The 128,221-nt window shown below is 40.6% G+C and overlaps 1 protein-coding gene across 1 annotated transcript; it reads left to right on the top strand.

Moving 5' to 3' along the window:
* Positions 1 to 32,144: 32,144 nt before the first annotated feature.
* On the top strand, positions 32,145 to 118,062 carry uts2r (urotensin 2 receptor). Its single transcript, XM_033612047.2, has 4 exons — positions 32,145 to 32,686; positions 34,108 to 34,823; positions 39,907 to 40,285; positions 108,005 to 118,062. Exons 2-3 carry the CDS (start codon positions 34,110 to 34,112, stop codon positions 40,282 to 40,284), a joined length of 1,092 nt encoding a protein of 363 aa, XP_033467938.1. The 5' UTR covers positions 32,145 to 32,686; positions 34,108 to 34,109; the 3' UTR covers position 40,285; positions 108,005 to 118,062.
* Positions 118,063 to 128,221: the final 10,159 nt, after the last annotated feature.

Raw genomic sequence — 128,221 nt, 5'->3', positions numbered from 1 at the left:
TTTCAGGTGACTACCTCTTGAAGCTCATGGAGAGAATGCCAAGAGTGTGCAAAGCAGTAATCAGAGCAAAGGGTGGCTATTTTGAAGAAACTAGAATATAAAACATGTTTTCAGTTATTTCACCATTTTTTGGTTAAGTACATAACTCCACATGTGTTCATTCATAGTTTTGATGCCTTCAGTGAGAATCTACAATGTAAATAGTCATGAAAATAAAGAAAACGCATTGAATGAGAAGGTGTGTCCAAACTTTTGGCCTGTACTGTATATAAATTTGAAGTTTCCAAGCCAAAGCTTAGATAACGCTGATGTTGTCATCACAGGTTGTTATGTCAGACTCGATAAAGTTCTTTCAGACTCAAAGAAGTTCTACAATTCTTTTCACAGGCTGAATAGTTCTCCTCAGCCAACCTCATAAGTAAAATAGCTTGAAAAGTGGTTGTGCTGTTTTAGACTAATTACCAGAGGGTTATTAATGATGCAAAGCTGGCAGAGAATGTACTTGTACATTTTGTTTATGCATTATAATGGATTATTAGGGCTTTTACACCATCAACAAAAGATTTATTTGCCATTAGAGTCATTACTTGGAAGTTCTTATTTTACTTTGTGCACCTTTTTTAATGTGATTCCAAGGTTTATGAGCCCATATTTTCCACCTGTAAAATCATACAGCTGCATATGCCAAGGCAGACAAAACCATTGCAATAAATTTACAAAAGAGGAACCGCAGCACAAAATTAAAGGCAATGTTAGTTTAACAGTAAATCACATTAGTGCATTCATCAGAAATAATGGTTATTCCTTTTGTAAGCTTTAATCTCAATTCATCTTGTTATTGGTGGGCTCACAACAAAAACAAGCAATATTATATGGCATTCCAAAAAGCTGACTTTATCTCAAGTTTTTAAAAAAAATTTCATCCACACTTTTTTAGAGGATTTTTTTGATAGGAACAGTGAGTTCAAATCCAGATGATGCACACACTGAAAGTCTTATCAAATAAACCCCATGAAAACCGTATATCATCAAAAATAAATGAGTTCAAGCCGGATCCTTTGCTGGAGTCTAGACCCTGGTGGATAGGAAGATACTGTAGGTCAATGATAAAACATGATGTTTGGCTTAATCTCCTGGGACAGTTTGAAGATCACTATGCTGCTCATTGCTTGATCTGAAAATCAGACTCAGCACTGGAATTTAAAAAGCAGTGAAACTTAAAGCTGCTTTAATCAATATTTTTAAATATAGCGATGCATCAAATGACTCTGTGTGATATTAAAGGGATAGTGCACCCAAAAATGAAAATTCTGCCATTATCTACTTACCCATATGCAGATGGGAGCTCAGGTGAAGTTTTAGAGTCCTCACAACATCCCAGGGGAGAGGGGGCACCGCGTTCATGTGTGTTCACGTGCTTTCGCTGGTCTCGCGCACACACGTGAACGCGGTGCCCAGAGAGGCAGTTAAAACAGAGTTCAAATGACGTTTTTCCAAACAACTTTTCTTGTCGGGCTTCAGGACACTTGGATCACTACAGACGAGCAGTATGGAGATATTTTGTGGTTTCAATAATGTGTTTTTGGACGTTTGAATCTGGGGCACCGTCAGCCTGCATTAGGTGGAGTTGTGTTGCCACCTCCTCTCCCCTTGGATCTGCGCAAGTGTTGTGAGGACTCTAAAACTTCACCTGAGCCTCCATTGGCATATGGGTGAGTAGATAATGGGTGAATTTCATTTTTGCGTGCACTATCCCTTTAAAGGGATTGCTTGTAGTGATGAACACACAGGAAATGATCCTCCCTATTCGGCAGTTCCCTTCTGCTTTTTCGCACATCAGGTAATTGTAATTGTTTTGGTTTGACAACCTCCACACTTTCTGTTTTGTCACTCAAGTGTGAGTGTATGGGGTGAACAAGATCCACAAGTGAATCATTTTACCAGTTAAATTTTTGGGAATGAACAAAGAGGTAAAAACAACTCGGTCTCCATTTTGTATTTAAATTCTTTTAAAATCTAGAAAAGACCAGCTTGGGTTTCAAAATCAGTGAGCAGGAAGCAGTTAAAATATAAATGTATTTATACTTTAAAAATGTACCATGAAAATATGTTTATGCGTAAAAGCTAATAAGTAGGCTAGAAATAATTAAAAGTCCAACACAGTTCTTATAAAAGTTAGTTAAAATTAATAAAGAATGTCCAGTGCCATCAAGGTGGAAAAGTAGGAGAGTAAAAGGCGGGGGGAATTTGCTCAACGACTTCATCGTCTGCCCACTTGTTACAGCCCTTGTGGGTCACTACTGTTTGCCATTGCGTCTTCGGGCTCTGCTGCTGTCCTCTGACCACTAAAAAGATCTATATAAAGATGGGCGGTGCATCTCCACTTACTCCCACTGTACAATTATGAAGTCAAAATATCTAATATGATCACTGCCTTCTTGCACTGGTGACATCATTTGGATCCATGGTCTGTGTAGTAGCAATCTCCATGGTATCAAGTTCCCACCCATACACCTATCCAACCAAATGATTGAAGAGCTGTCACGACATCCATTTTCATATACAGTCCATGTTCCAACAATGATGATACCTGGAACAGAGCAAATAAACAGCAGTAAACAGGCTACACCTCGGCTTCCACCCAGCTCACACCTCTATGCCACAATGTTAAACATTTCCCAAAGGACACACACGGTAGGCAGAGCTCATTACTTTGCTGTTGCCTCTATGTCGCATTGCAACACTCTGGACTTACCCTCAGCCGGGCATATGGTTTTCCTGTCCTCCGTCTTGTTGCCCTCTCACTCTCATTTCTCTCTACGCTTGAACTGCTTGTTTCTCTGGCTGCTGTGGGGTAACGATGTTGATGCGTTGCCTGGGGAGCGTCACCTGTCTTAAATTGCTGGTCACCATGGTTCAGGAGTGTTGCTGGAGTCTTCCTTTCCTTCCTCCCCTGTGAATCTATGAAGCTGTGCCTATATATACACTGAGGGAGAGACATAGGCTACACCAATCAATCACTACAAGCACACCTGGTCCTCACCTTTGGACCGCAGATGTACCTGGCACTGTACCCCAGGTTCATCATTCCCCTCTTTAGTCTCATGCCGCTGTCTCCTCAATCATGCCCTATGTTCCTGGTCGCTGGTCTGAACCCCTGGGTGTTTCTCAAAGTCAAGAAAGGATCCTCAAAAGGCCGAATTTAAAGAAAGCTCCGCCATCTACCCCCGCCAGGGACTGTTCCAATGTCAAGGATACGAATTTCACAGAGGACTGAGTCCTCCTTTCAGAGAAATTCCAAGCATGCATGTGTGTGTCCTCTGCGGGTATAAAATCCCCGCATTTCTTTGCACACGATTTGCTGGTGCATGTTTCTTCAATGAAACCTGCGCCAGCAGAGCTCTGCAGGATATTTAGATAAATATGTCATTTATTTGGATTAATATCTCCAGGAGTTTTTTATCATACAACCGTGAAAAAATATTAACAGCAGCCTCCTAATTTACACTTTCCAATGTGTCCACTGCTGAATAATGAGATTTTTAAAATAAGATGATTTAGAGAAAACATAAAAGTTTTTAAATTAATCATTTACAGCAGAGATGGAGTGCTAAGTGTCCCTCCCACACGAGAATTGCGTTCATACTGTTAGCTTAATTGGTGTATTTTTCGGGGGAATCGTGGTGAGAACGGCCACAGAAAAGACACTGGATTATCCTGCAGGTCAAAGCATCACTCATTTGTTGCGGTATCATATACAATGGATCATCAGATCAAATCTGCTATTCATATTATTGTAGTGGAGTGTGTGTTGACACACACATAAAATATGGACCACTTTGAAATGACAGAGTGATTCTGTGCGTGAGTCTGTGTTCATACTGTAAATGATAATTTAGAACTTTTTCCAGCTATTGTCTTTACTTCATTACTCCACAAGTATGATCCTGAAATATATTCTCTCTAAAAGTCACGTGACTCTGAAAATACTTAAATTACTAGTCCATAGCCACTGGTAGCTTTGTCACCTTCTACCTAATCCTCAATGCCTATGTGCAGTTTCACATAGATTGACCACGTCAGTGAGTAGAAAAACGTGGGACAGACAGAATGACTGACTGACAGAATGACACACTGACAGTTTCCGTGATTATGTACAGCATACCATACCATGACTTAGTCATACCAAAAATTTGAAAACCCCCCAAAACATTCGGCCACAGGGGGAGCCACAACGATCGGTCGCATTTTAACCATTTTGAAGCATTTTTCTGTTGTTATAGCACCACCCAGTTGCCAATTAGAGTTAAATCTCTCCAGTCACCTTGAGGCGTTCTGTTCTACATATCTACCAAGTTTAGTAAAAATCGATATGGCGGTTAGGCCTAGATAAGAAATTAACTCTCTAGCACCCCCATTTTGTTTGATGGGGTCAATAATGGAGGGGTCCCCTCAGATTATGTGTGGTCATATGCCTACAAAGTTTCATGCAGATCAGTCAAACTTCCTAGGAAGAGATCAATTTTAAGTGTTTTTCAAAAAACATTCATTCACCATTCAAAATGGCGGAAAATCTATATAACTGGAAGTTATGGGTTGTTGAGGCAGATTTGTTCCTCATGAGGAGAGGCATCTCTGTGCAAAGTTTCATGTCTCTACGACATACGGGGCATGAGATATGCCCATTCAAAGTTTGCAATTTCAATCGGTTGCTATAGCGCCCCCTTTGGCCAATTGATGTAATATTACTTCATTTGCATCCTCCCATTACCCTCTACCACTGTGCCAAATTTCACATGGATTAACCAAGTCAGTGAGGAGAAAAACGTGGAACAGACACACAGACAGACACACCCACATACACACAGACAGAGTTTTCGTCATTATATAGTAAGATCACAGTACCCTGAAACTCCCTCAGTCTGCTGAGGGTTAATGATGTACATCTGGGGACACTTGTTAGCCTGTTTCAACGTGTGTTCACTGAATGCTAGGGAGGACTCTTACCTTGCCTCTGCAGGATCCTTTGTTGGGAGGACGAGTCCTCCCAACAAAGGATCCTTGACTTTGAGAAACACCCCGTCTTGTAGTTCCACTCTACCAATAAATGTCCTCTTGTGGGAGGGGATATCTTCCCCTCTGGCCATACCACTGGGCACCATCAGCACCCTACTCACCAGGCAGGGACTGGCTCAGGCCATAGTCAATCAATCAGGTGTAAGGGATTACTGTAGTAATTTAAGTTGTGAGTTTGCAAGAGTCAATAGGGCAGAATGAGTGCTAAAATACATGCCTGAAACATGAAACAAGCTAATAAAAAAGTACTAAAACTATGCAATTAAAGCTGATTACGAATAATTAAAATCACTCTTCCAACCTGCAGACTTGCACAGCAAACCAAGTACAGACAATACATACTCATTTTCTTCCTTACAACATAAAGATGTAGCTTTGGTTTCAGACGTAGGGGGGACACATGCAGGCAGACATTCTTCAGACAAGAAAAATGCTGTAGCATACAGTACAGGCCAAAAGTTTGGACACACCTTCTCATTCAATGTGTTTTCTTTATTTTCATGACTATTTACATTGTAGATTCTCACTGAAGGCATCAAAACTATGAATGAACACATGTGGAGTTATGTACTTAACAAAAAAAGGTGAAATAACTGAAAACATGTTTTATATTCTAGTTTCTTCAAAATAGCCACCCTTTGCTCTGATTACTGCTTTGCACACTCTTGGCATTCTCTCCATGAGCTTCAAGAGGTAGTCACCTGAAATGGTTTCCACTTCACAGGTGTGCCTTATCAGGGTTAATTAGTGGAATTTCTTGCTTTATCAATGGGGTTGGGACCATCAGTTGTGTTGTGCAGAAGTCAGGTTAATACACAGCCGACAGCCCTATTGGACAACTGTTAAAATTCATATTATGGCAAGAACCAATCAGCTAACTAAAGAAAAACGAGTGGCCATCATTACTTTAAGAAATGAAGGTCAGTCAGTCCGGAAAATTGCAAAAACTTTAAATGTGTCCTCAAGTGGAGTCGCAAAAACCATCAAGCGCTACAACGAAACTGGCACACATGAGGACCGACCCAGGAAAGGAAGACCAAGAGTCACCTCTGCTTCTGAGGATAAGTTCATCCGAGTCACCAGCCTCAGAAATGGCAAGTTAACAGCAGCTCAGATCAGAGACCAGATGAATGCCACACAGAGTTCTAGCAGCAGACCCATCTCTAGAACAACTGTTAAGAGGAGACTGCGCCAATCAGGCCTTCATGGTCAAATAGCTGCTAGGAAACCACTGCTAAGGAGAGGCAACAAGCAGAAGAGATTTGTTTGGGCCAAGAAACACAAGGAATGGACATTAGACCAGTGGAAATCTGTGCTTTGGTCTGATGAGTCCAAATTTGAGATCTTTGGTTCCAACCGCCGTGTCTTTGTGAGACGCAGAAAAGGTGAACGGATGGATTCCACATGCCTGGTTCCCACTGTGAAGCATGGAGGAGGAGGTGTGATGGTGTGGGGGTGTTTTGCTGGTGACACTGTTGGGGATTTATTCAAAATTGAAGGCACACTGAACCAGCATGGCTACCACAGCATCCTGCAGCGACATGCCATCCCATCCGGTTTGCATTTAGTTGGACGATCATTTATTTTTCAACAGGACAATGACCCCAAACACACCTCCAGGCTGTGTAAGGGCTATTTGACCAAGAAGGAGAGTGATGGAGTGCTGCGGCAGATGACCTGGCCTCCACAGTCACCGGACCTGAACCCAATCGAGATGGTTTGGGGTGAGCTGGACCGCAGAGTGAAGGCAAAGGGGCCAACAAGTGCTAAACACCTCTGGGAACTCCTTCAAGACTGTTGGAAAACCATTTCAGGTGACTACCTCTTGAAGCTCATCGAGAGAATGCCAAGAGTGTGCAAAGCAGTAATCAGAGCAAAGGGTGGCTATTTTGAAGAAACTAGAATATAAAACATGTTTTCAGTTATTTCACCTTTTTTTGTTAAGTACATAACTCCACATGTGTTCATTCATAGTTTTGATGCCTTCAGTGAGAATCTACAATGTAAATAGTCATGAAAATAAAGAAAACGCATTGAATGAGAAGGTGTGTCCAAACTTTTGGCCTGTACTGTACATGTAGTCTGAGAGGTGAAATCCAGGGCAACAAATATCCACGTATCACTCGCTGCTGTTTGAAAAGCTAATTACTTTGAACCCATGATAATATGTGAGAGCAGCTCAGATTAACATAACATTTTTATCAGCTACTCTCCTCTGTATTTTGGCAGCCTGACAGTGCGAAATATGTTATCTGACAATGTTTGAAGGATTAGGTGCATAATGTTTCAGAGGAGCCTTTTTCTTTTTGCCTTTAGAGAAAAGTGGACTCTACTGTACATGTTCATTATCAGTTCAAACTGTAAACTGCAAGTATGCAAGTACTGGTGCTGTGCTTTGACTGTGAAAGTGACCTGGGAGTGGACATCAGGCTTTCCACTGCAGTCTCTGATGACTGTCCTCAGCACTGCGTGTGACTATGGCCTTGGACCTGTACTCTATCTGCAAAGGTCGTTTCAAACTCCTGACAAAAGCTACAATTTTGTAATCATCACAATGCATTTTGTATTTGGAAGACAGATTTTATATGTTAACAAAATGTGTTTTACAAATTACAGTGCACACAGATTGCTTTCAGGCCTGTTGTATAACGCTGTCATTGAGGCCTTTAAATTTCTGTACCATCTGACAAAATGATAACAATCCCATCACACCAATTATCCAGTGCTATTGGACTTGGCAGAGCTACTTTGTCGTGATTACTTTGAAAAGCTCAAGGGAAAAGGTTCCATACAGTACTGTGCTATTTTTATCTTTTCATTATCACCTCACTCCAAAAATAACACAGTCTGCTTCGCTTATAGATTGGCAGAAACACAAGAAAAAAGGTCACTTTTCATAATCAATGAAATATAGTGGAAATGGAGGAGCCCACCCTCAAAGGAAAATAGACCAGTTTAGGCCTTGAGCCTGAAAAGAGCATAGACATTGCAGCCATGACGCATGCCAGGCACTAAAAATGGTACTATGTAATTCTTGACCCTGGTATACAGTGCCCCAGGAATAAGTTCTAAAACCTGGAAATGAGTTAGCATTTTTAACACTCATGGTTTCCTAATTCAAAGTCAACAGGTTTTTCGGATGGGTTTTTGGGAAGATGGCTGATATAAAGTTTCTATGTGTTTTATAAAAGACTTGCTAACAAGTGGCTAATTGAGACTACAGAACGTCAGCACACCAAGCCACGCCGAACACGGCTTTACAGTTTTGTTATAATTATGAAAAGGGTGCACATTTGTAAAGATTATCTTGCTGGACAAAACATCTAAGTATCATAAACATTTGTTTGCCACAGAGCTTGTTTTCAGTGACAATCCAAAAATCCAGTGGAAATATCGAGTGAATCAGTGCAATGCCATCTTTCGTGATGGTCTACAGAAAAATGTAATTTGTGATGCGCTCAATTGCAGTGATCCCTTATGTCTTTTCTGTCTTTTATCATTTTTAAAAATCATTATTAGATACATCAACCAAGAAGGGGAACTGTAGAGCATGTTCCTAAACCTCGTCACAGTGCTAGATTGAAGAGCAAACACTATAGTGGCTGCAATCAAGGGGGTACTTGAGAAATAAGAACATCCCTACACACAAAGTGTTTGGGCTGAGGACTTATGGAGCAGCTGTGATGACCCAGGGATCAGGATGCATTCCTATGGACGAGCACCTGCAGTAGCTCCACGTTTATTAAAATAAAAAAGCAGTAGCAGGACTACTGTCCTTCAGGCAGCATCAAAGACCTCAGGTCTACGTGATATGACTGTGAAGGTAAATTTAACAGAAAATGTCAAATGTCAGTCTAATCATGTTAGATTTCATCAGTAATACATCTCCAGACTTGCCTGACTTCATCAATCTTATTTTATTGATATCTCTTTTATTTATGCTTTAGGAGGTCAAAGACACTTGCGGGCTGTCCCAGCACCAGCAGACAGCCACTAAATGTATCACAGAACCGCAGTGCTGTGTTAGCAGCATTAGCTGAAGAGGTGGAGGTAGACCAGTGCCCGCTGGCAGAATGACTGTACATTTTTTGCACCAAGTACTGATTTGTGGCAGCTGTATATGCAAGCACATGTGCTGCCCCACCTGTCAAGGCTGTCAAAGATTTTCCAAAGAGAACAAGTCAACTTCCTGGCTAGTGAACAGCAGGTATGCCTGCAACTATCTGGAAATATTGCCCATTTTAAAGTACAGCATTACAGTAATGCAAGTTTCAAGCAAATAAACACAACCAGAACAAACAGTTTTAGGTTCCATTGAATGTGGCTTATATAAAAGCTAGTGATCTGGTGATCCCCAGCCCCATAGTTCTTTATTAGACAAGCAACACCAGAACCTAGACAACCTCAACTCTGGGCAAGTTCAAGGAGCAAGTAAGATATTCATGTTTCAATTGCTTTGAAGACTTATGTTGAATGCCCACTGTGTAAGATTTAGATGGATGTATTTGCAGAAATGGAATATGATGTTCTATGTTTTCATTAGTTCTTGTTACCTTAGAATGAGATGTTTATGTCTACATATGGAGTGGGCCCTCTTCCATGGAGTCTGTCATGTTGTTACATACATAGTGCCATTCGCATTTTACCTGGCCACTGTACTTCTCCTACACGCTTGGCACACGAGAGAAGTTGCTGTCAGTTGCCATCTACAAACTCTACATGCCACGACATCACCCACACTAGACCTTTAATGTGTGGGTAAACTGAAATAAACCCACGACCTGCTGCTTATGTTTTGTATTTTACGTATTTTAATCAGTATTCCTTTTAATTCACTTACTGTTTATTATTTGCCATATCAAGGTCAAGACAGTCTGGTTCGCAGGTTTCAGGGTGCTGGGACCCCAAGACACAAGAGCAAATAAAGTGAGAGTCATTGCTAGCCTAAAGACACTGGCAAAGCAGCTCCTCCAATACCAGAGGGTATTGCTGCAAGAGTGGGCCTCTTTCAGACATCATGTATGGAGTGTATGACTAAGTTACTACCAAGCAGCAACCTTCCATGGCTGAAAAATGACTCAGAAGTGCCAAAAACTGCAGTTCTTCAAATGTCCACTCAAGGCTGGCTGTAAGAACGAGTCCATCCCCATAGTCCCCCATGTTAAAATGTCCAACTTTACATGAAATAAACATAAATAAACATGATTACACCCTGTTCATCATCCCCCTTTCAATTGTGCAATGGGTTAACATTTTAGTGAGGCTTAAAGTTAAGCTTAATTAAGGTCGTGGCTGCTTTGAGTGACAGGTAGATGCCATCCATTGACAAGTCCCTACGACAGTGACAACTTTGGTCAGGTAATATAATCATGGCGTAACCACAGATTCACAGAGTATAGGTGTAGCTGTGGCTGTTGCTATACAGCATGTTGTCAGTTGATGAAAGTTAATAATGTTTCTGTTGCCAAAAAAAGTCTTGTTCAGAGTTTGGTTGTACTCAAAGACCCTCTTGAGGGGTCAGATGTTCAGTATTTCTGTTACGTACAATTCGTTTTCATGGTTTTAGCCATTTTTTTGCTAGCAAAAATCTGCATTAGCATTAGTATTATCACAGTTAACCATAAGTGTATAAGCAGCGTGCTAACTAAGCTAGCAGCTCGTCCAAATGTAGTCACTTCTGGCTCCAAGGAAATAAGACAGCGATGCCAAAAATGCCAAGCTTGAGGCTTCAAAATAAAAGTTAACAAACCAATGCTGACCTTTAAGTGGTTATGTCCATTATTTTTTGGTTGCTACACAATGTACCTACTGTAATACCCTTTGCCTCCATCTACAGCAGCCTTTAGGTGGCTCTTCTCAAGGACTTCCCAAATCAATAGGCCACGGAAATCTTCTTCATGAAGCTCAGAAGACTAAAATGCTCCAACAAGTTCGGCAAATCACTAAATAACAGCAATGATAATATATAAATAAATAGCTTTATTTCAATGTCTGCCCTATAATATTGGCCCAACAAAAAACCTCTAATTCCACAAGTAACTCTGAAAGAGATGTTTCAGAATCATATTTGAATGAAAGTGTTCATGAGTAAATATCATTTCGTTGCTGTAGTTTACCACATAGAGGGTAGTATTGTAAAATAGTTTTAGTTGTTAAGTGGGTTTGGGTATTAACAATTTTCAAAACAGTCAACCATTAAACCAGATAAAGGCAAACTGAGAGTAAGGCGTAAGAAATTATGATTGCTTTTAATGATGATAAAACAAAGGACTGGAAAAAGTTCTTTACAGTCCTAGCATCAGTTAATTACATTTCAGTCAGCGGGGTGCAGTAGGTGAATTCATTTATAGCCTGAGTATAATAATGTGGTCTTTATAATATGGGTAATCATCATGCTGTCATGCCACATGGTCAAAGTTACTGGCTTTACAAAGAAACCCTTGTACTTTTAGACATCCACAAGCACACAGATGGCTAATTGGTCATTACAAGAACAGGGGCTAGCTAATGACTTTATTACCTTTCCATCACCTGGTTCACTCAGCTCTCACCCGTAGATCTGGCTATCAGTAAAGATGAAGCAGCATGCCATGTGTCAGCCACCTTTATATAGTCTTTGGTTTCCATGGTGATTGTTAGGCTTCATGTAGAGAAAACAACTAGCAAAAGTGATGTGAGAATTTGCTGCTGCAGTTCCAACCCTCCAAATGCAAAGGAGGGTATTAGGTATATAAAGCAAGAGGGGGCAGAGGTGCTAGAGGGCAGTGTGGGGTCAGAGTGAGTCGCTGCAGTCTCTCTTTTAGCTTCAGTGCTCAATAATTCATGCAGAGGCACTCCAAATACATTCTGCATAAGTTCTGCTATAGCTGAGTTTTGACTGAATTCTAACTCAACACCTTTCAGATTTCAGCTATAGTTTGACATCTTAGATTTTTTCAATATTTTGTATTACAAACACTTCACCAGAGCATTCATTAAAGTTTCATTATTTTTTAACAAACCTAACTTTGAACTTTTTCACACTGTCTCTGCACCACACAGCACCTAAGAGCATTCATACGCTCAGTGAAATTAAGTGATTTTGACAGATTTTGGCAAATATTCTGTGTTTGCAGATGAGACGGCTCACCAGGGATGTTTTTTTCCTCCAGAAGAAACTTTAGAGTTTGGTTTAAAAAGTGGCTGTCTGGTGTGTGTTTGTTTGGTTTGCTTTCACCACCAAGAACCTGTCTCCTCCATCTCTTTACTTCACCCTCAGGATGTCCTTGTGTGTGTGTGTGTGTGTGTGTGTGTGTGTGTGTGTGTGCAGCAGTTGAGCTGTTAACAGAAAAGAAAGACACTATTCTAATCTGACATCAGGGGCACACATTGCCTTAACATACACACACACACAGATATACACACCGGGAGGCTTGTCTTACACCGCTGTTTGGGTATGAGTCCAATCAAATCGTGGTCATCGCCAGCGAATGGTTCGACCCGCAGTGCTTTGGTCTGAGTCTGCGGTCACATCTGTCTGCATGCACACACACACACACAGCCAGAAACACCAGCCCTGTATGAAATGTAATCTCAGCTTGACATCAGACAGAAATCAATGACACCTTTCTCTCTCTCTCTCTCTCTCTCTCTCTCTCTCTCTCTCTCTCTCTCTCTCTCTCTCTCTCACACACACACACAGAAACACATACATGCAGAGCCACCCTGTGGGCCACTTTAACTCATCAAGTGAATCCCACACTGCAGTTGTGTCCATTAGTGTGGGTCCAAAACAATGGATCCCTGCCAGCTTCCCACCCCCACTGCTCCATCTCTTTGCTGTTCCTCTGTTACCTGAAAGAACCCACCCTCAAACTCTTGGAAGTTATGTTTTCCCGGTAAGACTTAACAGTCTGAAAGTTGTGTGACACAGTTGTTATTTGCAGCTATTGCTTGGGTAACAAGTGAGAGTAACACACTATTTAAGAATGTCCATCCTAAAGGCCTTTACACAGAGGGAGCATGATAAATAAATGACACGTTCTATCCAACAATTTTTTTTTACAGTCAAACTATTCATACCGGCAGCAATGCCAATTTGTAACAGTTGCAACTTTTGTTCAGTAAAAGGTTTTGATGCAAATAGATTCGCCAGCAGCGATTCAAATTTGCGAAACCCAGGATCCAAATGACCCAGAGAAGCATCTGACAGTCTGTAAGAAGTAACTTGTTGTATAGCATGAGCTACTGTGAGCCATTTTATAGTTTCCTTTTAGAAAAATGCTCTGAGCGAATTTGAATTGTACATGGTTAACAGTATGCGCTGCCTTTGTCAAGGTTAAAAGGAGTAATTAAAGCCCCTTGTACACTGCCAGATTTTCAGCAAATGTTGGGCCGTTTTGCCGGCAAGCTGCGAGCGTTTAGACACACAGAGCTGGATTGGCGAGTTGATCCGAGGTGCCCAATTTTCCACCTTCTAGGGTAGTCATATTTGTGGAACCTTTTTGGTTTAAAAAGAACGAGGCGCCCCTCTGCCATGGGAGGGGCTGTTGAAGACTTGTGGGAGGAGCTGTTGATGACGCTGCATGTGCGAGCCACTGGCGGTGGATAAACAGGAAACAGCTGATAGCAGGAATTAGCGATCAGCTAGTAGCAAGAGGGAAACGCAAACCTGACAGACACTGTAAAGATGAACAACTGGGGAGACAAGGAATTGCGCGCCCTCCTTGCCCTCGCAAACAAAGAGGCCATTAACTGTCAGATGACGGGGACGGTGAAGGACGGGCCAACTTATGAAAGAATCGCCGAAGGACTGACTAGCTGCGGCTTCCCTTGTCACGTTATGTCACACGCTGAGCTACACGTTTTGTTACTTGCTCACGCCCCCCATTGCCCATGCTGAAAGAAGACTGATTGAGCTTTCCTGCAAATCTGCACAATTCCTGTTTAAAAAGGGCTTAAGTTTGCAGTGTTTGTCAGGCCTGTGGAGCCTCCGTGTTGCTGTTTTATAATCCTCATGAGTATATGCAAAATGATTGATTGATAATATCATTTTTCGTGCAAAAGCTATGAAAAATTGACCTTGTTTTGAAAAAAAAAAAGATACATCAATTTTTTGCTGCATAATACATAATGTAAAACTTCAATTAGTAGCCCGGGCCATTATTTGCTTAAATCACTGAACTCAACGAGCTTATATTTGGGACAGGCATCCATATGGGGACAGGCCTTTAAATCCTTTTGCACAAAACTGTTGCACCCAGAATACCGACACAACACCACTTTATCCTGTTAAAACAAAATTCATCACTTGGATTAATTTTTCTAAAAATCACTTTTGATTCTTTGGATTAGTGGACCTTTACAGACTGTATGTGAATGTAAACAACTTACCGGGTAATCGATGAATGGACACATATTCTGACTTTATGACAGCTTCAGCAGAATGGAGTCACCACTTGTAAATCTGAATGACTTACAGTGTTCTCTGGCGCTTATAGTTTCAGTAACATAATATCAACCAAGCTAACGATGTGTAGCATCACCATATCGACAAAAGTTAAACATTTATATTTGTATGTGCAATCTAAATAGCTAACTAATGTTAGCTCATGTGGGTAGTCCACAATTCTCTAGTTTTCTATAACAAACAACTTCTATAAAATTAAACTGCTTGGCAACCAGACAGGCCTTTATTTGTCAAAAGGTGTAGCCACACCAGGCTAGCAAAATGGACTGGGTGTTAAATCTGGACTAGGCTTTTAATTTAATCTTTATGGTACATACATAAATGTCCTGTTCTGTGTGAGAGTACTCGTGAGAGAAACAATGAAAAATATATTAATGCATCAATAAGTCAGATGGAAGAAAAAGGCCCCCAGTGTGTAAAGGCCTGTAGGCTGAATTTTATTCTGTCATTAGATGGTTTTCATTTATTTTGAGTAAAAACAGTTTTAAGCTTCAGTTGAAAAAATATTTTCTGTGTGTGTGTGTGTATTGACTTGAACTAATTCTGTGACATCACCTTTTTCTTCTTCACCATTGCATTCTGATCCATTTAAATGTAGGATTGCCATGTATTTTCATCATTTCATTTCTTTATCCCCACATATTCCACAACACTCCCACTGCCATCCTCCAGCAGAGCTTCTGGTCCCTTTAGAATCAGTACAAAACAGTTAGCTAGTTAACTTTTTGTTTGGTTTGAGAGCAGGACCACATCTTAACAACAAAAAAAAAGTCAAACTTGTCAAAACTAAGTATACCTGGTTAAGACATTTCATCTTCATCATCCTTTATCTTTATCTATTCTAACCTGTGCGTACCTCTCACATCGCTCCCCTTTTTTGTTAGGACACCATCTGGGGCTTCAAGTTGGCTTGGGTGACACAACATCTGTGACAGATTCCCCACAGCGAGTTTCCTTTTTAATCTGCCCCAGACCAATCTACACTATATTCCAAACAAACTAGTTTGACGATGTCAAAAGGCAAAAGTGTGTATAGCTTACCGTCACAGACAAGTGAAAGAGGGCAAAATGGTTCAAACAGGGATAACAGCATGTACTTTTGTCTCTCCTTGAAGGCATTCATGCTGTTGTACTTAGTCTTACACACAAAAGGTTGTGTAAAGAATGAAAAATGAGAGCTTAAGAGAGAAGTTTAAATGTTGGATTTTTGGTTTCGGAAAGTTTAAGAAATAGTTGGAGGCAGTCATCAAATTCCATTGTCAGAAAGGTGAGGGGGAAAAGGGGTTTTCAAAGCTGTCTGACAATCTGACAAGCACTTTGAAGCATACCTTCAAACCAGAAAACCTTCACCCATCCCAAACAACAAAATGCTACTTTTATACTATTAAGCTATTTTTGTGTCGTAATCCTAATGAGTGAAGGTCCACATAACTCTGGGAAAGATGCAGTAAAATACAAAGAAAGTTATCAGACTTTTTATTTTAACAGTCACTACGAAAGGAACAAGTCCACTATCTTGAAACAAGGCAGACTGGCGGTTCTCTCCAGTATCAAGAAAATCAATCTGGTTCCTACCCCTTTGGCCTTTTCCTTCTCACGAGAAAATCAATTTCTAAAAACATGTTAATAGATTTGATAGTCATTGCGACTTTAAAGATTAGATTTTTTTAAAAACCACATCACTCCTTGGCCTCTTTTAGCCAGATAATTGCTGGTCTCTATTTCCTGCTGCTGCCTTTACAGTATTTATAACCATGTCTCATTTTTGATCTCGGAAATGTGGCAGGATTGGGGCCAGGCTGCATAGATTGTTTGAAGATGTGATAGCAATATGAGCAATACCTGATTTATTTTGCATCCAGATCCATCTCTGAATTCATCCTGGCATTATGGGATGATACAAGCTCATATAAGATAGGGCATAGAAACGGGAAAATGATGAATCTACCTGAACCCATATTATGACTTTCCCTGACTTCAAATTTCAACGGAGCCTCCTGCGGTTCTCCTCTTAGGAGGAGTAATGAATTGCGTTATGATGGGCTGCAGATGTGCGCTCAAACTCACCGGAGAACAAAACAATCTGTTGTTTTTGATTCAAATCCCTTCCCAACCTGGTGGAATGATTTATACACACTCAGTGAGCTGACAGCGGTGCTTTTAGATGTGAGTGTGGAGACACTGCAGAGGCACGTCTTTATTGAGACTGATCTGTGTGAGACAATTGACTGTGATTGTCTGTCAGTGTAATGAATGAACTGTGACGGCTTTCCTTACTGGCTAACTAACACTTACATAACTCCAGCTCTCGTTTTTCTCTGCCGTTTTCTTTGTGTTTTCCTACTGTCTTTGTGCTGAGAGCAGCTTTGATGTGGCCAATAAGTCAGATCTAGTAATGAAGCGTTTGAATTAATTCACACTGAAAGAAAGCCTCATTTGGCAATAATAATAACCCACCCACGGAGTAAAGTGGACCAACCTGAGGTAGATAATAAGGATGTTTTATTTGGTATATAATCACTGGAAAATAAGAGTTACTGTATTTTTGTTACCTTAGAATGAGCTAGGGAGCGGTTCCTCGTCTGTGGAGATCTACATGTGGCACTGCCATGTTTCTAACAAACCTACATGGCTTTAAATTGGGCCATTTGCATTTTCATGTCAACCACCGTAGTTAGCTGCCCCTCTTTGACGAGTAGTGTTGGAACAACACAGATTTTTTAAACATAAAATCTGCTTTTTTTAGTGTTTTTAGTAGTTTAAATAAGTGTGAGGAAAATTTGAAGGAAGAAGCACCTCAATGATCTGAATGTTGCTACAGACACCTGCAATGAGAAGTGGAGGAGTCTCACGCTTGTTTGGCTGGTTGACTTCGTTAACTGTTGAAGGAGCCCAGCAATTGCCACAGATCAGGCACGTTGTTGTCCTTTATGGCGTGGATGATGGCCTTCATCACAAAGGAGTCTTCCTCATCCAACGTGTCATCACTGTGTGCCACACTTATGTTGATTCTGAATAGGAAGGACCGGGACAGGCGGTTGCATGAGGAGGTAAGTCGGACAGATTGTTTTTGAAGGAAGTTTCAGGGGGGAGGGGTTTCAGCTGGTTGCAATTTGCAATCCTCACTGCTAGATGCCACTAAATCTCCCTAAATTTACACACTGGACCTTTAAGTACCAGAGCGCACCTATAACATGCACATGGTTAAGTTGTGGCTTCTTCTAAAAGTTTTGTAGCCACTGCTCCTAGTGGCAAGTTATATAGTATAATAAAATTTTAGTATGACTGACCACAGGATCAAATGTTAGATGGACTGTATGTATAGTTTCCACCCATCCATTCTTTTTCGTAACGGGGGTATGGGGTTCTGTTCTAACTCATAAAGCAAACTGCTGTCAAGGAACAACACACTGTATTTACTTAATGCTGTTTACAACTTTTTACAGCTGTGCTTCAGTATAATCTGTTATCAAGGAACACGCCCAGGACCTGTAAGAGCTACAGTATTTTTCATTGCTGTTGCTGGCCTGCTCTGTAGCTACTAAAGTGCACCAGATGAATGTACTGTTGAAAGAGATGGTGCACCCCCACTAATTTCAGATACATTTGTTGAAGAACCGGGCTTATGTTATTGTCACCAATGCTAGTTAGCTAGCTAGCATTAGTAGAAGCCAACCTGCTAGCTAGCCTGAGGTGGGCTGACTAACGTAACAACATGGTACATTTTACCTATTTAGATTTTTCAAAAAATTAAATGTTGTTTGCTACCTTTTCATTTTTATTAGTTAACACTTAGCTACAGACTGAGAAAAAAATAATTAAATTCACTGTATCACTCAAAGGCTATCATAGGCTCAGTACACTATTTGCCCTTCAGTGCACGTCAGTAAGCACTTCTTTGTTGATAAAAGCCAGACAAGCTTTTTATATGCTCATTCTCTGGGAGAACATCCACAGGACAATAAACACCTTGTTATATACTGTATTGGATCGATAGTTTTTGAGAAAAGTGGGAAAAAATAACACCTCCACCTTTGATAGGATCGGAGGCTTTATGGTGTTCCATACAGAGCAAATATAACATTATTTTGACAGCATAAATGTCACAACATAGATGAAGTATTATCTGGTTATTTATTCTAAATTAGGTATAATCAAGTATCTGTGAAAATCTCTGTCAGTTTGAGCAGAATGATGTGCAAATAGCATCTGTTTTGACAGATTTGAAGTAGCAGTTCTGTAAACTTGTTATGTAATTGTCTCAATAAAGTTAATTAAAAAAACAAAAGCAAAAATCAACTTGCAACTGCAGTTTGAGAGTGCTGTCAAGCAGTCATTCCCTGGCATTGATGTTAAATATGCCCCTTGTAAAGCATTTACCTAATAAAAGGTAACTAGTCCATACCCATTGGTAGCTTTGTCACCTTCTAACTATGCCAATCCTCAAGGGGGCAGTAGCTCAGTCCATAGGGACTTGGGAACCGGAGGGTCGCCTGTTCAAGTCCCTGTCCGGACCAAAATATGGAGCGTGGACTGGTAGCTGGAGAGGTGCCAGTTCACCTCCTGGGCACTTTTGCCAAGAGGCAACTTTAGATATTGGTCCCTAGATTATATTCACCGAATTTCATGCAGATCGGTCAAACTTCCTAGAAAGAGATCGATTTTAAGTGTTTTTCAAAAAATTCAAAATGGCGGAAAATCTATGGTACCGGAAGTTATGGGTTCTTGAGGCAAATTTGTTCCTCACGAGGAGAGGCATCTCTGTGCAAAGTTTCATGTCTCTACGACATACAGCCCATTCAAAGTTTGCAATTTCAATCGGTTGCTTTAGCGCCCCCCTTTGGCCAATTGATGTAATATTGCTTCATTTGCATCCTCCCATGACCCTCTACCACTGTGCCAAATTTCACATGGCTTGACCAAGTCAGTGAGGAGAAAAACGTGGAACAGACACACCCACAGACAAGAGTTTTCGTCATTATATAGTAAAGATATATTAAACTGGTAATACTTCACATGTAATAATATTATCATTTTGTACAGACAATGAACTACTGTATTGTGAGAAGCATGAATTAAGTCGAAATGTACATTTTCGCTGCTCTAGTCATCTCCTCTCTCAAGCTGCAGTCAGGACCAGAGCTTCCCCTCCCTCCACTGTCAAGCGCTGTGGGCGCACTGAGCAAACCTGAAATGTAATAGTAACGTATGGCGTGGAGGTCTCTTGCTTGAGCGAGAATGAAAGAGGGGGAATTGAAGATTACACACATATAAATTTCATTCATAGCCTTGAAGTATTTTCTCAGCTATTGGCACTATGGGTAATCTGTACGGAACTTCTGAATTTCAACCAGACTGTGAGAACCATGAATATTCCATTTCCTCACTTAGAGAAAAAAGGTGGTGGAGCATTGATTAGGTGCCCTCCAGCAGCACTTCACCTATGCAGTTCGCAGAGCATGTAAAAAGAAAGATCAAGACTCACTGTAAAAATGTGTAGTTTTTATACGTCCAAGAAAAACAGTTCTAATTAAGGGTGGCTCTGTGGTTGGACACTCCGTCTGTCAAGTTGAAGTCCCATATTGTAGCACTGTACTCTACTATTTCAAGGTACTTGGCTTTTTTATATTTTTCGCCTCTGCTACATTTATCTGACAGCTCACCTCAGCTCACCCCACTGAGACAGCATACCCCCAGCAAGCAATATTTTCAGCATCAGAGAAAAGAAAGGAAAGCTGTGGAAAAAAATGTAGAGCTGTGAACTTAGTATTGAGTGTAGCTGTAAGACATTCAATCTTGTTTATTAACTGTATGACCACTGTATAATATGATGCAGTGTCATAGAGTAAACAACCCAACAGTGTAGTCTATTAGAATTAGCTCCACCTCAATTAGTGACAACATTAAAACGTTGCTCACACATTATGCATCAGTTTTTATTTTTCATACTTTAAGTTATAATCCTATATGAATTTAATTACATCAAATCTAATTTTGATGGTATTTATGGCCAGCATTTTACAGGAAAGTTCATTCATTGTATTTGCATTGTTAAAAGGTAGTTTTGTCTGCCTTTCCTATGAGGGATTCAAGTCCTATACTCAAATTCATAATAAATCATGCATGTATGTGCTGGACATGATTTAGTAAACAAAGGATGGTGTATGGACATGTTTAAATGCAGTAGATAGGTTTAATGATGAATTTGGTATTATTTATTAGAGGAAGTAACCTACATTGTTGACTTTCTTTTTAGATAGATCTATGTGACATCAGTTGTCAGTGCACTGTAAATGGATCATGGATTTGTAAGGGAGCTCAGTTACCTCAGTGGCCAAATGTGGTGCTGCAACAAAGAAGCTCCTGCAGTCCAAAAAGCTTTAAAGGGAAATTTCGGTTTATTTCGGGCACGCTATGAGATTGCTGCTTGTTCTCGCGATATTTCGGCCATGCTTTGGAAAGCAGAGCTAAATGGTAAACAAACATGGCAGCACACCGGTAAGGTAAGATGACACGTTTACTTGTTTTGTATTCTATATGTTCTCTGACATTTATCCTAACGATATGAGGCGGTCTTTGTGGAGAAAAAGCTTGTTTAGTGGACTAACTTTGCACTTGAAGTATGCCCTTTCACTTACATTTTAACAGGTCTGACGCTACGGCTGTATCTAGGCTAACGGCTAACATGCTAACTATTATTTTTATGTCACTAGTCACTTGAAACAAATTTAGGACAATAGGAGACGGGTTGAAATAAACCGAAATTTCCCTTTAAGATGTGTTCACAGCGAATTTTGCCTTGTTACTCACGATAATACAGCCACTTTACAGCTGTGCTACCAGCTGAGCTAAGAGTTTTCCTAACTAACTGGGGAAGGCAGCTAATGCTAAGATTAGCGCTAACTTGGTTTGTAATAAAGCACAGCCGAAAGCTGGAATTAAAAACTGTAAACATGATGAACATGAAGGCTCTATGCTTTAAACCAGTGTGAACCAAACTGGGAACACTCGTTATCATTTTTTACATTGTGGCTCTTTTAGTTTTTTTTTACCTTTCACAATAAAAGCCCAGTTTAAATCACACAGAGCATTTTGCTAAGAAGCAGGTCAACAACTAGGCTAGAACTAACCATGTAGTCCTATGGCTTTGCTGACTTTAATCCAAACCCTCTCCTTCATGTTTCTGTAAAGTACTAACGAGTGGTAGAGCGCTGGGTGCCCACAGACAGCGACAATAAGATTGTCCTCCATTTATGACACTTGGTGATGTCAGGAGAATTTCAACCAGATCTCAGTGCTGATAGGCTTTTGCAACACAGCGTACCACACAATTTTGGTTGTCATCCATTGCTTGTGTCTTTGCATTACTCTGTATGTAATTTTGCCATGTGAAAAATTTGTTTGGCATTTGTTGTGAGTACACCTTAAGAGCTGCAGCAAAATGGGCACCACTACATGGAAGCAAATTATCAGAGAACCATGCAGTGTCTGAAATCGCTCACTTTTTCCCACAATCACAGCTCCCTTAACAAACACTCAGTAGTTTACTCTGTAGTGAGCAGCAAATTGAGATTTGAGAGACTTTGTTACCATTATCATTCTGTGTCATTTTTGACAGGTGTAAAGTCACATAACTGTTATTTTTGGTATCTATAAACTGTAAGTAAGTACAACCACTAACCACAGGTGTCACCAAATAAAACAAGGCAAACATATTTTAATCACAGTAAAACAGATGATTTGGTGCCAGTAATTTCCCATGGACACAGAATATGTGGTGGATATAAATCAAATCTGACAGATTTGGTTAGATTGAAAAGTGGGCATGGCTGAGCACACACAGCTCATAGAATGCTGCAGGGATGTCGTGTTTTTGTAGTCCGACATGGAAATTAGCATCACCCTGGTTCCCTGTCAAAAAGCCAGTGGGATTTTTTTTAATTATCGCAGCAAATAAGCTCTGTGGCAAATTTAACTTTATGATACTTACACATTTTGTTCAGCGAGATATTTTTCACAAATGAACACCACTTTTATGATTTTTTTAATGCAATCACCAGAAGTAAAAAGCTAACATTAGGCTGTAAACAAAATATACTGTGATTGCATGACTAAGGTCGCCACCGCAGCGAGGCTGTAAAGTTGTTTGTAGTCTCATTTAACCACCTGGTAGCAGCTGTGTTTTTTTAGACACAAAAGCTTCAAAATTCATGAGTGGGGTAGTTATTGATGTAGTTTATGTCATAACCAAAACATGAAAGTCTCTTAAGCTTGTGTTAATCACAGACCTTATGTCAGGCATCTAACCTAAAAAACATTCTGTAGAAGCTAGCCTGTTACTTAGCCACTGAGATGTTGTGTGACCTGGTTGACGCACATGACTTGAGTTTGATTTACTGTACGCCGTATGTGTCCATATTGAATCCACAACTTGTTCTCGGTTACAGCAAAAACAATTTATTTCCTTCATACAAGTGTGAACAATGTCCATTTAGTTCCAAAAAAGACCAAAACACTTGGCATACAGCATGTCAAACATTTGGCGCCAAAGCGGTCAAAAACCCTTTGTCCTTCCGGGTCGAACACCTGACGACAACAGTGACACTCCTACCTTTACCCCTGCACATGAGAACATCACAGTGACACCTTGTGTTCAAAACAGTGAACTACCAGTTAAATCTTGGATTTTTTAACAAACATATTTGGCTCCTACACATTCAAAAATCCCACTGACTATGTGACGAGGGAACCTGGCATGCTAAAATGCTTACTAACTTGCAGGTTTTAGGACTTTCACTCTGCCTTTAAGAATCATAAATGTGAGTACATTTTGCTGATTGAAAAGTTTTCAATTGAAAAAATTGAAAACGTTTGCTAAAGCATAATTTTGAATGCAGGACCCACCCCAAGGAAGGGAACAATGGAGCTTTCCAACTTTATTAGTGCTCTCTATGTTCTTGCTGTCCTTGCCCCTATTATTTGAAGATTTTGTTGTACCTTGGCTGTGTTTCAAAGTTTTTTAAACATGCATTCATTTTGAATTCGGTCTTATTTGTATTCCTCCGTCATTCCATCATTTCTTCTCCTCTCAGTCTGCTACACTGGCAAACTTCATCCTTTCATCCACAGAACAAATGAAGAGCAGACAGCAGTCACCGCTGCTCACTGCTTGAGAATGAGGTTGCATTATGCATGTTGTGCGCTCGTACAACATCAAATGGCATACGAAGCCACGCACACCTGTCACTATCAACACTGAACACACACACATTGAGTCACACTCCATCGTGAATGTTAGTGAGTGCACATTGAAGGTGCATTTATCCATTCAGTCAAATTGCTATTTACCGCACGCTTAAGACTATGATAAAGCACGTGATTTTCTGAGCAGCTGATAGATGCAGCTGCCCCTTAGCAACTGGCCTGGCATTTAGTATGCTTAAAGAGGATAAATACACTAACACATGCAGCCATACACACAAGGGCAACAGAGCTGTCAGTTTGGCATGGATAATCTTCATTTGTGTGTTTTTTTTTACCCTTTCTGCTTTTCCTCTTCCTTTTCTACATTCCCCTGTGTGTGTGTGTGTGATGGCTAATGAGGTGGAAGTGGGTGTCATCCCGTAAACTCCTTAATGATTGCAGAAATCTGTGACAGGCGGTTGCACTGCATCATTTACTGTGTAAGCAGTAGATATCCAGTCCTGATCTGGCTCTAATAGCTGCTCATCAGCGCTCCCTTAATCCCTTTACAGATAGTCTGTAATTTTATGAGGGTGACCTTAAACACACCCACACACACATACACAACATGAAGAAGCATTGTGACCCCTGCTGTGATAAGATCCCACAGACACCCCTTATAAACTCCCAGCTACATTCCACGTAAACGCTCACACACACATTCCCGCGGAACAGTATTACATAACAACCGATAATTCATTTTCAATGGATAGTCAAGAAAACATAAAGAGACCTGCTTGCTTTTCAACCGACATGTTTACATTGTTACACCTGCTCGACTCTGATAGGAATTCTTTGACATTTAATTTGGCCGTAAAAGCAAATGCATGTTGTCAGAGAGATTTGTGTATCTCTTGAGAATGCCAAGTGTCTTTTCCAGCAGCTATTTATCATTTCAGTGCTGCTACAAATATGCTGTAGTTTCATGAATAGTACATGGCGGCTGCTCACCACATGGTCGGCCCATGGTCCGCCTCATTGAGTGGATAAACGTATTGATTTGCAGCAAAGAGCGTCTCTATAGTTAGAAATGACATTGTGACCTGAGAGGTTAAAAGGTTACAGCTGTAAATACAGGAACATAAAAGGCCTGTCTGAGTGGCCTTTTCTGCATAAAATCAGTCTGCCTGGAGGCCAGCGCTGATTAGTTAAGTAGCAAAGGACAGAATGCGGGGGATAAGACTGCAGCTGCATAAGGCTGAATTGACTGTAATTGCAAACTGCCCACTGGGAAAGACTGGTCAAGTTACCATCCTACTGGTAATAAAACATTAGGATGTGTGGGTTGGATTTCTTTCCCATTTGCCTTATGTTTGGTTGCTATATATCAGTCAAATTAAGCACCTAATTGATCTATCTGCATTTTAAGTGGTGACAAAAACCAAAAATATATATTTTCACACCAAAGAAGTCAGTGCATACATACTAATACATACAATACTAAGAATTATCTGCTGCAGTTTCCTCAGCATTGACTTTAGACTAACAACAATTTGGCCTATAAGATTGACTGTTGATTATTTGTCACCTATTTTTCTCCCGCTCTGTATCTGATTTCCTACTGTTTTCTTTAAAACAAACAGAACTTGCAAACAGTTCAAGAAGTATAACTCAAACTATTTGTTCTGTTCACACCAGAATACAGAAAAACAACAATCAAGAGGCTATCATTGAAATTAACACATGTAACAAAGAGAGCCCTGCTTGAGTACTCTCACATTAATGATTTGAACATTCCTAACTTTGGTTATGTCAAACCACTGCATGCCAAACACTTTTGATGGACTTAATGATCGACCAACCAACCTACAGAGCAAACTTTAGAGCTACTGGTCATGGCTAATAAACAGACACTGTCATAAAGATGTGATGATGACAGAGGTTCAATACCCTGAGTGCCCGCTATGCCCAAATGGCTTCACAGTACAGGTATTTGCCTGGGAGATTGATATGCATGGCATTTGAATCCAGAGCAGTGATGGCGGACTCTGCCACCATATAGAAAGGTAAGTGATTAGTGTAAATTATAATCTAAGTATACACTTCTAAAAAAATATAGGGAACACTTTGATCACATATCAGATCTTGATGAACCAATTATTCAAGTTGAAAATCTTCATTGATGTAGAATATATAATTTGTGGAGAACAAAATGACAAAACAATGATTTAATGGAAACCAAAATCATCAACCCACTCAGGGCTGGATTCAAAATCACACTGAAAATTAAAGTATAAAATTAAAATCACAGGCTGATCTAACTACTAACGTGACTCAGTAGTTTGTATGGCCCCCATCTGTGTGACCCTTCAAGGACATGCCTCCCAAGACCATCACTGACTCACCACCAAACCAGTCATGCTGGATGATGTTACAGGCAGCAGAACGTTCACCATGGCATCTCCAGACTCTTTCACGCCTGTCACATGTGCTCAGTGTGAACCTGCTCTCATCCGTGAAGAGAACAGGGCGCCAATGGTGAACCTGCCAATTCTTGCGTTCTCTGGTGAATGCTGATTGAGCTGTACGGTGCTGGGCTGTGAGCACAGGTCCCACTAGAGGACGTTGGGCCCTCATGCCACCCTCATGGAGTCTGTCTCTGACAGTTTGGTCAGAAACATGCACACCAGTAGCCTTCTGGAAGTTTGTAGGGCTCTGGCAATGCTCCCTACTGTTCCTCCTCACACACAGGAGCAGATACCGGTCCTGCTGCTGAGTTGATGCCCTTCTACGGCCCTGTTCAGCTCTCCTTGTGTAATGACCGGTCTCCTGGTATCTCCTCCATGCTCTTAAGACATTCAGAGGCACAACAAAGCTTCTTTTGACCGCGTGTATGGATGTGCCATCCAGGAGGAGCTGGACTACCCATGCAACCTGATTGGGCTGCAGGTACCACCTCATGCTACCAGTAGTGACAAGGACACTAGCAGAACACAAAACTAGAGAAGAATGGAAGGAAGGGGGGACCAACTGTCTGTGGCCACCACATGCAAAACCATTCCCTTTTTGGGGGATGTCTTGCTGTTGCCTTACCATTGCACCTGTTGTCACTTTCATTTGCACCAAAGCAGCTGAAACTGTCTCACTCATCCTCACTCGTGCTTCCTAAATAGATAGATTGATATCCCTGAAGTTTAACTGAGTTGGTGTTAGACTGTGATGATGAAGTGTACCCTTCATTTTTTTTGAGTAGTGTCTTTCATGGCCACAGCAGATTCAGAGGCCGTTTACACGTACACAGTGATTTTGATAAATGGAGACATCTTCCTTCGTTTGTGCCCTTCGTTTACACGCAAACGGAGATTTCTCCTCTGAAAACGAGTCTTTCTAAAAACTCCGGCCAGAGTGGAGATTTTGGAAAACTCCGGTTGCGCGTTTGCATGTAAACTGAGATAAACGGAGATAAACGGAGTTATAGGCAGCCGACGTCACAGTATGCGCCGGAACTTGCGCCTGTGTCAAAAGTGCGACCTATGTTGCTATGGTGACAATGGATACATGGAAGGCTTGAGCCTCTCATTACACTGCCACCTACAGGTTTGGCATGCTCTTGTGTATATACATGGGTAAGTGTAAATGAAGATCTTTTTGAAAACAGAGACGGTGAAATGTCCGTTTATGAAAATAGCCGGCAACGTGTAAACGGCCTCTCAGTGTTGCCATTTTTTTTCTGATGAAAGTATATACCAGCTCCTTTAAACCCCTTTTCTATTGTCACTCTTGGCTGCACTGAGTTAAGGTTTGGAATTTGATTTCTGTCCTGCATCCTTTTTTTACTCTATGCTTTATTTTACTGTTTCTTGTTCCCTATCAGCCATATTAGAAGTTGCGTGAAGTTGCTGTTCAGAAACTCAACATTTTCTTATTTTGTTGCTTCACAATAAAAGTTTGTTAGCAGTTTCGTGGATCCGTGGATCACTGCCCACTGCTTTTAAACGTCATCACTTAAGACAAGCCACCATCAGTTGAAGACACACCTTCAAGAAGGTAGCCCTGTTGTAATGGAAATGCAGATCTCTGCTGTGCTGGGCTGACAGCCAAGTCAAGCTAGCCCATGACTGTTGGAAAGGGGTATAAGTTGCTAAAAGTTGCTGGATGACATCAAACACTAATTTGAATATTGGTGATGTCAGCAGTCATTCATTTGCATAAATCATAGAGGTTATGTCAGTTACAGTGAGGTACCTGTCTCCAAGAAAATATGTCTGTATGTTACTAAACTGCTTTCCTAATTACAGTGTGGCAATGTAATCACTGCCTGGATTTCAGTGACAATGTTACTTTAAGGTAATGAAGCACTGCATGTGCACTGTATAGGCTTCGCAAGGTGGTGGTTGGGTTGAGGTGGCAGGCGTACAAAGAACAGAACCTTGACTCCAGAACCCTGGGTTTAATTCAGGTTAAACGTGGATAAAAAGGTAACAAAAAGTAATGCTTTAGTCACTATGAGTGGATACTGTCATGCATTACTGCCCATTTTGGTGGAAAACAAATAAAATATTAGCTGTAAAATTCGTGAAAATTTTGCCAATATGTTTAGTTTCAACATTTTTGCGATTTGCCAGGTATGTTAATAAACATTTCCTCATTATACCAATAGAACACGTATTTCATTCAGCATTGCATTTCCCTCAAAATGTGTTTGCTGTTTCAAGCTAGCTTTATACAAATGTAATTTTTAAGAGACAGGGCTGGTAGAGATCACCCAAAGCCAGTGGCAGTCTTAGCACATTTGATACCGTAGGCACATGTATGAAACAGCCTTTAACATAACCTTCTTTCACATGAAAAAACATCTTTGAAAAAGCAAAAAGCAAAATGCCTTTGTATGATACATGATACATCATAATGCCCTCTCTAATATCTATTTTATATTGCCATGAAACATCCACAAATCTCTCCTCCTAATCAAGTTTCTCACGAAAAGCTACATTTTACAAGATTACACTGAACACATCATAAGAATGTTGTAATTAACCTTTGACCAATACTAATTTTTACTGAATAGAGTTTGAATGCCTCACAATGTAAATCAATGCAACCTCCATGAGCTGTTCGTTGAGGCCACCGGCTGTTTAGAGGTAATGAAACTAGCTGCTAGCTGCTAACTGCTAACAGCCAACAGCTAACTTAACAAGCTCTCCTCCTGCCTATTTCATCACAGAGTTGTTGTTTATTTCATGTTCTTTCTCTCCACATACACTCCTCTCAGTAGTGTAGAGGCAGTTGAGTGGACACCAGAGGGTTTTTGTTGTTTTGACATGATAACGATACAGCGTGCTTCAGGGTTCACATAACGCTGGATAACTCGCCCATCTCCCCCAAAGAGCAGGTTAAGTGTAACAAGCTGGGGACAGAGGCCAGAGGCAGTGTTGGGGAAGTTACTTTTAAAAAGTAGTGTTTGCTCGTTACTCGTTACTTCTTAAAAAAAGTAATCCCTTACTTTACTTAGTTACCCTCTGTGAAAAGTAACTTTTTACATTACTCATTACTTTTATGGTGCTTTGGGTAGAACCCCATCTCATTTCCTAAATGTGAAAAAAATCCAAGTTTCCCACTGGTATTTACCACTTTGGTGATAAAATAAAGATTAAAGAGTGAGAGTTAATTTGTGTTAACTAGGCTACATGAATTTGTTACATGACAGATTACTACTACTAATAGCCTATTTGCCAGACCTGCTGCATCACTGAATGAGGAAAATATTAATATTCACAGACACTATCTTTGAACAAATAGTGTCATATTCATGAATAAATCATTTTCTGTTCTTTTATTACGTGTGTAACTGTGAGACTGTGTTTGTGTAACAGACTCATACTTTGCAGTAAGCTACAGACCTGCACGAATAAATTAATTCATTTTCTCTTCTGGTATGGTATGGTAGGTACTTTATTAACCCCTCGGGGGGAAATTTCAATGTCACAGCAACAATTTAAAATACACAAAATAGGAGCTGCTGCAACAGGCTGCCGTTCACACAGCACCAGGAAGGTAGGCAGGTTATGATTGTTCTGTTTTCTGTTAACACAATGCTGCATTTTATTGATGTTTTGGGGGTCGTTTTGATTTCCTTTGAGGTTCCGGGGTCATATGTTGCCCATGTCTGAGGTCTGACTAGCGAGGTGAACATTACATTAAACAACACTTGCCTAGCCATACAAGTGCAGATCGCTGTCAGTATATAGTTGGTCGACTTGTTTAGAATCGCCCAGGTCTTGTACATTAGTTAACGTTACTGTTTTGTGTCCTTGTCGCTGGCTCGGCAGTACTTTGGTCCGTAGAGCACAAAAACCATCAGATAAATCCCGGTATTCAATATCTTGGACATGACCGCAAAGTACAAAATTATACACATCAAGGGATTTATATGCCTTGAGTTTTTCATGCGTATAAACGCTGGGTTTCTCCACAAGATATAAAAAAATGTCCGGCCATTGTAGCTTAGGCCATTTCGTTGGGTCGGTGACCCACTGACCCGACAAGTACGGGTCAGGAAACCTCACTCCATTGCTAATTGTTAGCTTATTACAATAAGCTAACCTGTCTTCGGTTGACAAACCATTAAAATAATCCGAGGAGGCGTGTGTATCTTCCATATTCCTCATACAATTCTTGATTTTGGCGCTCCTGTCTGTACTGTTGACATTGCAACTGTCACAGTTCCTGCCTAGTGCGCAGCTGAGGAAGACAGGCAGTGTCACCGTCAAATCTGTCCCCGGGAAAAGTAACGTTGTGCCCAACTGACAAAGTAACTACGTTCCGTTACCATATTTTCAGTAGTAGCGCGTTACACAATTTTTTACCCAATAAAATTAGTTATGTTACTGTACTTTGTAACGCGTTACACACAACACTGGCCAGTGGGCAGCAAGAACCCATAAAAAAAGGCCACTCTATCATTCAGTAGACTTTGCTATGTAGTTATGTTATTGTGGCTCTATGTAATATTTCAAAACAGTAGTAATAGCATTAGTGGAAAAAAAAGAAAAATAGTAGCATTTGTGGTGCCCTATGTATGATGGCGCCCTCAGCATTCGCCTATACTGCCTATGACACAAGCCGGCACTGCCCAAAGCCATAGAAGGTGGACAGAGAAAAGTCAGGCCAAGAGTCAAATGTCAAAGAAAGAGTTCCAATCTGGAGAAAAATTCAAAACAAGAGCATCAACATAACCATAAAAACTCGCTACAACTTAACTCCCACTCCTGCGGCGTCTTCCCGCCTGCCCCACACTTACTGACGGCCTGTGCACCGTGCACGGCACAAGAGGAGAAGAAGAGACACTGTGTTGTTGCCAAAAGAGAAATGGACTGCGATTACTCTGAGAAGCATGCAGGGGAATGAATTACAATATTTTTGAATATATTTCTCGCCTTTCCCTGATGGTGTGAGAAAGTTATTTAATTCGTTGCCGGTCCCTTTATTCAAAAACAGTTGCTAAGAGGGTCGGAAAAGTCACTAAATCTAGCGAGAACGTCACCAAGTTGGCAACACTGAGCAAAATAAATGTCAGCTATAAATAGTAAGGACAAACTGGGTTAGTTATGGTGACAGTCCAAGGGATTCTAACCTGAAGTGAAAACATTTTCAACTCACATGGACACATCTTCACCTCAGATTGCACCTCCCTGCGAGAATTTGCATCTATTCACATCCACTCATGTCTCAACATTGCAACATTGCAATAATTCTCCCTTTAAAATGTACTTCAGTCTGAGCTCATCTTGAAAACCAGAGATGTTTTTTTCAAATTGACTGTTTTTAGTTGAAATGCCAGAGTTAATGAGAAAGAGCACAAGTAAGAAAGGCTCCTGTTCACCATTATAAATGCACTCTCTGTAGCCAGTATGAGCAGCAGCAGAAGGCCAAATACATTGTTTAGCTTGGCTTGTGCCCCCCACCTCCCCACGGCAGATGATGTTTGATGACTGTGCTTAGGTGAATTGCTGCAGTGGTAGGTGACATTGACCCTGGCACTATCCATTTAAAATAATGGACACTGGATACACCAAGCTGGAACAAATGGGTAGTGTTGGCTGTCTTTTTAGCTACTGATTTATACTGCACGTGTGTGTGTGTGTGTGTGTGTGTGTGTGTCAGCAGGGGTTGTTCTGTCAGTGTGTAATGTGTCTCAAGTCCCAGCGTTGCATATCAGTTTGTGGCGCACGCCTCTGTCGCGTGGAAATAGATGGCACAGGGGTTAGAGAGAGAGAGAGAGAGAGAGAGAGAGAGAAAGAGAGAGAGAGGGCAGAACACATTTCCTGCATACCTCTCTCTCACCCGTTCTCTCCGTCTTCACCCTCCCACTTTGGGCTTCTGAGCGAGAGTGCCTCACTCGCAGTGCGCTCCTGTCTCTCCCTCTCTTGCTCCCTCTCTACCTCTGCTCTCTCTCTCTCTCTTACTCTCTCTCAGTCAAAGGGGGGGATTCTCCGTAACCAGCTGTAGCTTAACGTGATCCTCTCTTCTCATCATCATTTCATTGATGTTCTCTTGTTTTTCTCTGCTAAATTAAATTACTCTTCTGTCGATGTCACAGCTGACATCCAGTGTTTGGATGCTACCAAGGTGCACAAAGGGTAGAGGGAATAGAAAAGAACTTTTAAGCTATCAGTGCACCTCTCTCGAATCTAGACGCTTTGGATTGGTTTATTTGCTGTTGAGAGATTAGTGAACACTGGAGGAATCTTTCTTGTAGTGGATGACTCATTTAGTTTATTTTCCCCCCTCAAGAGTACTGGATGTAGATTTTTCTTTCCTTTTCTTCCACCTGCGTGTTTCACCTATCAAATACGCTGTAGAATCTGTTTGGACTTTTATGGCGTGTGAAATTTTTGCAGTAAGTGTGAAGTTTGGAGGAGCCAAGTGAGACAAAGCATGGCTAAGTGTTGAACCCTTCTGTCCTGGGAGGCAGTCCAGGTAAGGCTGTGCATATTTTAATTCACTTGCATGGCCAGGTAGACTTGTAATTGTCCTTAAAGATGCATTGACACGCATGCGTTAACGGGCTGTTGTGCTTGTCGGAGCAGACAGGTCCATTAGCAGGGACTGAAATGTAATATTAATGCTGTCTGACTTTATCTCTGTCCCTGGTGCTTTGGAACAGCATATGTCGCAAAGGAAGAACACTTCCTTATTCATCTCTGTCTGAGTCTTGACATCTTGGAATTAGACTAGGCGAAAGGAGACCTCTGTGACTGAGTAAAAAGTTCTCTGTGTTCCTTCAACAGTTGCATCAACTCTGATACATTTGGCTCTTTCTGTAAACATAAGCTCTGGTGAGTGTGCTACAAAAGCTTGATCATTTTGCTGGTTTACCCTCAGAGAGTGAAGATGTATTTTGTCATCACCCCCCTGAAATTCTGGTGGTGTAAATCAATTGATCAATCATTTATTTGTCACATTAAATTAAACAAGGTAAAACTCCTTCACCTCCAGCTCCTTCAACTTGTGAACTGACGTTTAGTCCTTCTTGCCTCTTCTTACATTGTAGGCTGCTGCTTTATAATTGTCAGTGTTTCCACACTGCAGCCCTAAGTTGTGTCCTGCTGTGTGTGTGTTTATGGCTTCCCGGGTGGTTCTGCTGTCTGGCTGTGGAATGATTAAACTGTAGTTTTGGGTAAATTTGCCTCACTCAGATAGAATATCACTATATAAGTAAAGCTCTAATTTCCATTGAAAATTCTTTCCCCATTAGATTAACAATTGTATCAGTGTTAAGTGATCAAAGTGCAACTTTTACAGTAGTATGTTTCTGTCATTTTGTTTCTCAAATGCTTTTCAAACATATTTTTGAATCAGACTGTGGCAATCCTCTTCACATCCACTCCAGACAGTGGCCATCTGAAAAGTTGTGTAACCTCAAAAGGACATACCTCATGGTGTTTTATATTAATGTAAATAAAAAATTGAATGCGCCAAAAGCTATTTTCAGAGCTGCCTTCTATGCCACGAGTAAAACGAGGGATTTCACTTTCCTCAGTATGAGTGAGTTAGTCATGGAAGGTTTTTACCTCTGCAGACATGCAAGCAGTCAACTGAGAGATACAGATTTTACAAATGACTAGAGATGGAGCCTGAAAAAGAAGCTTTGCATTGAACACAAGCTCATTAAATCCTTCCCTAATGACTTCTTTTGTCACAAAAGGAGATTATGAATGAATTAAAAGAGGCCAGTATAGTTTCTCTGACTATAAAAGCCCCCATTTATGTAAGGTCCAGTTGAATGAATTAAATGTTCAAAGATGAATCCAAGTTAGGAGGCAAGGATGATTAGCAAATGTAATATGTCTGTTAAATTGCTAACCTCAACCCTTAAATTTCTGTTTCCACACATCCAGATATGACCACAGTGTCCATGGAGCCTGTGGGAGTCCTCGTGGAGAGGGGTGCCAACGCCACCGACCCCCCTCTGAGCTCACATGAGGACACAGCCGCCACTTTTACGATCGGCACCATCCTTTCCATCATGTGCCTCGTCGGAGTCTCAGGGAACATCTACACCCTGGTGGTCATGTGCCACTCCATGAGGACTGCAGCTTCTATGTACATCTACATCATAAACTTAGCTTTGGCAGATCTGCTGTATCTTCTCACCATACCCTTTGTAGTCTGCACGCACTTCCTAAAGGGGTGGTACTTTGGGGACGCAGGGTGTCGGATTCTGATCAGCATGGACTTCCTGACCATGCACGCCAGTATCTTCACACTGACAATCATGAGCACGGAGCGTTATTTTGCCGTGCTTAAGCCACTCGACACAGTCAAACGGTCTAAAAGTTACCGGAAGGCCATTGCTCTGCTGGTCTGGGCAGCATCTCTCATACTCACCCTACCAATGATCGTGAGCATTCAGCTAATGACATTGGGCAACAAGGCCATGTGCCAGCCCACACTGTCGCCACTGTCCTACAAGATTTACATTTCCTTCCTGTTTTGCACTAGCATTGTTGCTCCTGGACTGATCATTGGCTATCTCTATATCCAGCTTGCACGCACTTATTGGGTTTCGCAGACGGAGACCTTTAAACAGACCAAGAAACTTCCCAATCAAAAGGTCAGTAAATCACAAGACTGAGAATATTGATATCTGAATATTAGAGAGTGTAATTTAGGGGTTACAAGTAGTTTTATTTTACACAAGCTAGTGCTTTTTGGGCTTTACTGCTAATCTTCAAAGATGTACGCTGTGAATATTTGCATGTATGTGCTCAGCCATATATGACAACAGTACTCCAAACCCTGCAATTCCTCTAAGGCCACATCCAAACTTAGACATTTTAATTTTAAAATGTTATCTCCCTACACGAGTGTTTTAACAGCGTTTCAGAAATAATATACTAACGCACCTGAAAACGAATATCACATGACCATTCAGGTACACTGTGCATGCTCTACTCTGTGGTTAGTTGCTCAGTTATTAGAGGCACTCAGCGTATCCTCATGCAATGGTTCGTGTGATACCCTACGAATTTGTGCCCCGTAAATGACGTTATGTCCTCAATGTTAAAGTTACATAATTAATATAAAGTTATGTAGGTTACGTTTAAGCAAGTAAAGATACAGTGGTTAGGTTTAGGAAAAGAAATGTGGTGACATCGTTCTTTAAAATGATTCAAACTTCTCTCGACATTTACACTGTTCCTATGACCGGCCTTGGGAAGATGCAAAGGGAAAATCTTGTTTTGTGACCCATTCTCCACCCAACCTGCATTCTTACTGGATAGCTCCGGACCACTTCCTTCTTTACTTTTCAGCACATTGGTCATATAATTGCAGCCTTCCAAAATATGTTACTGTAATATTACGTGGGATATGTACGCATTTTGATGCATTACTTTCTTTTAGATCGAATGAACAGCATATGAGAATTAGGGCTTCCCCTGACCAAGAATTTTCCTAATCGACCAACAGTCATCATTTAAGGCCATTAGTCAACTAGTCACCCACATGTTGTTAATTTACTTATTGAATTATACATTTTGGGCGGGGCAACACAATGGTTTGAGTTCAAGGTCTGAGAAAGAATAGTGTAACTAACATTGTTAGCTACATTACAGAGAAATACAAAACTGTACTAATGAACCTTAATTAATATAGACCTATATTTTATCTACAAGTGCACGTCACACACTGAGCGAGCCACCTGTTAATTACACTACTTGCAAAGTGCTGAAAAAAACGACTCAATGACATGAGTTCAGTTCACAGCATTTAGCAGGTAGTTTATTGTAAACCAACTTACTTCACGCAACAATAAGACAGCACCCCAGAGCAGTTCACCAAATATTCTTACACTCCTCCTTACGCCAGGGCCACACTGCCCGCAGAAGCGCTGCGAATAGCCTCAAAGCGAAGCCAGTTTCCTTTCGGCGCCCATGTTAACCAATTGTGTCATCCACACCGGCCGCAGAGCTGCGGATGATACTGCCCTGCAGCGATCGTTTCAGCATCTGGTCTATTTTCTATGCAAGCCCGAGCGAATGTGTCAAGCTGGGCAGGAAGTCAAACAAAGGAACAACAACAGCATCCGGTCAATTTTCAGAATAAAACAAATTTCAAAATAAAACACCCCGTTTGACAAATGTGATATATATATGTGTGTGTGTGTTTATATACATATACTCATTACTAAGAAGTGGACACACATGTACAGTTGTTAGGAAAACATATATATTTTATGAGGTTATTTACTTAACCATGATGGAAAAACAGCCCCAAATGTGACGGAGACAACAGCTGGGAGCAGAAGTGCTTGTCGACCGGCGTGGAGAGAAAAAATTGTTTTGGAAAATTCTGCTCTTATTATCTTGCCCCATTGAAGGTTGTTTCATCTAAGTACATATTCTGCTTCCAATCTGACCTTAACTGGGCCTTTTTCGCCACAGCAAAAGCAGTAATGATTGTGCTAAGTAGCTAATGGACAAGTACGTAGCTACTTACATGTTTCAGATGATACGTCATGTTTGTAGTCGACAAATGATAGGCAAATGTTTGCCTGCAGAGTTTATGTATCACCTTGGTCTTGTCTTTCACCTTCTCAAAATGATTCCTGCCTGACATGTTATTGACTAGCCTGTCTAATAACCACAGGTGCCAGCCCTTTAACCGCCTGGAAACATGAGGTTGGATGCTGGGTCCTACTCTTGTGCTTTTTTTGTACCAGCTTTGAAGAGTGCGCAGCAGGTTGCATCTGAGGTTGCTAAGCAACCTTAACAAGCACTGTATAGCTTCTTTACCAGAAATTCTGAGTGCAGAGATGATTTTCTTCCAGGTGCTGTTTATAAGTGTGTAGGCCTATTGTCTGTGGGACAAATGTAAAGCTCTGAGTAGCCTTGCACTAACATGATCAACTTTTCCGTCCTCAGACTGAATATTTATAGAAGAAGGGAAAGATATCTGACGGCTGTGATTGGTTTGTAATGTGATTCCTGTCCGCCTGCTGAGCGTGGCCACTTCCTTTGTCTGTCCTTTCAAATTAAATTCCCACATGGTCCAGTCATATAGGTTTTGATTTATTTTAACAAGGCACAGCGGGGTTTTCTTTTCTCTCTGCAACTAAGCGACCAATTAAATCTTGTTGACTGATGACCCTTCTGGTCGAATAATGTTTGGTCGACTATTAGGGGGGCAGCCCTAATGAGAATAGCCTTAAATACTACAGAGATGACAAAAGTAGGATGGAACTTTTACAGAAAGTAATACATGAAGTGGTCAAGGTGGCAAAAAACTGATTGGGAGTTGTTGCAAAGAAAATACTGCAACTTTAAGTAGTTCAAGAAGCAATATCTATTGCTGGAGGAAGCCATAGCAATGGGAAAGGAATACTCAGACAAGAAAATCACAAAACTTATGTTAACCTAGCTACAATGTTTTTGCTTGATATGCCATGACTGATAAGACTCAATCAGGAAGCAAACATGGTTGTCTGCTTCATCAAACATCTCCGTTTCTGCCCGTCCAGGCTAAAACACAGCCCGTGTTTTTTTAAACTAAGCAGTGTTTCAAAAATCTCTGTTCGGTGGGGTTCAAAAACACCTGAGCAGTATGGATGCAAGGTATAAATAGTTGTGCATTTTAAAAAGAAAACATATTAGTGTGGATGTAGCTCAACTTAAACAACAAACTACGTTCTTCATTCTGAAAGTGTTTTGTCATCTGGCACTTCTACGAGTTGTTTAGGTTCAGGTAATGAAACGTATTGATTAGGCTAGGGGAAAAATCACTACGACTGATGATCATGGTTAAAAGAAAAAGAAAAGTTAAATGTCTGCATGAGGCTGGAAACAAATAGTGGCCTTCCATATAAAAGTTTGACCTTTTGTTGACCATCCAACTACTCACTGCCCTAACATCCTCCCTTTGTGGACTTCGTGGAGACAGAACAGCCCCTCTAATCCAATTTAAAGCCCCATTTTTATTTCTCCTTGTTTTGGTGTGCAGCATCAATCTAGTCCCTGTGCCTCATGTCTTAACCACTCTGCAGCTCGGCTGGAGAGGGATCCAGACACATCCATCAGGTAGAGCCTCATGAGCAGACAGGAAGTTGGGCAAGACGCCGCTGTTTAAACTACCGCCAAAGACATTCCACTCACCAGGTCTGTTGATTCAGTCATACTCCATATGGAAAGTGTACAAACTCCTAAGGGAGGAGCCCTATCCTGTTGCTCATGCACTGGTGACATTCTTTGTCATAGCCATTGTTTGACCTTCTGTTTGTGGCAACAGTTTGCCAACAGCATTGTTGTCATGAAAGATAAATATTTTATATAAAGTGTATAAATAGAGCATCATCAGTTCGGCTCTCTGCTTAAAACATTTTGTTATCAATCCTCTCCCTGAGGCTGCAGCTTTTCTTCTTTCCATTCCCGTTTGCTCTCTTCTCACGCTGAGACCAAACCCCTTCCAATTTTCTTCATAGCAGGGCTTAAGATGGGTTCATTTTGTCTTATCAATGTGATTAACAATGTGCCAGTGCTGCCATTCAGTTGCATTAAAGGCTGTTCATAGGATTTACTTGTACCTTGGAGCAAGAGAGAATGCAGACTGTTCAACTTTTAAAAGTGCCGCTGCTTGGTACAGGAATAATTAATACTCTCCGTCCCTACCAGTGCTGTGTGTAACTGTGGGTCTCTTTCTCAACGAGGATCACAACGAGGAACGACAGGCAGGGTTTTATAAGCTGTCCTTGGCTTTTTATAATACTAATCACTGAAGAAAAATGAGTACTGCTCAACTCCTAAGCAGCTATCATAGTTGAACAAGTACATGCAAATTTTACAGTGCATGGATTTGGAAGATGAGTCATCAAAACCAAAATACCTCCACTTGAAGGCTCCATATATATGGTCACAATGCAGTGATTTTAAGTTATCATCATTACCTTATGATTTTGGCATTTTAACATACAGCAAAGCTACATCAAAAAGATTAAACAGAAGTTTTTCTATTCTGTGTATCTATGTGTTGTACAGTCATACAGTCAATCTAATAATTTTTCTGAGATGATAACTGTTTGTTTGGCATGTCATGATTAATACACCACTATCCTGTGCAGTATTAACCTTCTTTGGACTGGAGGAACTCTTTCACAGTTCAAGGAACCCCTTTTTGTTTTGTCCACACAACTACGAACCATCTTATTTCTTAGACAGCCATTTTGAGGGACTTTTTCAGCTCCTATTTTAGAGTGGATTCTCTGGTGATTGATCCAGACATAAGCGTACATTGATTGGTCAAACACAGTCGATGCAGCACCGACAACCACTGTTTTAAAAAACGGGTTAGCCATCTGTAAACAACACACAATACAAAACACAAACAACAGCTTGTTACAAGAAAAATGTAAAGAACACACAGGCGACTGTACTGATAGAGAAGTCCAGGCTTTACTGAGCATATATGCAACCCAATTTTGAATCGTCAAAGCAAAAGTGACTTTGCTATACCAACCGCTGACCAGCTAACAGTATGTCACTTTAGTACTGCCACAGGTGGTGGGAATGCAAACAGAACAAATAAACCCTTGAAGGTATGTAGTCCTCCTGGGAGCTCCCCAGCTCTCAGGGAGTCACCAGAACTATTTGGTCCTAAAACACCTAATAATTCACATTAATGATTTATCTCTTATGTTCCCAAAGGTGCTGTACCTGATCTTCACCATCGTGCTCCTCTTCTGGGCATGCTTCCTGCCGTTCTGGATCTGGCAGCTGCTGGGTCAGTTCCACCCCTCACTGCCCCTATCCACCAAAGCCAAACGCAACATCAACTACCTGACCACGTGTCTGACGTATTCCAACAGCTGCATCAACCCTTTTCTGTACACGCTGCTCACCAAGAACTACAGGGAGTACCTGAGGAAGCACAAGCGGTCCTGGAGTGCTGGCAGCTACTTCAACAGGAGTCGTCGCTTTCAGCGTTCGCCACGCAGGTCGCCATCTTCCAGCAGTCAGCAGTGTACTGAGAGCTTTATGCTCACACACACAGCCTCTCTGCGAGCACATAACAGCAGCTTGTAAGGTAGGGGCAGATTTTTCTTGCTGGCACTTGTGATTTTGTTAGCTGATGAGAAAACCATAAGTACAGCAATCCCCATACGGTGTCATCCAAATGTATTCAGGGTCCAGTGTTCCCAAGGGCCTAGTCTTTGTTCAGCCACTGCGAAGACATCAATGTCTTAAGTCAAGAGAATTGCCTTGCCCTGAGGTTTCAAAGAGCATAACTCCAGTAGGTTGATGCGCTGTGGGTGGGTGATTTCAACTTGACCCAGAAACATACATTGAACATTTGACCTAGGGCAAAAGAAATTGCTGAGAACACATAACTCTTGCACATGTCTCCTTAGTTTATCACATTAAGAGAATATTGAGCTGAGGAGCAAAGGACCCTGGGACCACAGATAAGCTTTCTCCCTAAACTACATCCTTCTCTTAACACAGCTCAGTACTGCAGTAAGTTACAGCTTCTTTTCCATCTTTCTACTAACAATTCTGCATCAATATCCTGGAAGCCGTCAGATGATATAGACTTGGCAGCTTTGCTGGAGTTTCTAATAAGAGGAAAGGCTGGTGCTGATGGCTTATGTGATTACAGATTGCATTGCTTTCTAGCCCTCTGAAAACATGTCTGTTTAGGATTCCTACTTCCTGGTATGCAGTGTAAACATGTCGATTCTGGACAAGTGGTGCCTCTTGATGTTTATGTATGGAACTGGGGGAGCTGGTGAAACATGTTCAGCAACAATAAATATTCAATTGCACAGGAAATTCAGAAGTTTCAGGACAGCAATGCAGTTCAGTCAATACACTTTCTGCCAACAGTTTTCGGACAGTTGTCTCTTTCTTCGAAGGGTACAAAACATTAGTCAATCAAAGTCATATTTCATTTGAGTCATGACACAGTTCCACCAATGGGGTATGTGTATGGACACAAAAGCAGTTCCTCTGAGGAAAAACAATCCATTTTCACTTTCCATTTCAATTTTCACCATTTTAACTTCAAGTCTGTACTTGTAATCAAACATATCAAAAGATCTCCTATCTTGGTCACTCCTGATTTCATATTGGCAGTATTTTGCCAGCCAGCACCATACTGCTGTGATTTGAACATATATATCACTGTAATTTAATCTATATTAAAAGGTCCACTTACTTGCTTTATAGGGCTTCCAACTGCATCTTGTTGTTTCTTTAAAGAATATGAAATAGTAGGTGGAACTTAGAGCTGAACAAGGAACTTTAACTTTTTATATCACAACTGCAATTTTCATGCATTCAGCTGTAACTAATCAGGATTAATTGCAAGCGGTAAAACGCTGAAAACGTGATCTTGACTCCTGTCTCGTAATGCTTTCTGGGTGCTGATGATTTCAATATGTTTGAAACATGTTCTATGTCTTTTTCTGTTTATAAAAGACCAACAGAAAAACAGGTCTTTCTCTACTTAAATGAATCGGCAACTTACTCATGTAAATTCTTCAGGCTGTTCTCATGCACTGTACATTTTCCCACGAAAAGTAATGCACTGAAATACATGTTCTAAGTAATCATGAGCCAGTCGAGTATAACGATTGATTTGGGAAGGCTGCAACCTCATGACCAATGCCAACATTGGTCATGAGGTTGGTGGAAGGGTCACAAAACACAGGACTTTTCTCCAGGAATTTCCTCAGGAGTGTGTTCTGAATTGTGTGAACTTTGAGTCATTTTAAGGTACATCATCACCATGTTTCTTTTCCTAAACCAGTAAATTTACTTGCCTAAACTTAATATATGTAACCTTACGTGAAGTCCGTGACTTGACGTTACATACGAATACGTAACAGCATTTGTGGGGAGCTAATTCATATGAATCATGTATGCATTTTTGTAGAATATCAAACAAACCATTGCGTGAGCACACTGAGCTAGCAGGTAGCTTGGTAGTGTAAATGACTGAAAGAAAATGTTGAAACATGCAATTAAAATTTAAACACATCACAGCATCATTTTAAGCTTGTCAGGGGAAAGGCTGTGGGACTTCTGGGAATCATGGTTGCGAAGCTGTCTCTCCTCTATCTGCTAAGCTAACGTTAACATGGGCTTAAACAGCTAAAGGGTATGTCGTTAGTCCTGTACTAAACATTTTCAGACATACCTTAACAGTTTAAATGTTATAAATGTCAAGTCTGTTTTATTTACATAGCCCAATATCGCAATTCACAAATTTGACTTAAAACTTTAGTTGCTAACTTTTATAAAAATAACTTTCTGTCATGTTCGCTGAAATGGCCACTAACTCTGTACAGTATTACATGAGATAGATGGTACATGGAAAAAATAATAGTCCTTTGCCTCCTTGTAATGCTTCTGATGACCTTAGAAGAATTGGCAACTGGGAAGTGATCACCAGGCTTCTGGATGAAAGTCCAGGGATTGTTGGACCCACTCACCACCCCTCCCACCTGGCCTATATTTTCTGCAGTGACACCATTGGAATACATTTCTGAATATTTTCTCATCTCTAAAAGGAACAAAACACATTATTCATGCAACGTTTCATTTCACATGCACAGTGTTAAGATTTACAATAATGTAGATTTTCTAGCTCAGCTTTACCTCTCTCTTATGTTGAGTATTATCCATGGAATTTCTATTGCCTCAAGAAAGCTATAAAGTAACTCTTTGACTGAAATATTATTCTTCATAGTTGTTATTTTTTATTGCCTCAAGGATCCTTTTTTTCAAGGTTTACTTTCCTATTAATTTTTTAGATTTTTGTCAGATTCTGCCTTATTCTTTTTTTTTTTTTTTTTTGAACAATCCTGTTACTGTATTCAAGGACTGAAAGGTGGCTCATGTGTGGAATCGGTATCAAGTTTGATTATATATCTTTGCACTATCGCCAAAAGCCAACATTCTTGCAATACTAAAATATTTTGTGTGTATTTATGTATGTGTCGGCCAGTCTGCACGACTGTCACATACATTAAATGGGTTTTAGATGCTGCCCGCAAACGTTCCGTGCAGAGGAAGCTGGAGGACTAAATCACAGTGCAGTGGAGGGGAACGGAGAGTGAAGAGCAGGGTGTGGAGAGGAGGGGGTGGGACGGCAGGATGCACTCGCACACACAAACACACACACACACACACATACACACACGCATGTACGCTCATACACACACACACACACATGTGCAGGCACACACTTGCCACTAACTTGCGACTTAGCAAGAGTGGTTGCACAGCCATGTATCTGCAGAAGAAAAGCCAGCTGACACACATAACACTACTTTTTTTGTTCTTTTACAGATGATGACATCTGCTAAATAAATAACTGAAATGAATGTAGCTCATAACTAAATCCAGATTGCCACAGCAGGATATTATAGCTGAGTGTTTATCTTTCCCCCCCATAACCTCTCAAATGGATCTAGACTACTTTATGTTCTATAGTAATATCTTTTTCTCATTCCAATTTATCCCACAAGAGAGAAAAAAGAGGGAAAAATCCAATATTTACAATCCGGTTTATAACTCTGCACTCAGCTAATAGTGCTTTACCCCTGATTACTGTGTGGTGTGTGTCCAGGCTGCCTGCAGAGACAGAGTAGCAGTGTGAGTCATATTACTACTCTGCCTTGGAATACAATGTGCTGAGTGACACCTACCATAATTCACAAGGGCAGAAAATATGGCTCCATATTTGTGCCTGAGCGCTTACACATGGACAGTATTTCTCCAAAAGGCTCACCACCACTGGAACATTTTCCAGCAACAGGAAGCATAGGGATTATAATTAAAAATGTTGTAATTAAATAGCAATTACTGTGCAATTACAGCAAGGCTTTTTTGCTGCTTTAAGGCATTTTCTCATAAAATCTCTGAATAATGTCGAGAGAATCAGGTCCAGACTTTATTCAGAGTTTACCTTTTACACATGCAGCACACAGCAGGAGATTTTTTGGTTTCAGAAGTGTCCTCACCTACTGGAATACTTTGTTTGGTGTCAGTTAGGGGCGATGCCTGGGTAGAGCATGCAGGACAAGACATGACAGGGATTTCATCGAAATTCGTCTGATGACTGAGCCCGGTCTCACTCAAGTCGTCGAAATCTTGCACTCCAGCAGTGACTTGTGGCATCATAAACCAACACAAAAAGGCATCCTTACAAGTTGGCATGATTTGTGGCCAGTTGTTGTTACAGTTTAACGATGCCCGGCGGCATAAGGGGGAAACCCGGGGGAACAGGGATGAAAGTTAAGGCGGCGAATGTTCGAATGTCACAGGTGGGAGGAGTGGTGAATGGGTCCAACAACCACCAACTTCCACCTGAAAGAGCTGTGTTTATGTCCCGTAAGATTCTAAAGCCAAACCCTGTTTTTTTCCTAAACCTAACCACTTCCTTTTGTTGCCTTAACCTAACTGTGTTTTTGTTGCCTACACCTAACCATGTGTGTTTGTTGTTGGAAAAAAACCCAAAAAACATTAATTTGCAGTGTTGTAACAATGAAGTACGTTAATTTCAAAAAGGGACTGTATGTAAATATTTAATTTCCTGTGAAAACTGAATGAAAACGAATAGAACTTGACACGGTGACCCAGAATGTCAACAACCAATGCGCTCAGGGTACCTTGCACGTCATATGTGGATGACGTGCAATATGTGGATGACCAAAACATCAATATGTGATGAGGTTGGAGTGAGAATGAGTTGGATGATTCTGCTTCAGCCCTTAGCAACAGAAATTTCCCAATCTCGCCATCTCCCCAGTAAGACATTTTCACCGCCATCTCTTGTAAATGATCCTTCTTCGTTACAACTGGATGTTTATTTTCTTCTAGTTCCACGTGAGCAGCATTACTGAAACATTAACATGCCCACTTGATTGTGGTGAATTCTCCAGATAATTACCTGCTCTATTCACACACAGGCCTCTAGTTTCACAGACCGGGTGAGGCGGAGGCGCAGCACACCTGCGCTTCACCAACTGGGTGTGGCCAGGCGGTTTTTGCAATTTTGGCACACCGTGTGCGCTGGCACAGCTACTCCTCTTTCCCACCTCCGTCCCTCCTACCTGCGCAAGTTGAAAAGAGGGAGGAGAGAAGGCGTGGAGTGGGTTTTACACACATCACACCAATCAAATGAGCCCTTCTCCTTGCCCTTAAATGTGTAATGAGAGTTTACTCAATTCGCCATGGCAGAAGAGAGCAGCAGCGTCAGACGGTCAAACTTCTCCCAGGAGGAAACTGATGTTTTGGTCCGGGAGGTCCAAGCTCGCAGTGTCCAAATATACGGAACTGCGAGCAGACCTCCACGGGCTGATGATGCACAGGTAGCCTGGGAGGAGGTCACCACAATTGTTTCTTTTCTTTTGACTTTTCTAAGATGACAGATGCTGAATATATACTCCCTATCTGATGCTGTGGCTGTTTGTGGTTGGCTGAGAGGGATGTGAACTCACTGGTTTGCAGCTGTGTTAATCAAATCAGATTGGGTTTCCATTACGCGTGCCAAACGTGCCAAACGGTGCCAATCCCCTTTGATCTGACATCAGATGTGACGGGACAGTCAATATAGAGATACATTTATGTGCTGATTGCAGATAGTTGCATTGAATAGTGGTTTTGTGGCTATTTATTGCATTGTTAATGTGCCTGATATTCTGGAAACCTGCCTGTGAGGTTTTGGTGACGTGTGCGCACTGTCCGCCAGTCAGCCAAACATCCGCTACACAGGCTGCGCTCTGCCTGCGCTGACAGTAGACCTGGTTTCAGCTGGTGAGCTTTAAGCGCACCTTCGGCGAAGTCTTTTGGCACGAAACCGTCACTGCGCCAAGCTGGATCTGTCGACACCTCCCCCTGCTGCACTGTCACACCCATTTCAGCGTGCCTCAGGTTGCGCTGCTCGAAAATAGCTCTATGCGGGGTTTGCCAACCTGCACCACCCTGCACCAGAATCGGACATTACACAGACTTTGTACTTGGGAGCTGGCAGGGTAAAGTCCATTTAATGTGACCTCTACCTGATTCAGGCATATGCATTCTCGCAAACATGTCCTCCGGGTAATGTCTAGATAATTTTAGGTATGCAGTGCATGTGTAAAAGGGGTTTTACTGTGGAGATGAGGGCTGATGTAATTTTTGTCCCTGTGTGTTCAGTTTACAGACTGGACTTGTTAGCGTGAGTGCTAGTGGAGAGATATATGAAGAGAACTGAATACACTGTTAAGGGATTCCCCTTTCATTACCATGAAAGTTGCTCAGTGTCACATAAAGCTTAAAACGTCCCAGATATTAAATTAGACAGATCCTCTGCATTTTTAGGCCCATAGTACAAGCACATTTGAGACTTCTGCCAGCCGAACTGGCTTACTTAGCCCTATGCTAACTTGAATTGGGAAAAAATGATTAAATCATGTGGCTCTTCTGGACTTTCAAAGTATTGTCTGACTGAATTGATCAAATCCTGATAGTGAAATGAGTCATTTTGCAGGACACCATCCAGTGCCTCCAATAACTCGTCTTAGCCGGTTTGCTTATGTTAGCCACTGGTTAGCCTACTTTAAGGAATCAGCAAGGCTTTGAGTTCAAGGTGAACCCCACAGCTTCATTGTAAAGACAGGACTAATGGAGAGGTGGGTGAAGTCACTGGCTAGCATTAAGCTATCCAACAATGATAAGGCCAAGCCCTCAGGAACAGCCATGGATGTATAAAGAAAACTGGATATAGCGTTGGAGGCAGGACCCTGTTCATTCCTGTGAAAGTTGTTCAGTGGTGCGTTGTCCAAAAAAGGGCAATTTCCACCATATAAAACTACTCTGATCTTCTGCACTGTTGGGCCTAAAGAGCAAGCTCAGCCAGAGGCCAAGTGTGGCTTAGCACCTAACTTCCACCAGTTGAATGGCTAACTAAAATTATTTAATTATGCAGCTCTATTAGACTTGCAAAATGTTATTGGAAGGAATGGATACAAATTCTGATATTGACACGAGTCATTAACTGGGTTGTGACATTCCCAAAAACGTATCCACTGATTTACAGATGTTTCTATTACAATGTAAATCTATGGGGAAAAGTATTTTTTAGGCCCCATGGCATCACATGAGAAACGCAGATGGTGTAATTCCACTTTTGACCACTATGTGAAATTAGCTTCAAAGCCCAGCTTTGTTCCTGGGGGCATCAGAACAATAATGCGTTTTGAATCCAATTTGATATATTGGCCAAACTGTGTAACATCTTTATGGGCCCTATGATGCAGGATAGCTGGGAAGTCACATTTTTTGGCACCATGCACAACCGGCCAACTTTCATAGGAATGAACAGGCTCCTGCCTCAAACGTTGTATCTACTTTTTTATATCCATGGGTTAGGCTAGCTGCTCTTTCTACTCTGTTTTCTACGCCGTTAAATTCAGCAGATGTGATTTGTGGACATGGAGGCACATGGATGCTTATGAGTTTTTCAAGGCACCGTCAATACTGTGCTGTGTAACAGAATTAGAGTAATGTAATGACTTTCCTCTGCTGTTAAGTTTCTCAGTCAGTAATGTGCAATATATAACTGATTACATTTTTAGTCAACATCTCCAACACTGTTTTCTAAAATGCCATTAGTCACATATAAACTAAAGATGCAGCATGACTGCAGAGGTGCAGAGGCACATACAGAGTCTGTTATGTACAGCTCATAAAGCACTCTGAAGGTCACTGCTCAGCTCAGTCACAGTCTGGCCTAATATGCTTTGATTTAAACCAACAACAGTGAAACATCAAATTGCTGTTCTAATTTACTAATAACAATATAAAGTATGAGGTTTTAATTATAATGACATAAATACTTAAAACATTTATTTGGCCTAGAGAATTGTACAAGTATCACAAACTTGATAACCCACCAGCTGGAAAATCCTCTCATTTGCTTTTATTGTGAGGGACACGGGAGGCTAAACATGAAGCCATAATATCAAACTGCAGAGAGTGGATTGACTTTATGTCTTCCTATTGTGCAATAACAGCCACCCCGCTTAAATGACCCAAAAAGACAGCAGCACAGATAAGATTCTGCGAGCATGAAGCTATAATATAATTTGCTCTTTCTCTGAAGAGGAAAAAAAAGTATTATCTCTGTATGAAAGATACATGTTTGGCTGACTAATAAAAATGTATAAAACCAGGCAAAATCTTATCTTTTTCCACACTGACATTCATTATTCATTCCTTAATCATTGGATAGCAGCAGCAGCAGCTTCCCCTCCCTTCCTCAAAGGCTACTTCGCACTTGGCTCTGCTGACTTTTGGTGACTACTGGAAAATGGTGCATACAAAGGCTGGCTCAGTTTTTACCACAGCACCTTTGGAAAAGAAGTTTTGGAATAAATGAGCTATTGGAAAACGCAATGGGTCATGAAAATGGAATCGTATATTTTACTTTCTGTCTGCTGTCTTAAAATTATTTAAAACTTACACATTTCTTTCTTTTTATTACCTTCCACTTGCGTCTTTCATTGCCCTTAGTGGATTTTTGTAAAAGAGCCCCTTGACAATACATCAGTGCTGGCTAATTCGTCTCTCTGCTAAATTCTGCCCCATAAATGTTTCCTCAATAAAAAGTTGCAGGCTAAACTCATGAGTCCACATGGTGACAGCTACCTGGCAGGCTATGTGGAAGTGTGCTAACTCCTAATGTACACTGATAGTATCTAGTTTTTACTGCAACGCAGGCTACACCAGGATGCAGCCAGTGGACACAGGAAATGGTAGGGAGCAGGCATTTTTTGCAGTCACTGTGGAAAACACGTACTGTATAGCTCGGTGTTATTGGACTGTGGTTTAATATTCACCGCATCAGCAAGGGCATACATAATCTCCCCTCCAACAAGCTTAATTATTCCATACATTTAAAGATGAATATTCCCCACACGCACAGGTCTGAGATTGCCCTGAAATGTGGTGTTAGAGGTTCCCAGGAAATTAACAGGGATGAGAGGGGATGAGGACATTGGTTCAGTTGGTTTTGTATTGCCTGTTAAAATCTATGGCAACTTTGTGCACTGGTATCAACTATCTACAAAAGTCCCATAACAGTGTCTGGATAAAAACCCTATAACCTGGGCTAGTATAGGGGAGACTGGGGATGGTTGTATTTACTTTTATTTAGAGATAAGAAACAATAAATTGTGGAGACAATGAAGCCCCCACACAATGGTGTTTCAAGTCCTGTGTGTGATTTTATACTGGCTTCATATGAGTAGAGGAAAATCAGCTAGCTGCTGAGCTAATCTTTGCAATGTAAAATGTCATAGGCTTATGCTAATAATATTAGCATGTTGTGTAAGTGGGGAAACGTGTCTAGTATAAGACAGTTGTTTTGTCAGTGAACCTTGTGAGTTGTGATGGAGACAAATTTTGTGACGTTACCTTTGTTAAATGTTGTCATGTGAGTAGAGGAAAACTTGCAAGGCTAACTTATGTAATGTAAAATGCTATAGGTTTGTGCTAATAACGTTAGCATGTTGTATTTGTTGGGAAAATGTGTCTGTATATCTTGCAAGTTATAGTGAAGCAAATTCATGTACATGTGTGTAGAACTGTGGCTATCAAGTCATGTTTAATGTGTGTTTTGAATCAATCAAACTTTACAGCCCCTCACAGAAACCTTGCTGTGCACAGACACACCACTGCCCAAGTATAAATGCTCACAATGGCGTAGGCCACGTGCTTAGGCTACAGCATAGACTCTGCACAGAGCCAACTGTGTTATTAGCATCGTATGGCAGACAGCCAAGTTTAAAAGGAAGAATCAATTTCTGAGGTACATGAGTATGCAAACAAGCAGAGGCACACAGAAGTGTAAGCAAACACACACAAGAGTGCAAGACAGGCGCAAACACATGAATAAGGACACAGACATAACGCACACACACAAAATGATTATGGTAAAAAAAAATCAATTGTTGAATAAAAAGCTTTTTATGTCTTGAATTTTTGTCATAATCCTTATTTCATGATATTACATCTGCCTCAGGTTGTGTTACAACTAACCCAGACTACTGGGTGCATTATAACATTTCACTCCTTGTGTCTAAGACTACACCATGTACTTTCTGTTTGTGTTACTGAGATAATAGCTACACCATTTAATAGCACACACACACGTTTTGAGCACACTGGCTTAAAAGAGCTCTAAGAACATCCTTAGCCTTACCTTAATGGTAACACACCGACATCTTCATTCACATAATCTGTAACTATATGACTATAAATAACCCCATGTGTGCATGTTCACAAAACGCAGTAATTTATCTCACATTTTCATTGTTGTAGTGACATGTCGAAACACCTGCCCGTTTCCTCTCAGACAAGGAGAGGAAATAAGTCAGCAAAGGAAGTGGGACTTTTAATAAAAGATTTTTGAGTAATATTTCTCTCTGTCAGCTGTGACTGAATAGAAAAGGTGGATAATCCAAAAGAAGCCAAACAAACTGCTACACTATAATCACTTGTATGTACCTGTGCATATTATTCAGTAACTTTAAAGCTTTGTCTTTCAGTGTTTTTATGGCAATAAAATATGTATTGTGCTCCCAGGAAGAAAAAAAAAACTTGATCATTAAAAAAGAGAAAAAGATGAGTGCCACTTCTCCTGGTTAGAATTCCTTTAGTGTTCATTATTCAGGAGGTTTTTACTGGGAGCCAAATTATTTGAGGTGTCCTCCTGTCCAAAACAAATGGACCCAGAGATTTAAAGCAGTAAAACTCCTAAATAAAGCAGTTTCCCATTACTGATCAGTCTAAGGTAACGATAACACAACGATTCTTATTATAAGGTGATTACACTAAGGAAAACATACTTATAACATTATATTCCATTTCTGCCATTATATCCCCCTAAATCCTACACACTGGACCTTAAACTGTTATTTTGAAGCGTTTAAAGTTGTGCTTGCAGCATGGCTATGAATGGCAATGTGGCCAATGGGCACTTTTATTCGGACTGAAAAATCCCAATAACTATGAGATGGATTGCCATGAAATTTTATGTCTAACTCTTGGCATGAAATCAAGGCCATCACATCACACAGCTTTGTATATTTTCATTGCATCTACACACAGCAGTGCACAATCTTGCCCATAAACTCCAAAAAGATCAAACGAAAGAAGTCTTGACCGCTATTAGAGCTGGCTATGCAATAATCATTCCCTCACAGACCAGACATGCTCCATGTTTAATTACAATTTATTTAATCCTGTGTCCAGAGCTGCACACTTTAAAGCCATCCTCTTCAATCACAGACTGTGCCAGAGCAAGTCATAGAAACATGGATAGAGGACTCATTAACTTGGTTATCATCTTTTAGCCTTTTACCCATAGAGCTTCCATCTCAGCTGCCAAATGAAATAGCATTTGTGAGGGTCTCTTGGCAGAATCGAGCAGAGGTCGCATCTGTAAAGGTCATCCAGAAACACACACTCATTCACTCTCACTCATGACGGTGAGAGACTATTGATCTCCCAGCCATATATCTGAAAGCTGATTACATTGACTCGGCTCATTTTGGGAATTGGAAACTGGAATGTCTGTTCTCCTCTCATAATAGGCTATAGGAAGCTTTGCCTGTAACTATAAGCTGTATTGTCTGGGAAAATCCCCAGCATGATCAATAAGCACCTTGACTCACCCTCTACTGATGTTCTACAAGATTATATAGTCACTGGGATTGATCAAGTGCCCCCTTATCTTAGCAGGTTTCACGTTATCGTTCCACACCTCATTTGGAAAGGTCTTAAGCTGATGAAACACGGGCTTCTCTGATGATTTGATGCACGCAAATGTGTGTGCACTTTCTTCCCTGGGTTATACTTCTTTATCCTCATTAGATTAGAGCACATAAATTTCAGCATTTGAGCTCATTCCTCATGTTTTTCTTCTTCCCCAGATTCTAGTCAGACAGCTCATAGGATCTGGGAATGAGTGACAGTTTGTGCAGACTTTAGCAGAGTAAGCAGACAGGAAGTGTTGATAAGAAACTCCAGTGGGTGACAGCAAGTGATGGCTTTTTATTTTCACACTTTGCTTTTTGTGCTTTGAGTGCAGCTTGCAAATATTTCAGTGCTTGTTGAAAAGAGCTGTGCTTTTCAGATTTTAATGATAGGCATGATGTCAGAGTTATGGAACTTTAAAGATAGCAATTACCTCTCATGTGCAGTGCAGGCCTTCCCATGCAGGAGATGAATTATATACATTCAGTTTCCAAATGCAAAATGTAGACCAGAATTAGTTTTCCCAGTAACCTTTGAGTATGCTGCGTGGCCAGATTAAACTTTAAGGGGGGCTAGGGGTAGGATTTGTTGTTGAGCTTCATTGATCCCCTACCTTCCACCCGCTGAGTATTGTGTAAGCACCTCCAAGTTTCCCATCATGTTTCGGTGCACAGTATATAGTACATGGGAGTTTTCTTGCCCAAACCAGGAACCAATTAGTGCTTGTATATTCTGGAGTGGCCTACTAGACTATTTGGTTGCAGGTTTTTATGTTATTCAGTCTAATGAAACACAATGTATTCAGAAGATGCACAATGTCTGCATAATGTAGACTAAAATATAGTCTAAAGTTATAGCCTAAAGGGAAATTCTGTTAATTTCCAATCTGGATCTTATTCTAAATCATTATTCTAAATCATTATTCTACAGGTAGCCATTCTGACTACTGGTCCCCATTGTACAGATTCAGAAGAAGCAATTTTGACAGAGCAAGCAGCATGAGCCTCTTTAAGCTTTAAATAAACTTCAGTTTCACATAAATGATTTGAAACACATTTTTCTGAGTCCAACTGGTAGAAAAAAATAAATTAGTCTCCTGAAATAGCCATTGGCTTACTGCATTGTAATCTAATGGAACAAAAGAGTTTGCCAGTAATGAGTCCTAACACCTGGAAATGAGTTAGCATTTTGCCACTCCTGGTTCTGGTGGGTTTTTTGAATGGGTTTTTGGTAAGATGCCTGAAATATGGTCTTAATAGACTTTCAGATTTTGCCATAAAATTTGTCAATAAATACCACACTTGTGAACTTTAAAGCTTGTATGTATTTTTAAAAGGCAGTTGCTAACAAGTGGCTGAATGACACTGCAGAACATCATTAGGCAGAGCCACTCCAAACACAGCTTTACAGTACTGTGATTGTCGTTATGTCCTGCCACCGCAGTGGAGTTTGTTTATAGCCTTACATTAGCTTTTTACTCATGGCTACTGTGTTTGGGCTTCTATAATTGTGAAAATGGTGTTCATTTGTGAAGATTATCTTGCTGAACAAATGTGTAAGTATCATAAACGTTTGTTTGCCACTTGGCTTATTTCTGGTAATAACCTAAAATCTAATGGAAAAATCCAATTGTCTTTTTGACGAGGGGAACCAGTGAGAACTCTATGATGGCTAACCAAACAAAACTGTCTATCCATTTGCATTATAAATAACATAAATTATCTCCAGTTTTATGTTGCACAATTCTATTACAACAGAAGTAGCTCATAAATACTGTATTGCAACAAGGCTAAGAGCCTAGAGTCATGCTAGCATCTCTGATCTCTGTAAGGCTGCCCGTTTTTTGACCTAAATGCTTACATAAGCATGCTAACATTTTTAAATTATAATGCATAATGTTATAATGTATAATGCTGGTGTTTCCTAATAAGCATCAGATACAAAGTATAGCTGTACTTACTTCAGCCTAAATTAATATTTCTTCCATTTGATTCAACTCCTTAATGTGAAACCATGGCTTATTTGGAAAGCTTTAGGATGCTTTTGCTGCTTGCTCCATTATTCATTGTTGTGCCAAGCCTGTGTTTCCCAAAGAACTACAACAGAGATAGTGGGTGCAATAGCTAAATAAGATCCAAGTCAAAACTAGAATTATTGCCTAGCGGTTCTCTCTGCACACCTGGCAAGATCTATACAATCATCACCAATTCAGTATCTGACCAAATGTCTCCCCTTTTGTTCCTGAGATAATACATTTAGTAACAGCCAGGAAAGGGTTTTTTGTTTTTTTTTTTCTATAAAATTCTGATGTCAAAGTGAAGTTGACCTTTGACCTTTAAGATATTAAATATCATCATTTTGTGATTATATTCTATTAGACATCTGTGTGATGTTTTGTCATAATTAGTGTATGAATTCTCAAGTTACAGCCAAAAATATGTTTTGCAAGGTCACAGTGACCTTTGCCTTTGACCTGCAACCACCAAATTCTAAACAGTTCATTCTTGAGTCTGAGTGGATGTTTGTGCCACATTTGAAAACCTTCCCTCAAGATGTTCTTGAGATATCATGCCCACAAGATTGAGACAGACATGGTCACAGTGACCTTTGACCTCTGACCACCAAATCTAAACATTTCATTGTTGACTCTAAGTAGACTTATGTGCCAAATTTAAAGACATTCCCTCAAGGCGTTCTTGAGAAAATTCATTCACGAGAATGGGATGGATGGATGGATGGATGGACAACCCGGAAAACATAATGGCTCCGGCCACGGCTGTCACCAGCATGGAAGCATAAAAATATTGAAATGTTCCTTTAACCCTATGGGCCCGAACGACGCATAGTGCGTCCAAATTCACACCTGTTCTTCTCTGTGGATTTTCTCCGCGACCGTGCATCATAGCAAGAAGCCACGCATATCACGTGAAACAGCGGAATCATAGCCCCTTATCTTAGCAGACCAAGACCAAGCACTTGTCGGTGGTCCAATGTTTTCACAGCGAAAAAAAATGATAAAGTTACACTAAAATTATGTATAACAGAGCTTTCATACAGCTTTGCACACACATTACTCTTGGATGGATTACTCACGAATGCAGGGTCGCACAGAAATGCCACTCATATCACATGAAAGCGCAGGAGCAGAGCTTTCCACTGATACCACACACATCATTATGCTGTCATCCCATCACGCTATAAATCCAGATTAACTGTCTACAAAATAAAAACCTGACGAATTTCTTTACAACCCATTATACAGATCTTGTTATCAGTCACTTCATATAGTGAGGAATATCGTATCTTACCACGTCTTAGGCTTGCGTGTGTTTCTCCCTGTCTATCCACATTTGTAGTCCAGCTTTCAAGATGCAAATATCTCCATATTGTTTTGTTATTGTTATTGTTATTGTTTGTATTCCATCAAACTTTGTATAACAAGACCAGCCACTTCACCTTTGCGCACCCAGACAACTGTTGCCTAATTATGCATGCGTGACAGGGCCATAGTCACCATATACATTGAGGGGGACAAGTGCCCCCCCCCCCCCATGCCCAAATTTTTGTTTACTGCAAACAAAGTGGCAAATATTATCTTGGAGGACATCATTGCACTTGGTTGACTATTTTTCTATGATCTTAGATGTGAATATTGCATGTTTCTTTCAGATAAAACACATTTTTGACTTGTGAATGAGTCAATGGAATTTCTTGCAATAATGAAAAAATACTGGCACAAACCACATGTTTTGGACAGCTGTGAAGTGACAGAATGTCCCAGCATCATGGTTCTTATATTGCCAGATTCCAGAGAGTCTCCCCTCTTCATATATGGCAGAATATGTCTTCTTCCAACTTGCTATGCTGAGATACATGTAAAAATGTAAGAATTTAGTAACATGGATTTGTTTTTTCATTGATATAAAAATTAATATAAAATACAGGCACATAGTAGGACATGAAATGATGGCAAATCTGGTTATCCCAGATTGTCCTGAAAAAAACAAGATATAGCATTTGTATGTAGCCTTTATAATGACTGTGATATGAGCTTAAAAGTAAAGGCAGTAAAAATACCCCAAAAACGCCTAGGGCCCATAGGGTTAAAACAAAACAAGCCACATCATGAAGTAATGCAGGACCTGCCATAGTTAATATTGTATTCTACTGGTGCAAAGTCTTTGACAAATTAACACTTAATCAAATTACATGCAACAATTAACACAGAGTAAACATATACATTTTGGAATTCCTGAGGTGTCAGGGCCAGTTGTCACTTTACCCAGTTCGTAATCCAGCCTTGGCAAACTGGTCTCAATCAGAAATTTGAGGCTGCTGAATAATCCCACTTTGCTATACCTAGATCATACTGAACATTAATGGAAAAACTCACAGCAGTGTGACAGCATGGATACAGTATGGCACACCAATACAGAGGGGAAACGATATCAGACCTCCAGCTGCCTTCCCTTTTCCAAGAAGAAAAACAGGGCTTGAGGACACGGTGGCTAACGTGATAGCAGACCAGTTCCTTATAACTTTAAACTCTAGTTCTCACAGCGCATGCAGAATGCCTATGCCCTCAAGCAATTCAGGTGTTACAGGCTGCTTCAGCAAGTATTTCAAGCTTGGGTTTGCACTAAAGCAAAGTGAAGGAAAACCGAGATAAGGGTGAGGATATAGAAGGTCTGAGTATGGTATACATTTTAACAGAAAGATGGGGGCAGGTGAGCTCCCATTTTTTTTTAATTGTTCTGTTCTCATGAAAAAGAACAATGTAAAAAAAAAATCAGTGGAAGTCAAGAAGACAGATGGGGTTTGTGTGTCAGTGAAGAACAGAAAAACTGCCATGCTAAACATAGATTTGGACTTTTGAGTGATGAAGCAAAGGAGAATAGGGATTAGGCTTGTGTAAAAGTATTGATGTGTGTGTGTGTGTTGAGTGATGTGACTGACCCAGGACAGCTGTGTGTGTTTATAGTCCTCAGGTCCTCAGCTGCACACATGCTTGTAAATACTTATCCCCTGACCCTGGAGAAAATTGTCTGGCATCTGCACACAATTTGGCATCCCCGTCTGGGGGGGGGGGGGGGGGCAATACTTGCACCAACAACACCAAGACATTAAAAATCGGCCCTGCACTCATCCGTGTTAATCCCTTTCTACTGTACTGAACACCTCTTAATCCTACAGCTGGCTTTTGTTGGCGTCTTCTCCTCCTACCATTTCCCTTTGTGCTCCTGTCCTGCTCTAATAATGAAAATGTTTGTGTATGTTTGCAGAGGAAGAGGATGATACAGCTCAGTGGAAGGTGTTACAGAATGTTCCAACGCAGAGAACCGTGACAGAAATTTACTCTCTCACCCATAAACAGAATTTGTGAGATTGTCACTGCAGCGTTGTCAATCAATGTGAACTACGGTTGCACCTCATAACTGCAGTAAATGGAACTGCAGAGCCATCAGTTTTTCATCTTCAGGCTGCCACCCTGGGATGAATGCTGACCTTGTAAAATGAGTGATATACCTTTTAAAACAACTGAAAACAATTGATCGGGCAGTAGCGCAGTCTCCTGATAGTAAACATTTGTAACATCCAGTCTCTGGCCCCAGCACGCTGGTCAAACAAAGGGTTTGTTCTAAGGTCCCTATCTTAACCCTGGCACAAAGCGGCAAAGAGCACAACTGTCATTGCTAGTTTCAGACAGATGGGGTTGTCACTTTCACAGCCAGCACCTACACAGTATAAGTAGCAAATGTTCTTGCGCCCATCTGTACGCCATTGGGCATTTGGTATTAGAATTAGGTGTGATCAGGTGCATTGTTGGTATATTGCTATTAGGCGCAGTATTTTCCAGCTATGTAAGGGGTGCATTATTCAGATAGTAAGATGTGCCTACATAGAAGTGTGTAGAAATAATTTATAGTTGTATAAGTAAATGTGTAAATGAAACTTTCATACAGCTTGTCACCTTCTATTTTCTGATAACTGTACTTTTTGTTGACTAATACATTTTGAGTTTCCATTGACTAAATCTAGGGTAAGGATTAAAGTTACTAAAATGTGGCTAAATCTAGTAAGAGCACACAAAAAAAAGCACTCAAGGGTCAATGGTGTGGGACACACCTGGCTGACTAGAGCAACAGAGACTCACTGTCAGCCCAGCACTGACGAACAGCCAACCATCGGCTTGGTGTGTCAGGGCCTTTAAAATGCCCAACATTACAACAGAAATAAACATGTTTACAGCTTAGCTACAGAGACCAATTTTTTTTATAACTCACCTGTTTACATTTTATGAAGGCTTAAAGCTGTGCATAATTAAGTGTGGACTGCTTTGAGTGACAGGCTGTCTGCACATAGTGTCCTCAATTTCTCAGCTAGATCCACCCCTTGCTCCTCCACAGCTCCAGCCTCTTGTCCAACTATGGTCACTGCTGGCTCCAAATAACAAGATGGTGATGGCCGAAGTGCTGACCGTGAGGCTTCAAAAAGGGAGTCCACAAGTTGGTTAAATAATTAATTATTAATGAGGAAAATAATAATGACATTCTCTAAAATATAAACATAGCAGAGAGCAGAGCAGAGCTGTTCTCAATTAAGAGAGATGCTGTGTGCATTTACACACGAGGAGCAGCAAAACTATTTCTGAACCTAAAAGTTTAGATCTGTTTCCTCTGCAGAGTTTCTAAATGCAGTTTTCAGTTTTGCTGCTTAAGTGTCCCACAATATTTGCTGCAGTGACATTACTGCTCTTACTGCATAACTCTCAGCAGAAAACTGCTCACTGTTCCAATATGCAAAATCAGCAGTGTAAATAGCAGTGTGCAGGTGCAGGCTCACTTGGCTTTTTAAAGAGAATTAGAGGTGTCACTCTGATTGGCTGAATTCATGTTTTGCCCAAAAAAACACACCTATGATTGATTAAGGGACAAAATACAACCTCTTTGCCCGTTATTTTGTGCACAGATTATGCACTGTTTAACCAGCAAAAGTGGAATTGGACACACCCTAAATGCACTTGCGTCATGCACTTTAGATCATGAGCTATAGATAGTTTAAATAGGGCACTGTGTCTTTGTCAAGTTGATTGTAATCTGTACAGCTACCCATGGTTACAGTGCAAACAGGGACTGTTATTAGACAACACAGAATGACTTTGATGGTACAGATTATTGAAAATGCAAACAGTATCCAGTGGTATGAAAACAGGACTCGGGTGTGGATGATTGCTAATTCACTAACTGCATGGCAACATTACATAGTACGTGTAGAGATAGACAGACAACAGGACAAAGTCAATGATTTTTGTGTGTATTAAGTCGGCTACAGTTTTATTACATTACTTAGGTACACAATGTCCTGTCAACATTCTTATATCCCTGGAACACTAACATTTTCCTTAGTTTATGTACAGACATTTACTGTGTGTTGAAAACCTTATGGACAAGCAATCAAAACAACAAACAATTTCAAATAGTGAGAAACATTTGTTGCCATATATGTGCTCTACTTCCTTGACCATATATAGTAAAACTCGTGCTAAATTATGGTATTTCTCAGAAGCCCAATCTATCCCAAAAATGTACTGCATTCCTAGTTAAGAAAACTAAATATTCTGACATAAGTTTGTCTACCAAGCCAACATCTGATTTTCACCATGCTACATAAACAGTACACCACCTCCCTCTCTTTAAGAGATAATTATGGTCTGCAGTTCCCATAATTTGGGGCTGAAACAGGAAGCATATGTTGCAATGTAGTTAGGGATTCTGCTGTGGGTTTTAACTGTTTTAACTTATACTGATTTAATTTTTGGCAATTTGGCACCATTAAAGGCATGCTGAATAATCTATTAGCAATCCATCTTTGCAATGTACTCATGGTTGGAAGGACAACTATCAGTAAAGTACTGATAGAGAAAACTTAAAAACATAAGAATTCTCAGGTAAGCTCTAGAGTTGCAAAGGGTGTCTTCTTTTCAGTGATTTCTAAGCTGATGTATGGCTGTTAATACAAGTTGAACATCAGAGATATAATATCCTTAGAAAGTGAAAGTCATACCAAATATAAAAATAAGTTAATCATATCTGTATGTTCAGATTTGACGGAGTTAAAACCCCAAGAAGAAGTGTGTGTTTTCAACAAACTGTGGCAATTTGGGACCTAAGGGTTTTAAAGTACCTTAACTGCTTCCATGACGTGCACATCACAGCCACTGCTGCAGCTTCAGCTGTGGGGTTTGTCGGTAAGTGGAGTGCTGATAAATGCCTGCCATGCAGAAAGACCTGCGTTGTCCTTGAAAATGTATTGTACTACACAATTGTCCAGTAGGGACCATTCCCAGGGAGACTCGGCTGCTTGTCCATGAGACACCACACAGTTGGCCAAGGACCAACATTTTGAAGTTTCTCTGAGATCATGTCTAAATGAATGCATTATTTATCATGGAAAAAGGATTCTTCTAAATCCAGTGCATTCTGCTGTAATGGCCTCCCTGGGGCAGGCAGGGCTAGGACCTGATTCCTTCATCCCTCAACACACGTTTCCTTCCTGGCTGCAGGAACACATTTGATCAAGACACCAGGAAGACTCTAAATGAGGAGGATGCATTATTTAAACTGTCCTCAAACACAGTGCCCTGTTTCCTTCTCCAGATCTTTTAGATCTCTTTTTTTTTTTTGTTCTTTATCTGTTTTTATTATCAGTGTATGTCTGTATCTCTCTTGCGGTTCAGCTGTCTATCTTACATGTGTCCATCTCCCTGTCCAAAGAAAATCAATCTCACTGAAGGACAGGTTGAATAGGGATTCCAAGAAGCTCCGCTCATGTCTGAGTTCCCGTCCTAATCACAAGTGGAGGGCTGAACTGGTATCCATGGGAACAAGAGATCTTCTATTACAATAAACCAAGATGTTTTTATATCTGTCTGTGTGTGGCTGTTTGCCGAGGGAGCTACACTCTGCATGGGCTAATCTGGTGCAATAAATCACAGTCATCTAGCAGTCATAAAAAGCGGTTACAATCAATAGAATGTCTGGATGTGTGCTCACAGAACAGCCTGTGAATGTAATCTAACTTTACAGCTTTCTCTCTCTCTCCACCACTGAAGCTACATGGCCAAAAGTTTGTGGACATCCAAACACTGTACACTGTTTTACAAAAGCCAGATAATCAGTATAAAAATGTAAACTATTTGCAAAATAAAGTTTTCTCATTTCAACAAAAATAAGCGAACCAAGTTCACTCTGTGGTTTCTTTATACCAGAGTCCTCTATGCTGTAAAATATCCTAAGCAATTATATTAAATAAACCCTTTTTTAAAATATTGAATAACTATAATTGAACAACAGTAGATAACAATTATTGAATTCTACTGTCCATGCAGCAGGGAGACACAAATACTTCTGAAACTGGTGCTATATGACCAAAGAAAACTGAGATAAAGGGCTGTAGCATTTACTTTGCTCAAGAGGTCTCCCAGACTGCACTGTGCTGCACCTGGCCTATAAATGCTCCCACTGGTGGGTGAGGTACTGTGACCTGCCCGTTGTGACACATCAAACAATATGCAATATCCTTTAGCATCTGCTGTAGATGTTTCGGGATGCCACTACCAACGCTGGGACATTAACATTAGCACATGTTTAGGCTTAGAAAAAACATCGTGATGTGGGTCCACATTCATACAGGAATCTCGTAGGTGAAAGTACTGGGTTTGTTGGACCCACCCAGCACCCCTCCCACCCACCCTAAAGGGACTTTCCAGCTCCTTACATCATGTCATCATTGGAAGCATCTCAACCTGATGCCATTCAGCTGCCTATCATACCTCCAAGAAAGGTTACGTCCAGCTGCATCACATACCGACACCGCCCGCCCACATATTATTCCGCAGCACAAGGTGGCTTTTGGCATCAGCAGTCTGACGCTGAAATCACTGAAAGAACGGCGGTATTTGACGACTTCGGAATGAGAATGGGCTGTTTGATCAGAGATTGGTCTGAGTTTGAAAGAAAGAGAGGCTGGTGTTTTTCTTAAACAATTTCCATACTCTTTCTGTCCGTGGTGGCAGACATATGAAAATGTGAAAATACAATCTGTAGAGCAACAGCCCTACAGCCAGCTACAAATTTGAGCTAATTTGGAGAGAATTTAACCGCAGTTCATTTACACATACTACCCCCATTTTATGATACAAGGTTGAGAAGGTTGAAAATAAACCTTTAATCATAATGTCTTGTAACTGGGAACAGTCTTGTAAATGTTTTTGGATAAAACTTTGATTTAAAGCGATAAGCAGGGAGGCTGACATTAATGAGATAAAATGGCAAACAGTAATGCTGGATTACATGCATGCATTGTTCTCTGTAAATCCCTTACGCCTAGAAAGGCAGTTTGAATCCAGCCCAGGAGTGGCAGCCCATTGCTTTATGGACCTGGCTTTGAACATGGCAGCATTGCTGTGTGGAAACAGACAGGGGCCTTTCCAGAATTGTTGCCACACAGTTGGAAGCATTCCAGCAATGTCTAAAATTAACTAGTATGCTGTAGCAGAAAGATGCACCTACATTAGAACTAAGGGCCTTGTTGAAACTATAAGAAACAGCCCTGCATGGACAGAAAACAATACAGTGTGGTTAGAGATGGAAAATAAAGTCAGTGTTAAAAGTAATTGAAATTCCAATGCATTGCACAATGGGCTCCTGGTTTTTAATGGTGGCATGTGGCTCACCACAACATATAATATCTTAATCCCGTCAAAGCTGTTCCAATGTCTGATTACTCATGAGATAATTCCTGCTCAAATATAAACCTGAATGTGCATAATTGGAGCTCAAACAAAGATTGCACCCATGAACACACTAAGCTAGACAGCAGTTAAAGAGGACCTATTATGCTCATTTTCAGATTTATACTTGTATTTTGGATTGCTACTTGGACAGATAATCATGTTTTAATGCTCAAAAAAATGTTATTTTCCTCATGCTGTCTGTGCTAGAACACCGGTATTCATCTCAATGACCCTGTACTGTCATTGCAGCTGGGATATGACTCTAACAGTGAATAGTACACTTACTACACTGTCCACCTTGAAAAAACACCAACAAAAGATTCTAAATGTAACCAGACAAGTTCAGAAGCAGACAGAAGGGTCTACAATATGCATTTGAATATATCCAGGATGTCAGACTGACACAGCAACGGAATCAAGGTAACAAAATAAAGATTGAAGCTAAAGCCTACAGATCACAGAGTAAAAGTGAACTACCACATCACTGCTGATCGCCACAGAAGACAATGAATATAAAGGGAAACTTTGCTGATACTGAACCAGCTGTGTGGCATCGCAGTGTGTCAGTGTGTGCACATGAACAGTGTTTAGCTTCACCCCCGTGCTGCTCCCAGCACCCAGACTGGCAGCTGGACTGTCGGGGGGCTGCGGAAGAAGTCAAACAACGTTCATCTGCGCACAATGCATTGACAAGTTTCCCTGCTTCTCTTCACTGGTTCCTGTGAAGCAGGGTCGGTCTTTTTTCACTGTTATAATCATTAAAAAGCAAAAGCAGCATGTGTAGACATTCAGTAGGCTATATCTTCAGTAGCTAGCTAGCTAACCCTACACTTTTCAGGGTTTGATTTTGGTTTTGGAACAGGGAGGAAACGTATATCTTTTTCCAACCTCTCCAGGTAATGAGTATCATTAATACACAACATGGCCCAGGCACAACATTTAGCTCCAAATCCACAAAACCAGCCTGAAAATGAAGGAAATCTGAAATGAGCACAGCTGTGTTGTTGTCTGACCCTGGTCTGAGCCGGCCCGATGCTACGTTATGATTGGCCAGTCTGCGTCTTAGCAAAGGGTCAACTGTAACAGAAAACAACAACAGTAACCAAGATCAAGCTACATGGTTCCCTGACATTAGCATGTAGCTACACAGAGCAATGTACCTGCAGATGGGGAATGACTGAGTATAGTGGCACTTTCTCCTGTTAAATTACCAACCAATGAAAGCTTCTCAACACAACTCCATGTCCCAACAGGAATAGGGTTGAAATCAGGGAGAAATTAACAATATCAGCAACCATTATTACATGTTTCCCTGATGTTAACACATAGCTACATGTAGCAGGATAGGCTTCATAATGTAAACACCTTCAGTAGTGTACCTGGAGCAGATGACCATATAAAGAAATCTGTTATGACCTGGCGTCAGCTTGTGGCCAAGAAGAAAAACCTTTCAAAACAAATCAAGTAGAACGGTGTGAAGGTTTTTATTAACATGGATTACTTTTCCATATGTTTACCTCATTATCTGAAACTCTGAACATGCCTAATATGAACATCCAACATTGTTACATTAAACATATGATAATATGATTTATATATGAAAATAAGGAAAAGCATGACAGGTCCCCATTAAAAAATAAGATAAACAAGAGATGTCCCCTTAACTTACTCACATCTTGAATTTCATTTACTTTGTGCTGGCAAGCAAAAGCAAACACAATCTGTCTTTTATTATACAATATTTGAGATTATGTTTTTAAATTTAGAGGTTCAAACGAATAGAAAAACTGAAAAAAAGAATAAAGTGGGCCTTGTGAAGTACAAATTTAGGAAGGACATGGAGGATGAAGAAATCGAGTTTTTGGGCATAACACAGCAGATCTGCCTAACCAAATACCGAAGGTATTTATCATTGACACACTCTTGTTGCCCTTTTTTAATTGGCTGAAACAGTGAAGCTAATGATTGACATTAAAGATTACTTCAACTCAATAATGTGTTTGTCTTACCTTTACGTCTGACCTTGACTATACTGACTTCTGTCTGTATAAAGTTTGTCACTAGAGAGGTGTTTTCACATTCCTCTATGGAAAGGAGAGATGTCTGTGCAGTACCTTAAAATCTGGGATTCAAACATCCCCTGAGCAAGCTGGATAAGGTACATCACTAATACAAATATCAATAGCTGTCTCATAACAGTCAGCTCACCTTTAAAGCCTAGTTAAAAGTTAAATTCAAAAGCTACAGTAATTGCATTAACTTGGTTAAAGCAGGGTAAACAAAATAAGGGGGCTGCCTTTACTGCCTCTACTGACACCAGAAAAAGGAAACTTAAGTAAGGCTCAAACAAGATTTATTTATATATTTTCCCCTCCCCAAATGAAAATACATTTTTTAAAAAAAAGAAAAAAAAAGTAATTGGAAGAATGTCCACTTTAAAAGTTATTCTCTTTGTCCAACTTAAAGCTATAGTTGGCTCTTCTCTCTGAACTCTCTCCTTTGTCTGCGAGAACGCCGGCCAGAGTACATGGCCTAGCTAGCAAGATTTGAAAGCGGCACCTCCTCTAAGCTCCACCCCCTCCTCCCCCTCCCGTCAGTGCTCCGTCCAAAGCCACGGCCCCACAAGCTTTAACGTGCATCCTGCAGTAGGAGTCAGACTCAGCAGGGCAGAGGAGAGCCGAGTAAAATAACAAATCCCCCCGAAGCAAACAAATAATTACCTGTCCAACAGAAAGACAGCAACCTCTGCATGACTTTTCAGGCCCTTCAGCTCCCTCAGTTGTCTCCACCGTTCAAAAGCTGCACCAATGTTGATGTCTGGTTTGTCCTCTCGCTTTATCCAAAGCCTTTTTCGTCACAGCCTTTTATGCCTCCGACTTTCTTTTCTCAGCCTGTTTAGCGGGGTGAGCCGTTACAAGTAATGCTGGAAGTGGTACTTTTGGCTGCATTTTCTCTGCCATTGTTCAGCAAACTCCTGCTAACTCGGTATTTCTGCTGAGGAGTGTGCTGAATATTTCCGGCAATGGTGACACGTGATGAGTGCACGCAGGGAGGAGGGAGGGAGGGACGGAGGGGGGCTCGGGCAGGACGAGACATGAAGGCATCTCATTGGTTCTTTCCATTCACACCGAATGGCAGGGATTGGTCAGAGTTTTTACAGGCCTGCAGCTGCCACAGAGGTCGGATTTTTTTCATTCCTTTTTCTGAACACATTATGTATTGACTACTCTCTGGATGGAAGGACCATTTCACCCAGTATAACAAGAAGTGTTTCTGAACAGGATTACCAATTATAGCTTTAAGATATTCTAAGCAAGGAAAGAAATGTTCAATGTCCACCCTTCAAAATGCAAAATAGGAATTGGGAAAAAGCAATGCATTGCAAAAAAAGAAAAATATCCTCCCCAAAAAAAAAGAAATCCACCCAGATAGTACACATACATCTGGCCGACGTCAGCCCGATGTATCAAGTTTAGATCGTTAAGACGTAGCAGGGAGAGCTTTCGCTCATTGCCAAGACGTCGCTGAGACGTCGGCCTTTAATCGAAAATGACCACCACGCGACGTTCAAATGATCAATAAAAGAAGCTGCGCTCAGTGGGCGCTCCCTTTATATTAATATTCATATGCTTCTTTAACTATGACCTTTATTCATTTAGGTCGGACCTTTCAAACTACAAATATTTCACCATTCAATGTGAGAAATCAATGATAACATTCAAAAATAGCTAACTGTTACTGACACTGTGTATCCCAGAACAGGTGCTCAAGTGTGGGTGAGAAGAGCAGAGAGGACCGCGACAAGGTGGAGTTGCTACTGTAGATCTAAGTTGCACTTTGCTGGAGAAGCGTTGATAAAATCAACAGGGTGAACAGCATAAACAGAGCTTGGCATTGTTATTGTGATGGTGGACTTTCTCGCGCATGCCTAGTGACTGGAACCATAATGCGCATGTGCGAAAAGTCTCAGTTTTCAGAGGGACTGCATATTGCAAGTTTACATGACAACGGAGACGGCGCCGTTTCCAAAAAATTGCACTCTGGAACTCGTTTTCAAAATGTTGCGTTTTCAGGCACCCAAAACAACGCTGTCGTGTAAACGATCGGCCAAAACGCAACTAAAGTTTACCGTTTTCAGTTGAAATTGTTGTCGTATAAACGGGACCTATGAGTGGATCCCAAGTCTCGAGCCCTGCCCGGGACCACGGGTGGCAGCTCCGGGCACTTCCACTTTAACCCAAAACGAGTGCTCACGATAAACAGATAAGCAGATAACATCAACTAGGGAAAATATAATGAAAACACCACAGTTGTTGCCTGTTAGCTAACATGAGCTAAACTAGCTAACAGCTAACGAAAGATAACGTTAGCTGGTGGGGACATGTGCTATAAACACCCAGTTGTGCTTCACCACTCACCAGGAACCTCTTTTAATGGTCACAGAATAAACAACATAGCTATTTTCTGTCAATTTATTCCAGTTAGCTTACCTGAAACCAACTGCGATGAGATGCTGTGTCCTGCGAGCTTCCGTGGCGACTTCCATATGTGGGCAGGTATGGGCCAACCCAAAGCCGACGTAACAGAGACGTTTGATGAGCTGGGACAAAAGAGTATTAAATTTAAAGATATCCGCCCATGCGGCTGACGCTTGTCAGATGTTATAAATTAAGGGCCGATGTGTCGAGATGTGTGCTATCAGTCTTTGTATGGTCTTCCACACACCTTAAGCAAGAGTCAATTGAGGTTTATTTTTTCCTACGCAGACTGTCCGACTTCCACCACTCTCCTTTCCTCCTCGGCAAACAAAATCAAAAAACCCTGCCCAAACAATTCCTGCCCCTTTTTCCCCAAAGCCTACGCCCCCTTTACCTGTGTGCAGCAGCACACCTGAACAGACTTAACTAATAGGTGGCAACAAGATGGAGCAGGGGTGAGAGAGAGACTCTGGGATATATATATATATATATATATATACATATATATATTATTGGGCTTTTGCCTTTAATTGACAGGAGAGAGTGAAATGGGGGAGTGAGAGAGAGTGGGGGGATGACATGCAGCAAATGGTCGTGAGCTGGAGTTGACCCCGCGACCGCTGTAGCGAGGCAACTATCGGCACTATCGGCACTATCCACTACGCTACCGACACCCCAACTCTGGGATATATTTAAAGGCTATTCTACTTTAAAACCCTCTAACAATACTATACATGTTTCTCCCCTCACCTTTGTGGTAGTGTCACAGTCTAATATGCAAATGCCAGCAAGGAAACGAAAATCTCCAGTGCAGAGCAGACTTTTCAGTATAGAAAGCAGAGTTAGCATAAGCATAGTGAACATTTGACAGCAAACATGGTAGAGTGGGAAGTTTTTTGGACGTAAACTGGACAATGCAAACACACTATAACATTGGAGCCGATATTATTGAATGTCTGACAACCATGAATGCTGAATCAGCCACTACCAGTTATAAACTAACAAACAGCATAAATAAAAGATGCTAACTACACTTACTGTTACAACTTTCTACTTTTGGTGGTCAACAGACCCCTCATCTGAGTCTGAGTCTGACTGATGTTTTCTGTAACACTAATGCTAGCCATCTTAGTGCGCACAGATCCATAAATTCTCTGTAAGAGAGTAAGAATAGGTGTGCTTCCAGCTCTTTTGGTTTTCTTTTTATTGGGAAAAGTAATGTTCAGTAAACTATTGATCCTGGCAGAGTATTTTTTACATACTTGAACGTGAGTCACAAGAGCCTGCTGATGTCCATTCCAATGCTTCCAATGATGTCCATAACAATGCACGTAAATGTCCAAACTAGGGATTGTACAAAGCTGATTGGGGTTGGGAGACAGACTTAGCCTTGTTTTTAACTTTTTTGATAAGCCCTTCAAAGAGTTGTTAATATTTTATTTGGACCATCACCTTGACTTAGAAAATATACAATACACTTCCCCCATATTTAAATAATACAACAATACTGGAACAAGTCCACCATCAATGACTAAAAGAGTCAAAGATAAATCTTATAAGATGGTGTACCCAAACCATGTAACAATATTTATGTGTATTTTACAATGGAATTTTTAAATAAAATATGACCCCCTCCCAATCATTCTCATATAGTCCCTTACCAGAATGACAATAAATCACCAGCAGTTCTGTCTGTCCTTCATCTTTTTTTCTTTTTTTGTACATTTTTGCATTTATGTCCAATCTTTGTCCCTTTTATTCCTCCTTTGTTTACCTCTTTCACATCATGCTGCTATCAACAATGGTTTGAATACGCTACAGCCCTCCAGTTTAGTGATGTGTTTACACCTCTGAGACAGAATACAAATATAGCATTGTCCTTGCTGTGTCACCTTTAGTCAGGAAACAAAGGGATCAAGTGATCCATCACCTGGAAACATCCCATATTGTCGGCACTGAGCGTAAATTGTAAACATTTACGCTTTGCACTGTTTAATCTAGATTTAAGAGATGTCCTGTGGGGCTTAATGAGATGCTGTCTACACAGTCATAATTTTCAGTTTCCAGTAGGAGGTGATATTATTTGCAGTGCTGTCAGGGCAGAGCCAAAGCACGGACAAACACCAACGAGTTTACCTTGTTAGTATAATGTAGGACAGATTTTTACAACAACCTGGACACCCTGGGGCATGCGGGTGCTGGAACTGTAACACAGAGACCTTGGGCCATGCTCAATAGCATCATGCAGCATTTGCTGAAAATACAGTTAACATCCTGTTGCTCAACATCCGAAAGACATTAGATAGTTTAAAAATGAGCCATTATGAGCACATTATGCTTGAAAAACTTGGTCAGGAACACTTTATCTGACAGTCATTTTTTTGAGGTAATTGGTTCATTATTGCATGAAAAAAAGAAGAGAAGAAAAACAATTTGATATTAAAACAGATAGTACAGATTGAGAAGGTAATAAAAATGTAATTTTAATATGCAGGGTGGAACCAAAAACCTAAAATATACAATTACAGTGGTTAAATGGGCTGTTGTAATAAGTATACTGGAAAATTACAAATGAAAAAGAAAAAATAACTGTAGAGTGTAGGTGTGATTTGACTGTGGGGAGCCTCCTAATGTGAAATAGAGGCTATTATCACCATCACTAGTCAATGTATCATCAAACAATGGTATGATATCCTACGAAAATACACCCCATGAATGACCACAGTTACAGTGGTTAGGTTTAGGAAGAGAAAAATGATGAGGATGTATCTTAATATGACTCAAAGTCCACATGGTACCAGACATTGGTCTCTTGGAGAAAGTCCTGTGTTTTGTGACCTATCAACCACAGCAACCTGCCCCCTAACTGGACCACTCGGAGCTGCTTTCTTCATTAACCCCATCAGTGCATTGCTCACGTGATAGCAGCCTTCCAGAATACGTGAGTTATGCACAAGTCGCTGGCACATTAATATGTTGGATATGTCAAAATTTTAGTACATCACTTTTCATAGGAAAATGTACCAACAGTGCATGAGAGCAGCCTGCATCAGACCTCCATACAATAATTATGGCTTGGTTACCATTATTCTACATCTACAAGAAAACTACTTATAGAACTACAAGTACAAAAGTGCTTTACTTCTATAACATCTTCATAAAACACTTGGTTTTGAAGTCTCAAATTCGGCATGTCAGCTGTTGGCATCTTGGTTTTTTGGAGCCAGAAGAGACCCTATTTAGACGAGAGATGTGGAGGAGGGAGGGGTGGATCTGACTCACATACTGTTTTGATTTTTTTTTAGTTTAGAGGTTGCTGCTTGGTTTGTAGTAGCTCTGTCTTTATCTCATTGTTTGAGGCTCTGTATTAATTTCTGTGTTTCTAGAGACAATGGTTCAACATTTTGGAGCACACATATTGTCGCTGTCCAACGAAAATAAGATAACTTCAAATTTGGTGATTTTGAATATTTTTTTGATGAGCTAAAGGTTTTAGTATTTCATTATAGGTTGAGAAAATTCTCTTACTTAAAACTTGAGACGGGACTGTTTTTCTTGAGTCAGGAAAACCTTTGGAGATAGATGGTTTCCACACGACAGCAAAGGATACAATTTCTTGACAGTTCAATTAGATTATGGGTTGCCACACAACTACAGCATTTCAGTCAGCAAATGCAAGTAAAATGACTATGAATTTAGAATTTGTACAGCATTAACATTTAGCGCACAAGGTCTGACCTGGTCACTCCCCATAAGACGCAGCAAGCTCAGTAAAGCATGGGGAGTGACAATGATAAGAAAAGTTATTGTTCTAATCTGCAGTCTCTTAGTTAAACCGATGAAGTACAACATGTTAATTAGTGAGCTGTGGAAGTGCTGGAGTACGAATTTTGTTCCCTTTGAACAGAGGCCACTAGCATCTTCCCCCTGCTTCGAGTGTTTATGCAAACCTAAGCTAACCAGCTGCCGGCTGTAGCCTTATGTTGAAAGGACAGAGGATGGTATCTATTTCCTCATCAAAGTCTGGTAAGAAAGGAAATTATTGTATTTTCAAAAATGTCAAATCATTCCTTAAAGTATACTGCTGTGATAAAAATGATGATTGGTATATTGCAGTGAGAGCAGAAGTCAAGTTAGCTGCATGAGCTAGCAAATAAGCTTAACTTTATTCATTCTTAACTTAATTCAGTTACTCTCGTTTTTAATGTTGTAATATAATTTTAGTTATTTTAATAAAATCTATTAAAAATAAAACAATTATTGACTCTTTAACTGAATTTTCTACAGCCTGCTTTATTACTGATTAAATGGCCTCTATTACATATAACTCAATACCTCTGCACTGAAAGCCTTTTCACCACTGACTGCATTCTGGTTGTCCCTTTTCTTTCTAAGCCTGCCCTTGTCTCTCTAGTCTGTGAAACTACTTATAAACTTTTCTGAATGACCCCACCAGTCAACTGAAGTTAGATGGAGCATTCAAGTTGAAAGTTTCAGCGAGCATCAGAGTTGCCTCTTAAGTCTTTTCAGACTAAAGGGAACAACAGAACAGAGGGAGTGTGATGATTTTTTTTGTTGAACTACTTCTCTGCACCTCCTTGCTAACATATTGTTATTTAAGAATTGTGGTCTTCATATTGGCCTGAATCTTATACTTTGAGCACCGTCATCAGTGACGCATTTTGGCAACAAGGCTGCACCCCAGGGATATTTGTTTCTTAGTGAGGCACCAGCCAAATCCACAGTCCCATAAGGACAATTTCAAAGTGACTTGAGTACTTTTACATTTTCCATCTTAAGAAGAATAATCAATGACTTACATGCATACAATATAGCTTTTACGATGGTATGTCAAATACATGCTGATTTTACTGCATGGCATCCAGCATTACCTGATTCAGCAGGATTGGTTCTTATATTTGTGTCTCTGTTCTTGCTGAATCATCTTGTGAACAGATTTGCACTCGAGGGAATCAGTAAACTCCATCCTTGCCAAAATCGCATTCCAATTTGTGAACTTAATCCATGCCAAAATCAATAAAGATCTTAAATCTTCTATTGTATTCCCGGCTTCAGTGTGCCTCTTCAACCCACCTGCATTTTGCATACTCATGCCTTATTTATACATGAGTCACTGTCTGGGCGTTTGAGCTGTTTGAATAAATTACTATCTGTGCCTAATTAGCCGACGTTGAGTGTACTGTACAGTGTTATCTGTACTCTTTGGCCCAAAACAACACTATCAGTGTCACTTAGGTTACAGCAGTTCAAGTCAAGAACATGAGGACATGGTGTTTACTTATTAGTCAATCAGTTTTCACAGACAATAAGGAAAATCCATTGTTGCACTCTAAGCTATACAACAGCCAACATTACATATATACAATTTACAATACAGTACAATTACAATACTTTCACTAACATAATTACAGTAGCTGTGGATGTTGGATTAACAAGACTGAAGTTAAAATAAAAGTAAAATGGTAGCTCACAATAACAATGCTGACATGGTAGTTAAAATGACAGTTTAATATCTTAAAGCTGCATTTATTTATTCAATTTTTGCTATTTGAGAGCACTGAAACAAACACACTATTTACATATTGTGAAGTTAGGCAGTTAAAAGTTGCCTGTGGATGTGTAAAAAGCAATTGTTTGCCTATTTACACATCCAGCAAACATTAAATAAAAAATAAATAAATAAAACATTAACATTTATTTGGTGTATTGTTTCTAGCATTTTAATTATTTATTTATTTGAGCTCTGATTTGGTCTCCACCATCTGGTGAAGGAGATTGCGGGCTCTTAGCTGCTAAATGCTTGACTATGTTCACCAGCAAGTTCCTAAGCAATGAGCAATGAAAGAAGAAATTACCCCCCCAAAAATAGCAAGAAATTGGTAAAAAAAAAAAAAAAAGAAAGAAAGAAGATGAAAAGGAGGAAAGAAATATAAAAACAAACAGGGAAATGTCCTAGAAAGAGTGCTCAAAAATTATAATAGTTCTGTAACATGATTTAGTTTAATTCTAAATCATTTTTTTTGGTGTGTGTGCAATTTGTGGGATATTTCTTATCAAGCTTATTGCCTTTTCCCCCATGTTTTGAAAGAAATCACATGAATTAGCTCAAGGCACAAGGTTTAAATACTTACGAAAGGCATCTGAAAGCAGCACAAGAAAAGTGATGTTGCTCCAGGCTGCAAAGGTTTAAGCTACAATTTATGGTAGTCTACCTCGTAGTTGTGATTTTTCAGCTTGAAGCAAAATAATGAACCGACTCACAAACTAACATGCCATCCCCAAAACCCTGCATGGCTAAAAAGTTACAAAGAAGTTCAAACCTCTATCAAGGTGAATGTGAGTCTACTAAGGCCCATAGCTGTGGGAGGTGTTGGTAATGAACACCGTTGGGTATGTAAGGAATACAAGGTTAAGGGAGATTCCAGTAGCTGTGGAGGGCAAAGCAGTAAGCTCTGGGCAGAAAAAACTCTGGGTTTGCGGTTGTGCTTTTCTCCCATGGCAACTGAACTAATCTTGAGGTTATTCGAAGTGTTTGAGGGTTGTGTTTGAACAAACACGCACTCCAACAAACTTCTTCTCTTTCACACACTCAGGTGTTTTTGACATTGACATTAGGGGTTGTAGAAAAGCAACAATGATAGATGGAGTTTGAGCCAAATTTGGTAGAAGACAAATGTTGTCTGAGCAGACTGCAGCCTCCTCGCATGGACCTTTCAACCTCATAAAACACTCACAAATGAGTCAGCAAAGTGGAGAGTGAAAGACAGATGGAGAGACAACAGAGAGTAATCATGACATTTCAAGTGGTGAAGGATGAAATAGGGATATCTGGCAAAGAGTCTAGAACCTGTAAATAGAGACATAAATGTCTACAACAACTAATGAAAGCTAAGAAGCAGCGCCCACAGGGTTAGATCAGGATGATTAATAATGCTGAATATTTTAATGTTAAACATCCATCAGAGTCTGAGATTAAATGTCTCATACTGATGGTTCTCACAGACCAATTGAGACTCATTTACTCTGAGAAGGCCACAACTGCAATCAATATGCCACGTCTACGAATACAAATAGAAGGCTTTCCTGGGACAAGAGTAAGTGGCTTCGTTGGTCGCTTTATCTACCACAGGCACACTCATCCCCCACACACACATCCCTGTACTTTTATCTTTGAGTGGACCCTAACTGTTGGACTGCCCTTTGAAAGTTGCAGATTTGAATCATCAGCTGGAGACCCCTCAGTCAATTTAGATTACTTCAAGTTGAGCAAACCTTATTTATTTATTCATTTTGGTTCTGTTTTTTGCTAGTCAGTGTGCTGTGCAGAGTACTTCTGGGTTCATTTTTGCCCCCAGATTTTGCTGCGGAGTGAGTGCTCCTGACTTTCATGCTACTCTTTGCAACAGACAGCCGCACAGAGGAGGAGAAATTTTCCACTGTAAGGCTCCGAGATAACATTATCTTCTTTCTTCTTAATACACAATACAGCACAGTCCCCGGCTTTTGTTTTATATCTAGTGTTGGCAAAAAAAGGTTGTTCCACTTTTCCGATCTGTCATTAGCAGCATTAGCTTGATTACTATATCACATGAATGTCAGCAGAGCCTTTTCAAACTCTTAAACTTTATGTGGGAAAAAACGAAATCATCAAATATTTGTATTAAATGGCCAAATCTGACTTAACTGACATTATTCAGATTCGGGTACAGCCCTACCTCATTGACGTAATGCATTCCCTTGTCCCCTACCCAGACCTTAACCTTCACAACTAAATGCCTAACCCCAAAACCTACCCTAACCCTAACCTAAACCTTATTCTAGCCTGAACCTTAAAACTGAGTCCTAACTCTCAGACAGACCTTTGAATAAGTGAGGACTGTCCAAAATCCTCAATTTCAAAAATGTCCTCCACTGTTAAAAAAGTGTCTTGGTCCTCACAATGCAACAAGTACGAGAACACACACACAAACACACAACTCAGTAATCCCAAATGCACTCAAACTAATCTTAAATCTCAGTCTCTCTCAGTCTTTAGTTCATCTGAATAATATGAAAAGACGGAATAAAAATTTAGACTCATGTCCCACAGAGAACCATCCACCTCAACAAGCCATTTTTGGTGTCGGATCTCAAATTCTTTTTATTTAAATGCACCAAAATGTGCCAACATTGTAAGATGTTTTCACAGCCGAAATTAAATAAATCACATTGGTAGATTTTCTTTTTTCATCTTTAGAAACACTTTTTGGCAGGGAAAAGCCCTTAAAAGCCTTATAAACCTCTTGAACTGAACATTTTGAATACACTCACTTAGCCTCAGTCACTCTTTGGATGTGTCTCAATTATGATGGGTCTCCCTGGTGGAAAAAAAACAAAACAAACAAACAAACAAAAAAAAACATTCTAATTTGTGAGAATGTGGCCTCAATTTGCTAAGATGATGTAGATTCTGGCATGACCCACACAATCAACATTCCCAGCAGCAGGCATTCACAAGAGTAAAGCTGCATGTTGAGTTGTTCTCTTCACTTTTTAGCACAATCTACCTCTTTGAACAGAATGCATTCTAGGACTACAAAATGATGCTACTTTGTGGAGTTGCCAATATATGATGCTATAACCTTAAAATGGGTATTCTAGCAATTGGAAATTGCAGTTCCACGAGATTAATGGACTTGCAAGAAATACTCTATTTTTGTTGTTGTTGTTGTTGTCAAGAAATCCCAGGAAAAGACTAAATCCATCAATACATTGATACTACTAACAAGTGTCACTATATCTTATTCTTATGGCTTGATATATCCTATTCATCTTGTCATAGAGCTCCATTATTGTTGAAAACTATTAAAAGCACATCAATAAGCCACACCAGTGCACTGGCTGACATTATCCTTCTTTACCATGAACACACATACTGTAGTGTATTTTGGCCCACATGCACCATCCTGCCGCCATAAATACTGACTATCGGACTGACCAAATCCACGACTGAAAATAGTCCCCAACAAACACACTGTTTTGTCCTACTTAAGTAACATTATACAATGCCCAGCTAATTTAAATAATTCTTCCTTCTTTAACATGAAAGTATATATTTGTGAGCCTTTTAAGATTTAAGTCTTCACCAGGAACTAATGGGTTTGGAACAGAGTGCTGCAGACAGGGTAGGGAAGACTAAGGGCCCTGACACACCAAGCCAATGGTTGGCTGTCGGTTGATGATAGGCCATTGGTGAGCATCTGTTGCCCTAGTTTTGCGGTGTGGCTCACACTGTTGGCCTGAGTCGGCCCATGTTAAATTGACATCAGAGATGACAGCCCGTTAATGAATGAAATCACTCACTGGTAATTCAACTTAGTGCATGAGAAGAGAAAAAGCAAACACACTGCTAAAGCTAAGAATGTATGAGATTGAAAAAAAAAAAACTTGTTATAAGGTAAGATTTTTTTTCAGCCCTTACGCTGTTGAGCAAAAAAATAAATTTAATTGTTTGTGATATTGTTCAGTATATGTCCTTTGTTCTTTCAATATCAGTTTGGGTTGTTAATGTGCTAACTGGCAAATAAGCATCTTGTGCTCTTCCAGTTTCCCTTTTTAAATGACAAATACAAATTACTGCCGCCTGCTAATATGGAGAGTTATTTCCTCTCACGCAGGCATAGAACGTATGTCCTAGCTGGCTGTTAGCTGTAGTCCTTGCAGTGTGTTCAGGTGTTACTTTTTGGCTGACAGTTGGCCTTTTTTGTCGTTAGAGCTTTGATGTCGGTTTGGTGTGTCTGGGCCTTAAGAACTTACAGCAATGCTAGCAGTTCTGTGAAGTTGAGCTAAATGCTAATTTCAGGATGTTAACATGCTCACAGTGAAAATGCTAACATACTAATGTTTAGCAGGTAATATTTGGCAGTTTGACCATCTTGCCTCAGCCTGTTAGCATGCTAATATTTGCTAAACACAGAGTACACCTGAGGCTGATGGGAGAGGCATAACTTTATAAGATCACTGCTCATGAACCGAAGGGTTGGAGAAATTGGAATTTTGACCTGTTGGTAAACAGTTTTTGAAATATTTCACTCTGGACTGGAGACAGACACACAGAAGTTACATGGGTACTATAGCTATGTTCAGTTCCTTTCTGAAGTTGTTTTACTTTTTGTGGAACAGCTTAGTTTGTAATAAGTTACAGCTTACTGGTGCATTTGGTAAATTCCAAAGGCTATATCATTTGGTCTACACACGGACATTTGTTTACTCTGGGAGTCCAAAGGCATTTTAAACCACCGTGATATTGGCTCTGAAGTTATGTCTGAGTGAAGAAGCCATTCATCTCAGAAATGCAGCTTGTTTCTTTTTTTATAACCTTTATTTAACTGGGGTAAACACATTAAGATAAAAGTCTGTTTTTTAAGTGAGCCACAGTCAAAAGTAAAATTTACAACACTGACTTTAAAATACAGAGATGAACAGCCAGCTGTGAAATACAGAAATGTGTAAAGGAGTCAGAACACAATGGGCAATGGCTGTTTAAATGGACTTTGGTTTAGAGCTCCACAATTCAAGATCTGAAACAGTCCAAAATTGAGATGATACAATTTAATCCCTTATTATATATTTATCTACTTCCAGGCATTTCTGCTGCTTTATTGGATATACAGCAGCAGGTGACAAGGAGAGAGAATGACATTTGACACAGTGGTTGAGCCATAATTGAAAGGACATTTCAAGTACATCCTGCACACCTTAGCCTGCTGATCCAGCAGGGCCATTTAGATTTCAAGTCCTATGTAGATTAAAAGTCTTTATGGTGCCTGATTACAGCAATAACTCCCTGACACTGTGGATTACTCTGAATCAGTCTCGATGCATGTGCGACACAAACTTTGCATATACCTATTTAAATAAATCTGTGGACACGCAGCATGCTGCATCTCAATTACGTCTGTGCAGATGCTGCATTGCAACCAGACCTTCTTGTTGTCAACCTAGGCGTGATGAAATCTCATAAACATCCTGCCAGTCTTCATCTCGCCCAGGTAAATAGATTATCTATCAAAATTAAGTTGTGAATCGAAGCAGTTAGGCATGATGGGACCATATGCGAGAAGTGGACTGAGCCTATTGAAAGATAAGTACACAGCAGGAGAGAGAAGGGTGAGGGAGGAGGAAGGCTTGAAGCAGTGAGAGGCGGATGGTAGACAGATGCAGGGCTTATTACAATCAGAACACACAGGGTGAAGGTGGGCCAGGCAGTGCAGTTTGCTTAATGGAAACTTTTCCCAGGTCCCCGCAGTGATTGCTTTAACATGGAGCCAAAATATACAAACAAACAGGAACACACTGCAGATGCTTGCCCCACATTCAGGCACACACACACTAAGGTTGTCAGCATGAAGTTATCAGTGTTTTATTCAGATGCTGGAAACTATACTGCACTTCAAATGACTGAAGGACTTAACAACAGCTCCAACCATGGAGAGCCAGAAATAGTTTTGCTCAAATTATTGGGAGCTCTTCAACTGAAGGTCATTTATACTGTAGCACAGCCTTTCATTCATTCAGTGTTTTCTCTTTTTCTTTTGATGTTTTTTAATAACAGTGAGAAGCTTATGGGTGTTTAACTGCTTAAATTATGATCAAAAGGAAGTGTCTTTCAGGCCTATGGGACATCATGGGGACCTTTGCCTCAATGGTTGTTCCTGGTACCACCTTAACAAGACTGACAAATCACCTCTTCTCCTGTATAATTTTTAGAGCTAATGAGTTGGAATAAAACATCAAAGCTACAAGAGGTGAAGGAAATCCTGTGACAATATGATTGAGTGTGATTCCAATCTATATAGAGGTGTTAATGGGTGAGAAACATAACAAATGCAGATGCTTCATAAAGGGCACCAGGGTTCACTGGTTTTATGAGTCTGAAAATGATGTGAATCATTATGCTGCGACCTTCACAGTTGACTGAGTGTGATGATCATGAACTCTTTTGATTACAGTCATGATCCTGGCCTCTTTTAAAAGGTATCTCTTTTGAGGCTTTTATCAAAAGGTTAAGAATTAGTCTCAGTGATGCTTAACTAAATTTACAGAGGCACAAAGAACATAAACATGTGAAAATTGTTTTATCAGTGTTAAAGCAACATTATGCAACTTTTTTTTTTACCTTTAAGATCCAGTGTGTAGGATATAAGGGCATCTATTGGCAGAAATGGTATAATATTTGTGATAGTTTTCATTAGTGTATAATCACCTGAAAATGGTAATCATGGTGTTTTTGTTACCTTAGAAAGAACGGCTTATATTTACATACAGAGCAGGTCATTTCCCATGGAGACTGCCATGTTGTTTCTACAGTCGCCAAGAATGGACAAACAAAAAACTGTCTCTAGAGAGGGTCATTCCCATTTTCATGTTTTCACGTCGTGTAGCGTGTAGCACATGGGAGATGTTTCAGTTTTGCCACCTCACCACTAGATACCACTAAATCCAACACAATATAGCTTTAAAATAACAGCTCCTACATCATTAGATGGTATGTTAACTTGGAATAGAGAGAGTGGCGCCGCTGTTATTCCCACTCAACACTCCTAATGCCTTTTCTTGCACTTTGTAACTTTTGTGAGTGGATAGCATATCCCAGGAGAAGAGAATAATGTTTTACACCACTACAGCACTCACAGCCACCTAGCTATAAGAAGCTAGCTTGGATTAATCTTTTTTATTTCAACATTTAATGTCCTTAGTGTGTTTGTAAATGTGGACTCACATTGTATACACAATGTGTTGTAAACGTGTTGTATAATTGAAATACAGCTGGTAAAAAAACAAAATGAACAAACAAAAAAAGAAGCTAGCTCGCTGTTCACAGTTCAGACATCATGGCAGAGGCAAAGAGTCCCAAGAGGACGATGACGGAAACACTGCTCTTGTAAAAATCTATACCTTATACATAATTAGCAATGCATGAGCAGAAAGGGGCACAGACACGACACGTCACATAGGCAGGGCCGGGCAGGGATTTTTTTTGAGTTTTGCTAAGTGACAATGTAGTTGGTTATGGAGGGTTTGGAAGCGTAAAGACTATATGAACTGGTACTGAATTAAGTAACTGGATCATTTCAACAACAGGATGCATTGATTTGATTGATTAATATTAATGTGAAATGTAAAAACACCCACAGCATTTCTTAACAGTTTGTGCTCATTTTTTATGCAGTTCTATTTGGCGTCTGTGGTCAGTGTAGCAGCTTCAATTAATTATAATGGACACGCTCTGCTGCGGGCATGCTGCGGCAGATGTGCCCGCTGCAACTGTGTCTCTTGTATTTCATCTGTAATGCAGGTTGCAAACTGTTTATTCTGACCCTAGAGAACAACAACAGTTCCACTACAGAGTGAACATCCCTGCCAAGGACATACCACTACAGCTTACTTCAGGGCAGGACAATTTGTATTTACAACAGTGGTGTACAACTCCCAAACTGTAGGGGCGCCAAATCACAAGAATACCAGTTCTTGCATGATGTTGCTTTAACAGCTGTAGTTTCATGACAACTGAGCTCACTTCATTTGGTGAGGAAAACCATGTGATGCAGTTGACAGGAACAAGCAAGTTAATGGTCCTTGAATTAAGGTTGTTCTGTCAACTACTGTTGACAAGGCCAGGTATGAAGAGTCAGGCTCAAAAACATTGCATTGGCTTACTTTAATTTCTCACTCATCTGTTTTTATGGATTAGTTTTTGACCCCAGGTACTCCTGATGAATCCATTTGTTGATTATAAATATCAGCTTCACCTGCAGAGAGGAAAAAAATGGTGCACACTGCAAAAAGAGTTTCTAATTTCCCATGATTTCTAATAAGGTACATTTGCTTTTTTTCCCCAAGGCAAATAAGTTTGCTTATTTGTTATTTTCTTAACACTTTGTCAGTAGAAGCAGAATAACCTAGCTTCTCCTTTAGTTATTTTATTTGTACATGAACTAAATAGACATACGTGGTATGACAGATCAAGTTTCAACAATATCCTTGCTTGCACAGTCTGCAACAGCTGAGCTTCAAAAAGGTTTTGGAGTTCCAAACAGCCAGAAGTTTGTGACAGCTATCTGATGGTATTATGGTAGGCCGGTTTAATCCCATTAACTCCTGAAGTCTACAGTCAACTCTTTCCATACAACTTTGATTGCTGAAAGAATAAAGGAAGTAAAGGGTACGCTTTGTACTGCGCTACAGGAAGTGCCACAGGCAATCTCTTTCCAGTGTTATTCATGAGGTCATCCACAGTGCCTTTGCATTGATCTGGTGGCGTAGTGAAGCTGCTCCCTTTCAGGACAGCTCCTCTTTTCTCTGTTGTCAATGGTTTGTTACACTGCATCAGACAGTGGAGGACATTCAAAAGCCAAAGGCATGTTGTGAATTTCATCGCTGAGTCTTACAGGCAAAGAAGGAGTCTTCGTCTGCACAGTCAGCCACTTCAAAGATGCTTAGTTCAATGACAGCAGGGTTTATCTTTTATTAACTAGGTGTGTAAATGAGATATCACTGCCTTCCTTCTCGAGGAATTGTAATGCATACAGACGTGACTGTGACATTATGCGTGTTCAGTGGAGAGGAAATGTCTTATTTTATCGTTGATCATGATGGATCAAATTCGTAGAGGTAAGAATCTAAAGGGAGACACGTTAAAGTCACAGTGAACTCAAACTTTTAATTCTCCTCTGGGGAATACTGGTTTAATAATACAGTCGTTACTGTGCACAATTTTATTTTATTTTCAATAAGCAATTTGAGACAACTCTCTTGAGGCTGTGTGGGTCTGAATGCCTTTTTGTAAAGGGGGCATAATCAAGTTAAAATGGAAGGTAACGTTGCTCTTTAAGTTTGTACACCACTCAAATGGTGCTTCTGAAAGTCAAGGACCCTATAGAGGCTTGAAAAAACTCCTTCCTACCACTTGGTGAACACACATTGCAAGAGGCTAGCAAGTGCCCAGGTGCGCATCATTTAAGTGGCCCTGCCTTCAATTCTAGCAAATCGTGGGCAAAGAACTTTGGGCACTTCATGCTTGCTGAGGATAAACACATGCATCCTTGAAAATTCTCTGAGGGAAGGACTCTGTCTACAGTAGAAATCCATGGATCCTTGACATTAGAACAGTTCTTTAGTGGGATTCAATAACATAGCCTCATTGAAATTCAGCCATTTAAGGATACCTCCATGACTTTGAGAAGCACCTAGAAAGTAGAAGGTAGCAGATAGTGGGCATTATCCACAAAGCCAAGCTGCTTTACATACTTGCTAACATTAGCACTGATTCTCACTCGATGTTGCTCTTTGTTCATACTATTTTAACACCTGCTGAGTCAGCAGCAACTCCTGCGCACTGTGTTCATCCTACATTACAATTTGGAGTGAAGGGCTAGTAACATTTAGCTAAGGGTCCAGTTGTGGTGATTGCAAATGACTTCTCATTTTCATAAAACTATATTAAGGACTTTTGTTCTGCACTCTTAGAAAGGTGCACACAGATTATCATATAAAGTCTTAGGCCTCTAGTTTCGCAGACCGGGTGAGGCGGGGGCGCAGCGCACCTGCGCTTCACCAACTGGGTGTGTCCAGGCAGATTTTGCAAGTTTGGCACACTGTGCGCCTGGCACAGCTACTCCTCTTTCCCACCTCCGTCCCTCCTACCTGCGCAAGTCGGAAAGAGGGAGGAGAGAAGGCATTGAGTGGGTTTTACACACATCACACCAACCAAATGAGCCCCTCTCCTCGCCCTTAAATGCGCCGCGCGAAGGCGTAATGAGAGTTAACTCAATTCGCCATTGCAGAAGAGAGCAGCAGCGTCAGACGGCCAAACTTCTCCCAGGAGGAAACTGATGTTTTGGTCCAGGAGGTCCAAGCTCGCAGTGTCCAAATATACGGAACTGCAAGCAGACCTCCACAGGCTGATGATGCAAAGGTAGCCTGGGAGGAGGTCACCACAATTGTATATAATAAATCAATGTTGCGTTTCTCTCGTGCGCACGTGCACCCTTCTCTTTCTCTCTCGCAGTCTCACTCTGTTTCTTTTCTTTTGACTTTTCTAAGATGACAGATGCTGAATATATACTCCCTATCTGATGCTGTGGCTGTTTGTGGTTGGCTGAGAGGGGTGTGAACTCATTAGTTTGCTGCTGTGTTAATCAAATCAGGTTGGGTTTCCATTACACGTGCCAAACGGTGCCAAACGGTGCCAATCCCCTTTGATCTGACATCAGATGTGACGGGACAGTCGATATAGAGATACATTTATGTGCTGATTGCAGATAGTTGCATTGAATAGTGGGTTTTTGGGTATTTATTGCATTGTTAATGTGCCTGACATTCTGGAAACCTGTCTGTGAGGTTTTGGTGACGTGTGCGCACTGTCCGCCGGTTAGCCAAACCTCCACTTACACTGGCTGCGCTCCCCCTGCGCTGACAGTAGACCTGGTTTCAGCTGCCGAGCTTTTAGTGCACCTTCGGCGAAGCCTTTTGGCACGGAACTGTCACTGCGCCAAGCTGGATCTGTCGACACCTCCCCCTGCTGCGCCGCCACACCCATCTCAGCGCACCTCGGTCTGCCAAACTACCAAACTGAGCGCGCCTCGAGTTGCGCTGCTCAAAACTAGCTCTGCGCGGGGTTTGCCACCCTGCATCACCCTGCGCCGGGAAACTAGAGCCCTTTAAGTGCACATGGACAGACAGCGTTACAGAGTTCAACAAAGTGCACAGCACTGCTATATCCTGCAAAACCCAACAGCTCGTCAACCCTCTGTGGCCACTGGAATGGAAGTAATATTATAAACCATTTTAGGTGCCTACTTTCACTGGTATTGCACCAGTCCAATTACAAGGAATGACAAGTTGGAACCAGAAACGTATGCCCCCTGGAAAACACTGTTTTAAAACATTTAAAAATTAATTATTTTTGGTCATTTTAATTTTGAATTAAAGTGTTTACATTGTAAAAAGATATTTCTTAGCAAATATAAAAAGACTAAATATTAAAAAGAGCTGAAGCAGTCTTAGCTCTGCCACTGCTCTGATTTATTGTAGAGCTGTTCTTTCATTATGCATATTTCATCCATTGTTCAGAAGCTTCCTCTGTGTCACAGATACCTTCCACGATAGGCTGGAAAGTTTTTGACAAGTAGTCTTCAATTCATCACAACAGCAGAACTGGAATGTTATCAGTAAGGAGCATATTACTATATGCCATTTCAGACAAGAGCAAGGTCACCAGTAGAACGACCTTCACTAGGGGTACACTTCTGCAAACACCGTGACATGTAGGCTACACATCACACATACTTTGACTTACCAACATAATTAACAGAAAATTACTCAATTTTCGTGGAAAAATGCAATTACTTCATATGCATGTGGCTCGTAGAGGCTGCATGTATTTGTTGTCTTATACATATCAGGTACCTCAGCAATGCATGAATGTTTGATGAGACTTTCTTGTGTGACAGCAAATTCATGTGAAAGATATTTACATAATTATCTGCTTAAAAAAAGACAGTTAAACACACAAACATGCCAGTAATGAGGAAACACTCCTGCAGAGATAAATAGTAAGTACAGAAACTGTGTGGGAAAACATATTTTCTTCTCTCTGCAATCAAGATGGAGACACAAAGCATTAATGAAAGGATTCGGCTGATAGGATGCCACAAGACAAATGTCCAAAGTAAATGCCAGAGGGCTTTCGTGAGAGGTGCCCTAACATTATACATTAATTGAAACCTGTCCTAGACTGATGAAATACATGGTAAACAAGTGGCTGTAATTACTTGTGATGCTTTACAGCTACACATGTAACTGCAATTGATCACAGGCTTTGTTGTTCAGTTAAAGTTGGTGGGTGGGATGCACAGGATGAGCCCTATGATTACGGGTTGACGGCAAGTCTAAACCCTCAGGAATGAGGAACATGAACTTATTTTCCTTTAGTTAGCAAATCAAACGTTGGCTCTGTTCCCTCCAGTGAAGTCCGTGGAGAGTCAGAACTGGATTCTCTGCCGTGTGGAAAAATTTCTACTCTTATTCAGCATTTTCAGTGCTGTAGATAGAACTGATCTCAGTTAGGAAACCCACAAAAGAGTATGACTGACAAGACAGAACAAAAAATAAATATCCTGAATTTAAGGACCCTATTTTGATAACATATACAAATAAGCTTACATCTATCATTGTCAATTAATATCAACACACATGACCCCTTTCAGATAAGATGTAGTCTCTAGGGTTACATTGTTACTACCAAGTACCGATTCAAGTTAAACAATTGGTCCTAAGATTCTGTACCTGAGATTGCACCTGCGTGAGAATATCAGAATCAGAATCAGAATCAGAAATACTTTATTGATCCCCGAGGGGAAATTATTTATGTTACAGGTGCAAGAGAGGAAAGATACGTGAAAATATAAGAAATTTAAACAATAGTATTAACAAATATATAGTTAAATAAACAGGAATTATTAACAAACATAAACATAAATAAATATATATATATATATATATATATATATACATATATATATTGTAAACTGTACAAGATTATTTACACAAACAGAATATATACAGTCAGGGTGAATGGGGTTATTGCACAAGTTAAATTAAATTATTGCAGTGTGTGAAAAAGTCGCAGGGCCACTCAGAGGGAGGAGTTGTACAGTTTGATGGCCACAGACAGGAATGATTTCCTGTGGCACTCAGTGGTACATCTTGGTGGTATGAGTCTCCCACTGAAAGTACTCTTGTGCCTGACCAGCACATGGTGGAGTGGGTGTGAGACATTGTCCAAGATAGTTCGTAGCTTAGACAGCACCCTCCTCTCTGACACCACCATCAGAGAGTAACACTCTGTTCCCACAACGTCACTGGCCTTGCAGATCAGTTTGTTGAGTCTGTTGGCGTCCACCACCCTCAGCCTGCTGCCCCAGCACACAACAGCATAGAGGATAGCACTGGCCACCACAGACTCATAGAAAATCCTGAGCATAGTCCGGCAGATGTTGAAGGACCTCAGTCGCCTGAGAAAATAGAGACGGCTTTGGCCCTTCCTGTAGAGCGTTAGTGTTCTTAACCCAGTCCAGTTTATTACACAAGAGACAGAAGTGCCATTAATTGCCCAGTAGCCTGGACACCAGCAACAAAGTTCCAAAGCCAGCAATGGAGCACCGTGGAGCCACCGGGTTTAAATTTAGACAGAAAGTGGAAGCGCTGGGAAGCCCAACATGGAGCTCAGCTGCCCTTCATCAGCTTCCCAGAGAGCACAAAACTATCACTGTGGTGCTGATCTGCTGAGATATGTTTGGTGTAATTTCCACATTATTTTAGTAATAGTCTTATGTCACTGCTAGAGGAGCAGACACACACATACACTCACAAGCAGACAGACAGACAATGACAGAGGATAAGCTCTTTGTGTGATTAGAAAAGAGCAGAGGAGCAGAATTGCTTTTTAGTCCACTATGTCACCCTGCATCTTGTTCAAAAGTAAAGTTTTGTTTTTACAGAGAAATTATAGTACCTAGGAAAGTTGTTATGGCCACTTGAGCCGGGTCGTAACAGTAATCATGTGTACTGGTACCAAATTCCAGGTACCAGAACCAGTACCGGTATAGATTTAAAGGTGAATGGTGGTCACATTAGAGAATTTTGGTTGATCGAAGACAATTGTTGTTCTATATTTCAGTATGCATATTTTGTTTAAGTGCTCTAAAAATGTAACTAGGAAAAATGTTTGTTTCAAGTACTAAACAGATCAACATTCAAGCTTCAAGAACTAAATTGCAAGTGCTGCATGCTCAAAGGGTGCATACTGTTAAAGCTTTGAACAAAGAATAGAAAAAGACATAAATGTAGATAAAAAATATTTACCAATAAAATCTAACCCACATAACTACAAAATATAAGCAATATTAGGTGTAAGTAATACACCGATCAGTCAAAACATTAAAACCACTGACAGATGACATGAACAATACTGACCATCTAATTACAATGCTATGCTCTGCTGGGAAACCTTTGGTCCTGAAATTTATGTGGATGATCAAGCCCCTCCCCCTACCCCCTTGTCAATAACACTCCTGGATGGCAGTGCACCATGCCTCACTACAAACAATACTCAGAAATGCCCAGAGGACCATGACAAAGAGTGCAAGGCATCACGCAGGCCTTTAAATTACCCAGATCCCAATCTGATTTAGCATCCATACAATGAAATACAATACAATTCCGTACAAAACAATACAATACAATACAATACAATTGAACAGATGATGTCAGGGGTGTGTAATGACTTTAATGATGTTCTTACCCCTCCTCCCACAGCGAGTGCTGTAAGGATGTTCTAGTGATGGCAGCTCAATGTTAACGTCAAATGTTCTGTGCTCTTTCAAATATGCTGAAGGGCTTTTTTGGTCAGCCTTGGTGCAGCTCCCGCAGTTTGTTAGGATGCTTTCTGTGGTGCATCTATAAAAGCTGACAAGCAACTTTCAGGGGAGGATGGGTCTTCCTAGCCTTCTCAGAAAATAAAGGCATTGTGGTGCTTTACCCACCACTGTTGAGATGTCGTTAGCCGAGGAAAGGGCCTCTGTGATGGATATTCCAGAGACTTGAGGGTGGGTACTCTTTCCAAAACCAGTTAAAAAAAAAAAGTCAACATGCATAAAATATTTTAAGAATTAGAAAAACAGCCCAGAAAGGGACCCCAGGACAGTCAGAACAGGACCAAAATAGATAGGATAATGACACCTGATCCAAAATGTGGTTGACCCAAACAAACTGGAATGAAGCAGTATTAATGACATACCATGTGATTAGAGCTGATATGAGACTGAAGTGTTTCACTTTGGTATTTGACTTATGAAAGACAAAATCAAAAATACATATTTTTCCTCTTACCTATTCTGCTATTTATCAATCTAGATTGTTTTGGTGTGAGTTGCCGAGTGTCGGAGATTTTGGTGGTAGAGATGTCTACCTTCTCTCTTATATAATGGAACTGGATGGCTCTTGACTTTTGGTGCTCAGAGTGCCATACATTTCAAAAACTCAACAGCAATGTCTCTTTCCAGAAATCATGACTCATGGTAATCCACAGACCTCATTGTAAGCAGTTTCATGTGGGAACAATTTTCTTTCTTCTTAACTACACCTGCCAACTGTATCACTGTGCAGAAGGCAGCATGCAAGAAAAATCCATTGCATCCTGTTTTTACCACTTACCGTACTGACCACGTTATATCTAATTCATGCTAGAGATAAGCTTTTAGAGTAATGGAAAATGCTCAAATGCTGGCCAGGCAGCTTTGTTCCATTAAAACCATCACAGGCAGCAGCACTATTGACACAGAAAGAAGAAATGATGAAATTTGACCTTGGCGATCGTATTATTAAAAGCCCATGTTTGCTAGAGAGACGAGAGCAGCTCCAGTACACAATCAAAGTACTTCACTCAAACAAAATATTATGACGGTACACCAACATTCACACCTACATTAAACATGTTAATTTGAGCACATTCATGCATGTATGTATGATCTATGTTCTATGTGTGTCTCTGCACAACACAATAACCAGAAAAAAATGCTGGCATTCAACGTTTCTGCAAACCACTGATATGTTACATTTACATGTTATTATGTGGTGAATACGTTGAGACTTTATGTTTTTGAAACACATCGATTAGCGGTTGTGTTCAGGAACAAAACCTGGTTATGGTGGTGAAAATATAATGTTTTGTCTTGAAGTGTGGTACCTAGAATAGTGCTGGAAAAACAGTGACAAGCGGCGAAAACCATCTAGGCACGATGCCTAAAATACCGCTGGAAAAATGGTTACAGGTCCCTAAAGAACATCCCGGTACAGTGCCTAAAATTTCGCTTGAAAAATAGTGACGGATCAATAAAAAACTTCCAGTTACAGTGCCTAAAATGCTGCTGGAAAAACAGTGACAGGTCCCAAAAAACATCCAGGTATGGTGCCTAAAATGCCGCTGGAAAAACAGTGACAGATCCCAAAAAACATCCAGGTACAGTGCCTAAAATGCCACTGGAAAAACAGTGACAGGTCCCAAAAAACATCCAGGTATGGTGCCTAAAATGCCGCTGGAAAAACAGTGATGGGTCCCTAAAAAACATCCACGTACAGTGCCTAAAATGCCACTGGAAAAACAGTGACAGGTCCCAAAAAACATTCAGGTATGGTGCCTAAAATGCCGCTGGAAAAAGTGACGGGTCCCTAAAAAACATCCAGGTACAGTGCCTAAAATGCCACTGGAAAAGCAGTGACAGATCCCAAAAAACATCCAGGTATGGTGCCTAAAATGCCGCTGGAAAAACAGTGATGGGTCCCTAAAAAACATCCAGGTACAGTGCCTAAAATGCCACTGGAAAAGCAGTGACAGATCCCAAAAAACATCCAGGTATGGTGCCTAAAATGCCGCTGGAAAAACAGTGATGGGTCCCTAAAAAACATCCAGGTACAGTGCCTAAAATGCCACTGGAAAAGCAGTGACAGATCCCAAAAAACATCCAGGTATGGTGCCTAAAATGCAGCTGGAAAAGCAGTGATGGGTCCCTAAAAAAACGTCCAGGTACAGTGCCTAAAATGCCACTGGAAAAGCAGTGACAGATCCCAAAAAACATCCAGGTATGGTGCCTAAAATGCCGCTGGAAAAACAGTGATGGGTCCGTAAAAAACATCCACGTACAGTGCCTAAAATGCCACTGGAAAAACAGTGACAGGTCCCAAAAAACATTCAGGTATGGTGCCTAAAATGCCGCTGGAAAAACAGTGACGGGTCCCTAAAAAACATCCAGGTACAGTGCCTAAAATGCCACTGGAAAAGCAGTGACAGATCCCAAAAAACATCCAGGTATGGTGCCTAAAATGCAGCTGGAAAAGCAGTGATGGGTCCCTAAAAAAACGTCCAGGTACAGTGCCTAAAATGCCACTGGAAAAGCAGTGACAGATCCCAAAAAACATCCAGGTATGGTGCCTAAAATGCAGCTGGAAAAACAGTAATGGGTCCCTAAAAAACATCCAGGTACAGTGCTTAAAATGCCACACAAAAAGCAGTGACAGGTCCCAAAAAACATTCAGGTATGGTGCCTAAAATGCCGCTGGAAAAACAGTGATGGGTCCCTAAAAAACATCCACGTACAGTGCCTAAAATGCCACTGGAAAAACAGTGACAGGTCCCAAAAAACATTCAGGTATGGTGCCTAAAATGCCGCTGGAAAAACAGTGACGGGTCCCTAAAAAACATCCAGGTATGGTGCCTAAAATGCAGCTGGAAAAACAGTAATGGGTCCCTAAAAAACATCCAGGTACAGTGCTTAAAATGCCACACAAAAAGCAGTGACAGGTCCCAAAAAACATTCAGGTATGGTGCCTAAAATGCTGCTGGAAAAACAGTGACAGGTCCCTAAAAAACATCCAGGTATGGTGCCTAAAATGCCGCTGGAAAAACAGTGACGGGTCCCTAAAAAACACCCAGGTATGGTGCCTAAAAAGTCATTAGACCCAACTATAATTTACATTTAATGGCCAGCAGGGGGCAACTGCAGAGGGGGCAACTCGCATTGCAGAAATGTACAATGCTAAAATTTTCTCCTGGTTATTGGGATGATCGGGGCAGCTTGTAGCCCATGACAAATTTCCTTGAGAGACAATAAAGTATATCTCATCTTATCTTATAATATATAACCTTATCTTATTACACCATTCAAATATGGTTCAAGGACTTTACTACTTGGCCTCTTTTCAAAACCTATTACAGCATGAGGCCAGTCAAAATTAATAAGCGATAAATTCACCAAACAAGAGGTATTAGGTCAGAGTTAAATGAAAGCAATTAAATTGAAATAAAATATGACTAATTCTTCCTCAGGATAGTACTAGTGTTGAATAAACATGAACTTTGGATGGGATTTTCTCCACAATATGTGAACAGTTTCCCAGTAATCTCGTCAATAGCCAGCGACAGAGCAAATGCAATCACTGATCCCCTGTAGCTTTTCGTTTATCTCCTGCATGTGGCATTTCTGCTTCCCACTGCTAATGCTGCTGCTGCTGCTTTTGTCACCAAGAACCTTGCACAGTGCAGAGTATTAAAACTTAAGCTCAATCAGCGTCCATTAGTCTGCAGCCCCTGAGGTTTTGAGGAAGACATTCCAAAGAGGTCGACAGAATCAAACAACCCTGATAAAAAAAAAAGAAAGAAAAGAAAATTAAATGGAAGACTGTGATAAGGGTCATTTGTGAGTTAGTGTGCAATTCAGCTGGTTGTTTGATCAGAAGTAATCAGAGGGTGATTCCTGGAAATTAGGCTTATGTTGTTCTGAAAGAAGATCAAGGTGTCTGAAGTAGTTGTGCTGTGCTGCCAAGACTCATCCAGCTGTATTTGCCTTTGGTTGAGTGAAATGTGACACGGGGATATAAAGATATCCATGCTATATTCTCCCACCTTGACATGAATAGCCAAGGGGAAAGCCATGAAATGAAGACACACGCACTGAAAGAGTGTAAGAGAGAGCAATGAGGGAGAGGGGATAAAAGAGAACCAATAAACCCCAACTTCTGATCTCCTGAAAGTGAAATCACAAAGCTAAAGAACAGTTGTTCAACAGGTGTGGAAAAAGAACAGTGAATGAACTAGATGAGAGGGGTAACTGGGAAAAGCTCCCCTGTGTTTTCCAATTTCAGGCTTGCTTTGATCAGATTTAGTGATCAGGGTTTGGCTTGTCAAATCTTTTCGGGAGCAACAAAGACGAATCATGCGTATCACCTGTGAATTGAGGCACTATAAGCGCAGTCACATCATGTTGTGAGTTACTCAGCAGTAAGCCACAAAGTTTGGTAGCCCATGGAGACAGACATAGAACAGATAATCAATAGCAATCTTTCAATGCTCCTCTATATTTAAACAAGCTTGTTAAGAGGTCAATTTGATAGTCTACGTGAGACTTTAAAGGTAGGGGATAATCTCAGTTTCAGCCCTTCATAGCTGACTTTTCCAAAAACTGGGAGAAGTGGGTGTGACAGGTGTGAGGGTACAAAGAGGACAGGGCTGAGGCGTGAGGGTGGCGTTAAAGGCACATGCAGGTGAGAATTTTGAGTGAAAGATAGAGGGAGGGAGAAAATCTCTCTATCGAAAATAGTATGCTCCAAGATGTTTTTGTGGGCTAAGCAATCATTTCTTATCACATTATTTTATGAAGACTACCTCACAGCGCAATATATACAATCAGCATTAATTATTCACTCCCATATTCCTAATCATAATGCCGATCCAGTTGTGAACATATGCAAACTGATCTTCAAAGAGCACAAGTGTGAACATTATTATAATAAACAGAAACTTAAAGCAGCCACAAAAATATATTTTGATATTAACAATAGATCACAGGACCACTATGTGATAAAACCACAGAGAATTATTACCCAGCTACGCCCCTTTTATCCTAATGGAGCTTTATGGTGTCTTTTCGTTCATTATTTTGGTTTTACAGCCCCCAACTTGACTGATTTAGTTCGCACCCACCACTCATTAGCCTTTAAAGTTCTAAAAAACTCACCCTATGCTACCTGTCCCGCATTAAACTCCAGACATAAAGTTAGCGATGAGCTGGTAAACATGTTGGAACATTTAGCAGCTAAAGATATTTCCTTGAGGGGCTGGTGGAGACCAAAAACAGAGCTAAAAAAGGAGTGAATATTGGACTACATTTGCCAGGAGGCCAAAAAAATCAACTCCAGGTGAATGCAAATGTTGCTGTGTATCTGTTGGATGTTTAAATAGGCAGCTGTGTGTGAACAGGTTTGCCATATCAACTTAAAAGGGGATTATATGCCCCCAAAAAAGGTGGCCAAAAAAGGTTTTAAAGTGAGCCAATGTAACATTTGAATGAAGACATATACAGTGTCATAAAAACAAAAGGTTTAATGTGTATGTATGTACCTATTTACAGTTCAATGCACTCAGTGGTTGTGCTGCTATAGCCAACTTGTTTAAGTAGCTGCAGCAGCTAACTTCAGTGTTAGCCCTCTCTAGGTAAACTTTACTGGTATTTTGCCAACTGTATGCCTCTTTCCTACCTGTGCTTCTTTTACACTTTTTCTTAGCATGTCATAAGTAGACATTGTATTGTAGACATTAGTAGCCTACCTCACCAGAAGACATTCATGCATGTTGTTTAAATGTCTCTCTGTCCAAAACACAGATTTATGATAATACCAAAACACTGGATGCCAAGATGGCACCTATTCATTCCAATGGAGTAGCTTATCTAGTACATACCAGGGCCCCAGGAAGTGTGCTGGGCTTCAAAGCCAATTCTGATTGTAGGCAAACAATGGTACTGCAATTTTCAGGGTCTATCATGTGATGTCATTGAGCCCAAAAAGAGTTCTTCCATTGACTCACATAGCCAAAGAGACACCTGTAAATATGTGGATTTTTTTTAGCGCCACAATATCACTAATTTCACATTCAGGATTTGATCCATTTAGTCTGATAACATTTGGAAAGTCTAGAAGAGCCGCAGAATTAAATAATTTTATCCCGATTCAAGTCAGCGGAGTGATAAACCAGAAGTCAGCTGCTCGGACATACCCCCCCAGAACCCTCAGATCATCAGACACTGGTCTCCTAACTGTGCCCATGATCCAAAATAAATTTGTTGAAGGTGCGTTCACGAACAAACTGGCTGATGATCTGAGATTCTCTGCAACTGTCATCCTTTAAAAAGTCAAGCTTAAGACCTACCTGTTCTCCCAGGCCTATGAATAGTTAGTGCCTCTGTCTCTCTCTGTCTATCTGTCTGTCTGCCTCCCTCTCTCTGTCTCTTCTTCCCCTCTCTGGTGTTTCTTCTGGGGATGTGTGATTGGGTATGTCTGTGTGGGTGGGTGAGCTAGCAATGAATTACTCTCAGGACTTAATTTGTTTTATTCACAGATGTATGTATAATCGCATTGAGATAACTTTGCATGAAATGTGCTATAAAAATAAAATTTGATTTGATTTGATTTAGTTTGTATAAGCTTATGCTAACATGACAAAGGTCATTAACATCGTTGTAGAGAGCCTCATTAATAGTTGAGCTATAGGCTCATCAAACTTTCTGTGACTTGCGGTTCTGTTCTGGGACACAAAGTACATTAAAAGCAACAAAGCAAACTCTAAGAAATCTTTGAATTTATGCAGGCAGACGTGTTGACATTCCCTGTTGATATGCCAGAGTTTGATGAAGTGACATTTAAATATGTGACGGGATCAAAGGGTTGCCCTTGTTGCGACGTCGAGGGTTTCTCTTTGACGTATCCCTGGAGTGAAATGACTCCCAGCTCTGTCCCATCTTCCTGTGATGCTGGCATCATTTCAATTTTCTTTCTATCCTACTTTTAAAGGAAGCTTTTCCAGCGACCTTTCCTTACCTCCCTTTGTTCTCTTGTAGTACAAAACCTCAGCCATAACGTGGCATCCTGTCAAAGCACCCAGGCAGATGGAGACATGTATAAGGTTCTTCTGATCTTTACTGCCTTTATAAGAACTGTTCAGGCTCATGGAAGAGACATTATAATGCCCCTCTAGTTAGCGACTTGGAGTCTCACGAGAAGACCTTGGCACATGTACTCAAATAGGCACATGTAGCTGCTCTGCACAAAGACATAATCTCTGAATGGCATTACTAAATACTACAGAGGATGTAGACTGAGCAAAAAAAGACAAATAAACAGTTCCAAATGTAGCACAACAGTGAAAACAGTCTAAACATTGTGTTCTTATATTAATCACACTTCATTTTACAGGTTTGGTGTAAATATACATATATTTTGTTCAGGATAATTACTTTTTAATTGTGATAAGTTACAACATAAAAACATGTAAAGTAACAAACACAGCGGCTTTCCCGGTTGTTTTTGGTTATGGTGTAATTTGCTGCTTTCAAGATCCAGCACTTTTGCCACAGCAGGGTGCCTCTCACCCAGTTTGCAGTGGGCTATAAATTCCCATAATCCAATGCTTTTATCTTGATTGGTTCAAAACCTCCAATCTACAGAGGCTTCGCTGAGGAATACTGTATCTATAACCATGCGCTATAATCCCTCCATCTGTCTTCATTAAATTTCATGAATTGGTATGCAACCATCATTAATAGTATTTTCAACAGTGTCAGTTTCACTTTTTTAAGATATATATGCAGGATAATTTTACACATACAGCGATACAGATAGTTCTCTATACACATGACAAAATGATACATGATGTTAATCAGCTGTTATATTTCAGCAGTTTGTTATCATTCGTCTAATGCTATTTGGCCATCTTTACAGAGCTCTTACAAGTACGTCAGTATGCTACTGCAGTGGCAAATTTGTCTTGCATAGGGATCCACACATGGCAATTAAGCCTAGTAACCAGTAGCTTAATATCACTAAGGTGAAAATGCTTTGTGTGTTTTAGTTATAGACCAAATTGCAATGTTTGTTTACAGCAACTTCCAGGTTCAAAACCTTCACGTCACGTGCTGCACCAGTTTGTTAGTTTTTAGCCACCTAAAAATATCAGTATCAGTCTGAGTGTACCCTATATTTACAATATTTTCATCGCTTTACTTTGTTGTCAGACAGCCCTTTCTGATGCCGAACTAAAGCCATTACCTGTGACATCATGCTTTTCAAAAATACAATAGAAAAGAAACAAGTGTTACAGTGCAGCCAAACAAAATGACATTGTTTGAGTACAGGTCACTCAATAATTGCTTAATAATAATTATGTTTTCTGTCACTGCTTCATAATAAAATCCCCTCTGTGTTTGCCAATCAAAGGCTTTTAATGTGAACTACAAATGTTCGGTTTTCATTATTAGTCACTAATACAGTTCTGATACGATGCTGGCAGAATGAACAGTAAACAATGAGACTGATATTTCTGAGATAACATCACAAACAGTAACACTGGATTACATGCAGCATCATTTTTTGTGAATTTCTGCCTGGTAAGGTCAGTTTGTATCCAGTGTGACTGGCAGACTTCACCACTAATAGAAAACAACAAGACATAAAGATAATAATAGAATGTTAATACATGGAATGGCTACTGATGATAAAATGCTGGCCCTAAGTAGAATCGAAAATGGGGTTTTTATGTAATTAAAAAAATTTTAAGAACTTTAATTTTCTGCAGCACAAATGCTGACATTGCTCCCCTGAGCTGTGTGAATATTTAAGTTTCCAACTGTGGTTGTAATGGGGTGTCACTCCGGAGCGCTGTTATTTTATTGGATTAATGGCATGCTGAAATAAATTAGAAAACACTTTAATTAAGATAAATATATATCAGCATATGCCTCGAGTGAGAAATATGATATTGCTTGCATTTTTAATTTATAAAGTTAAAATTGAAAGGACACACATTTTCTGCGAGTATCTGGTTTTAGTAAGATAGTATAAAAGTTTTTCGCCAGCTGTTTGGTGTAAAGATTTCATGCAGCAGATAACTTGATAAAAGTGAATGTAAAATGTAAAGTAAGTAAAATTTTCCTGTCTCAGTAAAAGCACACATTTGTAAACAGAGGCACATGTGCACACACAGTATTGACACACTCTCATTATTAGTGGTCTGTGTGCATTGGTGTAATTACATGTGTGGATGAGGCCTGCAGTGCTGCAAGCTGAAGATAAGAACCAGCCAGTGTGTTAAGCCAGGTGGGATAAGCTAGGTCTGTATGTCCTGCCAGAGAGGGAGCGAACGGGAAGCAGAAGCCATAAAAGCCGAGGAACCAGAAACACTGACACACAAGCCTTCATGGTGCAAGAACTGGAACACAAACTTTTAACCCATCCTTTACCCAGACATTCAGCCAATATCACACCCAACCCAAAGACACACACACGGACGATTTAACTCTCTGCAATTCTCGAAGCATTTTTCACCTAGAAGCAGAGTAATCTATTCCCAATTTAAATCGGCTGCCACCCAGGTTGAATGTGGTCTAGGGTGTGTGAAATACATAACAACAGCAGCTCTGATTACCTCAATAATTACTCTGTTAATCTTTCTGCTAGCTGTGCCGTGGAGGAGATTCATACCCCTGCACTGCTACTATACTTCACTTTGCAGTCAACTAAATCCTGGTAGCTCCCTCCATCTCTCCAAATATTAGAATAAAGTTCTATGAAGATGCAACATAAGCATACTGAGGGTTGCTTCCTTTAACATCTGTGGAGTTACAGGAAATGGCAGAGGAAAGTCTGTCAATGAACCCTGACTTCCTCAGCATATTGAGATCCACTCATGGTCTCTGATGAGCTCTTGATGATGAGGCCTTGGCAAAGAGGGACAAATATGCACCTCGCCGCCTGAGGGCTGCTGCCAAGTGGGCCGTAAGGTGGTCTGGCTGCCACTGACAGAGCAAGGGAGGTCTGATGGAACAGGACAGTGGCAAAAATGAGACAGGGTAATGAAGGAGAGACATTAATGGCAGGGCTTAAAGCCAAATGCATAGCAATCTCATGTCAACAGGTGGCCAATGAACAGCTGGACTGAGGGTCAGGGGAGCAGAGTCATTCAGGTTTCTATTTTCTGCCCACTGCTATTCAAACAGCAAAAGAACATGACTCTATTACTGTGAGCATTAGGGAGGAGGATGCATGACTTGCATCAGTGATACAGCCTTTAGAGGAGGACAACCACACTTGAGTGTACTTTTACAGGGATACTATCATCAAATAGCCCCAACATTTATGTCCCAATTGCTGTTGATAAAGGAAGAGAGGATTCATCAGCTTTATTTTTTTGCCCAGTGGGATGTGACTTAACTGAGATATTATGCTGCAAAGAAAATGGGAGTGAAGGCAGTTTTCAGTTTGTGTTCCCAAGCCAAGCATGTGAGCTAGTAAAGCAGTCAAAGCATCAAACAACAAGCAATTTAGCTAGGTAACATTCTAAAAAGTCAACAAGCAGTGTTTTATGGCAGTGTCAATTAAAGCAGCTGTCCATCCATTCATCCATCCTGATGGGAATGTCATTAGTTTTACTACTACAAAAAAAAGACCTGATGATGGTGCTGGATGAAAAGTTAAAGTAAAAACACACTTGAACATTCATGTCTTCACCAATAGTAAGAAGCTTAGAGGAAACATTTCAGTTTTCCAACAAGCGAAACAACCAGCAGGAAGCCATACAGACACTAGGGCTAAGATGCTAGCTTACCTCTAGATTTGTTGCTTTCAAGATACTCTGATTTAATTGTGGAGCTGCATGCAGCACATTAGTTTACTCAGTCCCTTGTCCCGCACTCTCTCTCACTGCTCCGACAACAAATGAGACAAAAATTTGTCATGAGCAGAGCGGGTGGAAGCTCCAGAGACTGACTCAGTAACAACTGTGGCGATTCATTCTGCAGGCATAAACCTCAGCACTGAGATTCACAGCAGGCTACGGTCTTATCTTTGTAACAGCAGCAACAGAAAGTTTGCTAATCTGGTAGGGAGTTTACCTTGGGCTGAGTTAATATTTGGGCAGCTGAAGGTCTGTGTCCACTTGTACTGCCTACAATTGTCTACTTTCGTCCTTTGGCTTTGTTTTTTTTTGTTTGTTTGTTTTTTAAATGGGTATGCTATGACGTTACCACAATAGAAGAGGTGACTTCTTAACACCTCCACCAATCAATTTGTTTTGCCACCCCTTACAGACACTAGGGAGAGAAAGGCAGCAAGAGACACCACAAAGTACAAAAATTTATGTCTGCTGACTATTATAACAAAGTACCCACCTTACAACCAATCAGAAGACAGTATTTCATCAATATCCTTAGTTTTAAACCACAGATGGACAATAAGCTGATAAAATGTGTTCAGTGTTTTGTACTGACTTTGTATTTTTGTTTTACTGACTATTTGATTACTTTTCACAATTATGTCTTTTGTGTCTGGTGAGTCAAAAGGAAGGCCATGAAATAAAGAAATATCCCAGAAATACAATAATAATTGTATTGTAATATTGGCACAACTGTACCTGACATTGGCAGTGAAATATGCCTGCACAAATTGCTCAAATTAGATTAAAAGCTTAAAATCATAAACTATGAGAAAACTTAACTTTTACCATTCATGCTTGGCATCTGCTACTCTAATGCTGTCTTATATGTGCATGAAAAACACGTCAGGGCTCATGCTTGATATTTTGGTGATCTGATATGAACTTTACTGTGCCCAAGTAGGGCAAAAGTTGCATCGGGGTAAGTGTCAGAGTTACTAAGATTTAGCAGACCAGGTCAAAAGTGCACAGCGCAAGGTGCTAATGCGCTATTTTGAGGGCTTTATCAGTGCATGTGTGCAGCCTATTATCGTGTGCATGACAGTGCCTTTATATTAGACGACTCTGCACGTCATGATTTACATCCAATTTCAATAGTCAGTACCAAAGCAGTATCTCGTGTATCAAGTCAGACAGGGTGGGTTAGGGTGTGGTTATACTTAAATGTATCCAGCTTTGTCTATATCTTAATAATTTTGTTTTTGGCCACAACCATAATTTTCCTGACCTTAACCATACAGTAGAAAGTGCTCATTTTAAAAACTCTACTGGACATAAAAATATAACCATTGAATGAAATACAGGGGTTTTCAAAAATCAACATTTGTGTCTGGCAATACTGAGCACTTTGGCAGAGTTGTCTTCCATGTGCAAGCCATATGTGATGTGAATTTAGTTCACCGCAGAAGCGTGACATGCATCAAGTCTGATGTGGTGTGACAAAAATCAATGGTCTTTTTTAATGTGTGTATGTGTGTGAACACGTGCTGTGCAGGCTGCACTCTGTCACAACAACAACCTCAGTCCCTTTTTCCTATTTAAGACAAACTAACTAAAATAACTAAAATAATCAAATGATAAAATGTGAAATGTATCTATAATAAATTGTATAAATTTGTCATTGTGCAGGAACCATCCTCCCACTCTCCTCCTATTTAACTGAAGGGAATGTACCAAGTTTGAAGAATATTGGCCCCCGAGGTGTTGAAACTACATATCAAAATATCATTCTGACTCTCCTGATTAAGATAAGATGAGATGAAAAATATTAATCCTATGCAGGAAAATTAAAGTGTCACAGTATATTTAGTACAAGAGCAGATGCATAGCATAGATAAGTAACCTTTGCAGGTGTTTTGCAACCAACAGTGTTTCAGTAACTGAGCTGCTTAATAAAAACAGTGGATTTGTTTATGCTAGCCACTGACCCATACATGCGTTACTAAGCTGTCTAATGAACTGTTACTGGACAAACAAATTACCCATACGTGTACTTTATTTTATGATCCAAAAGTGGCTTTGCCTACATATGTAAACAGTCATATACAGCTGGTACACTGCTGACCATATCACATTTTAAAGCAATTTGCTCAGTGGGTGCGATATGACGTTATGCGGAAATGTTGATTTTGGCAAATGGAAAGTTAAAATATTCAAACATAGGTCGACGAGACAGCCTTGCTTCATAATTCTTAAGGTTTGGCATGAATTACACCAGCATTAGATTTAATCATTAAAGCAATCATGGAGTCCAAATATATGATCTGCATCCCTGATTGCAACAGTATGCACTGAATAAACAGAGATAGAAAGTGGATTAGGGAAGAGGAGAGAAAGTTTAAAAAAAAAACAGAGATGTTAAATGAAAGAATGTCTGAAGGGTTCTCTTTTAAAGCATGTTTCATGCCAACTGCAACAGCAGTATAGAGTGGGAAAAGGTCTTAAGTGTCCCTGTTGTGTGCCAAGTTTTGGAAGTGCATGTGTTAGTGTGAGTGTGAGAGTGTATTCTATCTTTTAATGATAGAGCTCTCACATTTACTGGGAGAGGGGGATACTGGATGTTCCAGTGAAAGAGTCCTGTAAACAGAAGGTGGAAAGAGTGACGAGAGTAGCATCTGCTCATGCTAACACACACTCTGTCACGTACACACATATAAAGACCCTTCATTATGCATGTCATTTAAAACTCAAGGTATGGTATCAGCCAGACATTACAGTGAGATCAGTAGCCTACTCATGACTTCTGTTTGCTGTTTAACGAGATGCAGCGTTAGATATGTCACCAATTTTTTTTGCCATGCTAGCAGCATGCAGCAAAGATGTTCAGTCCACCATTTCAGGGTATTTTTATGCACTGTTTGTACATATACAGTTGTGCAAAAGTTTGGGCACCGATGGTCAAAATTTAGTTTACTATGAATAACAAAGCAAGTAAAAGATGACCAGATTTTCAAAAGGCAAAAAATTAAAGATGACATATTTCTTCAATATTTTGAGCAAGATTACTTTATATTTCCGTTTTTTACAGTTTCAAAATAACAAAAAATGAAATGGGCCTTGGGCACCCTGCATGATCAGTACTTAGTGGCACCCATTTGGCAAGTATCACACCTTCTAAACACTTTTTGTATCCAGCTAAGAGTCTTTAAATTCTTGTTTGGGGAACCTTCACCCATTCTTCCTGCAAAAGGCTTCTTGCTCTGAGATTCTTGGGCCGTCTTGCATGCACTGCCTTTTAAAGGTCTTTTCACAGATTTCCAATGTTGTTTAGGTCAGGAGTGTATAGGATCATTGTCCTGTTGTAGAGGGCACCCTCTCTTCATCTTCAGCTTTTTTACAGATGGTGTGATGTTGGCTTCCAGAATTTGCTGGAATTGATTAAAACCATTCACCCCTCTACCTTTGAAATGCTCCCTGTGCCACTGGCTGCAACACAAACCCAAAACATGATTGATCCACTCCCTTGTTGGACAGTTGGACAGGTCTTCTTTTTATGAAATTTTGCACCCTTTTTTCTCTGTCTCCAAAAAGTTCTATTTTAACTTCATTAGGCCACGGGACTTGTTTCCAAAAAGCATCAGTCTTGTTTTGATGTTCCTTTGCAAACTTCTGACACTGAATTTTGTGGTGAGGACACAGGAAATGGTTTCTTCCGATGACAGTGCACCACCACTCCAGAGTCTGATCAATCTTTCTGCAAGTCTTTTGCAGTCAAACATGGGTTTTAATTTGCCTTTCTAACAATTCTGTGAGCAGCTCATTCAGAAAGTTTTCTTGATCTTCCAGACCTTAACTTGACCTCCACAGTTCCTGTTAGATGCAATTTCTTAATTACATTACGAGTTGAGGAAACAGCTACCTCAAAACACTTTGCTATCTTTTTATAGCCTTCTCCTGTTGTGTAGGCATCAGTTATTTTAGTTTTCAGAGTGCTAGGCAGCTATTTAGAGGAGCCCATGGCTGCTGATTGTTGGGACAAGGTTTCAGGAGTAAGAGTATTTATAAAGCTTTTAAATTTGAATCATCTGGCCTTTCCTAACAATGGTTGTGAAGAAGTAATAGCCCTAACAAACTAAATAAGGTCTGAGACCCTGGAAAAAGTTGTCTGTGAGCTGTGCTCAAACTTTTACATGGTGCTTGTTATGTGCCTGTGTGTTTTGGGCCTGCCCTTTGTTTTGTGTTTTCCCCTTTCTTTTCTTCATTGTGCATTGGAGGAGGAGTAGTGCCAGTGCCAGTGGGCCAAGAGGCTGTGACAGTGATGTGTCATTAAGATGTTGGTAACAAGTAAAATTTGGCTTAGTGTAGTGATAGTTGGTTGGCTGTGTTTAATCTGTTCTTTATTTTTGTGTGTCCCTGCTACAGGTGATCTTTTGGAGCTCTTTTTTGTTTTGTTTTTTAAACTGGCGATTTGTTTTGCTTGCCTTTTTCTTTTTGAAAGATCCTGGACAAGCCCCCCAGTATGTTACGTCCCCGCCAGGGGTCTAGGGGATGGAGGGACTGACACAGTGAAATTGTGGGAACTTTCAAAAACAAGAAACAGGCAAGCAAAACAAATCGCCAGTTTAAAAAAGTAGTTTACTCAAAACGAAAACGGAAGAACAGATTAAACACAGCCAGCCAAATATCACCACACTAAGCTAAACATTCACTTGTTACCTATGTCTTAATGACACAACACTCTCACAGCTCTTGGCCCACTGGCACCAGCACTATTCCTCCTCCATTCATTCATATCCTCACTGATGAGGAGTGATGGGGATTAGCTGCACACTGAAAAAAAGAAAGGGGAAAACACAAAACAAAGGGCGGGCCCAAAACACACAGGCACATGCTGTGTGTGTGTGTGTGAGAGAGAGAATTGTTTTGGAACATTCTGCTCTTATTATCTTGCCCCATTGAAGGGTGTTTAATCTAAGTACATTCTGTTTCTGATTTGACCTTAATATGTGTATGAATATGTGTGTGTGCATGGGTGAATGTGACTCGTAGTGTAAAAAGCGCTTTGAGTGGTTGGATGACTAGAAAGGCGCTATACAAATGCAGGTCCATTTACCATAAAGACCAAAAGTCTGCGTAAGGAGGCAGGTTGGGGTGGTGGATGGGTCAAACAACATGGGACTTTCCCCCAGGAGACCACTGTCCAGAAACCAAGTGAACTTTGAGTTATTTTTAGGTATGTCGTCACCATGTTTCCTTTCCCAAACCTAATCTCCATAACTTTGCATTAGAACGAGGAAGGTTGAACAAGGATACATAGACTATTATTGTCCAGACTGAATTATCTTTATAATGTTTGGATGGATTGCTCTGAAATCATTTAATGATATTCATGGTCCCCAGAGGATGAATTCTACTGACTTTTGTGTTTGACAGAGCCAGGCTAGTTCATTCCCCATTTCCAGTCTTAGTGCTAAGCTAACCAGCTGCTGCTGTTTCCAGTCACATTTAGAGTACAGACATGAGAGTGGTATCGTCCCATCAAACTCTTTGTAGAAGTAAAAGAATTCTTTTAAATTATTTGGTATGACTATATAACAATATACTGTGTTCGCTAATGGAATCTGTACCACAAAGAATTCACCTGTGTATGCTCAAAACTTCATCAAAGATGTCTTTATTTAACTGGGGAATATAAATCACGCTGAAGGAAGTGGAGCCAGAAATTAGATGAGTGCTAAATATAAAACTGTCATCAAACTTCTATGCCTCAAATTACCGATTCATTTTCCATCTCATTAGTACTTTGTTCCACAGTTTCCCGTTGATCTTTGCAATTTCTTGTTTCAATAATAGAAATGATCAAAGATCCTTTCTTTTTGTGCAATCCCAGTGAGCTTGATTTCAAGAGTAATGAAATTAAAAGAACAGTATTACAATTTTTCCCATCAAGGATACAAATATTATTATTCAAATGAACTGCATAAGTTATTACCTTGATTTTCAGGCCTTTTTTTCTTGCCCAGAATACTGATCATGTCATTTTATTCCATTTATTCTCTTTTGCAGATACTGAACAAAAACACTTTGATTAATGAATTACTTCATCAACATGCAGCAATCAGCAAATCAATTCATATGTCTTAGGTTTCATTCATTGCATTCAGATTGTACTAGTCTGGAGAAGATGTGACATGAACAGCACAAAGGACATAGAAAAGGGCATTAGATGGGTCCTAAATATAGCCAGCAGCAAAATTCAATACAATCAGTGTCACTTGCCATCCCATAGCTTTGTGCTGCTGCCTTTCTCTCAGTATCTTGCTGCAAATATGTTACTGTAATAGAAATACTGTTAATTGCTGTGATTTTAATAATAGAGTTGATAATAGGTTGATTTGTGATTGAGGTCTTGTATAGTGAAATAGACTGTATGCTCAATGATAACACATTTGTGTATATCAAATTCAATGAATTGTTTATTTACTTTTTGAATAGTGCGGATAAATCTCGTGAAGCAGATGAATAGTCAGTGAATGAATGAATTTGCATCTGACCCACTTCCATTTGATTTGAATAAGCTCAAGGACAGTTGTAATATGCAGATACAGTTGAATAAAAGTGAGCTGTGAGAAGAGATTTGAAGTTGTGATACAGATTAAGAATAAAAGGTGGGGTATGCCCAAAGTTTGTACATCATGTGAAGTGGCACGCATGATGGTAATAGTGAATGGCTATTCTTGAAAGGTGGGGTGAAAAGCCTGCCATAATATGCGGACATAATAATTGTTCAAATGGGGATAATGTATAGACCGTTCATAGTGCTGCACTTGGTTGCACAAAGTGTTGGGTAGTAGCAGAACTACTAACTTACCTACATTTCTCAGTAGACTTTGGGTTGCATAACTATTTTCAAAATCATGTATCATTTCCAGTAAGCAGCAGCAGTAGCACTGTAGCACAACCTAATGCTACATTTTGAATAAAAAAAAAGCTCAGAAATGTGTCTGTGGCTTCACCATAGTTTAGACTGTGCAGGAGAGAATCAATCAAGTAGGCTTGGTTGACAGTGTGGAGCAGAGAGATAAGGTGCCAGGAGCTGTTAAGCTACTTTTCCTGAATATGCTACAACAACAGTGTAGCGCTGCTGCAGCTTAACTACTTTCAATGATAAGTAGCTTTTAGCTCCACAGGCTAAGTGTTTGAAAGTAGCCTACCCCATACTATTCTATGTGCAAATACAGTAGTAGTTGTAGTAGTTGTGAGAGGCATAAAAAAGAGAGCTGAGGGAGAGGTTTAACCACAACTTGCAACGCGCAACCTTAAAGTTCAAATTGCTCCTATGGATGTAGTTTAGAGACATCAAGTCCACATAGGTGGATGGGTCACACAAACACAGGACTTTCATCAAGGAGACCTGATAAAAGGTCTCCTGGATGAAGCAAAAAGTTAACAATGAGTTACTTTAAAGGGAAATTTCGGTTTATTTCAACCTGTCTCCTATTGTCCTAAATTTGTTTCAAGTCACTAATGACATAGAAATAATAGTTAGCATGTTAGCCGTTAGCCTAGATACAGCCGTAGCATCAGACCTGTTAAAACTTAATTGAATGGGCATCCTTTCCAGTGCAAAGTTAGTCCACTAAACAAGCTTTTTCTCCACAAAGACCGCCTCATATCGTTAGGATAAATGTCAGAGAACATATAGAAAATGACATGTAAATGTGTTGTCTTACCTTACCGGTGTGGTGCCATGTTTGTTGTTTACCATTTAGCTAAGGCTGCAACTGGACCCGTTCCTTGCAACAGAGGTATTCCTCTTCTGTGGGCACTGGGGTACAGCATTCACAGGTAACGTTACACCACCGATCTCCAGAGCTAAATCCTTCCAGCAGCCATTCCTCCTCTGTCGTCCTCTAACGTTACCTGTTGTGCCTCTCTCTCTCTCCTCCTCCTCTGTTCTTCAATTTCACGAAGCTCTTGTCAGTGTATTCTGGCTCAAATAAATAAGGGCGGCCATAAAACTCTGCAAAATCAAATTCCTCCTCCACAAAGTCAAAGTCTGGCAAAACGTCAGCCATTATTCTATAAATCTTTCATAAAATAAATGAATGAACCTTTCAGGCTACTGTCCGGTTCTGCCTTGCAGCTGTTGCTGCTTGTTCTCGCGAGATTTCAGGCACTGTATGAGATTGCTGCTTGTTCTTGCGATATTTCGGCTGCGCTTTGGGAAGCAGAGGTAAATGGTAAACACACCGTAAGGTAAGATAACAACTCTGAAGACCACCTAAATATGGAATGTTAGTATATAGGCTTTCCACATCGAGAGGCGATGGCCGCCCTTATTTATTTGAGCCAGAATACACTGACGAAGAGCTTCGTGAAATTGAAGAACGGAGGAGGAGAGAGAGAGAGAGGCACAACAGATAACGTTAGAGGACGACAGAGGAGGAATGGCTGCTGGAAGGCTTTAGCTCTGGAGATTGGTGGTGTAACGTTACCTGTGAATGCTGTACCCCAATGCCCACAGAAGAGGAATACCTCTGTTGCAAGGAATGGGACCGGTTACAGCCTTAGCTCAATGGTAAACAACAAACATGGCACCACACTGGTAAGGTAAGACAACACGTTTACATGTCGTTTTCTATATGTTCTCTGATGCTACGGCTGTATCTAGGCTAACGGCTAACATGCTAACTATTATTTCTATGTCACTAGTGACTTGAAACAAATTTAGGACAATAGGAGACGGGTTGAAATAAACCGAAATTTCCCTTTAGCAACGTAATATAATGTCTTAATATGCATGATGCATGTTACAGTAGATGACATATTTCGCATGACATATGTTGCATTATGTTTGTAATATACTTATTTTGAGCCATACGTCACAAAATTATTTGAAACTGCAGCTGTCAACAGTCAGCTATTCAAATATAAGGGCTGTTCTGTCGTCCACCGGTAGGTGTGCTAATCTGGGAGATGCTCCTACAGTTCTGAAAAATCTCCATTCTTTGAGAGACTCCGTTCATCTGCAGCAATTATACATAATGTATGAGGATAAACTGTGTTCTGGTGTGAGAGTAAAAGGCATTACAATGGCAGTGAAACCAAATACGCCACAGACACTGTTCAAATCTAATCTGATACTGCCAGGGAATCCTATTAACTATGCTCTCTAAATCATGCTATAATGATTTGAGTTTGAATTTTTCCGTATGTGTGTGTGTGTAAAAATAGCTGTGCCTGCCATTATGAATGCACACAGGAACTGATAACTGCTTCTTTGCTATTTTTACATACAGTTTCCAAAGAGAACACTCGCTGCAGTGGGGAGTGTGTGAACATATGTGTGTGTTTGGAAGATTTACAACCAGGGTATTAATAGCCTGTCCTGTGTCTCCCTGATAGATATGACTGAGCAATGCTGGAAGAGGAAGAAAGGACAGGAAGAACCTGTTGGAGACCACACAAACACCAGCAGACCTTCAACTCCTCATCACCACAACTGTGAAAGAGGATGAAGAGGATCGAGGGTACTTCTGTATTTGCAGTTCAACACATGGGGACCAGCAGGAACTGAATGAGAAGCTGGTTGCTGCTGTTTGACACTGCATATACACCTTCACGTCTGTATTTATTTGTCACTCCCAGAACTTCCTGTGGCGTGACGAGAAATATCAGCATCCTACGTAACTTTTACGCTTTCTCGTATGTTTACCCTCCGTCCTTCTCACGGTGCTTTGTGTCAGCCTACATTTAAAAGAGTCTTTGGAACTGTTATTTCTTGGTGCTCGAGGAGTAGTGCTCTCATTGACAACAGACACCAAGGGAGTAATGCTGACACACAAGTGAGGTAAAGGCAACATATTGACTCATAAGTGGTTTGATTTACAAAAAAAAAAAGGAAATTATATTGTAGCGTCAGTTAAGCTGAAGTAAAAAAAAGTGTCTGGCATGTGATATTTTAAATCCATGACAGAGAAAAAATGCATGAAGCAGCTTCAGCTGTCACAGAAGACTGGTTTTGAAGGACATCCAGAATGTTTGTATTTTAATTTTAAGGCAGTGTTCAGACAAAACAGCACTGTGTGAAACACACAGCCCCTTCATTCATTTAAAGTGGACCACCATGTCACTCCAGAAAAAATGCAAGGGTTTCAAAGACAAAACTTGAACCTGGTTCAACGTAATGTGACATCATCCAGCAGCAACTGTCACAATGATGTAATTTTATTAGCTGGAGGCAAAACATGACTCTCTACTGCGGGGCTGTAGGCTACATAGGAGTCTTAAAATGTCATCTTGTGTTATTGGGAGCTAGATTAGAAGAAGTCATGGCTCAAAACTTAAATTTTATCGCATACCAGCCACCACTGCCCATCAACAAAAACGAAGATAACTATGGTTAAATGCGATAAGACGAAGGGACTGGACAGAGGTGATCATCAAAAATGCTCACATATGCAATGCACACTTTATATAACATAGGAAAAGTATTTACTGTTGTAGAATAACATTATGTATATAAAGGGTTATCATGTCTACCTAATCAGACATGGGGCAGGTGTTAAGAGGAATGTTGGATTTCTCTGCAATGCTACCTTTTTAGCACTTCAGCTTCGAAAACAAAACAAACTGGAGAAACTGTTCAAGTGTCATCTTCCTTTGTAAGACTGACATAGTAATCAACCACAAAGCCAAAGGTCCAGTTTGTGCCAGAGTGCGCTCCGGCACTCAGAATTAGTATTTCTGAATGCACCACTCGCATCATCTTCCTCCACTGTATAAAACAGTTAAACAGAACTTGCTAGCTAGTACTAGCTAATGTCTGTGGAGAATTGTTTTGCCTCCAGGTAAGCACTGCCCACCAAATAACATCATACTGTTTAATAACAGTAAAAGGGTTGTTTTTAACACTGTGCTGTTTTAGGTCTGAACACCGAGTAAGGCGATATTACTGCATCTATTTTTCTTGTTGTCAACGAATCCCACAAACGGACCAAAACCAACAGTGACTTGATGCTGCTAAAAGGTGTTAGCTGTGTAGCCAAAGGCTGATATACTATATGTCCCTCTGTACTATAGACCTCAATCATTGTCTAAAAAGACTAAAGCCATGCTAGCGGCCCTGTGAGGCTGTACCAAGGCCTAGTCCAGATGTTCACAGATATTTTTTTGAATATGTATTTCTTTGTGTTTGGCCTTTTGTCCACCTGCAAACTACTTTTTAGGGCACAGAAAACTGATCTTTCGTTAAACTCCTCCCTAGGTGAAGATCTGAAGATTTGAGATTTGACTTAAAATAAGCATTGAAGTGTAGACAGGGGAAACAGAGGTTTGGGAATATGATGTCAGAGTGTGGGCCGTTATCCATCGCAATCGAGAACCAATGAGGCGACATTTCATGCAATACATGGTGCTGGCTCTAAACTTGAAAACAGGGCTTTTAACACATTGACATTTACACATTGATGTAAAGTTACTCTATATATTGAGGAATAGAAGTGTCAGAATGCTCTACAGAGGTCAGGTAGCCCTCCAGTAATAGCTTTTTTCCAGTCTCCTGATTGGCTAACATTATCCTCTCACAGTAGGGTTATAGTAACATTGCCATCTGTTGGTTTGCCATGCTCTTGACAGCGCTTCAGTTGTGTTTATATGCATCCATGCCAGCGACAGCCGTGGCCGGAGGCATAATGTTTTTTGAAAGTCCATGAATGCGATATCTCAAGAACGCCTTGTGGGATTTTCTTAAAATTTGGCACAAATGTCCACTTGGAATCAACAATAAACGGCTTTAATCTCGTAGTCAAAGGTCAAGGTCACTGTGACCCTAACTGTCTAATTCTTGTGAATGTGGTATCTTGAGAACAGCTTGAGGGAATTTTATCAAATTTGGCACAAACGTTCACTTGGACTAAACGATGAACTGATGAGATTTTGGCTGTCAAAGGTCAAGGTCACTGTTACCTTGCGTCCGTCATATTCTCATGAACACAATATCTAAGGAAGGCCTTAAGGAAGTTTCCCCAAATTTTGCTGAAACATCCACTTGGACTTAAGAATGAACTGATTAGATACTGGGGGTCAAAGGTAAAGGTCACTGTATCCTCACAAAATATGTTTTTGGCCATAACTCAAGAATTCTGACAAAATTTAATGCAAAAGACAAATAGGATATAATGATAAATGATGATATTTTATACCCAAAAGGGTCAGCTTCACTTTGATGTCTTAATGTTCTGCAAAAACACTTTCCTCGCCGTTAATCAATGTAATAACTCAGGAACAGAGGGGGAGACATGTGGTCAGATACTGCATTGGTGACACTTATCTTAGGTTTACACCTTGAAACTCTGCTGATTGTATTGATCCTCTGTGCTGCCAGGTTGAAGCTGTGTGTCAAGCCTGTTTTCAAAAAGGGTAATGTGAGAATGGATGGCCTGGAGGGACATGTCCCATTCTAGTGTGGTGTGATTAGCTAGAGCGTATAACATTGTTTGTCCAGTCAAAATGAAAAAATGTCCAAAGAGCAGGGGCATGAAATCCCCCCAAAAAAGACAAAGTCCACAACTTCACATCCAGGGGTATGTGGACAGTGGAGGTAAACCGACAGAGGGGTCTTGGCTGTGGGCACAGATCATCTGCTGACCTCCCACTCTCTCTCTGGTTCTCTGGTGAAGGAGCAGAGCGCAGCCTGGATCAGTGGGGCACAGTAGAGGATTTGACAGGACTGGAGAGGTAGTCATAGTAGGTGAAAGGAGAGCCAGGGTTCAGGTAGTTTAATTAAGAACAATACTTATTTTTTAGAAACTCCTCCTCTATGTTTTGTTTGTAAAAATCTGGAAGGTTAGGGACTGGAGAGGCAGAGAAGCAGCTGCACATCCAGTGGAGCATGGACACTGGAGGACAGCTGACAGTGGGAACTCGGCCATGGGCATATGCCCCTGGCTTGACTCTTAGTTGCCTGGCTCTATCCCACAGCAGCCTCCAGCAAGCCCCTCATACTGACCCAGGCTGTGCTTTGCTCCTTTGCTGGAGAACCAGAGGGAGGGTGGGAAGTTGGCGGGGTCCATGCCCACAGCCATGGGCCCTCTGTTGGCTGTCCTTCAGTGTCCACATACCCCTCAACGTGGAGCTTTGGATTTATGCATATTTCTGAGATAAAATGTTGGCAGAAAAAGCTTTGTAGCTGTGGTCAGTGTCAACACGCTTTGCCTCACAGAGAAACAACTAATCACAGCAACGTTAAGTTTCTGACAGTCTTTTCCCTGTCCCTCCAGACCCAAGGCACACCAAGGTACAGCTGGGCCAATAGGCCTGTCATCAGTTTCACTGGTATTTGGTTATGAACCAGGTGCTGAACATTAACATTTTGACATGGAGTTTCATAATAAGTCAGAAGCTCCATCCTGCACTGCCGCTTGCTTGTGGCTGCAGCTGTATTGGCTGTTTTGGTGTGAGCACCGTATGAATTTTTGAAATTGTCACACCCTCTCTCCCACCTCCAGCTTGGTCCACATTGCAAGTATCCCAGCATGCTTTATGCAACAAATCAGTCTCTTTCCATATACAGTGAATGGGGGCAAATTTCAGGTCGTGCATAGAATGGGCACATGGGTGTATTGGCTAAATTGCTCCTTCACTACGATTACCATGGGCACTGTAGTTTTTTATTTTTGTTTCGACTCAATCCCACAAATACCATGGCACCATAAATATTAACTAACCACAAAATTTGTATTTATCCACTGCTGAAAATAGTCTCCAAAAAATGCAGTATTTATTTATCTATGAGTAACATTTACTTAAAACTACAGTGCCCAGATGTGTAAGTGAACACTTTGCCTATTAAAAATACATACTTCTGACTTTTTTAAAGATTTATATCTTAAGTAGGAACATATGGGCTTGGAGCTGAGTGACAGGGTAGGGAAGTCAAGGTGTTGAGAAATGAAGGGAACACAATGTTGGTTTTGGTCTTTCATGGGGCTTTTTTGACTTGACCAGAAAAACAGAAAAACACCTGCCTTATTGTCTATGCAGAACAAGATGTTCCTTCAATCCATAAAAAAACATCAGAACCTTGTTTTGAACTTTTTTAAATAACCTGTAATAAATAGACTGATCAAAATTTAATATATGGTTGAGAAAAGGAAATCTCCCATATGGATGTTGTTGCTGATGTATTTCATCTGTTTACAGATATTTAAATTACCTTTGCATGTCAATACTGCTATTTAAAGCTACTGTGCAATGCGAGCAATTTCTACAACATGCCAACAAAATATTGAAATGCAAAATGCGCTTTTGTGTGTGTTATTTCTCAGAACCGTGAGGCTCCTCTGAGGCGTCTATTGTCAACCTAGGCCAGTTTGATCATGTTATGGCTTCAATTCTGATACAAGAAAGGATACAAAGAACGTGAGCAGAGTTGCAGGTTGGAACCAAGCTGTTACATCTCTATTGATTTAACTCCCAGAGCAGCAGGAGACAAGGAGCAAACATTGCCTGGCTGATGCATATTTAACCAACCTACCCTCTGAAGAAATCTTGTTCTTAGATTTGGGAGATTTTGTGCAGGAGCTTGAAAAATGGGAGAAACTTATACAGATCTCACCATGGGATCTGAAGATGTTCAATAGGCTTTTTAGTTGTAGCCTGCTGGCTTTGTACTCATCCACACTGTATATAGACACATGAGAAATCAACACTGGCTATGCTAATATGCAGTGGAGTAAAGCCAGATTTCATACCTTGTGATTGAGGCTCCCATGTCATAAATAAACCAATTTACTGGCCGCAGATAGAACTGCCTGCCAGCCAAAAAGCATGTCATGGTTTGGTTGCTTTCTATCCTCTGTGACTGAGCAGTAGGTTACTTGGAACGCGACAAAAGGAAGCGATAATCCTAACGGTGTATAATAGCACTGGGCATTGTCAAATATGTAAAACAAAACTGTGCTTTCTGTAACACGTTAAGTCCACATTAGTATTTATGATTCATTATTATTCATGACACTGTTTAATAACAACCACATTTGGATTGTAATCATAAACCAATCATAGCCTCTGGCTGTCTTTACTGCAGAGGAATCCAGAGTTTCACTGGTAGATAGGAGAGCAGAGCTCAGAGGTCTTTGGCAGCTCAGTTGTCAGAGTATAATGTTGGTATTGTACGTATCTGCAAACCACGGATATGTTACACTTGTACATTTCATACATAATATATCAACATCTGTAAAGGGATGTAGGTCAGATTACATGTATATGAGCTGAGTGACACTGAGGCAAGACAGCTGCCAGCAGCAGACAGCAGCAGATCACTGTTTGAGACCAACAAACAACAAAAATCACACATCAGGACATTTCAAGCAAGATGTTGGAAAGTTTCTAGTCATGTTTGTACCAACCAAACCAGGTATTTTAAGTCAACACAACCCATTCTCACTGCCAATTTGTCAAATACCAACACTTGGTTAATGGTCCATCACATCAAATTGCAGCACATTCTCACTCTGACCTTGTCACAGTGACGTCATGGTCATGGACTTACCATGTCCACATATAACATGCTAGGTACCCTCGCCTTCTGTATTCACATTCAATGTATAGTTTGCATGCAGTATCTTTCAAAATAAACATACTATGTCAGTACAACACCACAAATTGACTTTTTTTCCCTTCAACAACAAATGCACGTGGTTATGTTTAGGGCAACAAAAGCATGTGGTTTAGAAAGACGTAACAGGTTTAAATATACCCCTTAATTTGCATTGTTGTCCAGCCACATTTCTTCCTTACGCCACCACATGCTGCAACACAATAACAGCGACCAAGCGTCTATTATGCTGACGTAAAAGGACTGTGATGCTCTAGGTACTCCAGTTTAAGTTTTGGATGCTTTGGGATGGTATGTCAATTTACGCTTGTTATGTATTATGTATTTTCAAAATTAACTTCTGTTTTCACAGGAAATTTACACTTTCTGCTCATTAAATGCATGCAGACTCTTTTCAAAATATCCTTCAAATAGTGGTAAAAAAATATATTGTTCATAAGTTTACTTCCTTAAGTTTAGGCAACAAAAGTATGTTAGGTTTAGAAAAAAACTAACTAGTAACTAGCATAGTATGCTACATATACTAGCACACTATGTTGTTATTAAAATAACTCTACTGACTTTTGGTTTCACATGGGGGACGAAACAGCAGTCTCCTAGTTTAAAGTCCAGGTTTGTTTGACCCACCCACCCTATGCAACTTTTCTATCTCTTTATACTAAAGCAGTTGCTTGGAATGTCAAAAAATGCCGTTGCTCAGTACATCTCATACTGTTGCTAAAGGGTGCCTTGGGGCAGCCGTATCTGACGCCAAGGGCCACCAAGCTTCTGTATATGATGAGTTTGGAAGAATAAGCAGGGTGGCCAAAACATGATCTTTTCCTAATCAAAACCTTGTTTTCTTTTTTGTTTATTTGATTGTTTTTTGCCAAAACCTAACTACACATTAACCACAGCGTTGTCACAAGCTACATATGAAACATACAAATATAAAATATCTGTGGTTTGCAGAAACATACAATGCCAGCATTTACCCTGGTGATTGGGTTGGTGGCAAACCCTCAGCAGAACTCACCACTGTCATAAGCACAAATTGCATTTTGTGTATGAATGCAACTTCTGTTCAGTGTCTGCATATTTATCTATAATAATTAAAGGGCCACTAAAGGGCCAATTTTACACATTTTTCACTTGTTATCAGGAGACCTACTCAGCTTGTGAAAACAAAAATTAAATGTCCTCTGTTGGAGGACCTCATGATTTCATCAGGGTTATTTTAGATAAGGCTTGCAGACGTAAAATTCCACTGCGACTGCAAATTAGGGGCATGGAGTTTGAAAGACTGCGTATACCAGGCAGAGAGGGTCTGACAAGGTTCAAGTACTTTTGAATGTTGACCCATTCTGTGTTCTTTAAGAATATTTGGGCTTCTGTTGCTTTGAATTTTCCTTTTTCTTTTTAAATACAACTCTTATACTGTCTTACAACTGTAGCAGTATATCAAGCAGTACTTAAATAACGGACCAAAATCAGCATCTTCCCTCTGAGATAAGTGACTTGCAGTACTTAATTTAACTTAATATTTTAGCCAAACCTCTCAGATGTGTTTACATCAATTCACTGTCAAACAACCTCAGAGATGTCCAGGGCAGTATGTAAAATAATAACCTTAAATAAGATGCCACCAAATGTGCATGTGAGACAACAAAACGATGTCAGGTGGAGTGCCACTTTGGCCGAATCGTTACAGCACATGCTACATAACCATAGTGTCCCTGGTTCAATTCTGGCTGGAGACCTTTGTTGCATGTCATGCCCTCTCTCCCCATTTTCATCTTTCCATTATCAACTACAAAAGAAAGAAAAAAGTCTTTGAAAAAGAAAGCTGTCAGGCTACAATCTTCAACAACAAAAGAATTATGTCTGTCAATATGTGTTTTTGTGAAAACTACAGGGAGTGAAATCATGTCAGGGCATTTAACCTCAGGTTGTATTCAATTATCTTTGACCACTAGGAGGTGAAAAAAACACACCTGATGAGTTTAATATACTAAATAATATACTCTTAATGTATGGGTTCGTAGGCAAATGTTAGTCTGTAGCTAGCATGTTCCTTAAGTGTAAACTCATTTGCTTCAGCTCTCTGCCACTTGTTGCTGAACAGGTAGCATTTTCTGATTGTGAGAGCTTGTTAGCTGGAAATGACTGCCTGTACTTCAACTGTGTAATCAGACAGAATGTGTAAAGTGGTCAATTGAAAGACACAATTAGATGTACACTGATGCAAAAGCAAGTTGAAGATGTTTCAACTTGAGTGGAAAGTTCACAGGAATCCCAGGCAGGTCCCTAGAAGGTATATCAGGCTTGTAGACCAATTTTTGTAGTGGCCAAACAGTGGAACTGTGTCCGTCATGTGCTGCCCTGCTACCTAAAAAGACATTTTCCCATAGACTTACATGGCAAAAGACTCTTCTGTAAATAAGTGGATACATTTTTTTGAGGGGCACAACTGCCGTAACAGAATTTGATCCATTCCGGCTAATAATGTGGAAAGTCTAGAAGAGCTGTGGGATTCATTAAAATTCATCCTCATTCAAGTTAGCAGAGCACTAAACCAGAAGTAGCAGGCTCGGTCAGTAGATGTCTCTAGGGTGCCTGCTCTATGAAGTCCCTCCAGGATGTTGCAAACACAACAATTAATGCAAATTCAGCCAATCCCCATGCATTATGCACGACCTTGCAAATTTGACTTATCACCACAACTTTACCATAAATATGACTATTTAGATTCAGAACATATTCAGAATGTACTACCACCACATCACAACTAAATTCCAATTCGGTGGGAAACATTAAATGCTCATAATGATAGGCTCCAAATCTAAGACAGCATTACAGCTTCACTTTTCAAATTTTCACTTACTCCCACAATTTCATTGCATAAAAAAGCCTATAAACATTGCAACATAAATGACAATTTAAGAGAAAAGCTACCATGAAATCAACCATTTAAGGCTGCGATAATCCCAAAAGACAGTCCGCAAAATCCTGGAGGTCCATTGTGGGCCACACAGTGCGGGACTTTTTTGGCTTCATGCGTGACTGAGCAACTTTCACAGGAATGAATGGGGCCCCACCTCCAACTCTGTATCTAGTTCTCTTTATACAGCATAGCTTTATGAATCTGCTTCATAAATGTACATAGACAAGCATGTAGATGAAAATCTGTCTGAACACACCTAATTTGGGATAACTGATGAGAGTGGTGAGACTCAACCATACTATGTGGGTCCGAAACCCACAATAAGTCAGTGAGTTCGGTGCTATAAGCTGAGCACGTCGCTATAAAACTTCTTACAGTACCTTCTAAATGTAAATGTCAACTGTGGATAAATTAAGATCCACCTCCTGTTAAATCCATTTAAGCCTAAAAGGATGTACTTTTGTAGGTAGTGATGAAATCAAAGGGAAATCAGGTTGTCCTGACAGTCTCTCAGCCAGGTTTCTCATAAATATCACACAAAGCACAGCCTGTTTCTTTTCGACCTGTTTGTATATCTACCAAATCAAACTTAAATTAAATGAATTACAGGGTTAAAAATAGACCTCATCTTGCATGCTAATGTAGCCACTCAGAACATTCATCTTGTGGTTATACTTGTAGCTGACCATTCTTTAGCACGCTGCAAATCTTCACCTGCTTAATTAGGCTGTGTTACGATAAAATAAGGGATGACACACACGACCCAGTCGTAAGGGGTTTGTCTGCCCTTGGCTGATGCTGTGTTTATCTTTAATTGCATTCTCCCTGTGGGTAACTTAACACCTGGAGCAGATCTGATGTTGTAATTCTGTTATTCTCAACTGAAGACAATGAGTGATGTAAATGATGTGCACTCTTATTAAAAAGAACTGTTTGACCTCTCTGACTCCATGTCTCTGTGTCCTTGGTAGAATCGATGTTAATCTCTGTAATTAATTGGGTTAATCATAATTCTTATTTTATACTGTACCACTGAGGAGTCATCTGAAGAAGCCTGCTCAACATCCTTAATGATGTGGCGGTAAAACTTCCTTTGAAGCATTCTTCATTATCACATACCCTGCTGTGATGTGCTTGGCTCTGACTGCAGGGAAGAAAACAAAAACTCACAGATTAGCACAGCAAAACACAATCACATGTCCCTGAGACACAGAGAGAGAAAAAAGTTGATACAATAGAAAATGTGAAGCAACAAATAAATAACAAAGCATTTATTCTCCATTATCACATACGGAAGACAAGAACGGCCTTTTTTTTGTGCACTGTTATCTTGAGATAACAAAGACTGTTATCTCGTGATAACGACTTAATTAATTCGTTATCACGAGATAACGAGATAACAAAGATTGTTATCTTGTGATAACGACTTAATTAATTCGTTATCTCGAGATAACAAAGATTGTTATCTCGTGATAACGACTTATTAATTCCTTATCTCGTGATAACGACTTATTAATTCCTTATCTCGTGATAACGACTTATTAATTCCTTATCTTGAGATAACAAAGATTGTTTTCTCCTGATAATTGTCAAGTCTGATGATTACGCGCTGGTTAATGTGATCGTCCTGATTTCAGCCTACAAGAGCTGCCACTGGTGTCCCAGGGAGGTGAAAATGGCAGATCACATTATTGATCAACACATCAGGACGTAGGCTACTTCAGTCAAGGTCTAACACAGGCAGAAATTGTATTGTGTCTTTCTGTTAGGCATTCAGATTAGTCCTCGTCATTTAAGGAGAAGACTAGCGCGGTTACAACTTCACAGGCGACGGTTAAGTGATCCTGCTCATCGACGGGAAATCACATCTTCTGCTATATGTGACGTTCATGCCCTTATTTGGATAACACATCGTGGTATTCCCCACACATAAAGCCTACTGACAATATAATGCGCTCTGGCTGCAGATGTATTAAGCATGAATCCATTCTTGCAGCGCGTCTACAGAAAGTATTTTGTTAGAGACAAACCATCCATCTGTCTGTCATCTCACCTGTTTGGCCTGCCTTGACCAGCGAATTCATCAGCTTGTAACAATTCGCCAGCAACAGAAACTGAGGCTTATGTCACAACACTACTTTTACAGGTCACGGGAGGCACAGGTTCACGGTGCCAAGCTGAAACCCCTGATATAACATAACCCCAAAAAACTTAACTCTTTTTGCTTTCAAAATGCAGCAATAAATTGTATAAAAACGAAAAGGACTCATATGGTTATTTTAACTCAACAACTTTAGTGTAATTAATTTAAATCAAACTCAAATTAACACGCGTCTGGCTCGGACGATTCACTCAATTAACACAGCGCGTCACGCCGATACAGAAAACAAATAACCCCCACTGTGCATTTACTGCTTGTTTATTAATTCCAGTCACGTTTAATAGTAGCTGCAGCAGCAACAGCTAGTTGCCAACAGCTGTCTTGTTATTATTTCTTTATTACAGATATGGGACGTTATTTGGCCATGGTGATCGCCGCTTGCTGTTGGTCAGTTTTTCTGCTGATGTTGATTTTTTTTATCTGTGTACACTGTCTTGGTTCGTCATGTCAGAGGTAGTGAGTTTTGGAGTATAGACATTTGTTTGTTTTTACATCTTCAGCACCAAGGACAGCGCTTAAACTACAGTTTCTTGTCTGCTTTTGTCATGTGTGAATTCTACTGTTGGCCTCCTTATGGAAAAAATGTAATAAAAATTTGCATTTGTTAGAACTTCTTAATGTTTTATTTGTGTGTAGCTTATGGCAGCCAGTCAGTAGCCTATAGTGAGTGGCGATGTGCGATGCGCTATACAGCAGGAAAAAAAATACAATGATGTCACTCATTCATTCATCCATTGGCAACCCCCCACCTTAAAACATCTTCCCGTGTGTGGGGAATACCCATGGACGTCAGAACTATTTTCTGAGAGGGGGGGCGGGATTTTTGTTGGGAGGGGCGGGGGACGCACGCACACTTATCAATGATTAAGGATTTGACTTGAAGTTATTTTATAATAACATGCAGTTATAAGAGAACTAGAATGGATGAACACAACATCTTTATTGTTAAGAAAATTAAACTTTGATAACTAAATCAAGCCATTTAAGGAACATAACATTATTTGTAACCTTGAATGAAAAAAAGAAAAGTCTGCACTCCTGACTCAGGGCTTTCATGCATTTCCAAAAGTGGACCTTCTCTCAGTTGACCTACTGATGAAGACTTTAAGCAGGGTCGAGACATCGCTTTCATCCATAAGGTCACTGTGAGCGTTCATAATGGCCAAATGTGTTAGTCTCTCCTGCGTCATGGTGTTGCGCAGCCAGGTTTTCAGCCTGCGCAAGGCTGAGAAAGAGCACTCGGATGCCGGGCAGGGCCAGACAGAGCTTAATGAGCTTCTCCACCTCCGACAGCATGGAGCGGGTTTGGGGCTGCAACGTTTGCAGGATGGACACAACATCCTGGATGGTGCTAACTTCTCGTCCCCTACACACATCCCTCAGTATGTCCAGCTCAAGGCTTAGCCGCTCTCGTGGGAAGGGGGTCAGTTCCGGGGAATCCACATCCACTAGTTTCCCCTGAGCCGCCTCGAGAAGTGCCTGCTCTCGCCCTGCAGCTACGCGGAGTCCCTCCTAATCAAAACGCCGCTCCACCTCTGAGAGCAGCAGGTCCTGCAGCCTGACTACATACAGTAGGCTAGCCTATGCCAGATGCCAAGGCTACTGTATGTAGTCAGGCAGGCTGCATATCACATTCAAAAGCATATATCTATGTATTAATGATATGAAAGAGATAAATGTAAGTCAGACAAATTGAGTTTAAATTCAGATTCTTTATTTTTTTAAAGCATAATACAGTGGGAGGCTGATGGGGTGCGGGGGGGGCGGATGGGAAGGGGTGCGGCCGGACCCCTAGTTCCGACGTCACGATGTGTTATCCAAATAAGGGCATGAACGTCACATATAGCAGAAGATGTGATTTCCCGTCGATGAGCAGGATCACATTACCGTCGCCTGTGAAGTTGTAACCGCGCTAGTCTTCTCCTTAAATGACGAGGACTAATCTGAATGCCTAACAGAAAGACACAATACAATTTCTGCCTGTGTTAGACCTTGACTGAAGTAGCCTACATCCTGATGCGTTGATCAATAATGTGATCTGCCATTTTCACCTCCCTGGGACACCAGTGGCAGCTCTTGTAGGCTGAAATCAGGACGATCACATTAACCAGCGCGTAATCATCAGACTTGACAATTATCAGGAGAAAACAATCTTTGTTATCTCAAGATAAGGAATTAATAAGTCGTTATCACGAGATAAGGAATTAATAAGTCGTTATCACGAGATAACAATCTTTGTTATCTCGTTATCTCGTGATAGCGAATTAATTAAGTCGTTATCTCTAGATAGCAGTCTTTGTTATCTCGAGATAACGAATTAATAAGTCATTATCATGAGATAACAGTGCACAAAAAAAAAGAACAATACATGGCCGTTCTCGTCTTCCGTAATCACACCATATAATTAGCACATTAACAGTGGGGCTGTTTTTGTTGACATTGCACTGGTGTTTCTTTGCTGCGGAGGAAAACATTTGTTGCCATTTATTCTTCTGCCACATATTAAGTGCAAGATCTTACATTAAACTGTCAGCAGAGATGTGGACGAGAGTCCAGGACTTGGATCTCTAGTCAGACTCGAGTCATAGGCGCCTATTTATATCTGTGCCAGTGGGCAGTCAAAACAGAGCATCCCCCACATTTGTATTTCTGAGGGGTATTCCAGGTAGGAGGTTCAACAAACTCTGAGTCTAATCCTGAACTCTGAGTTGACTTACCCTGAGCTGGGAAACTCTGAGTATCCGGTTCCAGAACAGCTGATTCTAATTAGTTCAATCAACTCTGAGTAGGTACACCTTGAGTTAAGCGCATACACAACCACAATAAAAAGCCATCATCAGTGGAGCCCCGATACCTTGATTCACCATGGCAACTGGAGAGAAAAAGCGATCAACTTATTTTACACCTGTGGAATTGGAGGCTCTCATGAATGCCTACTAGAGTTCTCAATTTCAACCCGAGCCCGAGCCGACCCGAATAAGCCCGACGGGTCGGGTCGGTTTGTGCAGACTAATTAAGTTAATTGGGGCGGGCTAAGTCGGGCTCGGACAGCAGAGAGAGAGGCAAAAAGCATGGATACCAAGAGGCGAAGCTCCGTTGAATTTTTGCCAACAGCCACTAGGGGCGCTACCGCCATTTTGAACTGTTGAGCTTGGACTGTTGCGCCCAGACAACATGCAAGATGTCAAGGAGAGAGGAGGAAAAAAGTAAAAGAAAACAGTGTAGTGCAATTAACTGCAACAACTATCAGTGGAACACCCCGCACCTGGCCTTCCACCATTTCCCGAAGGATCCCGACAGGTAAGAACTCCTGAGGTGTAAGTTTTAAAGTGTTTTTTTTTAAAGTGTTCCATTTAATATGCCAGTTTTGGAGGGAAGATAACACTTATAGAAGATTAACTTAATGACTCCTTCAAAATCACCCCATAAGCCAATCTATATATATATATATATATATATATATACAGTACAGGCCAAAAGTTTGGACACACCTTCTCATTCAATGTGTTTTCTTTATTTTCATGACTATTTACATTGTAGATTCTCACTGAAGGCATCAAAACTATGAATGAACACATGTGGAGTTATGTACTTAACAAAAAAAGGTGAAATAACTGAAAACATGTTTTATGTTCTAGTTTCTTCAAAATAGCCACCCTTTGCTCTGATTACTGCTTTGCACACTCTTGGCATTCTCTCCATGAGCTTCAAGAGGTAGTCACCTGAAATGGTTTTCCAACAGTCTTGAAAGAGTTCCCAGAGGTGTTTAGCACTTGTTGGCCCCTTTGCCTTCACTCTGCGGTCCAGCTCACCCCAAACCATCTCGATTGGGTTCAGGTCCGGTGACTGTGGAGGCCAGGTCATCTGCCGCAGCACTCCATCACTCTCCTTCTTGGTCAAATAGCCCTTACACAGCCTGGAGGTGTGTTTGGGGTCATTGTCCTGTTGAAAAATAAATGATCGTCCAACTAAACGCAAACCGGATGGGATGGCATGTCGCTGCAGGATGCTGTGGTAGCCATGCTGGTTCAGTGTGCCTTCAATTTTGAATAAATCCCCAACAGTGTCACCAGCAAAACACCCCCACACCATCACACCTCCTCCTCCATGCTTCACAGTGGGAACCAGGCATGTGGAATCTCACAAAGACAAGGCGGTTGGAACCAAAGATCTCAAATTTGGACTCATCAGACCAAAGCACAGATTTCCACTGGTCTAATGTCCATTCCTTGTGTTTCTTGGCCCAAACAAATCTTTTCTGCTTGTTGCCTCTCCTTAGCAGTGGTTTCCTAGCAGCTATTTGACCATGAAGGCCTGATTGGCGCAGTCTCCTCTTAACAGTTGTTCTAGAGATGGGTCTGCTGCTAGAACTCTGTGTGGCATTCATCTGGTCTCTGATCTGAGCTGCTGTTAACTTGCGATTTCTGAGGCTGGTGACTTGGATGAACTTATCCTCAGAAGCAGAGGTGACTCTTGGTCTTCCTTTCCTGGGTCGGTCCTCATGTGTGCCAGTTTCGTTGTAGCGCTTGATGGTTTTTGCGACTCCACTTGGGGACACATGTAAAGTTTTTGCAGTTTTCCGGACTGACTGACCTTCATTTCTTAAAGTAATGATGGCCACTCGTTTTTCTTTAGTTAGCTGATTGGTTCTTGCCATAATATGAATTTTAACAGTTGTCCAATAGGGCTGTCGGCTGTGTATTAACCTGACTTCTGCACAACACAACTGATGGTCCCAACCCCATTGATAAAGCAAGAAATTCCACTAATTAACCCTGATAAGGCACACCTGTGAAGTGGAAACCATTTCAGGTGACTACCTCTTGAAGCTCATGGAGAGAATGCCAAGAGTGTGCAAAGCAGTAATCAGAGCAAAGGGTGGCTATTTTGAAGAAACTAGAATATAAAACATGTTTTCAGTTATTTCACCTTTTTTTGTTAAGTACATAACTCCACATGTGTTCATTCATAGTTTTGATGCCTTCAGTGAGAATCTACAATGTAAATAGTCATGAAAATAAAGAAAACACATTGAATGAGAAGGTGTGTCCAAACTTTTGGCCTGTACTGTATATGCGTATATATATATATATATATATATATATATATGGCCTCTTGGACCATTTATATCAGAACTGATTACTGCTTTAGCGTTAAAATATATCATATTAAAATAGCCTATATATTATTATTATTATTACTGTCCCCTTACTGTACAAACTGTAAATAAATCTTTATTCCTGACTATGTGACCTCGCCATTAATGTGTTTCTAGGTAAAATATTGTTTTTTTTTTTGTTTTTGTTTTTTTTGGTAGATTGAGTAATTAAGTTAATCTTCTCATAAGTGGATGTAATATGTAGAGATGCCATCTAGGCCGTTTTTCTTTGTTTTTTTTTTTTTAAAGTCTATATTTTGCTTTACAAAAACGTGAAAAAGCAGCTGGGACCAAGCTATCACGAGGTGAGTAGCATTGTAAGCATAATTAATAGCGATATACTTCAGTTTGTTTGTGTGTTTTTGTATGCAAGCGGGTCTGCTGCAGTCGGCTGACAGTCCAAAATGGCGGCGGTAGGACGAAACCATGGGCGAGTCTGTTGCTATGGGGCGTTCTATTGAGCTTCGCCTCTTGGTATCCATGCTCTTTGAGAGAGAGAGAAAAAAAAAAAAGTGTGTCTGTCAGAGAAGCGCACTGTGTGAGGGTGCGATAGCAGCACTAACACACAATGCTGCCGTCCATGGTTCTCACTTCTGTGAAGCCTGTGAGGAAGAAAATATGCATGTCTGTTAAGATTATTCCAAATCCATTCATTATTCAATGTTATGTTGTTGATATTTGAAAGTTATAGTTACCGTTTTTAATAAAGTGTTCGAGTTGAAGTTGAAGTAGGCTATCGTCTGCTGTGTGTGTGTGTGTGTAAAGGAGGTGATAATAGGGCTATAATAATTAAGCATGAAGAAAATGTGAATTATTGGCTAAAAATAAAGAATGCTGAATTCCATTCGGACGAAAAAAATAATAATATTAAAACAAGATATGCTGCTGTGAAGTGTGAGCGAAGTTCAGTCAGTCAGTCAGCGTGCAGGTGCAGGAAAAGTGTTGAGAGCGGCTGCGGCTCATTAAATGCAGCGGCGCAGCGCTACATGATGCGCAATGGTTGCTCTCCCCCACGCTGACGTTGAAGTCTGTCTGTCTGGTAATATTATTTTGGGACATGAATGATTGGTTAAGTGATTAAAGATACTGTATTTGAGCCAGGGAAGCCAGACTGCTGAGGCGCACAGGGGGAGCATCATTTTTTCCCCCTTCCATTTAAAAAAAAAAACAACTCGGGTTCAGTCGGGCTCGGACCCAGTGATGTACGTGATGATGTCAGGCCGGGCCGGTTTCGGGCTTCAAGTCCCTCGGGTCATTTTGGTTTCGGGTTGAATTTTTGGGCCCGTTGAGAACTCTAATGTCTACAGTGAATATGAGCATATATTTCGTAAAAAAAAAGTAACATCGCTAAAGCTGCCAAGGGAAAAGAGGCAGCATATAAAGTTTAGCAAGCAGAATCCTCTTTGATGGGATGTTGGTGGCTTAGTATATGGCCTGGGTTCGACTCCGGCCTGTGGCACCTTGCTGCATGTCACTCCCTTTGTCTCTCTCCCCCTGTCACGAAGGGGGGAGGGTTGAGGGTCGAATGGATGAGGGATGAGGGATGAAGAGTTGAGGGATGAAGGGTTGAGAGATGTGGGATGAAGGGATGAGGGATGAAGGGTTGAGGGTTGAGTGGATGAGGGATGAAGGTCGAAAGGATGAAGGGATGAGGGATGAAGGGTTGAGAGTCGAACAGATGAGGGATGAAGGGTTGAGGAATGTGGGATGAAGGGATATGGGATGAAGGGTAGCTGGTGAGCACGGTGATGAACATGTTGAGTCAAAGGCAGGAACACAGGAGGGATCCCATGAGTGAGACTGAGTAGGGGAGTTGTCTCTTCGTGAGCTCGGCTTTGGATAGAGCCGCAAAGAGAGCTTCAAGAGTGCATGGGAGTTTCGAATCATATTGCATATGTGTGATGTTTACTTAAGATGACAGCGCTCCGGAATTTTAATGTGGTCAAGAATTTTCTGCCTATAAACGGTTACAGTGGCTCTGTGCAAAGAGATTACCCAAGTAAACAGTCGAAAGGTGGGTGGCTGGTGCCAATTATCAGAATTTCTGGAATTAATAACGGGAAAGCAAGAGTCGGCGATTGAGGATATGGGACACTCGGATTGATGGATTGGTGCAGGTCTGAGGCCAGGGTGAGTGTCTGCGTGAGTAGCATGTTAAGCAAATGTGATCGTGCCCCCAAAAGGATGGCTGCTGTAGAGACAGGGTATGTTTCGTGGGTTGTGGACGAAGGGGTGGGGGTGGCTGAGTTTATTTATTACAAAATGTTGAGGAAGGATAAACGAATGAGAGAAGGGGATAAACATGGGGCAGGAGGTTGTCCATTAGTGCTTGTCTGGGACTGATATACAAGGGTCTGGGAGGAGGAAATGATTACAACTGTTGCAAACATGGGAGCGAATATGGTGGCCAGCGGTGGAGGCTGCGTTGATTTACTTCTCAGGAGTGAGAACAAGAGAGAGTTAGAAAAAATGGGACGAAGTGGAGGGTCGAAGATGCATTGGGGCAATTCGGAGCACTGCAGGAAGTGATGAGTCGCGGAGGCTACGTTGATTTGCTTCTTGGTAGTGAGAACGAGAGACAGTCAGAAGTATAAAGTTGCGTTAGATAAACTGGGACTGACGCTGGCTAGTAAGGTCGGCTAAGGGTGTGCTTTGGACGAGATCGTTATGATAGCTTTCTGTGTCCAGTTTGGATTGTGATGTGGAGAATGCTATTGCATGGAGAAGGCCGGGTGGAACAGGTGGAAAACGGGCATGCGCGGCAGTGCCGCCCGTGAAGTGCACATCGGTCGATGTAAGAAATGTGTCGAAGGGAAAGAGAATGCATCAGGTGTGCTGAAATACTGTTGGGCGGAAATGGGATGTGTTTGAGGCGTGGTCTTTTTTCATGAACCTAGTTATAAAACTGTCTTGGTCGAATCTTAATTTAACAGTTTGAACTGCGATAACATAATTAAACTAAATAAATTACATGGCTGCAAATGGACAATAACAGCTCTTTATAGCAAATATAACTGCAATCCAGCCAGCCGTCACTCGAGGCACTTTTTCTTTTGGCAGCAAAAAAAAAAAAAAAGAAATAAGTGAAGTGGCAGCTTCTAGATTTTGTCTTAGAAACTAAACCAAACTGGCTATATATACACAATAGAACTGGAAAGGTCAGGAAGCCACATAAGCGTGGGTCCATACACACAACAAACAGTTCGGTCCATGGTCCTGAAATTTTGCCGTCGCCATCCATACACTTAATAACACCTCTCCTAGCTTGACACAAATAAAATATTTAGCAATCAAATTATTACAAATAATGTACACCATGAAATGCCCTGAAAAGCAATAATCAGTGCTACCGTAATTATTAGTATAAAGACTCACATGAACACAAATTGTAGGCCAAGTGCACAAATCAACACAGACACCGCTGCTATAATACTGCTATAATACCCAAAGAATTGGCGGTTAATCTGACATTGCTTTTAATTGCCCCTGACTGTACGCTGGCACAAGTGGGTGTTCGGTGCCTGTGACTCAAGTCACTTGATGAGTTAAGATTTGACTTGACAAAATCAGTTGCAACACAACTTGGACTTTGACACTAGTGACTCATGACTTCACTTGAACCTTCTGACATGAAAATATTTGATACCTTCCCCAAAACCCAAAGATTAAAAAGTATGTTATGGAAAAGCATGCCATGAATCAATTAATTTACCTTCATTTCCTGAACCAACTAACGCTAGTCATACCCAGCCAGTGTACAT

Source organism: Epinephelus lanceolatus, chromosome 21, assembly GCF_041903045.1.
Source record: "Epinephelus lanceolatus isolate andai-2023 chromosome 21, ASM4190304v1, whole genome shotgun sequence".
Taxonomy (NCBI): Eukaryota; Metazoa; Chordata; class Actinopteri; order Perciformes; family Serranidae; genus Epinephelus; species Epinephelus lanceolatus.
This window is presented reverse-complemented; position numbering and strand designations above follow the sequence as displayed.

What these genes read in the sequence shown, in the direction of transcription:
- uts2r (XM_033612047.2), top strand. Translation starts at nt 34,110, where the DNA reads ATGACCACAGTGTCCATGGAGCCTGTGGGAGTCCTCGTGGAGAGGGGT. An exon ending in AGAAACTTCCCAATCAAAAG is followed by an intron (nt 34,824 to 39,906) that starts GTCAGTAAATCA and finishes ATGTTCCCAAAG; the next exon opens with GTGCTGTACCTGATCTTCAC.